General features: G+C 42.5%; 4 protein-coding genes across 5 annotated transcripts; 3 read left to right on the top strand and 1 right to left on the bottom strand.

Annotated features, from left to right (window-relative positions):
• Window positions 1-13,408: 13,408 nt before the first annotated feature.
• LOC135479293 (neutral cholesterol ester hydrolase 1-like) lies at window positions 13,409-41,041 on the top strand. The gene is given in 10 exon segments (XM_064759114.1): window positions 13,409-13,422; window positions 15,541-15,705; window positions 17,431-17,532; window positions 18,434-18,554; window positions 23,821-23,884; window positions 27,616-27,737; window positions 29,599-29,684; window positions 34,092-34,707; window positions 39,677-39,774; window positions 39,776-41,041. Coding segments are annotated over 9 exon segments (1,929 nt in total). The 5' UTR covers window positions 13,409-13,422; window positions 15,541-15,558; the 3' UTR covers window positions 40,349-41,041.
• A 3,240-nt stretch (window positions 41,042-44,281) lies between these two features.
• LOC135479294 (arylacetamide deacetylase-like) lies at window positions 44,282-47,212 on the top strand. Its single transcript, XM_064759115.1, has 3 exons — window positions 44,282-44,307; window positions 45,574-45,611; window positions 46,266-47,212. The coding sequence occupies exons 1-3, from the start codon at window positions 44,282-44,284 to the stop codon at window positions 46,913-46,915; spliced, it is 714 nt and encodes a 237-aa protein (XP_064615185.1). The 3' UTR covers window positions 46,916-47,212.
• A 5,970-nt stretch (window positions 47,213-53,182) lies between these two features.
• LOC135479102 (structural maintenance of chromosomes protein 4-like) lies at window positions 53,183-96,780 on the bottom strand. The gene is made up of 29 exons (XM_064758823.1): window positions 96,775-96,780; window positions 94,354-94,554; window positions 92,939-93,081; window positions 92,480-92,674; window positions 89,157-89,336; window positions 88,605-88,769; window positions 88,244-88,371; window positions 87,971-88,104; window positions 87,866-87,872; window positions 86,457-86,607; window positions 84,279-84,422; window positions 81,936-82,013; window positions 81,466-81,587; window positions 80,282-80,390; window positions 79,534-79,665; window positions 78,742-78,944; window positions 75,941-76,125; window positions 72,248-72,360; window positions 70,867-70,989; window positions 69,774-69,900; window positions 69,328-69,379; window positions 67,611-67,748; window positions 66,624-66,768; window positions 61,752-61,925; window positions 60,911-61,090; window positions 58,941-59,173; window positions 57,212-57,395; window positions 54,867-55,029; window positions 53,183-54,569 (listed from the first exon to the last, which is right to left on the bottom strand). Exons 2-28 carry the CDS (start codon window positions 94,544-94,546, stop codon window positions 54,868-54,870), a joined length of 3,900 nt encoding a protein of 1,299 aa, XP_064614893.1. The 5' UTR covers window positions 94,547-94,554; window positions 96,775-96,780; the 3' UTR covers window positions 53,183-54,569; window position 54,867.
• Window positions 96,781-97,140: 360 nt separating this feature from the next.
• Window positions 97,141-116,008, top strand: LOC135479202 (UDP-glucuronic acid decarboxylase 1-like). 2 transcript variants are annotated; one of them, XM_064758994.1, is made up of 12 exons: window positions 97,141-97,209; window positions 98,603-98,645; window positions 99,236-99,307; window positions 100,780-100,837; window positions 102,261-102,441; window positions 102,683-102,787; window positions 103,942-104,001; window positions 105,094-105,215; window positions 106,790-106,909; window positions 109,691-109,853; window positions 110,196-110,302; window positions 115,627-116,008. In XM_064758994.1, the coding sequence occupies exons 1-12, from the start codon at window positions 97,194-97,196 to the stop codon at window positions 115,729-115,731; spliced, it is 1,152 nt and encodes a 383-aa protein (XP_064615064.1). In that variant the 5' UTR covers window positions 97,141-97,193; the 3' UTR covers window positions 115,732-116,008. The 2 variants fall into 2 exon arrangements, with proteins under 2 accessions (XP_064615064.1, XP_064615063.1); XM_064758993.1 differs by having other exon boundaries at window positions 97,147-97,363.
• The last annotated feature ends 11,325 nt before the right edge of the window (window positions 116,009-127,333 follow it).

Consider the following 127,333-nt stretch of genomic DNA (forward strand, 5'->3'; position numbering starts at 1 on the left):
TCATTCACAGGACATCCCACCAAAACAAGCTCCGGAGAAACACCACCCAAATCACACCCAACTTCATCCATAAAATCACACCACACTTACTGTAGCTCCAGAAAATCACAACCCAAACAACATCCTACTTAGGCATAGGACATCAATCAACAACAACCTCCAGAAAATCACAACCCAAACCACACTCTACTCAGTGACAGGGCATCCCACCAAAACAAGCTCCGGAGAAACACCACCCAAATCACCACCCAAATCACCACCCAACTCCATCCATGAAATCACACAACACTTACTGTAGCTACAAAAAATCACAACCCAAACAACACTCTACTCCATCGATGAAATCACACCACACTTACTGTAGCTACAGAAAATCACAACCCAAATCACACCCTACTCCATCCCATGAAATCACACCACACTTACTGTAGCTACAGAAAATCACAACCCAAACCAAACCGTACTTAGGCACAGGACATCCCAGCACAACAAGCTCCAGAAAATTACAACGCAAACCACACCCTACTCCATCCCATGAAATCACACCACACTTACTGTAGCTACAGAAAATCACAACCCAAACCACACCCTACTTAGGCACAGGACATCAAACCACAACAACCTCCGGAAAATCACAACCCAAACCACACTCTACTAAGTCACAGGACATCCCACCACAACAAGATACAGAAAATCACAACCCAAACAACACCCAACTCAGACACAGGACACCCCACCACAACAAGCTACAGAAAATCACAACCCAAATCACAGCCAACTATATCCATAAAATTACTCCAAACAGAAAATCACAACCCAAGCGCCCAACTTAGGCACAGGAAATCCAACCACAACAAGCTCCAGAAAATCACAACACAAACCACACACTACTCCATCCATGAAATCACACCACACTTACTGTAGCTACAGAAAATCACAAACCCAAACTACACCCTACACCCTACTAAATACCACCACAACAAGCTCCGGAGAAACACCACCCAAATCATACCCAAATCCATTTATGAAATCACACCACACTTACTGTAGCTACAGAAAATCACAATCCAAACAACACCCTACTTAGGCACAGGACATCTCACCACAACAAGCTCCAGAAAATCACAACCCAAACCACACTCTAATCCATCCATGAAATCACACCACAATTACTATAGCTACAGAAAATCACAACCAAAACCACACCCTACTCCATCCATCAAATCACACCACACTTACTGTAGCTCCAGATAATCACAACCCAAACCACACCCAACTCCATCCAATGAAATTACACAACAATTGCTGTAGCTACAGAAAATCACAACCCAAACCACACCCAACTCCATCCAATTAAATCACATCACACTTACTGCAGCTACAGAAAATCACAACCCAAACCACACCCTACTCCATCCCATGGAATCACACCACATCTCCTGTAGCTACAGAAAATCACAACCCAAACCACACCCTACTCCATCCATCAAATCACACAACACTTCCTGTAGCTACAGAAAATCACAACCCAAACCACACCCAACTCCATACATCAAATCACACAACACTTACTGTAGCTTCAGAAAATCACAACCCATACCACACCCAACTCCATTCCATGAAATCACACCACACTTACTGTAGCTGCAGAAAATCAAAACCCAAATAATTATTGATTTATTTGATTCGCGTTTTACGCCGTACTCAAGAATATTTCACCTATACGACGGCGGCCACCATTATGGTGGGTGGAAACCAGGCAGAGCCCGTCTGAAACCGAAGACCATCCGCAGGTTGCCAAATAGCACCCTACTCAAGCACAGAACATCCCATCACAACAAGCTAGAGAAAATCACAACCCAAACCACACCCTACTCCTATGAAATCACACCACACTGACTGTAGCTACAGAAAATCACGACCCAAACCACACCCTACTGCCATAAAATCACACCACACTTACTGCAGCTACAGGAAATCACAACCAAAACCACACCCTACTCCCATGAACTCACACCACACTTCCTCCAACTACAGAAAATCACAACCCAAACCCCACCCAACTCCATCCAATGAAATCACACCACACTTACTGTAGCTACAGAAAATCACAACCCAAACATCACCTTACTCCATCCATGAAATCACACCACACTTCCTGTAGCTCCGGAATATCACAACCCAAACGCCCAACTCAGGTACAGGGCATCCCACCACAACAAGCTACAGAAAATCACAACCCAAATCAAACCCTACTCCATCCATAAGATCACACCACACTTAATGCAGCCCCAGAAAATTACTACCCAAACGCCCAACTCAGGCACAGGCAATCCCACCACAAGCTACAGAAATTCACAACCCAAACCACACCCAACTCAGGCACAGGACATCCCATCACAACAAGCTACAGAAAATGACAAGCGAAATCAAACCCAACTCCATCCATGAAATGACACCACACTTACTGTATCTACAGAAAATCACAATCCAAACTACATCCCACTTAGGCACAGGACATCCCATAACAAAAAGCTAGAGAAAATCACAACATCAATCACGCCCAATTCCATCCATGAAATTACTCCACACTTACTGTAGCTCCAGAAAATCACAACCTAAACAACACCCAACTATATCCATAAAATCACACCACACTTCCTGAAGCTACAGAAAATCACAACCCAAAAAACACCCAACTACATCCATAAAATCACACCACACTTACTGTAGCTGCAGAAAATCACAACCCAAATAATACCCAACTCAGGCACATGACATCCTACCACAATAACCTCCAGAAAATCACAACCCAAACCACACCCAACTGCATCCATCATATCACACCACACTTCCTGTAGCTCTAGAAAATCACAACCCAAGTCACACCCTACTCCATCCCATGAAATCACACCACACTTAATGTAGCTACAGAAAATCGCAACCAAAACCGCAACCTACTTTATCCCATAAAATCACAGAACACTTAGTGTAGCTACAGAGAATCACAACCAAAACCACACCCAACTCCATCCAATGAAATCACACCACACTTACTGTAGCTACAGAAAATCACAACCCAAACATTACCTTACTCCATCCTTCAAATCACACCACACTTCCTGTAGCTACGGAATATTACAACCCAAACAACACCTTACTTAGGCACAGGGCATCCCACCAAAAAAAGCTACAGAAAATGACAACCCAAATCACACCCAACTCCATCCATGGAATCACACCACACTTACTCTAGCTCCAGAAAATCAAAACCCAAACATCACCTTACTCCATCCATGAAATCACAGAACACTTACTGTAGCTACAGAAAATCACAATCCAAACATCACCATACTCCATCCATGAAATCACACCACACTTCCTGTAGCTCCGGAATATCACAACCCAAACGCCGAACTCAGGTACAGGGCATCCCATCACAACAAGCTACAGAAAATGACAACCCAAATCACACCCAAGCCCATCCATAAAATCACACCACACTTCCTGTAGCTCCAGAAAATCAAAACCCAAACATCACCTTACTCCATCTATCAAATCACACCACACTTCCTGTAGCTCCGGAATATCACAACCCAAACGCCCAACTTAGGCACAGGGCATCCCACCACAACAAGCTATAGAAAATCACAACCCAAACCACACCCTACTCCCATGAAATCACACCACACTTTCTCCAGCTAAAGAAAATCACAACCCAGACCATACCCTACTCCATCCCATGAAATAAGAGAACACTTACTGTAGATACAGAAAATCACAACCCAAACCACACCCTTCTCCATCCTATGAAATCACACAACACCTAATCACACCCTTTCCCGATCATTGAAATCCTACCACACCTACTGTAGCTACAGAAAATTACAACCCAAATCACACCCTACTCCATCCATGAAATCCCACCACACCTTTTGTAGCTGCCGAAAATCTCAACCCAAATCACACCCTACTCCATCCATGAAATCCCACCACACCTTCTGTGGCTGCCGAAAATCTCAACCCAAATCACACCCTATTCCATCCATGAAATCCCACCACACCTTCTGTAGCTGCCGAAAATCTCAACCCAAATCACACCATACTCCGTCCATGAAATCCCACCACACCTTCTGTAGCTGCCGAAAATCTCAACCCAAATCACACCCTACTCCATCCATGAAACCACACCACACATACTGTAACTGCCGAAAATCTCAACCCAAATCACACCCAACTCCATCCATGAAATCCCACCACACCTTCTGTAGCTGCCGAAAGTCTCAACCCAAATCACACCTTACTTAGGCACAGGACATCAAACCACAACAACCTCCAGAAAATCACAACCCAAACCATACCTTACTCAGGCACAGAACATCCCACCACAACAAGCTACAGAAAATCACAACCCAAACCACACCCTACTTAGGCACAGGACATCCCACCACATCAATCTCCAGAAAATCACAACGCAAATCACACTCTACCCCCATCAAATGAAATCACACCACACTTACTGTAGCTACAGAAAATCACAACCCAAACCAGACCCTACCCAGGCACAGGACATCCCACCACAACAAGCTCCAGAAAATCACAACCCAAGTCACACCCAACTCAGACACAGGACACCCCACCACAACAAGCTCTAGATAAATCACAACCCAAATCACACCCAACTCAGGCACAGGACATCCCACCACAACAAGCTACAGAAAAATCACAACCCAAATCACACCTAACTCAGGCACAGGACATACCACCACAGAAAGCTCCAGAAAATGACAACCCAAACCACACCCTACTCAGTCACAGGATATCCCACCACAGCAAGCTCCAGAAAATCACAACCCAAATCACACCCAACTCCATCTTATAAAATCACACCACACTTCCTGTAGCTACAGAAAATCTCAACTCAAATAACACCCTTTGTAGGCATAGGGCAACACAACACCCATGAAAAACACCCAGTCACAGAAAATCACAACCCAAATTACACACCACCCAGCCACAGAAAATCACACTGCACTTAGCTAAAGAAAATCACAACCCACTCAGCTACAAAAAAATCACAACCAACTCTGATACAGAAAATCACAACCCAAATCACACCCTATCGAAGCAGGAAATCAAACTACCACCAGCAACTTCAAATCCCATCCCAGCCCAGCCAGCTACAGAAAATGCCATCCTACCACACCTAGCTACAGTAAATCTTAGCCGACCACACCCAGCTACACGAAATCTCAGCCCCCACAACCAGCCACAGAAAATCTCGGCCCACCACACCCAGCTACACACAATCACACCACACCCAGCCACAGAAAATCTCGGCCCACCACACCCAGCTACAAGGAATCTCAGCCCACCACACCCAGCTACACGAAATCTCGGCCCATCACACCTAGCTACAGAAAATCACACCACACCAAGTTACACAAAATCTCGGCCCACCACACCCAGCTACACACAATCACACCACACCCAGCTACACAAAATCTCGGCCCACCACACCCAGCTACACACAATCACACCACTCCCAGCTACACAAAATTTCGGGCCACCACACCCAGCTACAGGAAATAACACCACGCCCAGCTACACAACATCTCGGCCCACCACACCCAATTACAGAAAATCACACCACACCAGCTACAAGAAATGCCATCCCAACACACCCAGCTACACAAAATCACACCACACCCAGCTACACAAAATCTCCTCCCACCACACCCAGATACAGAAAATCATACCACACCAGCTACAAGAAATGCCATCCCACCACACCCAGCTACAAATAATCACACCACACCCAGGTACAGGAAATGCCATCCCACCAAACCCTGCTACAGAAAATCACACCACACTCAGCTACACAAAATCTCACCCCACCACACCCAGCTACAGAAAATCAAACCACACCAGCTACAAAAAAATGCCATACCACCAAACTCAGCTACACAAAATCTCACCCCACCACACCCAGCTACAGAAAATCTCGGCCCACTGTACTGTGATGAAAACTTATGGATAATCTCTTATTCATATCAGATTAACTGGTGTTACCTGAAAGTAATCTGATTGTCTGATGTAGCATTGAAAATGTAATGGTGAGGTATCAAGTCATATCGTCTATCAGACAACTCGTCTAAGTTATATCGTCTGATATCTTAGGTCAAATCGTCTACAGTCTAAGTAAGATGGCCTAACTATATATGTGTTGGATATTTTAGATAAATGATTCCATTTTATCTGCATTTCTTTGCAGTGAGAAATTGTGCTTCATTTTTGATGTCTATATTTCAGGAAAACTCTGAAACTGCTCAGACAAGCGACCGCGAGTAGCCTCGGAAGCGGAGTTCTGGCAAGAGGACATTATGACACAGACCCCCATTACAACTTCCGTTTTTCGGTAGGGTAGTTCGATGAATTTTAGGGTATAAAGTCCTTTTTTGCTCCCAGGCGTCCATTTTTGGTGTACAGGTGCATGCTTGGTATTAAAATGCTGAAAACTGTCTAAACTTTGAGGAGGAGCTTTATTGATGAAAGTTTGAAATTGCAGGTGAGAGGACGCAAGGTGTGAAGTAGTGATGAGGCTGCGAGTGACGTCCCCTTGACGTTGCTAGGCACGCCTCCCAGCTGCCGGCATGGAAAGGTCCAGATTTTGACGTCAAGATTTTTATGGCTTGTTTCTCCCAGGTATGTATCAAGGTTTATTGGCCACGGAATGTTTGGGACTGAGCTACAGGGCTAGACGTTATCATTGTCGCTTATGGAAAATTAACGGGGGTCTGGGGCCATTAAGTGCATGGCGAGCTGAGGTAAAGGGAGATAACTTGTTGTCCTCTTGGCAGAACTCCGCTGCCGAGGCTACTCGCGGTCGCTAGTCTGAGTAGTAAAAATGGAGTTTTCCTGAAATGAAGACATCGAAAATGAACTACAAGTTCTCAATACAAACAAATGCAGATAAAATGAACTAGTAATCCAAAATATCCACTACATAGCCTATACTGTTAGGCGACCTGACTTTAGACGATCCGACCTAAGGTATTAAGACGATTCGACCTAAGGTATTAGACGAGTTGGCTGTTAGACGATATGACATGTATTCAATTGTGATTACCTAACTCTGCTGAGTATTTCACATGCAATACATGATCTGTATAAGAGCAACAACGACAACACGAAAATGGCGCAAAATATTAATAAATAACTGTCATCTTCGGCTTGCTCGCACCTCTGCTGTTAAGTTCTAAAACAATAACAAAATACTACATGAATATTCAGAGGAATACTCGTATCGGCTGATCGAATCAGAGACAATCACCACTATCGAACATCAGGCCTAGAGATTTATTTGGACACTGAACTGTGAGTCTTCCTACATGTCTTTGCATGTCTAAGAGTTTCAACTTCAGTGACCGATTGTCACAGAATTCTGGTATAAAAATGTATTCAATGTTGGCCTAGAACTCATAGCTTATGAAACAGGTATATACTGCTGGATTTTTTATGGTCTTACCTTAATTAGAAGTTATTTGGATATTTTTTCGGACCGAAATGATTCACATCACTTCGTCGTGGTTTGTAAAGTCCGCCATGACGTTCAGCATTTAAGACTGGAGGCTTTATAATCCAGGATTTTGATAATTACGAAATCGGCTCAAGTGTTATATTGATGTTATGGTATCTGTGTTCTTCACAGTAATATTTAATATAGCACTATTTGATAGAAATAACGGGGCTTTTCTTGACGTTGACATGGGGAAAATTACGCTATTGTAGCCATATTTGCTTCGCCGTAGGCGGGGCGTAGTAAGAGGCGAACGCTGCTCAATGCACGTCAGCCAATCAAAACGTAGGATTTTTGGTGGTTAGTGCAGCCTATTCTGTCTACACGTTATAAAACGGCATCGATAATGGCGTCTGACAGATGGCAGTAGGGTGAATCTAATAAGGGTGGGTTTTTTCACAAGTATAATCGTTCTCTTCAGTTAAATTCGCCATTATCATTACGTTCTCAACAAGATGAAACGTTAGTTTTTCGCCTTTTTTCTGAACATGTGCCTACAAAAACCTATTTATTTGGAATGACGTGGCATCCATCTGGGCTATGTGATATATGCCTAGTTAACGATGATAGTGCTCATCTTTTATTTTCTTGTACCGGCACTCTAACGCTCGTCGTATCCTTTACCAGGCTTTATTGGCCTTCGGCATTTTACCTTAGCACCTGTTTTAAGTCCTAAAACGAACCGAAATAAGACTTTCCAGGCTCTAGGCAATTTTCTTAGCAGATGTCGTCGTCTTTAATAATTAGTAGTATACAGAATATAACACTCATACGATTGTGTAAATATATATTGCCTGAGTATTATTAATAATATGAAGATATATTTTTTAGTGTTGTTAGGATGTTTGGATCAGCCTATCTGTCGCTTTTATAGTGGTTGTTGTTGCTTTAACCCATACGGAAATGTTACGAGCTGACGCTTTCACTGTTTTTGTCTAGGTATTATCTATGTATACTGTTCACCTCTTCCTATACTATATTCTGTGTTCCATATATGTTATAACATCTTGAATGTTCTAACGCCCACCTTTCCCGACAATCTCTTTTACCCATATACCTGCCCCTCTTATAGTGTAAACATGGATTATATAACTATATTAGGTAATGGTTATCATAGTAAGCAATGACCCCTTACAAACCTTTTTTATAGTCATCAAGCCCAAAATTCGTCCGTTAAAGCTACAACATCCATAGCAGTAGTATTACATTTTTTTTTCTAAATAACATACTCTTCCTTTATATATAATCCAGGTTAAAAGCACTTTCATTGACGCCAAGTTTTGGCGCGCATCGGCCCTTTGGGCCGCATAAGCGCCGGTGCAAATCCACCCAAGGTCTGACAGATGGTCCTGGAGGTCTACGACAGGCAAGATCGAAGGCAAAGACAAGAGCAAAGGCAAAGGCAAGACAAGAGCAAAGGTAAAGACAAGATCAAGACAAGGCATAGAGGATTAGTTAGGAGATACCACAGATGAAAATTTACAGCTACTGAAGTATACAGATGCAAGACAGCTATACGGTCTCAAAACACAGCCTATACATCGATGAGCATTCCATAGGGAATCAACAAAGAGATTTGCCAGGGATCTTCCCAAGAGGAGCCGATCTTGATTGACAGCGGACGGAGCTTGTGTATTCGATCCCGTGGGAGATTCGCTCGATCTGGTGGGAGATTTGCTCGATTCCGCGGGAGATTTGTTCTATCTAGCGGGAGATTCGCTTGACCTGGCGGGAAATTTGCTCGATCCCGCGGGAGATTTGCTATCTTCAGTATATTACGCAGTCAGGATTTAGTGTTATACTGAAGGGACTGTGACTATATGAGTTAAAGAGTTACTTCTCTTGCATTAAAATATACCTGAGGATTACGGTTAGGTAGAAATTCCAGCACATATACCTGTCGTAATATTTTGAAATTGCTAAAGACTGTTCACCGTCTATAGCCGTGTCAACAAGTCGCTCAGAGTAATCCCCCCTGAAACTCTCTCTCGCAAATGGTATTGTTGATTCTGAACGAATATTTGATGATTTGACTGTATATATGTGAATAAATGGATTTCCCTGTTTAGTGTTCGAACTGAAAAACAAATCTTCGGATCTTCTATTATGCTGTTCTTGACGATTTACTGAAATGAGTCGTAAGACTTGAGTTTTCCTCCAACAGTTATCCCGGAACAATACAGGCTGGGAATGCATTTGGTGTATTAAATATAATAACAGCATTGAATTAATGCATTGGAGTATTGAGAGTAAATCCATATTCCTCTAGTGGTGTCTCCAAATACCCGAGGTAAATATCGGTCTCACACGTTACCAAAATATTAAACTTTTTACCTCGGAGTCGATGGAGATTAACAGGTGATAAACAGAGAGCAGAGCAAAGCCTGTATTCTTAATCTCTAAAGGTCATAAGAATGGGTTTTAAAGAAAAATGCGCTACAACACCAACCTACAAAATCGGACCACATCCAGCGACAAGAAATGCCAGTCCACCACACCCGGCGTCAGGAAATCTCAGCCCACCACAACGTGCCACTGGAGCCCCCTCAAAGATCATGGAAGATCAAAGTTAGCATACAACATGTACAGTGTATGTACAGACTGGTTCTGTTATCTGTCAATATCGATCAGCTCACAGCACGTGAAAAATTACGGTGGTTTTAAATGTGAATCATTTTATCCAAATATGTTATTTATTTATTTATTTATTTATTTATTTTTTTATTTATTTATTTATTGATTTGAAACCGGGAAGAGCCCGGGAGAAACCCATGTCCATCCAACTTCCCACGTACAACCGAAGAGGACTCTGAGCAATCGCATTAATAGAAGGCTTCTGGGTCTTCGCACCGCGGTGGCGTGTCAAACCTCTCGGTCACGGAGACCCCTCATTTGGTGATGATGTAGGCCTATCCGATAACTACGACATCTGATGTACGACATCAGTACGCCTTTTACGTGGAGACAGTTGTGACATGGGCGACATGCCGCCTTCTGGGTGGAGACAGTTATGACATGGACGACATGCCGCCTTCTGCGTGGATACAGTTGTGACATGGACAACATGTTGTCCTCTGCGTGGAGACAGTAGTGACATGGACGACATGCCGTCCTCTGCGTGGAGACAGTTGTGTCGCCTTCTGCGTGGGGACAGTTGTGACATGGACTACATGCCGTCTTCTACGTGGAGACAGTTATGACATGGACGACATGCCGCCTTCTGCGTGGATACAGTTGTGACATGGACAACATGCTGTCCTCTACGTGGAGACAGTTGTGTCGCCTTCTGCGTGGGGACAGTTGTGACATGGACGACATGCCGTCCTCTGCGTGGAGACAATTGTGACATGGACGACATGCCGTCTTCTACGTGGAGGCAGTTGTGACATGGACGACATTCCGCCTTCTACGTGGAGACAGTTGTGACATGGACGATATGTAGAAATTTATAACAAGTCTACCATATAACCTCTTCTACAACTTTTAAATACATTTGAATAATCTGACCTTATTTCTTATAGGCGGTTTTAACGAGACAACACCTAACGGGCAATGCGTATTTAAAACTGACTAGATTGCAAAAGTTTCTAAGAAAAAAGCACTGGACGATCAATAGCAAAAAGGACACTCTCCCCACCAACAACAGCAACAACAACGCCGCCTTTCAATAAAGCTGCTTATGGTAGCTACAAATAACGAGGGTTGTATCCTAGTAAGACTGCTTCGCTGATTCGGTTCACCTCACTTCCCGGAACTACTTCAGTGTAACAGGCTCACCAGTTCCACGTTTTAAGTATATCTAAAACAAAAGTAGACCAGGTATTGGGTTTAACAAGTACTGGGTAGACAAAGTTTTAGCCTACTGGTCAATGTGCAATATACCCGGTATATTCCTAGTGATGTACCGCACTACAAATTATGTTGGCCTGTCCCAATCAAAAATAAACGGCGAAAAGCTTATCTATTGATTTGCTAAATAGCATTATGCCCAATGTAACAATTAGAAAGGCCTATACATGGCTGGAAGTTTACCGTTTAGTGACCTATTTACTTCACGTATAGGCCTGGATGTATCATAATGCGACTGTCTGAAGTCATTCAGAACAGAAGTTTTCAATAATAAGGCTAAGGGTTTAATTTAAATAATCAGAAACCATGACAAAGATCTCGTGCGCACGACATAATTGTGCATTTCTATTGGTCTATTATCTTGTGAGCACGAATTATGAATAGAAAACTTTCTGAAAGATGTGTGTGTGTGTTTTTATTTCAATTTAAATGTTTTAACCATGTCACTTTTTCGGCTCTGTACAAAAAGGTAAATACGTTCTACAACTTTATTTTGCGTGTTGCCAGCGGTACACCCACGCACGCACGTACCCGCACGCACCCGCACGCACCCGCACGCACCCGCACATGTATATATCTTTGCTCGTGGCACTTGACTTGAGTGTGTGATTTATTTATTTACTTGTTATTTGACCACTTGGAGTGAATGGCTCACAGCTTAAGTGCCGCCTAACACCATGGTTAGGTAGTCCGCCATAAAATGTTTCTGTTCATGACTGACAAAGCAGAAACACCAGACATGCATACATACAACATTCCCCATCTCCCGTAGAACACATATCTACCGTAATTTTGGATAAACACACCAAGCCAATTGTCTTTAAATGCGAAAGATAATAGTTTACACGCGAGTCATCAAATTGGCGAATGGGTTAATGAATGTTTGGGGTTTGATGTCGTACTTAACAATATTTCAGTCATATGACGAGGAGGCGTTATTACTGTGTCCTCCTTTGACAGGACGAGTCCATGCCGCCAATGTCCTTTTACTTTAATTTCAGTTTCTGTCATCTCGGCTGAGGGAAATTGTGTTTTCTTAGTTAAGAAAAAAATATTTTTAACTATGAAAGGAAATAATCACGAACACATGCGTGTATTAAATGCAGATCTGAATTTTAGGCTGTAGGCCTAATGGTTATATTCCATCAAACACCTCTCATCAAAATGCCGGCTGCCCTCAAATAAATGAAATATTCTTGAGTACGGCGTGAAACACTCATCAAATAATCTCCATCAAAAACAATTCCTATCTATCCAAATATATATATTTTTTTGGAAAAAATTAAGAATTTGAGGACAAAAATAAATGTCACTGAGATATGATCATAGTTTCCTAGTATAACCAAAAGTCTAAACAAATGCTAACACTTTCTAAGCAAACAAGTTTATTATAAAATAAAATAACCCCCAAAATCACGAAACCTGTTTTGTATCACAATTAATTCGAGCTTGCCTGCTGCAGATCCTGCAGATGAAAAGTCTGCCCTCGATAATCATGTCTGTACATGTATGTTATCACCATACAGGGATCCGGGGTGTGCTTGATTGGTTAGGCCGCTTGCCTTGCAGCTGTTACAATAGCACAATACAACGTGGGAAGGTCTTACAGCAACCTGCGGATGGTTGTGAGTTCATCTGTATGCATCATCTGTATGCTGTGCCTATTTCATATCATAATTAGGCGCCTATCTCATGATCTGCGTTAGGGATTCTAATTTTCAACAAATTTCAACCTGAGTTGTGAATCTATTAAATTCACAAGAAATAAAGCAAAAAAAAAAAGCAGGCTAATGGGATGAAGTATGGCCATGTATAGCCTGTTTAGTAGCCTACATATGTACATATCTGCCACACGGACAAGCGAGCTTTCATCGTGTTGTGTTTGAGGAGAGGCAGGATGACGGGGAGCGGGGTGTCAAATTTTGTAGCAGGCAACGTCATCACTTTATGTGCACAAGCTATGGTTGTGATGCAGGATCGCCATCGTGGTACGTGTAAGTTGAAGTCTTTATCGACGTGCAGGTTTTGCAAAGTCCCAGTCTAAATCTAGGCGACTGTCGTGGCGCAGCGTCTTTATTCACTATCATTTGAACGTTTGACGGTACTTTTCATTTGGTTTTCGTCGTAGGTATGCAGAATTGGTGTCTAAGCGGTCAGATAACCACGGTGATGGGCTTACTCTGATATTTAGTCACTGTGAGGCTCTAGAGGAGGGGCTGCGGTGTACGGGTAACCCTATGCAGATCTATTACCTGTAGTAAAAATAGGTCGCTAACTACATGTAGGCCTATATGTCGATCAGCTGTGAATATAAGCTGAAAGTTTTTCTTATGTTTTGTAGTGGCTTACAAACAGATGTAACATTGATATTGATCAATATAAAATTTATATCCACAATGGCTGGGTATATGGCCACCCAGTAACATATCACACGTGCTCTAATTCAAGTTAAGACAGCGACGGTGCCCCTACTCCGAACCAAACCAACAATTTTATGGAACGAGAAGTTTTTCGAAATGAAAACTTCAGACAGTTGATGAAACAATTAAGGTAAGGTAAATAAGCCTGTGTCGGACTTGACTTTTATTACCGATAGTCAAATTAGAGTTTCATGGTAGCAGTGTCTCTGGCTATTCCATCAGGGACATTCCTAGCAGCACAGCATGGGGCAGTTAGCGAGGTAGAGAAAAGGAAAGAAATATCTCATTCCGTGACTTTACACGTGAGTTTTTCTGGATGACAGCAGTATCAATCAACTGAGCAAACACAAATAAGCCGACTTGTATGAGATGAAGAAGTCAGGATTGTACAAGTACAAGTATAAGTTTGTGCTTTAATTTGTGTTTTATTTTCTGTTAATTGTGTCTTATTTTGTGGGCTTTTCTGAGCCTCAAAATGAACACGGTCTGAGACGATTGGATTTTGGCTGAGACACTAAGGTTAACCTTGTACTGATCACACTGGCTTGTGCCTTATGTGGTTATTCAGTTACCCCACACTGTCCCGGGCCCTAATATAGAGCCAGACCAATACATCTCAACAGCCAGTGGTCCTTTGCACTGGACTTCATGTTCTGCAGGAGGAGGGCAGGGGTGGGGGTTGTGGGAGAATGGTTGATGGCTGCTGAGCCAGGTCCATTGATCACATCATGTGTTTTATAAACAGCTATGACGGCCTCTGGTTTACTTTTCCATGTGTTTGTCCATTGATCACATCATGTGTTTTGTAAACAGCTATGGTGGCCTCTGGTTTACTTTTCCTTGTGTTTTTCCATTGATCACATCATGTGTTTTGTAAACAGCTATGACGGCCTCTGCTTTACTTTTCCTGGTATTTTTCCATTGATCACATCATGTGTTTTGTAAACAGCTATGATGGCCTCTGGTTTACTTTTCCTTGTGTTTGTCCATTGATCACATCATGTGTTTTGTAAACAGCTATGATGGCCTCTGGTTTACTTTTCCTTGTATTTTTCCATTGATCACATCATGTGTTTTGTAAACAGCTATGATGGCCTCTGGTTTACTTTTCCTTGTATTTTTCCATTGATCACATCATGTGTTTTGTAAACAGCTATGACAGCATCTGGTTTACTTTTCCTTGTGTTTTTCCATTGATCAGATCATGTGTTTTGTAAACAGCTATGACGGCCTCTGGTTTACTTTTCCTTGTGTTTTTCCATTGATCACATCATGTGTTTTGTAAACAGCTGTGATGGCCTCTGGTTTACTTTTCCTTGTGTTTTTCCATTGATCACATCATGTGTTTTGTAAACAGCTATGACAGCCTCTGGTTTACTTTTCCTTGTGTTTTTCCATTGATCACATCATGTGTTTTGTAAACACCTATGACAGCCTCTGGTTTACTTTTCCTTGTGTTTTTCCATTGATCAGATCTTGTGTTTTGGTCTCCCCCTGGGCTCTGCCTGGTTTCCACCCACTATAATGCGCGCCGCCGTCGTACAAGTGAAATTCTCTTGAGTACGGCGTAATACACCAATCAAATAAATGAATAAATAAATTGATCACATCATGTGTTTTATAAACACCTATGACAGCCTCTTGTCTACTTTTCCTTATGTTTGTCTAATAATGTTGTCTGTCTGTTCATAGATAATCTGATCTGAGGAGATGACCATGGCAAGTCGCGGCTTTCTTATTGCGTCCATTTTGGTGGTTGTCCTTGGTTACACCCTGTACACACCCCTACCTGAGGGCATCGCTGAACCATGGAAGTTGCGCATTATCCTTGCTAATTTAAAGATACTACATGCTTTTGTAAGTTCATTTATATGTGCATGTATGTTTCCTACCTAACCCTTTGTAGTAAGACCCGCCCAGATAGCACAGTTGGTAGAGCGTCCGCTTCGGGAGCGGTAGATCCAGGATCAATCCTGGGTTGAGTCACACCTAAGACTTTAAAAGAGAAAGTTGTAACTTCCTTGCTTGGTGATCAGCATGAAGGGGATAGTGCAACGACTGATTGACCCGTATCTGTGTAATGGCTTGGGTGGGGTGGCTTACTTGCCCTCAGTAAATCATCTCAGTGAAGCAGCACTAGATAAGAGCAGTGGAAATCCGTCCAGCAACAAGGAGGTACATTACATACATCCTAAGGATTCCTTCATCGTCAAATGACTGAAGAATATTTGGGCAAGACATTAAACCCCAAACACTCACTCACTCACTTGTAGCAAGTATTGTTAGCTCCCAGGTCGTCATTAATATATGTACATCTGTCCTTTGTAGTAAGTATTCTGGGCTCCCAGGTCGTCATTAATATATGTACATCTGTCCTTTGTAGTAAGTATTCTGGGCTCCCAGGTCGTCATTAATATATGTACATCTGTCCTTTGTAGTAAGTATTGTGGGCTCCCAGGTCGTCATTAATACATGTACATGTGTCCTTTGTAGTAAGTATTGTGGGCTCCCAGGTCGTCATTAAGATATGTACATCTGTCCTTTGTAGTAAGTATTGTGGGCTCCCAGGTCGTCATTAATATATGTACATCTGTCCTTTGTAGTAAGTATTGTGGGCTCCCAGGTCGTCATTAAGATATGTACATGTATCCTTTGTAGTAAGTACATGTATAGTGGGCTTACAGGCCCTCATTAAAATATGTACATTAGGGTAACCAATGTTAACCGGTATAGTATGTGAGGTAGGATGTGAATCAATAGATCCCTGTCTCACTGAGCCAGACTTACATGTATAGTATTTGAGGTAGGATGTGAATCAATAGATCCCTGTCTCACTGAGCCAGACTTACATGTATAGTATTTGAGGTAGGGTGTGAACCAATAGATCCCTGTCTCACTGAGCCAGACTTACATGTATAGTATGTGAGGTAGGATGTGAATCAACAGATCCCTGTCTCACTGAGCCAGACTTACATGTATAGTATTTGAGGTAGGATATGAACCAATAGATCCCTGTCTCACTGAGCCAGACTTACATGTATAGTATTTGAGGTAGGATGTGAATCAATAGATCCCTGTCTCACTGAGCCAGACTTACATGTATAGTATGTGAGGTAGGATGTGAATCAATAGATCCCTGTCTCACTGAGCCAGCCTTACATGTATAGTATTTGAGGTAGGATATGAACCAATAGATCCCTGTCTCACTGAGCCAGACTTACATGTATAGTATTTGAGGTAGGATGTGAATCAATAGATCCCTGTCTCACTGAGCCAGACTTACATGTACCTAGGCTGAGGTAGCATTATCAGATTCTGATCTTTTGTCAGCTACTTGGAGAAGGCTAATGGTTTTAATGTCAGTGAATTTCCCCAGGCAAAAAACGCTGAATTTTTTACAGATGTATAGGTGAAATGTATTTGAGCACAATGAGAGACATCCATTGGTTATGTAGATAAATTTAGTTTACCACTGGATTGTTTTTTTCATCCTTCACAAGGTATGGTATAGAGATAGAATGTACAGTAGGTATAAATAAATTAAATAAAATAGAAATTTAAATATTAATTTTTTCATTGCAGACATATTTTGGTGAAAAAATTGGACTGGATTCCAGGTTGAATTTGACAAGAAAAGCTTTGCACACGATGTTATCATTTGGTTCTCTAGATAGCAGAGTGCAGGTAGGTGTATCTAACGTCAGCATTCTTGTGCCTCGTTATAAATGATGAAAAATCATTCACCTGTTGTGCTGAATTTGCTGATAAGGAATGTTTTAGGTTATTATTGGTGCTTAATTTTTCTTCGTATTTGCTCAATGTTAAATGACATGCAGACCACAGGGAATGTACTGATGTAACTATAGTACACATGTATTTTAATGCTATTGCTCTGCACGGTTTCCTCCTACCATAATGCTGGCCGCCATCGTATAAGGCAAATATTCTTGAACATGGCGTAGACCAAACAGACCAAACAAATAAATAAATAAATGAATGAATATAATATGACAGGATGTTTCAGACCTTCCTTCTCCAGGACAAACCTGGTGACTTAATAAAAGCTTCATGTAGATTCATACTACTTTTGTTGATAAGGCTAATTATTGAAACATGTCTTACAGAAAAAATTGTTCATATACACGATTTATTGATACATGTGTAACAGAGAAAATTGGTTATATGCGCGATTTATTGATACATGTGAAACAGAAAAAATTGGTTATATGCACGATTTATTGTTACATGTCTTACAGAAAAAATTGTTCGTATGCATGATTTATTGATACATGTGTAACAGAAAAAATTGGTCATATGCATGATTTATTGATACATGTGAAACAAAAAAAATTGGTTATATGCACGATTTATTGATACATGTGTAACAGAAAAAAATGTTCATATGTACGATTTATTGATACATGTGTAACAGAAAAAGTTGTTCTTATGTACGATTTATTGATACATGTGTAACAGAAAAAATTGGTTATATGCACAATTTATTGGTACATGTAACAATATTTCCAGATAAAATGGTGTTTTTTATTTAATAAAAAGTGTTGTCTTCTTTTGAACTGGTTCCCAGGCTGAGGACTACAGTTTTGATGGGGTCAAAGTGAGAATATATCGTCCAAAAGCAGAAGAAAACACAGTATTACCAGGACTTGTGTATTACCACGGCGGGGGCTGGGTCTACCTTAATGTGGGTGAGTTGATACAAGCTTAAGCAGTAGAAGGATAGGAAGTGACAAGCTCACTACCGGCTTACATATACATATACACACACACACCACATGCTCACTACAGCCTGACTACAGGCTTACATGTAGCACAGACTCACCACATGCTCACTACAGCCTGACTACAGGCTTACATGCAGCACAGACTCACCACACGCTCACTACAGGTTGACTCCTGGTTTACATGTAGCACAGACTCACCACATGCTCACTACAGCCTGACCACAGGCTTATATATAGCACACTCACCACATGCTCACTACAGCCTGACCACAGGTTTACATGTAGCACAGACTCACCACATGCTCACTACAGCCTGACCACAGGCTTACATGTAGCACAGACTCACCACATGCTCACAACAGGGTGACCACAGCCTTACCTGTAGCACAGGCTCACCACATGCTCACTACATGCTCACCACAGGCTTACATGTAGCACAGACTGATCACATGCTCACTACAGCCTGACCACAGGCTTACATATAGCACAGACTCACCACATGCTCACTACATCCTGATCACAGGCTTATATATAGCACAGACTCACCACATGCTCACTACAGTCTGACTACAGGCTTACATGTAGCACAGACTCACCACATGCTAACTACAGCCTGACCACAGGCTTATATATAGCACAGACTCACCACATGCTCACAACAGGGTGACCACAGGCTTACATGTAGCTTAAGCTCACCACATGCTCACTACATGCTCACCACAGGCTTACATGTAGCACAGACTCATCACATGCTCATTACAGCCTGACCACAGGCTTACATTTAGCACAGACTCACCACAGGCTCACCACAGGCTTACCACAGGCTTACATGTAGCACAGACTCACCACATGCTCACTACAAGCTCACCACAGGCTTACATATAGCACAAGCTCACCACATGTTCACTACAGGCTCACCACAGGCTTACGTATAGCACAGGTTCACTACTGGCTCACCACAGGCTTACATATAGCACAGACTCACCACATGCTCACTACAGCCTGACCACAGGCGTACATGTAGCACAGACTGATCACATGCTCACTACAGCCTGACCACAGGCTTACATGTAGCACAGACTGATCACATGCTCACTACAGGCTCACCACAGGCTTACATGTAGCACAGACTCACCACATGCTCACAACAGGCTCACCACAGGCTTACATGCAGCACAGACTCACCACATGCTCACAACAGCTTGACCACAGGCTTACATGCAGCACAGACTGATCACATGCTCACTACAAGCTCACCACAGGCTTACATATAGCACAAGCTCGCCACATGTTCACTACAGGCTCACCACAGGCTTACATAGAGCACAGACTCACCACATGCTCACTACAGCCTGACCACAGGATTACATGTAGCACAGACTGATCACATGCTCACTACAGCCTGACCACAGGCTTACATGTAGCACAGACTCACCACATGCTCACAACAGGCTCACCACAGGCTTACATGCAGCACAGACTCACCACATGCTCAATACAGCCTGATCACAGGCTTACATGTAGCACAGGCTCACCACAGGCTCACCAAAGGCTGACTTGCAGCACAGACTCACCACATGCTTACTACATGTTCGCCATTAGCTGGCTTGTAATCTGACCACAGGCCCAAGTTTACATGTAGCATACTTATCACATGATCACTACGCGTTGACCACAGGCTTACATCTAGCACAGACTCACCATATGCTCACTACAGGTTGACCCTTACCTTACATCTAGCACTGACTCACCACATGCTCACTACAGGCTCACCACAGGCTTATATATAGCACAGACTCCCCACAGGCTCACTACAGGCTCACCACAGGTTTACATGTAGCACAGACTGATCACATGCTCACTACAAGCTCACCCCAGGCTTACATATAGCACAGACTCACCACATGTTCACTACAGGCTCACCACAGGCTTACGTATAGCACAGGCTCACTACTGGCTCACCACAGGCTTACATATAGCACAGACTCACCACATGCTCACTACAGCCTGACCACAGGATTACATGTAGCACAGACTGATCACATGCTCACTACAGCCTGACCACAGGCTTACATGTAGCACAGACTGATCACATGCTCACTACAGGCTCACCACAGGCTTACATGTAGCACAGTTTCACCACATGCTCACAACAGGCTCACCACAGGCTTACATGCAGCACAAACTCACCACATGCTCACTACAGCCTGACCACAGGCTTACATGTAGCACAGACTGATCACATGCTCACTACAAGCTCACCACAGGCTTACATGTAGCACAGACTCACCACATGCTCACAACAGGCTCACCACAGGCTTACATGCAGCACAAACTCACCACATGCTCACTACAGCCTGACCACAGGCTTACATGTAGCACAGACTGATCACATGCTCACTACAAGCTCACCCCAGGCTTACATATAGCACAAGCTCACCACATGTTCACTACAGGCTCACCACAGGCTTACGTATAGCACAGGCTCACTACTGGCTCACCACAGGCTTACATATAGCACAGACTCACCACATGCTCACTACAGCCTGACCACAGGCTTACATGTAGCACAGACTGATCACATGCTCACTACAGCCTGACCACAGGCTTACATGTAGCACAGACTGATCACATGCTCACTACAGGCTCACCACAGGCTTACATGTAGCACAGACTCACCACATGCTCACAACAGGCTCACCACAGGCTTACATGCAGCACAAACTCACCACATGCTCACTACAGCCTGACCACAGGCTTACATGTAGCACAGACTGATCACATGCTCACTACAAGCTCACCACAGGGTTACATATAGCACAAGCTCACCACATGTTCACTACAGGCTCACCACAGGCTGACATAGAGCACAGACTCACCACATGCTCACCACTGGCTTACATGTAGCACAGTTTGACCACTTGCTTACTACTGCCTGACCCATGGCTTACATGTAGCACAGACTCGACACATGCTCACTACAGGTTGACTCTTGGCTTACATGTAGCACAGACTCACCACATGCTCACTACAGCCTGACCACAGGCTTACATGTAGCACAGTTTCACCACATGCTCACTACAGCCTGACCACAGGCTTACATCTAGCACAGACTGACCCCATGCTCACTACAGCCTGACCACAGGCTTACATGTAGCACAGACTGATCACATGCTCACTACAGGCTCACCACAGGCTTACATGTAGCACAGACTCACCACATGCTCACAACAGACTCACCACAGGCTTACATGCAGCACAGACTCACCACATGCTCTTAACAGCCTGACCACAGGCTTACAAGTAGCACAGACTGATCACTTGCTCACTACAAGCTCACCACAGGCTTACATATAGCACAAGCTCACCACATGTTCACTACAGGCTCACCACAGGCTTACAAAGAGCACAGACTCACCACATGCTCACCACTGGCTTACATGTAGCACAAGCATGTAAGCCTGACCACAGGCTTACATGTAGCACAGATTGATCACATGCTCACTACAGCCTGACCACAGGCTTACATGTAGCACAGACTGATCACATGCTCACTACAGCCTGACCACAGGCTTACATGTAGCACAGACTCACCACATGCTCACAACAGGCTCACCACAGACTTACATGCAGCACAGACTCACCACATTCTCACAACAGCCTGACCACAGGCTTACATGTAGCACAGACTGATCACATGCTCACTACAAGCTCACCACAGGCTTACATATAGCACAAGCTCACCACATGTTCACTACAGGCTCACCAAAGGCTGACTTGCAGCACAGACTCACCACATGCTCACTACATGCTCGCCATTAGCTGGCTTGTAATCTGACCACAGGCCCAAGATTACATGTAGCATACTTATCACATGTTCACTACGCGTTGACCACAGGCTTACATCTAGCACAGACTCACCATATGCTCACTACAGGTTGACCCTTACCTTGCATCTAGCACTGACTCACCACATGCTCACTACAGGCTCACCACAGGCTTGTATATAGCACAGACTCACCACAGGCTTACTACAGGCTCACCACAGGCTCACCACAGGTTTACATGTAGCACAGAATCATCACATGCTCACCACTGGCGTATATGTAGCACAGTTTGACCACATGCTCACTACTGCCTGACCCATGGCTTACATGTAGCACAGATTCGACACATGCTCACTATGGCCTGACCACAGGCTTACATGTAGCACAGACTCACCACATGCTCACATGTAGCACAGTTTCACCACATGCTCACTACAGCCTGACCACAGGCTTACATCTAGCACAGACTTACCACATGCTCACTACAGCCTGACCACAGGCTTACATGTAGCACAGACTGATTACATGCTCACTACAGCCTGACCACAGGCTTACATGTAGCACAGACTGATCACATGCTCACTACAAGCTCACCACAGGCTTACATATAGCACAAACTCACATATAGCACAGACTCACCACATGTTCACTACAGGCTCACCACAGGCTTACGTATAGCACAGGCTCACTACTGGCTCACCAGTGTCTAACATCTAACACGGACTCACCACATGCTCACTACAGGTTGACCCCTAGCTTACATGTAGCACAGACTCACCACATGCTCACCACTAGCTCACCACTGTCTTACATCTAACACAGACTCACCACATGCTCACTACAGCCTGACTACAGGTTTACATGTAGCACAGGCTCACCACAGGCTTACATGTAGCACAGTTTCACCACATGCTCACTACAGGCTCACCAGTGTCTAACATCTAACACAAACTCACCACATGCTCACTACAGGTTGACCCCTAGCTTACATCTAGCACAGACTCACCACATGCTCACCACTGTCTTACATCTAACACAGACTCACCACAGGGTCACTACAGCCAGACCACAGGCTTACATATCGCGCAGCAGTGGTCTGATGCTTGGAACACATAGACTCAAAGGCCTCTCACCAATGCGGTCGCTGTGAGTTCAAGTCCAACTCATGCTGGTTTCCTCACTGGTTGTACTGAAGATTGAGTGCCAGTGGTCATGGTTTTTTCCTAGGCTCTGTGCTGTTTCCTCCTGTCATAATGCTGGCTGGAGGGAGTACGGAATAAAACACCAAAGAAATAGATAGAAAAGGATGGTGTGCATTTCTGGTTGGAAAAACTTTTCCGCTTGCAAGTGACAGAAATGATGATTGCCTATATTACAAAGTAACTTCGTGTTTATTGTTTCAGATTGCTACGACAGTCTGACTAGTTACATAGCGGCTGAAGCTAACATAGCGGTTGTCTCTGTGGAGTAAGTAAATATAAGGTTGATCACTGACAACAGTTTGTTGTTCACAATTACATAGTGGCTGAAGCTAACACAGCAATTGTCTCTGTGGAGTAAGTAAATATAAGGTTGATCACTGACAACAGTTTGTTGTTCACAATTACATAGTGGCTGAAGCTAACATGGAAGTTGTCTCTGTGGAGTAAGTAAATATAAGGTTGATCACTGACAACAGTTTGTTGTTCACAATTACATAGTGGCTGAAGCTAACATGGCGGTTGTCTCTGTGAAGTAAGTAAATATAAGGTTGATAACTGACAACAGTTTGTTGTTCACAATTACATAGTGGCTGAAGCTAACACAGCAATTGTCTCTGTGGAGTAAGTAAATATAAGGTTGATCACTGACAACAGTTTGTTGTTCACAATTACATAGTGGCTGAAGCTAACATGGAAGTTGTCTCTGTGGAGTAAGTAAATATAAGGTTGATCACTGACAACAGTTTGTTGTTCACAATTACATAGTGGCTGAAGCTAACATGGCGGTTGTCTCTGTGAAGTAAGTAAATATAAGGTTGATCACTGACAACAGTTTGTTGTTCACAATTACATAGTGGCTGAAGCTAACATGGCAGTTGTCTCTGTGAAGTAAGTAAATATAAGGTTGATCACTGACAACAGTTTGTTGTTCACAATTACATAGTGGCTGAAGCTAACACAGCAATTGTCTCTGTGGAGTAAGTAAATATAAGGTTGATCACTGACAACAGTTTGTTGTTCACAATTACATAGTGGCTGAAGCTGACACAGCAATTGTCTCTGTTGAGTAAGTACATGTAAGGTTGATCACTGAAAACAGTTTGTTGTTCACAATTACATAGTGGCTGAAGCTAACATGGCGGTTGTCTCTGTGGAGTAAGTAAATATAAGGTTGATCACTGACAACAGTTTGTTGTTCACAATTACATAGTGGCTGAAACTAACATAGCAATTGTCTCTGTGGAGTAAGTAAATATAAGGTTGATCACTGACAACAGTTTGTTGTTCACAATTACATAGTGGCTGATCGTCGTCATGTGACTGAAAAATTGTTGAGTACGACGTTAAACCCCAAGCATGCATGCATGCACATAGTGGCTGAAGCTGACACAGCAATTGTCTCTGTGGAGTAAGTACATGTAAGGTTGATCACTGACAACAGTTTGTTGTTTACAATTACATAGTGGCTGAAGCTGACACAGCAGTTGTCTCTGTGGAGTAAGTAAATATAAGGTTGATCACTGACAACAGTTTGTTGTTCACAATTACATAGTGGCTGAAGCTGACACAGCAGTTGTCTCTGTGGAGTAAGTACATGTAAGGTTGATCACTGACAACAGTTTGTTGTTCACAATTACATAGTGGCTTAAGCTGACACAGCAATTGTCTCTGTGGAGTAAGTACATGTAAGGTTGATCACTGACAACAGTTTGTTGTTCACAATTACATAGTGGCTGAAGCTGACACAGCAATTGTCTCTGTGGAGTAAGTAAATATAAGGTTGATCACTGACAACAGTTTGTTGTTCACAATTACATAGTGGCTGAAGAAAACACAGCAATTGTCTCTGTGGAGTAAGTACATGTAAGGTTGATCACTGACAACAGTTTGTTGTTCACAATTACATAGTGGCTGAAGCTAACACAGCAGTTGTCTCTGTGGAGTAAGTAAATATAAGGTTGATCACTGACAACAGTGTGTTGTTCACAATTACATAGCGGCTGAAGCTAACATAACAATTGTCTCTGTGGAGTAAGTACATGTAAGGTTGATCACTGACAACAGTTTGTTGTTCACAATTACATAGTGGCTGAAGCTGACACAGCAGTTGTCTCTGTGGAGTAAGTAAATATAAGGTTGATCACTGACAACAGTGTGTTGTTCATAATTACATAGCGGCTGAAGCTAACATAGCAATTTTCTCTGTGGAGTAAGTACATGTAAGGTTGATCACTGACAACAGTTTGTTGTTCACAATTACATAGTGGCTGAAGCTGACACAGCAGTTGTCTCTGTGGAGTAAGTAAATATAAGGTTGATCACTGACAACAGTGTGTTGTTCACAATTACATAGCGGCTGAAGCTAACATAGCAATTGTCTCTGTGGAGTAAGTACATGTAAGGTTGATCACTGACAACAGTTTGTTGTTCACAATTACATAGTGGCTGAAGCTGACACAGCAATTGTCTCTGTGGAGTAAGTACATGTAGGGTTGATCACTGACAACAGTTTGTTGTTCATAATTACATAGTGGCTGAAGCTAACACAGCAATTGTCTCTGTGGAGTAAGTACATGTAAGGTTGATCACTGAAAACAGTTTGTTGTTCACAATTACATAGTGGCTGAAACTAACATAGCAATTGTCTCTGTGGACTAAGTACATGTAAGGTTGATCACTGACAAGAGTTTGTTGTTCACAATTACATAGTGGGTGAAGCTAACACAGCAATTGTCTCTGTGGAGTAAGTAAATATAAGGTTGATCACTGACAACAGTTTGTTGTTCACAATTACATAGTGGCTGAAGCTGACACAGCAATTGTCTCTGTGGAGTAAGTAAATATAAGGTTGATCACTGACAACAGTTTGTTGTTCACAATTACATAGTGGCTGAAGCTAACACAGCAATTGTCTCTGTGGAGTAAGTACATGTAAGGTTGATCACTGACAACAGTTTGTTGTTCACAATTACATAGTGGGTGAAGCTAACACAGCAATTGTCTCTGTGGAGTAAGTACATGTAAGGTTGATCACTGACAACAGTTTGTTGTTCACAATTACATACCGGCTGAAGCTAACATAGCGGTTGTCTCTGTGAAGTAAGTAAATATAAGGTTGATCACTGACAACAGTTTGTTGTTCACAATTACATAGTGGCTGAAACTAACATAGCAATTGTCTCTGTGGAGTAAGTACGTGTAAGGTTGATCACTGACAACAGTGTGTTGTTCACAATTACATAGTGGCTGAAGCTAACACAGCAGTTGTCTCTGTGGAGTAAGTACATGTAAGGTTGATCACTGACAACAGTTTGTTGTTCACAGTTCCATAGTGGCTGAAGCAAACATAGATTTGTCATCATATGGTAGGTGGAAATACTCATCAGAATGCTCCATGGTGTGTCAGCAGTTGGGAGTTGGTGTGTTACCGGCCCCAAAAGCACAATTGGAAGAGCGTCCACTTCGGATGCGGCAGATCCAGGTCAATCTTGGGTCGAGTCACACCTAAGACCTTAAAAGAGGAAGCTGTAACTTCCTCGCTTGGTATTCAGCATGAAGGGGATAGTGCAGCGACTGGTTGTATGGCTCAGGTGGGGCGGCTTACTTGCCTTCGATAAGGCTCAGTGAAGCAGCACTAAATAAAGAGGGGTGATGATCCATCCTGCAATAAGGAGGCACATTACAAGCACTCTAACGATTCCTTCATCGTCATATGAGTGAAAAATTGTTAAGTATGATGTTAAACCCCAAGCACGCACTCACTCGCGCACTCAGTGGTATGTCACCAGTTGGGAATTAGTGGAAATGCACAGCAGAATGCTCCATGGTTTGTCACCAGTTGTGGGTCTGTGGAAATTCACTTTAGAATTCTCCTTGGTTTGCCATCAGTTGGAAATGAACTTTCCAATGCTGTGATTTGAATAGAATTGCTGTACCCTCTGACTCTGAGCTTACATTTTATTAGACAGTTTCGTTAATGACGGCTTAATGTTTCAGCTACAGACTGGCACCAGAACACCCTTTCCCAATTCCCTTTGACGATTGTGTGACGGCCACAGTACATCTGCTTAGGAATGCAAAGAATTATAAAATTGACTCCCGTCGTATTGGTATAGCAGGTGAGTAACCAGTATTTATGATATATACTTTATGTATAGCAGCATGTGAATGAAACCTTTACAAATTGAATGATTGGACATGTACATGTGTAATGAGGTATGCCAGATGTGCTCAGGTGAAGAATGGCATTACTGGTCTACTTATATTTAATTTACTAACCCATTATTAGCATCTTGTGTTATAAAAAATTGTATGGTTAATATACCTAGTTAGTTTCTAACATCATTAACTTTTAATCGCTTTGTGTCTTTAGTTAACATGAACTTAAAGCAACCAATAGATAGATTATGATCAGTCAATTCACTTTGAGCAAGAATTCGTATTTCCCTGTGTGGACTATCATTCTTTCATGCCGTTGCATTGATGTTTTGTGGGCAACTGTTAATGTGAGTTGTTAAAGAACAGTGGTCGTTTCTGCTTGGATGTGATTTGCCATTGTGTCCGAAAAGGGTTTTATCATGGCAAGTAGGAGTACAGACCCAAAGCTCTTGTTTTATTCTAGAACGTTTTACGCTGCAGTTTTGTGGACAGTCATAAATTATTAGTATTTAGGTCACAGGTCACCAATTTCCCCACAGCTGTAATGCGTCAAGTGTAACAGGTCACCAATTTCCCCACAGCTGTAATGCGTCACGTGTAACAGGTCACCAATTTCCCCAACAGCTGTAATGCGTCACGTGTAACAGGTCACCAATTTCCCCACCGCTGTAATGCGTCAAGTGTAACAGGTCACCAATTTCCCCACAGCTGTAATGCGTCACGTGTAACAGGTCACCAATTTCCCCACAGCTGTAATGCGTCTCGTGTAACAGGTCACGAATTTCCCCACAGCTGTAATGCGTCATGTGTAACAGGTCACGAATTTCCCCAACAGCTGTAATGCGTCACGTGTAACAGGTCACGAATTTCCCCAACAGCTGTAATGCGTCACGTGTAACAGGTCACGAATTTCCCCACAGCTGTAAATGCACCACGTGCAACAGGTCACTAATTTCCTCACAGCTGTAAATGCATCACGTGCAACAGGTCACTTTCCTATGGCAGAGATGTCAGATGCCGCCAGTAGTAGTCGACCAGCATGTGCATATATGCGTATCCGATCAGACACCGTCAGATGTTCACTGTCGTAAGGTTTTCTCAAACCTTCAGCTTTGTCGCGGTGGTCACAGGTGTTCAGAATCGCAAGCCGACCTATGGTTGACTTTTATTCATAGCAAGTTTTCCCTTAGATCCTGCGTTTGGATAGCTACTTGCCCTACATACCTATATTTGTAATATGGCGTTGTAGCCTTCGTGAACGACTGGAATTAACTTAACAATGTTACTTGAAGCTATATTATTACGCCTTATCCCTTCTTCGATTACAGCTGGGATTTTTTCTAAATTGATTGGTAGATTTTGATTCTTACAAGTTACGCTTTGAATCTCTCAAACATGCTTATTGAGGGTTCTTTATGTGGATTGTAAGAGTCAAAGAGTTTGGTGTATTTGGGGCCAGTTTGATTGTAGTGTCTTGAATCGCCATGGAAATAAATAATCACTAAATCTATAATACACGAAGATGGACTCCCTGTGACATGCCTTTTATTTTTCACGTTGCTAGGATACACCGCTGGTGGCAGTCTGGCCGCTGCTGTAGCACATTGGCTGAAGTTGAATAGAAATTTTCCTCCAATCAAATTGCAGGCATTATTCAGTCAGGTGTTGCAGTCTTTTAACTTCCGGATTGCCTCACAACGTCGATCCTAAATCCCAGGTACCAGGACTTCTGACCAAACACGGAGCGGTGGAATACTATGTGTGGTATTACCAGCGACATGATGCATTTTTGGTGAATAGGCTAATTTTCGGAATTCTCAGAATTTTCTAAGAGATTCCACACGGGAGACTTGCCAGAGCTGTTGCGTGCTCAGCAGGGTAGCCTGGAGCAGTTTGAAGAAAACCAGGTAAACCAGACTCTTAGCGAAGGAGTTTGAAGGTTTTATGTTAAATGTTTTTGCCAATCCTTTAATGGCTGTTGATTTCAGAGGTCTTCCAACAACTTTTATTGTGGTTTCCGAGTTCGACGTATTAAGAGACGAGGCTTATTTTTACGAAACAGTTGTAAGACGTGGGAGTGGAAGTTATCCACAAGTTTTATGAAGATGTTTGTCATAAATTTATCCCGTTGACACCAGATGCGGCGACGGTAGTTACTAAAGGGGAAAAAGTGGGGTCTACACATCTGCGAGCTTTCCAAGACTTCAAAGCCATCTTGATCACAGAAGTGGTCGACAGTTTATTAGAAGGTTCTCCGACAGAACAAACCTCAGTCAGTCGACAAATGTACGCATTCGTGTAACTAATGTAAATGCAAATTAGGTAAGATTTCACTTTTTATTATATTGCCGGTCCGGATAGCACAGTTGGTAGAGTGTCCGCTTCGGGAGTGGTAGATTCAGGATCAATCCTGGGCCGAGTCAAACCTAAGACTTTAAAAGAGGAAGTTGTAACTTCCTCGCTTGGCGTTCAGCATGAAGGGGATAGTGGAACGACAGGTTGACCCGTATCAGTATAATGGCTTGGTCGGGGCGGCTTACTTGCCTTCGGTGAGTTGTCTCGGTGAAACAGCACTAGATAAAAGAGCGGTGGAAAACCGTCCTGCGACAAGGAGGGACATTACATACACCCTAAGGCTTCCATCATCGTCACATGACTGAAACATTGTTGAGTACAACGTTAAACCCCAAGCACTCACTCACTCACTCACTCACTCACATTTTATTGTCAGTGTGGTCTGTGGAGTAATGTGTTGCTTACAGGGAAAAGGATAAAAGAAATTAACTCATTTATAATTTATAAAATTAAGGAGACTGTGCCATTTACTGCTTGCATGATTTTTGTTTGGGGATGTTGTTGGATTCATGTAGGAAAATGGTCTATGGTATTTATTTTAACAAGTATGTGGTGTTTGATGAGACCCCATGGGGGTTGTGCTCATTGCTTGATAGTTCAACACAGTACGTGTACATGCCTTTACGGGACAAACTGGATAGTTCAACACAGTACGTGTGCATGCCTTTATGGGACAAACTGGATAGTTCAACACAGTACATATGCATGCCTTTACGGGACAGACTGGATAGTTCAACACAGTACATGTGCATGCCTTTACGAGACAAACTGGGTAGTTCAACACAGTACATATGCATGCCTTTACGGGACAAACTGGATAGTTCAACACAGTACATGTGCATGCCTTTACGGGACAAACTGGATAGTTCAACACAGTACATGTGCATGCCTTTACGGGACAAATTGGATAGTTCAACACAGTACCTATGCATGCCTTAATGAGACAAACTGGATAGTTCAACACAGTATATGTGCATGTCTTTACGAGACAGACTGGACAGCTCAACACAGTAGATGTGCATGCCTTTATGGGACAAACTGGATAGTTCAACACAGTACATGTACATGCCTTTACGGGACAAACTGGATAGTTCAACACAGTACATGTGCATGCCTTTACGGGACAAACTGGATAGTTCAACACAGTAGATGTGCATGTTTTTACGGGACAAACTGGATATTTCAACACAGTACATGTGCATGCTTTTACGGGACAAACTGGATAGTTCAACACAGTACATGTGCATGCCTTTACGGGACAAACTGGATAGTTCAACACAGTACATATGCATGCCTTTACGGGACAGACTGGATAGTTCAACACAGTACATGTGCATGCCTTTACGAGACAAACTGGATAGTTCAACACAGTATATATGCATGCCTTTACGGGACAAACTGGATAGTTCAACACAGTAGATGTGCATGCCTTTACGGGACAAACTGGATAGTTCAACACAGTACATGTGCATGCCTTTACGGGACAAAGTGGATAGTTCAACACAGTACATATGCATGCCTTAATGAGACAAACTGGATAGTTCAACACAGTACATGTGCATGCCTTTACGAGACAGGCTGGACAGCTCAACACAGTAGATATGCATGCCTTTATGGGACAAACTGGATAGTTCAAATAAAAAGAGGATAGTTCAACACAGTACATGCCTTTATGTGACAAACTGGATAGTTCAACACAGTACATGCCTTAATGAGACAAACTAGATAGTTCAACACAGTAGATGTGCATGCCTTTATGGGACAAACTGGATAGTTCAACACAGTACATGCCTTAATGAGACAAACTGGATAGTTCAACACAGTACATGTGCATGCCTTTACGAGACAGACTGGATAGCTTAACACAGTAGATGTGCATGCCTTTATGGGACAAACTGGATAGCTCAACACAGTACATGCCTTAATGAGACAAACTGGATAGTTCAACACAGTACATGTGCATGCCTTTACGAGACAGACTGGATAGCTCAACACAGTAGATGTGCATGCCTTTATGGGACAAACTGGATAGTTCAACACAGTAGATGTGCATGTTTTTACGAGACAAAATGGATAGTTCAACACAGTACATGTACATGCCTTTACGGGACAAACTGGATAATTCAACACAGTACATGCCTGTACGGGACAAAATGGACAGTTCAACACAGTACATGTACATGCCTTTACGGGACAAACTGGATAGTTCAACACAGTTCATGTGCATGCCTTTACGGGACAAACTGGATAGTTCAACACAGTACATGTGCATTCCTTTAAGGGAAAAAGAGGATAGTTCAACACAGTACATGCTTTTACGGGACAAACTGGATAGTTCAACACAGTACATGCCTTAATGAGACAAACTGGATAGTTCAACACAGTACATGTGCATGCCTTTACGAGACAGACTGGACAGCTCAACACAGTAGATGTGCATGCCTTTATGTGACAAACTGGATAGTTCAACACAGTACATGCCTTAATGAGACAAACTGGACAGTTCAACACAGTAGATGTGCATGTTTTTACGAGACAAAATGGATAGTTCAACACAGTACATGTACATGCCTTTACGGGACAAACTGGATAATTCAACACAGTACATGCCTGTACGGGACAAAATGGACAGTTCAACACAGTACATGTACATGCCTTTACGGGACAAACTGGATAATTCAACACAGTACATGCCTTTACGGGACAAACTGGATAGTTCAACACAGTACATGTGCATGCCTTTACGGGACAAACTGGATAATTCAACACAGTACATGCCTTTAAGAGACAAACTGGATAGTTCAACACAGTACATGTACATGCCTTTACGGGACAAACTGGATAATTCAACACAGTACATGCCTTTACGAGACAAACTGGATAGTTCAACACAGTACATGTGCATGCCTTTACGGGACAAACTGGATAGTTCAACACAGTACATGTATATGCCTTTACGGGACAAACAGCTAGAACAACGATGTATTTGTTTCGATTTGGTGAACAGATTATGCTTATATTACATGTAATGCCACTCCATACTGAACACATTGTTAGCTTATTGACTTTTCCCTGGCCAGGTAGCCTGACACCAGGTGAATACTTGGCTCTATTGCATGTAGGTAGAATGGTGCCTTGTAAACCAACCTCGCTATGTAAGATCTCACTATAGTATTAAATACATGGAAACCAAAGACAGCAAATTCTGTATGAAGCAGCTGGGATTCTACTTCATAACGAATTTCAAGGGAAAAGCAACAATATGGCAACGTTGTTGCCATCAGACAAACCACTCAACACTACATCTGAAGTACATGTAATATGTTTTTTATGTCAGGGTATGAGCAGGTATCTCAATAGCTAATTAAGCTGGATTCTTGGTATACACTTTCTGTCAACTATTATTGTGATCTGGTTAATTTTTGTAAAATTTTTTTTTTTTTTTCCTATTTTAACCGGATTTCAGACAAACAGAATTTGTTTGAGGTTTGTGTGAGCAGGGCTGGACTGTCCCAGTATTCGTGGGTGGTTTTCTCCGTGAGAGGGACGTATGTGTCTTGCAAACACACATCGCAGCCTGTGTTCTGGTGTTAAACTCTTCTTGAAGGGAATTAAGTTCACAGAGATAAAACAAAACTTCTGTAGCACTGAGCGCCAGTAACCTCACGACTCCTTACTGTCTCTAAACCACGCATGTATTCTCAGGATTGCGCGTTTTATTTGGAAATACACAAGACATAATGTAGGAGACAAGCATGTTTTCAACAGCCATATATGAATATGGCCCAAAAGCCCACCTTAGAATTCAAATATTTAGATGCAGTTAATAATGTTCAAGAAAGTTTTGTCAGCAAATGAAGTATTTCTAGATACAGTGTTCAGTGATGTTTCTGACAATGATGAATACTGTTTGTGGCGTTTCCAATAGCTTTTCTGGCTCTGGTTTCACCATTTTGTGAATACCTTGTACATGTGATCTTTGTCGTGACATCACTCAAGTGTGTTTGAATTGTTTAGGAGATGATGCGGGCGGTCAGCTGGCTGCTGCAATAGCCATTCGTCTGTCATTTGAGACTCGCCTTCCAACAATCCGCTTCCAGGCCTTGATCTACCCTCTGTCCCAGTCATTTGATTTCAGCACGCCGTCGTACATCATGTACGCTGACACGACAGTCGATTTGATTGACCGGACGGAGGCCATTCTCAGGTGGCTTTATTACTACCAGGGTCATCTGGAGGGATTAGAAGATGCCTTGAGAAATAATCATACGTCAGCTGTGCTCAAAGTTTCTGAATATTCCCAACATGTGAATCCTTCCGCACTGCCAGACGGCTACAAAACCATTGCCATCAAACGCCAGCAGTCGCCTCGGCTGGAGAACTCACCGCTGGCGCTGAAGTTTGAAGATTTCCTTTTGAATCCTTACGCCAATCCTCTCATGGCAGCTGAAATGACTCATCTGCCACCAACGTTCATACTGACGGCTGAATTTGACGTTTACAGAGATGATGGGCTGTTTTTCGCCAAACGCCTTGTGAATGCAGGCGTCAAAGTTGAACACGTTCATTACAGAGGTGAATTTCATGGTTTTGTGTCGTCCATAAATAGCCTCTTTGAGCTCACTAACGCGCAGTTGGCAGTTGCTAAGCTTGTGGTATTTATAAACAACACTGTTTAATTCAGATGCATGCATTGTTGTTTTTTTCTCCTGTGGAATGGAAAAGTGTATACACCTGAATGATAAAGTGGATACTATTTCCTGTGGTGCTAAAAGACGACTCAGTAGGGAATGTTGTAATTTTGAAACAACAAGCAGTTTTTTTTTGCCTCTTCTACCCTGTTTTTGTGACATAGAATTTGTGGTGTATAATTTCAAAGATAGGATTTGTTTTATGCCAGTTAAGACCAAGTTTATTACTTGGTTACGTTTGGCATAAGTTAGTGTACATTTCATATTCATATGTGGACATTATCATATTTAATTGTGAATATTTTTGTACATTGCGGTACTACTATTTTGCCTTAAGTAATCCATACTGTGATAAAAGTTTACACGTTACATAACATGTCTTTTTATATTTTGTGCTTAGCTAAAATTAATGCCGTAGTTTGTTAAATAGTTGTTAATTTGTTATTTTAAGATTCACTCTGGCGTCTATAACATATATTATGGTGTGATAAGGATTTCTCAAGAAAAGATGAAATATTCTTGAGTATAGTGTGAAACTCTATTAAAATAAATAAATCAAAAACTGATGCCAGAACATGTATGTTTGTGACCCAACCTTATGACCACTCTGTTTATCTACAAATCATTATCTACCAATATCATTTCACTGCCTCAAGTGGCTGGAATAGTGGGGTTTGTATTTATTTATTTGATGGGTGTTTTACGCCGTACTCAAGAGTATTTCACTTTTATGACAGGGGCCAGCATTATGGTGGGAAGAAACTGGGCAAAGCCCGGGTGAAACCCACGACCATCCACAGGTTGCTGAGAGACCTTCCTGCGTACGGCCGGAGAGGAAGCCAGCATGAGCTGGACTCACAGCGACCGCATTGGTGAGTGAGTGATTGGCGAGTCATTACACTGCCATGTCCCCCGTGGAGTTTGTAATTTGGTCGAGTAAGGTGGATTTTGTGGCATTTCACTGCCCCAAGTGGCTGGAATAGTGGGGTTTGTAAGTTGGTCGAGTAAGGTAGATTTTGTGGCATTTCACTGCCCTAAGTGGCTGGAATAGTGGGGTTTATAAGTTGGTCGAGTAAGGTAGATTTTGTGGCATTTCACTGCCCTAAGTGGCTGGAATAGTGGGGTTTGTAAATTGGTCGAGTAAGGTAGATTTTGTGGCATTTCACTGCCCCAAGTGGCTGGAATAGTGGGGTTTGTAAGTTGGTCGAGTAAGGTAGATTTTGTGGCATTTCACAGCCCCCAAGTGGCTGGAATAGTGGGGTTTATAAGTTGGTCGAGTAAGGTAGATTTTGTGGCATTTCACTGCCCTAAGTGGCTGGAATAGTGGGGTTTGTAAGTTGGTCGAGTAAGGTAGATTTTGTGGCATTTCACTGCCCTAAGTAGCTGGAATAGTGGGGTTTATAAGTTGGTCTTGTAAGGTAGATTTTGTGGCATTTCACTGCCCCAAGTGGCTGGAATAGTGGGGTTTGTAAATTGCTCGAGTAAGGTAGATTTTGTGGCATTTCACTGCCCCAAGTGGCTGGAATAGTGGGGTTTGTAAGTTGGTCGAGTAAGGTAGATTTTGTGGCATTTCACTGCCCCAAGTGGCTGGAATAGTGGGGTTTGTAAATTGCTCGAGTAAGGTTGATTTTGTGGCATTTCACTGCCCCAAGTGGCTGGAATAGTGGGGTTTGTAAGTTGGTCGAGTAAGGTAGATTTTGTGGCATTTCACTGCCCCAAGTGGCTGGAATAGTGGGGTTTGTAAGTTGGTCGAGTAAGGTAGATTTTGTGGCATTTCACTGCCCTAAGTGGCTGGAATAGTGGGGTTTATAAGTTGGTCTTGTAAGGTAGATTTTGTGGCATTTCACTGCCCCAAGTGGCTGGAATAGTGGGGTTTGTAAGTTGGTCGAGTAAGGTAGATTTTGTGGCATTTCACTGCCCTAAGTGGCTGCAATAGTGGGGTTTATAAGTTGGTCTTGTAAGGTAGATTTTGTGGCATTTCACTGCCCCAAGTGGCTGGAATAGTGGGGTTTGTAAGTTGGTCGAGTAAGGTAGATTTTGTTGCATTTCACTGCCCCAAGTGGCTGGAATAGTGGGGTTTGTAAGTTGGTCAAGTAAGGTGGATTTTGTGGCATGTCACCGCCCCAAGTGGCTGGAATAGTGGGGTTTGCAACTGGGCCTAGTAAGATCTGGTGTCAGGTTCCAATGACTTCAGCTTTACGTCAGGAGGTTTGTCAGGTTCCAGTGACTTCAGCTTTACATCAGGAGGTTTGTCAGGTTCCAGTGAGGTCAGAAGGTTTGTCAGGTACCATTGGTTTCAGCCATACATCAGGAGGTTTGTCAGATTCCAATTGTGTCAGCCTTATGCCAGGAGGTTTGTCAGGTTCCAGTGATGTCAGCTTTACGTGAGGAGGTTTGTCAGGTTCCATTGATTTCAGCCATACATCAGGAGGTTTGCCAGGTTCCATTGATTTCAGCCATACATCAGGAGGTTTGCCAGGTTCCAGTGATTTCAGCCATACATCAGGAGGTTTGTCAGATTCCAATTATGTCAGCCTTACGTCAAGAGGTTTGTCAGGTTCAAATGATGTCAGCTTTATGTCGGGAAGTTTGTCAGGTTCCAGTGATGTCAGCCTTACGTCAGGAGGGTTGTCAGGTTTGAAGGGCAGTCTAAGTGACAGTTCGTGTGTACAGCATCAGGCAGCATTCAAATAAGAAGGCCTAAATACAAATCTTGTTCGATAACCCTGAGGTATCCATGCAGAAAGAAAGGTACATCTTTACATCGCTATGTAAAGATAAATTTGTATTCTTGTATTCAGAGTAGATTTGATGCTAAATGAAGGTAGATGCATGAAAATGTGACTTTTTTAACGTTTAATGGCTGTTGAGAGATCCAAGCATGAATTTAGCATTGAGATTTCTGATATACTCTACCCATAGGCACAGTGACACACGTGTGTGATATGCCTGAAGTGTTTGCATTTTGAACACGCATGAACCCTCTCCCCAGACACGACTTTCAATCAGTGAATGACACCAGTTGTGAACCATATTTGATGCTGAGTGCGTGTTGCCATGGTCAAAGCATGCGAATTGATCTGAAGACAAGGTAAGTACTATATCCTTTAATACATGTATAGTGACACGAATCTGGATTCCTAATGTACAACAGAAGCAAGTAGATGTTTTAAGTCAATACCATACTTTTAAAACAGATTAAAAGTTTCATTCATAGTGGTTGGAAGCGCAGGAATTCCGTTTGTACACTTTAGATCTGTCTGACGTGACATGGATGTGTTCAACTGTGAAAAATTGAATACACCGGAGACATTTTCTAACTCACACGTAAGACATTTTTTTACTTATTCTTGAGGCATTTTCTGGCCAGTACGTGAGATATTTTCTCACTTACTCGTGAGGCATTTTCTGACCTATACGTGAGACATTTTCTCACTTACACGGGAGACATTTTCTCACTTACACGGGAGACATTTTCAGCCATACTTGAGACATTGTCTGACTTACAGGTGAGACATTGACTTAGACGTTATGCATTGTCTGACTTGCATGTGAGGCCTTGTCTGACTTACACGTGAGACATTTTCTGACTTACTTACACGCGAGACATTTTCTGACCTACTTGTGAGGCATTTTAAGACGCCATTATACGTGAGACATTTTTTCACTTTCACGATATTTTCTCACTACACATTTTCTCACTTCTTCGGGAGAAATTTGTGGCATACGTGAGGCATTGACTGACCTATACGTGAGACATTGGCTTACTTACACGTGAGACATTGTCTGACTTACACGTGAGACATTTTGTCTGACTTCCACGTGAGATATTGACTTCCACGTGAGACATTTCTCATTCTACTTGAGACATTTTCACACATACGCGTCATTTTCACTCTTAGGTGTCATTTTCACTCTTAGGTGTCATTTTCTCACTACACTTTTTCTTACTTACATGGGAAAAATTTTCTGGCATACGTGAGGACATTGACTTACACGTGAAACCTTGTCTGACCTACACGTGAGATATTGACTTACACATGGGGCATTTTCTGACTTACACGTGAGACATTTTCTGACTTACATGTGAGACATTGAATTACACGTGAGGCATTTTCTGATTACATGCGAGACATTGACTTGCACGTGAGGCATTTTCTGACTTACACGTGAGACATTGACTTACACGTGAAACCTGTCTGACTTACACGTGAGATATTGACTTACACATGGGGCATTTTCTGACTTAGGCGTGAGACATTGACTTACACGTGAGACATTGACTTACACCTGAGGCAATTTCTGACTTAGACGAGAAACATTTTCTCACAGTATTAACCCATGAGAAATACCTGAGCCGTTGACCAGATTGGCTCAGATGCAGCTTTTCAACCGCCTCGGTGGCCTAATGGCTACGGTGTCCGCCTCGCAGTCGGGTGACCCAGGATCAAACTCAAGACTTTGTCGTTGCTCGCCTGGCGCTTAGAACTCAACACTGGGAGGTTCGAGCAAGGACACATGACCGGATGGCCCGGTGTCGGTTTAATGTGACTAGATGGGGTGTCATGCCTGGTGTCTTCGGCATGATACTTCAGTGACGTAAGCACTTTGGCGGCATGGACTCGTCCCTGCAACAAGAAGACGCAGTACATGTATACACGCCTAATGACTTCTCGTCGTCAAATGACTGAAATCTTGTTAAGTACGACCTTAGACCCCAAGCATTCATTCATTCATTCAGTCTTGGAGCTTTTCAGGTACCTGGTAAGTGAAATATTTTTTCACTGCCAAGCACACCAATAAATTCAATAAGTAAACTTCTGATGGGCCCATTTCCTTTTCTGTTTGTCTAGGTGACGAAGCTGGTGGAAATCTGGCGGCTGCCATAGCCAATCGGTTGTCCTTCGAAATTCGGCTTCCACCAATCAAATTCCATGCCTTGCTGAATCCATGGTCCAATCCCTTTTGATTTTAAGACTCCATCGTACATGGCCAACGATATGGTGACGTCTGACATAATGACAGGAAAAATGCTGGTGACTTTGTGGTTGTATTACTATAAAGGCCGTGTGGAAAATCTGGAGGACTTCTTAACCAACAATCACACAGCCCCTCTGATGAAGATATCAGAGTACGCCCAGCATGTTAGTCACGATCTACTACCAGAGGCGTTTCAGTCAACGCCGGAAGAGATAACGGACACAGATTTTGGGAACCCGGTCTTAGCGCTGGCATACGAGGACTTTTTGTTGAACCCTTACGCCAACCCTCTGATGGCGTTAGAACTGACTGCCCTGCCCCCAGCGCTGGTTACCACGGCCGAGTTTGACCCTGCGCGCGATGATGGGTTTTTCTACTCCCTGCGTTTGGTGGACTCCAATGTGACCATTACCCATAAGCATTATGAAGCGGGATTTCATCTCTTCACACCATTTATTAATTGCCCGCTAGAATTGGACGTGTCCAAATCTGCCGCTGTGGAGTTAGTCATATACGTCAAAAGTGCCTTAAAACTTAAAAGATGAAAACGAATTGATTTGGCGAAATTTGAAAGAATAAAAGAAAACAGCTTAGTATGTATGGTCCAAGCTTTTGTACTAAACTCATCTTAAAAATCTTTTAAGGATATAACCATTGTATAGGTGTGTGATAGGCAACGATGCCGTATTGTTCACAAATAATAATAAATCTGATACGCTGCACCCAACACATATTCGTTACCGGTTGTGGGAACACCTGCTGTACAGTGCCAGGCAGGAGGATAAAGGATAGCAGCTCCAGTAGGCGGTCATGACGACAGCGTGACCCAAGTGTAGGACGACATCGTGACCCAAGGACAAGACGACATCGTGACATGTTTGGGCATGTCGCAGTTATTCCCAGTTTCTGTTTGCTTGTTTTGCTATGTATCTCACAAAGTACTGCAGTGTGATGTGAATCAGCGTAAGGGGTGGTATCTGGAAAAGAACTCCAGTAGTGAGCTGAGGCTTTGCATACATGTAGAGCACAGTTGCACGGGGAGGATGTTCCATCGTTGATGAATTGTGGGCATATTAATTAAAAAATTCACAACTTCATCACTCAAAGTATTATACTGAGCTGAAGTTTTGCGACCATGTCTCTTCCACAGGCGAGCTCTTCCGTAGCCTTTCTACCAAATATTTTTTTTTTACAAAGTATCCGTCTGTACTATGCATGTATATGTCCAACAGAAATGAAACACCTCTCAAAGTTAACTTAACATTGTTTATTCTATGTGTGCTAAACATGTTTACCCGCTTCGGGAGCGGTAGATCCAGTGTCAATCCTAAATCGAGTCACACCTAAGTCCTTGAAAGAAGAAGCTGTGACTTCCTCGCTTGGCGATCAGCATGCAGGGGATAGTGCAACGACTGGTTGACCCGTATCAGTATAATGGCTCGGGCGGGGGCTGCTTACTTGCCTTCGGTAAGGCGCCTCAGTGAAGCAGCACTAGATAAAAGAGCGGTGGACTCACTCACTCACTAAACATGTTTACAAGATTCATTAACACCAACGTGTTTGTGCGCCGAAGTTAAATTTTTCAACTTAGGACACACAGTGGGCGGGTTCAAACCCAGATTTTGTCCAGAAATTTGTATATTCTCCCGCTTTCCTTGTGCGTGGGGGCTTGATGACAATAAAGGGTCTACGACGCTCGTACTGCCGTGTGCGCAGCTAAAGGGACCACGACCCTTGTACTGCCGTGTGCACAGTTAAAGGGTCCACGACGCTCATACTGCCGTGCGCGCGGCTAAACGGTCCTTGACGCTCGTACCACCGTGTGCGCAGCTAAGCGGTTGTCGACACTTATACCATCGTGTGGGCAGCTAAATGGTCCACGACGCTTGTAAAGCCGTGCGCGCAGATAAACGGTCCACGACGCTCATGCCACCGTGTGGGCACTTAAACGTGGGCTTGTCCCGCCTTGTGCGCAGCTAAACGGTCCACGACACTCGTACTGCTGTGTGCGCAGCGAAACGGTCCACCACACTCGTACCGCTTTGTGCGCAGCTAAACGGTCCACCACACTCGTACCCCCCAGCTAAAGTGGAGGGAAGTGCACAGATACTGGAGAAAAACATTGTCTCATGTTCTCAGGAGCCTGGCAAAACTTTTGTTTCTTAATCAGAGAAACTTAAATTCAAATCTTAATTTGTTTCTGTACTGCTGTTCAAGCCTTTCCGTACCGGCCCGGATAGCACAGTTGGTAGAGCGCCCGCTTCGGGACCGGTAGATCCTTCCCCGTCTATCGGGTAACTTCAGCATGAAGGGGATAGTGCAACGACTGGTTGACCCGTATCAGTATAATGGCTCGGGCGGAGTGGCTTACTTGCCTTCGGTAAGTCGCCTCAGTGAAGCAGCAATAGATAAAAGAGCGGTGGAAATCCATCCTGCAACAAGGAGGCACATTACACGTACATGCACCCTAAGGATTCCTTCGTCGTCATATCACTGAAAAATTGTTGAGTACGACGTTAAACCCCAAGCACTCACTCACTCAAGCCGTTCCGCTACATGGCGCTGTGTATTTATCAACTTACACATTGTCCGAAGCAGGGATGTCAAAACATGATGATAAATATAACCCGTGAATCTACCGGAAGTTAGATCCTTTTGCGCTCCCAGTATTGGCTTGTCGTTTACTAGATCTGACATAATAGTTATTCAGATACCATCGCTGTTTGTCCAATCCAGTTCATGATTCATACGAGTCTTCACGTTGGAATAGCTCTTTTTACCCTTGAGTAAAAGATTACTGAAATAATGTTCCCCAAAATCTCTTCCTTCCGGTCAACATCTGTTTAAAAAAAAAGGTGATGTGACGTCAGATACCGATTCCTGGATACCGTCAGTATGGCTCATGAAGACCACCATAGTATTCAAATATTTAAATACCTAACACTTAAAAAATCGGAAAAATAAATGAAATTATTTTCATGCATAGTTTTCAGTTGTCTGTGTGATGTACCTCACTTCATATTTTAGCATTCAGTTGAAGGGAGAATGGAACTACCTGAGTGATCTAATAAAGAATGACGAGATAGTTCACTGATGTTATGAGAGTACGACTCGTCTGGCCTTTGTATTGTTCATTATACCAAAGTCTATCGGGTATCGTCAAAGGCCCAGTGTTTGCTTCTGAGGTGACGTCAAGTGACTCGTGAGGTCAATGTTGTCTTACACGTTGGTCCCCACCTCTAATTGCCTTAGAGAACAAATTTCCCGCACCCAGGGTTCAACCGGTTTGTTACCTGTTTAACTGGACACATGGAAGAAGTAAGGTTACCAGCACAGATTTGTTAAGTGAACGGCGGTTAATCTTGACGGAAATGCCCGAATCCCGTCTAGTCCGTATACTAGACGGAAATGCTCGATACTCGCTATGTACTAGCCGAAGATGCCCGCCCCCCGCTATGCACTAGACGAATACGCCCGCTATATACGGAAATGCCTGACACTCGCTATGTACTAGACGGAAAAGCTCGACCGCAGCTATGTACTAGACGGATATGCCCGACGCTATGTTCTATACGGGAATGCCCGTCACTCGCTATGTACGAAAATGCCTGACAATCGCTATTTACTATACGGAAATGCCCGACACTCGCTATGTACTAGACGGAAATGCCCGTTCCCCGCTATGCACTAGACGGAAATGCCCGACACTCGCTATGTATCAGACGGAAATAGCCGACCCCCCGCTATGTAGTAGACGGATATGCCCGACATTCACTACGTTATAGACGGAAATGGCCGACACTCACTATGTACGAGACGGAAATGCCCATCCCGCGCTATGTACTACTCGGAAATGCCAGACCCCCTTGTACAACGCGGAAATGCCCGACCCCCGCTATATACGAGACGGATATGCCCGACGTTCGCTATGTACTAGACGGAAGTGCCTGACATTCGTTATGTACTAGACGGATATGCTCAACACTCACCATGTACTAGACGGAAATGCCCGAAACTCGCTATGCCCTAGACGGAAATGTCCGACACTCACTATATACCTGAGGGATATGCCCGACCCTCGGTATTTACTGGAGGAAAATGCCCGCCCCCCACTATGTACTTGACGGAAATGCCCATCCCCCGCTACGTACCAGGCGGAAATGCCCGACACTCGCTATGTACTAGGCGGAAATGCTGTATATATATATATATATATATATATATATATATATATATAGAGAGAGAGAGAGAGAGAGAGAGAGAGAGAGAGAGAGAGAGAGAGAGAGAGATACCGTTTAGTGAATGAGAAAAATCTGACCTGGTGAGGATTACTCCTTTAAAAGTTTCTGCATATAGCCGTATTCATATGAGAACAGGTATAAGCTGACTGAAAGGGGGGCACAATTTATGCCCAGTGGAGTACCTGTACACTGTTGATGTATGGTTTGTATATATTAATAAGAAAGTAAAGCAGCTTAATGGCCATGGAAACATCCCATGAATGGTAACACTTGTATGTAGTGGAACTGAAGAAGGCATTTTTGTCTTTGTTGATATAGCGGTGACCGGTTTGATTAAACACCGAAACAATTAGCGATTAAATTCTGTCTATTAAATCCGCGATAAGAAGTGTAGAATAGAGAGTGAAGAAATCTCAAGTAGCTAGTTCTTCAGTGATACGTCGCCACGATATGGCTGAAATATTGCCGATGTGGCGTTAAGCCATAATTATTCATTCAGTGAGACGTTTAGAGTTCTATGTATCTACATATTGTTGACGCCTGATTGTTTTGTTGTTGCACAGCAGTACTTGTTCCAAAAAGACTGTACTTCTTGTAGAGTTATCGTTAAGAGAGTGGATACAGATTTTGTGGTACAGCTTTTTTGATCCCGCAATTAATGTGGGAATTTATGCCTTTTTGGAATCCAGTAAAGGTGTGGTACGTCGGTGTGACTGATGTTTTTTAAATAGTTCATCCAGAGTATAGGTCGTGATGGAATACGTTGATATTGCATGAGTTATTGTGATATTAAGCTCCTCCACAAGAACCTGATAGTCATGGTTCTTCCAGACAAATATATTATTAAGGGCTCTTTCCACAGGAACAATAATTTTTTTCTCTGAAGGTCATCAAGTACCGGAAGGTAGGATCCTTCATAACTTGCTGGGCTGTCACATGAGCATTACTACTGGTATGGTGACTTTGCATACACAAGCTTTTTCTTAACCAGCTCAAGACAAGTGTCAAAGACTGAAGGTTCTGCTTTCTCCCGTTTACACCATTCATCTGCAAAAGTTTCAAGCACTGAAAAGGACTGTCCTTTTATTAGCTCTCATTTATATCTTTCTCGGCTCTTTGTACTTTGTACTACTCACCAGCAGACTTCGTAGATCATCATTGTTTATAATATCAAGGTTCCCCGTAATCACATGTTGACATGGATAGGAAATGAAGTATGAAGATCCACAATCACAACGGTATCTGCCAGATGTATAATCAGACATCTCAAAATCAACTTCTTTCGCGTAATTAAATATCTTGGATTGGTTTTATATAGTGGTAGGAAATGCATGGGGGTTCTCGTATGTTGAACTAAATCGTCACAGCAATGCAATCCTCTGGATCGTTTAAAATCCGTAGTACGTTGATTAAATGAAGACCCCACCCTCGGCACTTTAGTTTAGGAACAATCTACAGAACTAACTGCTCTGACTGAATGATAACGTCGAAATAAGGATGTCTTGACATACACGGATCACATGGTGTAGTACAAAAAGTGTAGAAGTGGATGCTACTTCTGTAGCCAAGAGGAAGTGCATATAAAACTGTGCGTAGAGAGCGCATGCTGTGATATGTTAGAATCGTGTGGTTGACTGGATGTTACATTGCCATCCTCATGACATTGTCATTTAAGAGGAAAAACGCCGTATATAAAACAGTTACAGATCATGCAAGAGCTGGGTTGGAAGATTAGGGAGAGGACGAACCTGTTACACGGCCTGTCCAACAAGTCCAGCAGGAATTACCTTCATGTGAAGAGCTAGCGCAGGCCTGTCTTAGAATTATCGGTTATATTTTCCCGCGCAATGGCGACTTGGTCCAAACAGAATTGACCATTGTACTTTTGAAATAAACTAGTAATATGTTATGCCCTCGCAAGAATATAACTCCACAACAGACCACACAGCTCCTATGAACTGGTAGCGGGGGTGTGTCTCGCAATTAGTGGCTATCCCTTCCAGCATAATGGCATTTTCGGGTCAAATTTGAATCAAACGTTATGGAAATGCACGAGAAATGTTTTATCGTGTATTTTGCTCCCAAACTGTACAACAATCTACATAGCTTAATCATAAATCACATTTCACGGGAACGATTCCCAGTTATTTCGGGTACATGTTAGTAGGTGCGTAGATTTCACTCTGAAGTTTTATACAGCGTTACCTTTGCTATCGTATCTTTGCAGGTGACAGCGCGGGCGGCAACCTCGCCGCCGCCGTCGCCCTGAAGCTTCGTGACGAGAAACTGGAGATTCAGCCGACGATACAGTGTCTATTGTACCCGGTGCTCCAGTCCATCGACCTGCACAGCCCCAGTCGTCTGCAGAACAGTCCAATGTCCGGAGTACTGTCAGGCCACGGTGTCATGGTCTCCGGATATCTCGGATTACCGACAAAATACGCCCCCATCATACACCAAAACCGCCACCTTTCGGCCTCTCTTCGGCAGCAGTACTCCAAATACTTGGATTACAACCAACTCCCAGCATCCTTCATTCCAGATGGCTATGAGCCTACCCGTGCGCCTCCTAGTAGCGACCCTGGTCAAATTCCAGAGGCCGCTCAAAAGTTGTTTGTCCAGTCGTATGTGGCGCCTCTCTTATCTCCGGATCTCAGTGGACTTCCTCAGGCCTACGTCTTCACTGTTGGCGCCGACACGCTTCGTGATGATGGAGCTCTTTACGTGAAACGTTTACAAGACGCTGGTGTCAAAGCGAAGCTGGCTCATTATCCAGAGAGCTTTCATGGTGTTTTATCCGTGGGCATAAAGTTTGAAGCTAGGGATAAAGGTAGACGAGAGTTTGTCGATTTCATTAAAAAGAATCTTTAGTAGTATTTGCACATCATTCTTGGCGACATATATGGTGAATGTAGTGTCTTTTCACCAGACACTGTGCTAAAGGCTAGAGTCTAAGCATGGAACCACCAGTCGATGGTAAGACAGTGATTTGTAATTATATTTGCTCAATGTGATGGACTAACCTTTCCCGCGCAATGGCTATGACTGCCCGCAGAATGCAATGGCAGTTCTTAGGAGTAGATCACATACCTTAGGCGGGAATTAACCGGGAAGGGCTACCCAGTGTAAACACCAATGAAATAAATAAATAAATATAAATAATTGTATAAGTGCCAAACTCAAATACTTTATTTTGTAACGAATTATTGGTTTCACCAACTTATGCAGAATATACTTTGTTCTTGTTGTTGTTTTAATTCATTATTATGTTCATGTTTAAAAATAAAATACTTAGCTGCATATACTACATATGAATTCTGCTTTTGTATTATTCGTTTTCTGTGATGTTTACTTATGATTGACATTATTCAATTAATCCATTATGCCTGTCATAAACAATACACAGTAAAGGTCACCGCAATATCTTGGAACATATGAATGGTTATTTATTTAATTATATTTGATTGACTAACGCATTACTATAAAATTTTTCACATAATACGACGGTTTACAGGAATATTTATTGGTGGATGAAACTTTAACTAGGGAAAACCAAGGTAAGGACGAAAGAGGAAAACCAAGAGTAGGACAAGGGGGAAACCCAAGGGCAGAACTAGGGGGAAAGCCAAGGGCAGTACAAAGGGGGGGGGGGGCCGAAAGTAGGACAGAGTGGAAACACAAGGGCAGAACCAGGGAGAAACCCAAAGGCAGAACCAGGAGGAAACCAAGGGATGTATTAGGGGAAACCAAGGGCAGTATAAGGGGTTACCCAGGGCGGAACAAGGGGGGAAACCAAAGGGCAGGACAAAAAGGGAAACCCAGGGCAGAACCAGGGGGAAAACCGGAGGGCAGAACCAGGGCTAAACCAAGGGCAGAACCAGGGCTAAACCAAGGGCAGAACCAGGATAAAACCAAGGGCAGTACAAGGGGAAACCAAGGGCAGTATAAGGGGAAACACAGGGCGGAACAATGGGGAAACCAAAGGGCAGAACAAAAAGGGAAACCCAGAGCAGAACCAGGGGAAAACCGGAGGGCAGAACCAGGGGAAAACCAAGGGCAGTACAAGGGGAAACCAAAGGCAGTATAAGGGGTAACCCAGGGCATAACCGGAGGGGGGGACCAAGGGTGGTACAAAGGGGGAACCAAGAGCAGAACAAGGGGAAAACTAAGTGCAGCGCCAGGTAAGCCAAGGGAAAACCAAGGGCACATGACCAGGGAGAAACCTAAGGCAGGGGTAACCAAGGGTGCAAAGGGGGAACCAAGAGCAGAACAGGGAAAATCAAGAGCAGTACAAGTAAAGCAAGGCCAGAACCCTGGAAAACCAGGAGGAAACCAAGGCCAGAACCAGGGAGAAATCAAGGCAGGACAAGGGGGTGAGACCAAGGACAGAGCAAGGTGAAACTAAGGGCAGACCAACTGGACCAAAGACGGAAGAAGACAGAAAACCTGGGCAGAACAAGAGGTGAAACAACGGGGAAACCAGGGGCAGAATATGGGGAAACGAAAGGCAGAAAGAGGAACCACTGCCATTTTCTATTGCACATTTTACTCGACAAACTTTTTGCCTGAAAGCCACGGTGGATCCAGAGATATCTGACTGTAGAACGCCTACATGCCAGATTTCGGGGGGCCCATTCATAAAACAGTGGTAATCAGTGACGTCAAGCGTATTTGCTGCGATAACGTACAGTGAGCATATCCTATGTCACTCGTATGTTGTCATCAACCAACACGCCAGGCGTAAGTTACGGCTACTTCGTAAAACTGGCTCTTCTGTCTAGACCAGATTTAGTTTATTGGTCACCGAGGGTTTTAGCGGAAATCGTTAATTTGAGGATGCGGGAATGTTCAAGCTGTATAAAAAGAATTATATGGGTTGACTAAGGAATGGTATAAGTAAACACATAGATGTAACTTTGAGTACGACGTTAAACCCCAAGCACTCACTCACTCATAGATGTAACTCTTACCGGTCCTGAATTGAGATTGACCATACCCATATATTTTGGAGAGCGATCCTGTGCCCCGTCTGAACACGCTTGTTCATTCTATTTATTTATTTGTTTATTTATTCGATTGATACTTAACGCCACACTCACTGATTTTTCGCTGATATCTACGATGATGTTGAGTTTAAAAAGCTGATTCTCCGAGGAAAACGCCGATCTTTGGAAGTAACGTTGTGTTATGTGACGATTTCAATCAACGTCACAAGTTATTACTGCAAAAACTAGTGTGTCAAGGTTATTCCATCAAACACATTCACTCCAAGTTTTACAATAAGTATAATTTTCTTGTAAGTAAATGAGGACAGAGCGTATATGAACAGTTGCAACCAAAGCGCAACTGAGATACATATTTTGTTATCGGAGCTGACGTCTGAAGGCACGGGCGATGGTATCAGTGTGTTCAGTCATTAATGTCGTTCCTGTCTACTTAATATATAGCCAAATTTAATCACATCAATTGATGTGTGCCTGAGAAAGGCTTATTTGTGTCCAGTTTGTGCAAAGTGCATACCCTTGAATTTGACGAATTCTAGTTGTATGTTGGAACTCACTCTTTGAACAGGGTAAAGGAAATTTTTTCAATATGTAAACCAAGCAACCATACATTGTTTAGTAAACTATTAATACGTGATAGTTTGTTCATACCATAATATTGATGGAATCAGGTTATTCCTGGTATTGCAGATGTTCACGAATGATTTTTCTGGTTTTTATCTTCCAAAGTTAGAAATTGTTTCGTAACATGTTTTTAATCATCACTGTAACCTACCATACAATTTACCTTTATTACTTTTCTCTTCCCACAAGACTTTCCTTCCGTTTTCAGGTGATACAAGTCACATGACTATTCATGAGTTAGTCCTCAGCCCACCAGGGGTCTCTCCATATGTATATAGAGGTCTACGTACCAAAACCATCTTCTGTACGCTTTGCAGTAATGAAGGACGACCGTAGACAAAAATTCATACCGTGAATATGTCACGACCGTCGTTCTGTGCGCTAACATTGCCACCAGCCATCCACTAGTCATATTCTTGAGTATGGCGTAAAACACCAATCAAATAAGTAAATAAAATAATATCCACCAGTCCAACTCATCCTGATCAGTATTCAGGGGTGCAAGTCTGCGGCTGGAAGCCCTGTTGTATCTGGAAGCCCTGTTGTGTCTGGAAGCCCTGTTGTGTCTGGAAGCCCTGTTGTATCTGGAAGCCCTGTTGTGTCTGGAAGCCCTGTTGTGTCTGGAAGCCCTGGAAGCCCTGTTGTGTCTGGAAGCCCTGTTGTATCTGGAAGCCCTGTTGTATCTGGAAGCCCTGTTGTATCTGGAAGCCCTGTTATATCTGGAAGCCGTGTTGTATCTGGAGGATTATTAGGCCTTGTGACTTTGTAGCCTTTTCTTCTTGGTCGGACAATTAAAGAAATGTTCTCTGCAAACACTGATTTTTAAATGTTCATCATGACTAAACCAAACTGCTGGTGGGTAATAAATAACAATAGTATTGTCACCCTAAACAAATGATACAACGGTGTGACCTACGTTTTCGATCATATTGTTGCGGGACTCGGGGCCGATTTCACAAAGCCATTTCTGACTAAAGTCAAAATTTAAAATACGATCATAAAGCTTAATTTTCGGCTTTAAAAGTTAAGGTTTTGTCCAGCTCATTAGTATTAGCTAAAGACAAAAGTGTCCAAATTTCTTCTTCCAGAACCACAAAGTAAGCGCTATGAAGAGGTTTAAAACTTTTACATAAGTCACAAATGGCTTTATGGAATTGGTCCTATATCCGTTAAAGTTGAACTCTCCATAGCCACTGCAAGGGTCAAGCTGAATTTTGGTATGCTGTTACAGCATTTACTCAGCAAATTAATTTGCAAAGTGAGCAGGAAGATGTTAATATGCCCTGTCTACTGGCCAGAAATATTCGAATTTGTTGACAAGAGTTGAAATTGTAGAGCCTCAGAATTTTAATCGGCCGATTTACTAAATTTGAAAGCTTTAAAAAGTACACTGAGGAATTTCAAAGTAGTACATATAGCTGACCCAATTCAAGTGATGATTGGGCCGTATTGGCCGCATATTTTTCTTCTGCTTTGTTTTGCACGTCTTATCTGGAATAATTGGAAGTTACCTGCATCTATAAGAAAATACTGAACTGGAACGCCTGGTAAGTTCAGATTGTCAGACACAAGTATTCGACAAATTTCTGCACATGCCACAACAACTGGGCCAGTTGGGAAATCCCCTTAGGTTGTCAAGTTATGAAAGATTTCTGAACTTGCATCCACAACTTTGTCAGTGAGTAGGCACCATAGCTTGTGGCGTACTGGACAAATGTCCAGACATGCAGTCAGAGCTTAAGTCAGTACAAAGACAGGGAAACTAACATAACTTGTGGAGTACTGGACAGATTTCCAAGCTTGCAGCCAGAGGTAAACTCAGTACAGACAGGGGAAACCACCATATCTTGTGGTGTACTGGACTGATTTCCAGACATGCGGCCAGAGGTAAACGCAGTACAGAGGAAACCACCATATCTTGTGGTGTACTGGACAGATTTCCAGACATGCAGTCAGACCTCGTGGTGTACTGGACAGATTTCCAGACATGCGGCCACAGGTAAACTCAGTACAGACAGGGGAAACCCCCATATCTTGTGGTGTACTGGACAGATTTCCAGACATGCAGTCAGAGCTCGTGGTGTACTGGACAGATTTCCAGACATGCGGCCAGAGGTAAACTCAGTACAGACAGGGGAAACCACCATATCTTATGGTGTACTGGACAGATTTCCAGATATGCAGCCAGAGCTCGTGGTGTATTGGACAGATTTCCTGACATGCAGCCAGAGGTAAACTCAGTACAGACAGGGGAAACCACCATGTCTTGTGGTGTACTGGACAGATTTCCAGATATGCAGCCAGAGCTTGTGGTGTACTTGACAGATTTCCAGACATGCGGCCAGAGGTAAACTCAGTACAGACAGGGGAAACCACCATATCTTGTGGTGTACTGGACTGATTTCCAGACATGCGGCCAGAGGTAAACGCAGTACAGAGGAAACCACCATATCTTGTGGTGTACTGGACAGATTTCCAGACATGCAGTCAGATCTCGTGGTGTACTGGACAGATTTCCAGACATGCGGCCACAGGTAAACTCAGTACAGACAGGGGAAATCACCATGTCTTGTGGTGTACTGGACAGATTTCCAGACATGCAGTCAGAGCTCGTGGTGTACTGGACAGATTTCCAGACATGCAGTCAGAGCTCATGGTGTACTGGACAGATTTCCAGACATGTGGCCAGAGGTAAACTCAGTACAGACAGGGGAAACCACCATATCTTGTGGTGTACTGGACAGATTTCCAGATATGCAGCCAGAGCTCGTGGTGTATTGGACAGATTTCCTGACATGCGGCCAGAGGTAAACTCAGTACAGACAGGGGAAACCACCATATCATGTGGTGTACTGGACAGATTTCCAGACATGCAGTCAGAACTTGTGGTGTACTGGACAGATTTCCTGACATGTGGCCAGAGGTGAACTCAGTACAGACAGGGGAAACCACCATATCATGTGGTGTACTGGACAGATTTCCAGACATGCAGTCAGAGCTTGTGGTGTACTGGACAGATTTCCAGACATGCAGCCAGAGGTAAACTCAGTACAGACAGGGGAAACCACCATATCATGTGGTGTACTGGACAGATTTCCAGACATGCAGTCAGAGCTTGTGGTGTACTGGACAGATTTCCAGACATGCGGCCAGAGGTAAACTCAGTACAGACAGGGGAAACCCCCATATCTTGTGGTGTACTGGACAGATTTCCAGACATGCGACCAGAGGGAAACTCAGTACAGACAGGGGAAACCACCATATCTTGTGGTGTACTGGACAGACTTTCAGACATGCAGCCAGAGCTGTACCTTCGCAGTTCATCAAGTACGTACGTAAGGCGTTGTCAAACGATAAACCAGTCACAAATTTTACCTACAGTAAATCACCTACAGGATTTACAGCAAAAAATGTGAAAAATCAAGTGAAAAAAAAAAGTGAAATCAGCTATATTATTTTTTTTCATGAGGTTTCAAAAAATTGTGAGGATTGTGAAAGAAAAACAAAACAATTTGTTTTGATTAATTAGATAACATTTGCTTTGTGGGTCCTTTTATGCCTGTAGGTCAGAACAAACATTCCTAAAACAGCTTTGCGTGAAGTCTGTGTGACTAATGCCACTCTGTGGAAGTAATATACATAAGCAGATGTACAAGACAATTTCCTCCATACATGTACTTTGTGTAACACAAAATTGTGTAGGCCACTGAAAGTTTCAGGCACCACCTTAACATAGATTTTACTACAGCACAGGCGTAAACTACTGCTCTCTGATCATGATACATGATTCACTGGCCAAAATTGTTGTATTTACACAGCTATAACATCTAATGTTTATTTGATTACATGTGTTGGTATATGTATGTTATCTGTGTTGTGACTGGTTGAATGTGAGCCAATAAGACTGCATATTTGAATCTGTGTTGTGATTGGTTGAATGAGAGAGCCAATGAGACTGCATATTTGAATGTTATCCGTTGTGAATAGATGAACGTAAGAGCCAATGAAACTACATATTTGAATGTATTTATGTATTTATTTGATTGGTGTTTTACGCCATACTCAAGAATATCTCACTTATTCGACGGCGGCCAGCATTATGGTGGGTGGAAACCGGGCACAGCCCAGGGGAAATCCATGGCCATCCGCAGGTTGCTGGCAGACCTTCCCACATACGGCTGGAGAGGAAGCCAGCATGAGCTGGACTTGAACTCACAGCGACCGCATTGTGAGAGACTTCTGGGTCATTACGCTGCACTAACGCGCTAACCAACTGAGCCACGGAGGCCACTCATATTTGAATTTGATCTGTGTTGTGAATAGATGAATGACAGAGCCAATGAGACTACACATTTGGATGTTATATGTGGTGTGACTGGATGAATGAAAGACACGAATGATAGCCATTGAGATTGCATGTTTGATGTCATCAGAGGTGTAAGAGAACGAATGAGAGAGCCAGTCAGATTGCATTTTGTTGTCATTACATGAAGTAATCTACAGATTATTTCATATTTTGGTATGTTATCTGTGGTGTGTTTGGATAATTTAGCCAGGCAAGGAAATTGCTGCTGTGAAATCTCTCTTCTGAATGTAACAAATGGGGCAACAAGTGATGTACATATATATTTCTGTATGGTCATTGGATAAACTAGCCCCCAGAGCAACCGCACACAGATGATTTTGTGTCAGCCACTTATACAGCCAAACTGGTTTGAAGTAAATGTGATGATTTCAATAAATAAAATGTCACAATATTTGGCGATTGACAAAAATTTAAAGAATGGAAGTACATAATAATAAACAGACTGGCTGTATATTCCCAAATGAAAGTTCAATATCTGCACATTCCTCAATGTCAAATGTCTCTTCTACCTGACGTCCTGATAAACGCTTTCCTGAAAATGAAAGTGAAAGCGGCGTCACTTGATTCTGACAAAACAGAGCCAAACAAAATGTATTTAAAAAATTTATAAATAAAACAGAACACTGACAATACAAAAATTAAAAATTAACTGAGTTTTGCAAAGGCTTTATCATAACTCAATAATTTGAACAAAAACATGTAAATGAAATTGATTCCTCTCACATACTCTGATACAAAACTTTGGCTTATGTCTTTCATAAGACATCTTTCAAAACAAATGTTGGTTGCTTATGAAAAATGTATGCACACAAGTGTTGATATCTCAGACCTCAGACATTGATGGGTTGAAGAGGCAGGCTCAGCTTCTCTGGGTTGATGGTAACTGATTTGGTACAGTTATAGGTCTTGTAAATGCCGACCAGCCGGTCTGCCAGCTCAAACATGTTGTTCCTCAGAGAGATGATGATAAACTGGGCATTCCGTGTTCGCTCCTGTCAACACAGGCATGTGCAAGTCAGTTAAGCAAATCAGAAAAAAATGGAAAATGCACAAGCTGGCTTCAAACTTGACCTGAGCGACCATAAAATTAATCTGCACATAAACCTGAATCAAAAACAGGACAACGCTTGAAGCAGTTCCTCCACACAAACCAACGACCAATGAGAATCCGTTCCTCCACACAAACCAACGACCAATGAGAATCCGTTCCTCCACACAAACCAACGACCAATCAGAATCCGTTCCTCCATACAAACCAACGACCAATGAGAATCCGTTCCTCCATACAAACCAACGACCAATGAGAATCCGTTCCTCCACACAAACCAACGACCAATGAGAATCCGTTCCTCCATACAAACCAACGACCAATGAGAATCCGTTCCTCCATACAAACCAACGACCAATAAGAATCCATTCCTCCACACAAACCAACGACCAATGAGAATCCGTTCCTCCATACAAACCAACGACCAATGAGAATCCGTTCCTCCACACAAACCAACGACCAATAAGAATCCGTTCCTCCACACAAACCAACGACCAATGAGAATCCGTTCCTCCACACAAACCAACGACCAATGAGAATCCGTTCCTCCACACAAACCAACGACCAATGAGAATCCGTTCCTCCACACAAACCAACGACCAATAAGAATCCGTTCCTCCACACAAACCAGCGACCATTAAGAATCCATCATGTATGCTAGACTTATGCACGGATAGGTTTGTTTTTTAAGTTAGATTATGGTTCCAAAAAATGAATCTGTAAATGTGGGACAGTACATATTTGTCCCTCCCTCTTACAATCCACATCACCACACACTGTAAACCCACACATTTGTCCCTCCCTCTTACAATCCACATCAACACACACTGTAAACCCACACATTTGTAAGTCCCTCTTCACAACACTTCACCACACTCTGTAAACCCACACATTTGTCACTCCCTCTCACAACACTTCACCACACTGTAAACCCACACATTTGTCAGTCCCTCTCACAACACTTCACCACACACTGTAAACCCACACATTTGTCACTCCCTCTCACAACACTTCACCACACTGTAAACCCACACATTTGTCAGTCCCTCTCACAACACTTCACCACACACTGTAAACCCACACATTTGTCACTCCCTCTCACAACACTTCACCACACTGTAAACCCACACATTTGTCAGTCCCTCTCACAACACTTCACCACACTGTAAACCCACACATTTGTCAGTCCCTCTCACAACACTTCACCACACACTGTAAACCCACACATTTGTCACTCCCTCTCACAACACTTCACCACACACTGTAAACCCACACATTTGTCACTCCCTCTCACAACACTTCACCACACTGTAAACCCACACATTTGTCAGTCCCTCTCACAATACTTCAACACACACTGTAAACCCACACATTTGTCAGTCCCTCTCACAACACTTCACCACACACTGTAAACCCACACATTTGTCAGTCCCTCTCACAACACTTCACCATACACTGTAAACCCAAACATTTGTCCGTCCCTCTCACAACACTTCAGCACGCTCTGTAAACCCACACATTTGTCAGTCCCTCTCACAATACTTCAGCACAGTCTGTAAACCCACACATTTGTCCGTCCCTCTCACAACACTTCAGCACACTCTGTAAACCCACACATTTGTCAGTCCCTCTCACAATACTTCAGCACACATTTGTCACTCCCCTAACCACACTTCAGCAATCTCTGTACAAAGCCCACACATTTGTCCCTCCCTCTCACAACACTTCAGCACACTCTGTAAACCCACACATTTGTCCCTCCCTCTCACAACACTTCAGCACACTCTGTAAACCCACACATTTGTCAGTCCCTCTCACAACACTTCACCACACATTTGTCACTCCCTCTAACCACACTTCACCAAACTCTGTATAAAGCCCATACATTTGTCCCTCCCTCTCACAACACTTCACACACTCTGTAAACCCACACATTTGTCCCTCCCTCTCACAACACTTCACCACACATTCGTCACTCCCTCTAACCACACTTCACCAAACTCTGTGTAAAGCCCATACATTTGTCCCTCCCTCTCACAACACTTCACCACACTCTGTAAAGCTACACATTTGTCCCTCCCTCTCACCATACTCTGTATAAAGCCCACACAGGAAGACAGACTCACTTTGATGTAATTGCCTACGATGGAAACATTTCTAAAGTCCAGAGCTGCATCAATCTCATCCATGACATAGAGCGGGGTGGGTTTGTAATGGTGCAGCGCAAACACCAGAGCCAGAGAGCTCAGTGTTTTCTCCCCTCCAGAAAGATTGGAAATGTTCTTCCAAGACTTGTTCGGGGGCCGGACACTGTAGGCAAACGTCACCCAAAAGTTTAGAACATTTAGTGCTGTACAAATTTGACAATAATTCGTTATAAAGAATGGGTGAAAACAACTAAAGGGATTTTGTCTATGTATTAAAAAAAACGACAAATAAAAACCCCACACATTTAGCTTGCTGGTTGAGAGAAACAATGTTTTTGGGTGGAAACACAAAAGTCCTTTTTGTATCACACGTTAATATACTAGTGATATGCATCATCCTTTCTTTATGGACCAAAAGTTTAAATACAGGAACTGTTTATTATGGACCAAAAGTTTAAATACAGGAATAGTTTATTATGGACCAAAAGTTTAAATACAGGAACTGTTTATTATGGACCAAAAGTTTAAATACAGGAATTGTTTATTATGGACCAAAAGTTTAAATACAGGAATAGTTTATTATGGACCAAAAGTTTAAATACAGGAACTGTTTATTATGGACCAAAAGTTTAAATACAAGAACTGTTTATTATGGATCAAAAGTTTATTATGGACCAAAAGTTTAAATACAGGAACTGTTTATTATGGACCAAAAGTTTAAATACAGGAATTGTTTATTATGGACCAAAAGTTTAAATACAGAAATTATTTATTATGGACCAAAAGTTTAAATACAGGAATTGTTTATTATGGACCAAAAGTTTAAATACAGAAATTGTTTATTATGGACCAAAAGTTTAAATACAGGAATTGTTTATTATGGACCAAAAGTTTAAATACAGGAATAGTTTATTATGGACCAAAAGTTTAAATACAGGAAAAGTTTATTATGGACCAAAAGTTTAAATACAGGAAGTGTTTATTATGGACCAAAAGTTTAAATACAGAAATTGTTTATTATGGACCAAAAGTTTAAATACAGGAATAGTTTATTATGAACCAAAAGTTTAAATACAGGAATAGTTCATTATGGACTAAAAGTTTAAATACAGAAATTGTTTATTATGGACCAAAAGTTTAAACACAGAAATTGTTTATTATGAACCAAAAGTTTAAATACAGAAATTGTTTATTATGAACCAAAAGTTTAAATACAGGAACAGTTTAGTATGGACCAAAAGTTTAAATACAGGAACTGCTTATTATGGACCAAAAGTTTAAGTACAGGAATTGTTTATTATGAACCAAAAGTTTAAATACAGGAATAGTTTAGTATGGACCAAAAGTTTAACTACAGGAACTGTTTATTATGGACCAAAAGTTTAAGTACAGGAATAGTTTATTATGGACCAAAAGTTTAAATGCAGGAATAGTTATAACTAGTCTTTTTCCTTCCATTTAAGCTGATGGTAAAAGCTTGTTTGGCTTGCAATCCATCACAACAATGGCCACTGATAAAAATAATTCCCACAGAATGTCAAAATGAAGCAGGATTTGGCAGAAAGTTTGGAATGAAAATGTCATAAGTATGGTATTTCATGGGATAATTGTTATATGGACAATAATTGCCTGGTGAAATTTGTGGGACATCAAAGAAAGCCTTTCAAATACAGAGCTCACGACTAAGTACAAACTACCAGCGTGTTACCTGAATACGATGCCCTCAGAAAACGGGTCGAGGGAGTCAACCAGCTCAAGCTCGGCGTCGCCCCCGAGCGTGATCATGCGGTACATTTCTTTAAGCTTGTTAGTGATCAGGCTGAAGCCAGCCATAAACTCATCCAGTCTCTGTTTGCGCAGCTCCTCGTGGTACTGTCGCTGTTGGTTACGGAACTCTGTGATATGCTCCAGCTCAGCCACCCTCTGCAGATACACCTCCTCCTATAACAACAGCAGAAGCCCGGATTACACTTCATCCAATAGAAATTTATCTGACGGTTGTTTAGCACCATACTCAAGTATGCTTCCCATTATACTATGTCAGTCAGGTTGATCAGAGGAGCAGTGCCTTGGTTCAGCCGCGTTCCTTGTGCAAGGGCAGTGCCTGGGTTCAGCCACATTTCTTGTGCAAGGGCAGTGCCTGGGTTCAGCCACATTTCTTGTGCAAGGGCAGTGCCTGGGTTCAGCCACATTCCTTGTGCAAGGGCAGTGCCTGGGTTCAGCCACATGAGCAAGGGCAGTGCCTGGGTTCAGCCACATGAGCAAGGGCAGTGCCTGGGTTCAGCCACATGAGCAAGGGCAGTGCCTGGGTTCAGCCACATTCTTTGTGGTTATTTATTGATGAGGTCTTCATCACTGAGTGCACAAGACAATAACCACTCATTGCCACCCAGATCCTGAGAACAATGAAAGATAGAGGGCATGAAACTGCCCAGCTCGACACTGAGATTCAACCCAAGACTACAGGTGTCCTAGCAAGTCAGCCACCAAGTCACCAAGTGGAAACCTCGTCAGAATACAATGTCATCTGTGTGGTGTTGTTGTCTTTAGCCCTTTGTAACACTTTCGCTGTCAGACTACAGAGAGACACACAAGTTTATACTACACTACATTTGACAAGATTATGCATGTACTAGCAGACAGGTGTAGATGTCATTTAGAAAGTAGATTAAGTAACAGTATTATCATTATTAGGGATTACACATTACACCCTAATAACGATAATACTGTCGCTTAATCCACTTTCTAAATGACATCTATACCTGTCTGATATATTCACCTAAAGGAGCGGTGTCATTTGTAATCATCAGAGGGGTTCTGATCATGTTTTTGTGGAAGACCTGTTGGTCATGTGGTCTAGACGGTTGACATGTATTGCTGGCGATTTGGTGCCTGTCTCTGAGGTCGCTGGTTCGAATCCCGCAGTGGTCTCAGCCAATTTTCAGCACTAGAATCTGTGCTATAGTCAGAAAGTGTATGCTGTTACTTAATCCACTTTCTAAATGACATCTATACCTGTATGATATATTGACCTAAGGCAGCGGTGTCATTTGTGATCATCAGATGGGCAATGCATGTTTGCTGTTAAGTCCACCAGTCAGCTCCATGAACCCCCTATTTTTGTGGGAGACCTGTTGGTGGAGAGGTCTAGATGGTTGACATGTATTGCTGGCGATTTGGTGCCTGACTCTGAGGTCGCTGGTTCGAATCCTGCAGTGGTCTCAGCCAATTTTCAGCACTAGAATCTGTGCTATATTCAGAAAGTGTAATCCGGGATAACCAGTGAGTGAGTGCTTGGGGTTTAACGTCGTACTCAACAATTTTTCAGTCATATGACGATGAAGGCAAGTAAGCTGCCCCGACCGAGCCACTATACTGATACAGGTCAACCAGTCGTTGCACTATCCCCTTCATGCTGAACGCCAAGCGAGGAAGTTACAACTTCCTCTTTTAAAGTCTTAGGTGTGATTCGATCAAGGATTAATCCTGGATCTACCGGTCCTGCGGGATAACGATAATACTGTTAAGATTATCCTAGACTACATTTGACAAGATTATAGTAGAATACATTTGAACTCCTGAATGGTGGCCTTGCCAGATTTCATATACACCTTGACCGTATTGTAAAGTTCCGACTGCTTCATAAAACAAGCCCACTGACATACTAATCCTACCCACCTTCTTTTTGAACTCTTCAATGGCGGCCATGTTGGGTTTCATGTCTGCCAGCTGTTCCTCTGCCACCATGACCTTGTAGTCCACGTCTTTCTGATTTACTGCCTCCAGATCGTCCTCACTAAGGGTAGGTAACTCTTCACAGTCATCCTTCTCTATTTTGTGCAGGGTCAGTTTTCCTAGCTGAAACAATGACAAGAAAACATTTGGTCTCATGCTGCAACGTGTGTGGCAAGGATATTACTGCCAGCAGTGCTGTCCTAATAACCAGGAACAGTAAATTTGCTGCAGGCACAGGAGCTCCTGATCAGGAACAAGACGAACAACATTTCCACCAATCAGGACAACAACAATGCCGTCCTTCCATGCAACTGCACATCCCTGTAGCAAATAAGACAACACAGCTTTTCAAACCAACAGCACATTTTATTGACTTCTTTCAGAGAATTTGTCATGCCGGATGAGGTGGGACAAGTGAGTGCTGAATGTACAGGCACTACCACGGAGGACACGTCTTTTCTCCGCATTTATTTGTGTCTGTCTGTCAACTTGACACACAAAAAAGTTATGCATGCATTTGGATGAAATTTAATATTCCTAATATTCAGGACCAATTCACTAAATATTTGTGGTGAACCAGAACTCAATTTTTGAAATTTATTTTTATAAATGACAGAAATGTAGATTGTTGTCAGTAGTGGGGAGGCAAGAGTCCCCAGGATCAAGTCTCAGACTGTCAAACTTAGTCTTAACTTCAAAATAGTTTTCTAAAAGCTAAAATTGTGATTACCTCTGAAACAAGCACATGCTTCCATCATTTTTTTATCAGAAGAGATTTAGTTACCTCTTTTTTCCAGTGTTTAATATTTGCCTGACTCTCCTTCACTTTGGCTTCCCTCTTCTCAAGTTCATGTTTAACATTGACATTGTCTTTCTGCAGAGCTGTCTCCTCTTCTTCCACCTTGGTTATCTCCCCTTTTATTTCTTCTAGCGTTTTCTCAATCACTTTGATCTGTTCCTGAAAGTAGAGCAAAGTTTGTTAAATGTGTTCAGCTCAACATACCTACCCTTCTTAAGGTATGCAAATACTATGCATGCCTGCAGTCTGATCCCATTATGTGAAACATGGCATTACTGATGCTATGACACCGCTATTGGGCTCTATGAATGTGACATTACTGATGCCATGACACTGCTATTGGCCAATATGAATGTGACATTACTGATGCTACATATATGACACCGCTATTGGGCTCTATGAATGTGACATTACTGATGCCATGACACTGCTATTGGCCAATACGAATGTGACATTACTGATGCTATGACACTGCTATTGGGCTATATGAATGTGACATTACTGATGCTACATGTATGACACTGCTATTGGGCAATATGAATGTGACATTACTGATGCTATGACACTATTGTTGGGCTATATGAATGTGACATTACTGATGCTACATGTATGACACTGCTATTGGGCAATATGAATGTGACATTACTGATGCTATGACACTATTGTTGGGCTATATGAATGTGACATTACTGATGCTACATATATGACACTGCTATTGGCCAATATGAATGTGACATTACTGATGCTATGACACTGCTATTGGGCAATATGAATGTGACATTACTGATGCTATGACACTATTGTTGGGCTATATGAATGTGACATTACTGATGCTACATGTATGACACTGCTACTGGGCTATATGAATGTGACATTACTGATGCTATGACACTATTGTTGGGCTATATGAATGTGACATTACTGATGCTACATATATGACACTGCTATTGGCCAATATGAATGTGACATTACTGATGCTATGACACTATTGTTGGGCTATATGAATGTGACATTACTGATGCTATGACACTGCTATTGGCCAATATGAATGTGACATTACTGATGCTACATATATGACACTGCTATTGGGCAATATGAATGTGACATTACTGATGCTATGACACTATTGTTGGGCTATATGAATGTGACATTACTGATGCTGCATGTATGACACTGCTACTGGGCTATATGAATGTGACATTACTGATGCTACATGTATGACACTGCTATTGGCCAATATGAATGTGACATTACTGATGCTATGACACTGCTACTGGGCTATATGAATGTGACATTACTGATGCCATGACACTGCTATTGGCCAATATGAATGTGACATTACTGATGCTACATGTATGACACTGCTATTGGGCTATATGAATATGACATTACTGATGCTGCATGTATGACACTGCTATTGGGCTATATGAATGTGACATCACTGATGCTACATGTATGACACTGCTATTGGGCTATATGAATGTGACATTACTGATGCTATGACACTATTGTTGGGCTATATGAATGTGACATTACTGATGCTACATGTATGACACTGCTACTGGGCTATATGAATGTGACATTACTGATGCTATGACACTGCTATTGGGCTATATGAATGTGACATTACTGATGCTATGACACTGCTATTGGCCAATATGAATGTGACATTACTGATGCTACGACACTGCTACTGGGCTATATGAATGTGACATTACTGATGCTACATGTATGACACTGCTATTGGGCTATATGAATATGACATTACTGATGCTGCATGTATGACACTGCTATTGGGCTATATGAATGTGACATTACTGATGCTATGACACTATTGTTGGGCTATATGAATGTGACATTACTGATGCTACATGTATGACACTGCTACTGGGCTATATGAATGTGACATTACTGATGCCATGACACTGCTATTGGGCTATATGAATGTGACATCACTGATGCTACATGTATGACACTGCTATTGGGCTATATGAATGTGACATTACTGATGCTACATGTATGACACTGCTATTAGGCTACATGAATGTGACATTACTGATGCTGCATGTATGACACTGCTACTGGGCTATATGAATGTGACATTACTGATGCTACATGTATGACACTGCTATTAGGCTACATGAATGTGACATCACTGATGCTACATGTATGACACTGCTATTGGGCTATATGAATGTGACATTACTGATACTACATGTATGACACTGCTATTAGGCTACATGAATGTGACATTACTGATGCTACATGTATGATGCTGCTACTGGGCTATATGAATGTGACATTACTGATGCTACATGTATGACACTGCTATTGGGCTATATGAATGTGACATTACTGATGCTACATGTATGACACTGCTACTGGGCTATAGCAGACTGTTGTATGTCTTTTATATGTAAACGTAAAGGATCCATGAAACCACAATCAAACAAAATAACACCACCAAATATTTAAGAAATCCCAGTATAAATACAATTTGTAGCTTATGTATTACTCATCAACGGGAATAAATCAGAAAATGTTTGATCGTGCCTTTATGCAGGGCTATGGACATAAGCCCAAAGTGTTTGGCACCTGACCTTTCATGACGTTTCTAAGACAAAATTTGCATTGTGTAGCTCAGCCAAGCTGTCTGATAACTCTCTAAGACTTTGGTAGTGTCCATATCCCCACACCACTAGTACTTGACCTCTCCATGATCTCACCTGAGCTGTCTGATAACTCTCTAAGGCTTTGGTAGTGTCCATATCCCCACACCACTAGTACTTGACCTCTCCATGATCTCACCTGGGCTGTCTGATAACTCTCTAAGACTTTGGTAGTGTCCATATCCCCACACCACTAGTACTTGACCTCTGCATGATCTCACCTGGGCTGTCTGATAACTCTCTAAGACTTTGGTAGTGTCCATATCCCCACACCACTAGTCCTTGACCTCTCCATGATCTCACCTGAGCTGTCTGATAACTCTCTAAGACTTTGGTAGTGTCCATATCCCCACACCACTAGTACTTGACCTCTCCATGATCTCACCTGAGCTGTCTGATAACTCTCTAAGACTTTGGAAGTGTCCATATCCCCACACCACTAGTGCTTGACCTCTCCATGATCTCACCTGAGCTGTCTGATAACTCTCTAAGACTTTGGTAGTGTCCATATCCCCACACCACTAGTACTTGACCTCTCCATGATCTCACCTGGGCTGTCTGATAACTCTCTAAGACTTTGGTAGTGTCCATAACCCCACACCACTAGTACTTGACCTCTCCATGATCTCACCTGAGCTGTCTGATAACTCTCTAAGACTTTGGTAGTGTCCATATCCCACACCACTAGTACTTGACCTCTCCATGATCTCACCTGAGCTGTCTGATAACTCTCTAAGACTTTGGTAGTGTCCATATCCTCACACCACTAGTACTTGACCTCTCCAGGATCTCACCTGGGCTGTCTGATAACTCTCTAAGACTTTGGTAGTGTCCATATCCCCACACCACTAGTGCTTGACCTCTCCATGATCTCACCTGAGCTGTCTGATAACTCTCTAAGACTTTGGTAGTGTCCATATCCCCACACCACTAGTACTTGACCTCTCCATGATCTCACCTGAGCTGTCTGATAACTCTCTAAGACTTTGGTAGTGTCCATATCCCCACACCACTAGTGCTTGACCTCTCCATGATCTCACCTGAGCTGTCTGATAACTCTCTAAGACTTTGGTAGTGTCCATATCCTCACACCACTAGTACTTGACCTCTCCATGATCTCACCTGAGCTGTCTGATAACTCTCTAAGACTTTGGTAGTGTCCATATCCCCACACCACTAGTACTTGACCTCTCCATGATCTCACCTGGGCTGTCTGATAACTCTCTAAGACTTTGGTAGTGTCCATATCCCCACACCACTAGTCCTTGACCTCTCCATGATCTCACCTGAGCTGTCTGATAACTCTCTAAGACTTTGGTAGTGTCCATATCCCCACACCACTAGTACTTGACCTCTCCATGATCTCACCTGAGCTGTCTGATAACTCTCTAAGACTTTGGTAGTGTCCATATCCTCAAACCACTAGTACTTGACCTCTCCATGATCTCACCTGAGCTGTCTGATAACTCTCTAAGACTTTGGTAGTGTCCATATCCCCACACCACTAGTACTTGACCTCTCCATGATCTCACCTGAGCTGTCTGATAACTCTCTAAGACTTTGGTAGTGTCCATATCCCCACACCACTAGTACTTGACCTCTGCATGATCTCACCTGGGCTGTCTGATAACTCTCTAAGACTTTGGTAGTCTCCATATCCCCACACCACTAGTACTTGACCTCTCCATGATCTCACCTGAGCTGTCTGATAACTCTCTAAGACTTTGGTAGTGTCCATATCCCCACACCACTAGTGCTTGACCTCTCCATGATCTCACCTGAGCTGTCTGATAACTCTCTAAGACTTTGGTAGTGTCCATATCCCCACACCACTAGTACTTGACCTCTCCATGATCTCACCTGGGCTGTCTGATAACTCTCTAAGACTTTGGAAGTGTCCATATCCCCACACCACTAGTACTTGACCTCTCCATGATCTCACCTGAGCTGTCTGATAACTCTCTAAGACTTTGGAAGTGTCCATATCCCCACACCACTAGTACTTGACCTCTCCATGATCTCACCTGAGCTGTCTGATAACTCCTTAAGACTTTGTTAGTGTCCATATCCCCACACCACTAGTACTTGACCTCTCCAGGATCTCACCTGAGCTGTCTGATAACTCTCTAAGACTTTGGAAGTGTCCATATCCCCACACCACTAGTACTTGACCTCTGCATGATCTCACCTGGGCTGTCTGATAACTCTCTAAGACTTTGGTAGCATCCACCTCCAGCTGTTTGAAGTGATTCTCCAGAGTGACCAGCTTCTCCTGATTCTCCTGGATGTCATCCTCTAAGGACTTCATCTTGGTCTCCGCTTTCTTAAGGTTCCTTGTACAAACATTTGCAGTTTAAAACATTGTGACTTCAGGGATATCTATAAAGTTTTCATATTCAGCTATATATGTGTATACTTTAATTTACATATTGAACTGTTGCCGATGGCCTAACAAGAATTTCACACTTATATGATGGCCGTTTGACTGATGGAGAACACCCGCACTTGAGGTAAATCCCAGATATTTAGCAAGTTACCGCAGAACTTTCCCCACATGTGATGTCAACTGATTATCACCAAGGCGACAAGAATAGTTTATAGATCGGGGAAATGTACAAATTCCTGGTGGAGGGCACGGTTCAAACCTGCACCTTGTGTGTCCCAGCGAACGGAAGGCAAGCACCTGTGGAACTGGCACACATCCCAGTTTTTCTAGTTGTAGCCGAATATGGTCAAGTGCTTACTAGGGTTATCAAGAATACAGTGTAATACTCTAGAGTCTTGAGTCTACTCTGGAGTCTTGGTCTTTGTCTCTGCTTTTTCTAGTTTCTTAGCATCATCAGTCTGAGTGCTCAAACACGAAACGAAAACAATAAATCTATAATATTTCCAAAGTATGTGTACATGTAGTTGCTTTATTCTGTGTAAAATTGTCCTTTTAAGGCTTTACCAGGCTATTTATGTAGCAATATATTGTCTTTTATTGTCTTCAGGTGGATCAGAACTCCTTATGCTGAATATTCTTGTACGAATGTCCACGCCTTTATGCTAGATCAGCCCCTGGCTCATGGAATTCATGATTATCTTGTCCTGATTTTCAGCAAACAGCAACAGCCAACACAGCATTTTTTCACTTTCAACCTTTTGATTTCACTAAGACAGCAAGTTGTCTCACCTCTCTGCAGTTTTAATGCCCACTTTAAGCTTGGTGATTTGTCCCGTAGTCTCATCAATCTGCGCTGTGATCGCGTCAACTCGCGACTGAGCAGCACTCATTTTGGACCCGCCAATCTCCATTATCTGGTTGTGAAGTCTGGCAGAGGAGAAAACAAGAAATATGAGAATGGCAGATCCCCTTCAGTTAAGTTGCTATGAAAAATAAAAATAAATCCAAGAAACAAAAACAATTACTGTTGGAAAAGAAGAACTAGAAAAGTTTGCTTATGGACACAGTCTCAAAATTTGATTTCACCTATTTAATGGAGATTGTACCTCATAGCTTGAAAACTTTTTCTCGAGAAACACATGTTCTAATGGATCACATTACAACAATATGAGTGACGACTGGAAAGGGAAACGTGGATCTGACTAGTTACAAGTGTGTGGAGGATTTGACTTGTTACAAGTGTGTGGAGGATTTGACTAGTAACAAATGTGTGGAGTATTTGACTTTTTACAAATGTCTGGAGGATTTGACTAGTTAAAGGTGGTAGAGGATTTGACTTGTTACAAGGGTGTGGAGGATTTGACTAGTAACAAGTGTATGGAGTATTTGACTTCTTACAAATGTGTGGAGGATTTGACTTGTTACAAGTGGTGGAGGAATTGACTGTTACAAATGTGTGGAGGATTTGACTGGTTACAAGTTTGTGGAGGATTTGACTAGTAACAAGTGTGTGGAGTATTTGACTTCTTACAAATGTCTGGAGGATTTGACTAGTTACAAGTGGTGAAGGATTTGACTTGTTACAAGACTGTGGAGGATTTGACTTGTTACAAGAGTGTGGAGGATTTGACTAGTAACAAGTGTGTGGAGTATTTGACTTCTTACAAATGTCTGGAGGATTTGACTAGCTACAAGTGGTGGAGGATTTGACTGTTATAAATGTGTGGAGAATTTGACTGGTTACAAGTGTGGAGGATTTGACTGTTACACATGTGTGGAGGATTTGACTGGTTACAAGTGTGAGGAGGTTTGACTGGTTACAAGTGTGTGGAGGATTTGACTGGTTACAAGTGTGTGGAGGATTTGACTGGTTACAAGTGTGTGGACTGTTACAAATGTGTGGAGGATTTGACTGGTTACAAGTGTGTGGAGGATTTGACTGGTTACAAGTGTGTGGAGGATCTGACTGGTTACAAGTGTGTGGAGGATTTGACTGGTTACAAGTGTGTGGAGGATTTGACTGTTACAAATGTTTGGAGGATTTGACTGGTTACAACTGTGGAGGATTTGACTTGTTACAAGTGTGTGGAGCATTTGACTGGTTACAAGTGTGTGGAGGATTTGACTGGTTACAAATGTGTGGAGCACTTACTGTATTATACTGCTACCTTTTCGTCACTACTCCCAAAACAGCTGCAATTTCTGTAATCTTTCTTTTACTTCTTTGATCAAATGTGTATGGTAACAATATTACTTATTATGTTTAATAAAACACCTACATCCCTGCGTTTTTGATAAATCAAATTTGTGTTTACAATGCAATATACATCGTCACAAAATTGCTACAAATGATAGACGAACAACAGTACAGTGTAGTGACAGCATGTTTTCCCGTCACTACTTATTAAATCTAAGAAATTCCAGTCCTTCAATGCCTTCCTTTTCTATGACATTTCCAGTTCTCCATACCCATGGTAATGCTGAATGAGAGTCTTTTGAAGCTTACTTTTGAACCACAGCTTCCACTTTGGAGGCAACAGCTGTAGCCTTGTCATAATCTGAAATGAAAAAATCAAATAAATACATGTACAAAAATAAACATAAACAATAACAAACCATAAAACAAGAATTGCAAAGTCCACAATATTTTAACTGTTTACACTAGGTCTGGATTGTCAGGCCTGGACCTTTATCGAGATCACTTTTAATCCTCATGCCAGGATCTTCATTAAGATCACTTTCAATCCTCATGTCTGGACAAGATCATTTTGATCCTTATTTATGTACATGTACCTAGATCTTCATCATCAAACGATCTCGTCTGTCTAAATGGCGCGTACATTGCTCTTCTTTGTTATTATTATTATTATCCCCACATAAGCTGTTAGTGTAAAACAGGATGTATTTCTTGGTAGAGATACATGTATGCTTTAGGGATAAACTTTAACTCGCCTTTCTTATAGTTGTTGACCTTGGTCTGCATGTCCTTTAGGGTTTTCTCGTCAGGGGCCGCAGCCTTGACCTTGGCCTCCTGCTCCTGGATCTGACCTTTCAGCTGAACTTCATCTTCAGTCATCGCCTACACAAATATATTTATTTAATACCAAATTGACATACTCTTTATTTTTTCATGTTGTAACTTAGAATTGGTAGCGAGGTTACCAAAGAGCTCGTCTGTGAGAGACAAATGAATGAAAAAACTCGATGCATAAAGAACACAAATCGTGAAAAACCCACGACCATCCGCAGGTTTCTGACAGTCTTACGACTGGAGAGGAAGCCAGCATGAGCTGGACTTGAACTCACAGCGACCGCATTGGTGAGAGACTCCTGGGTCATTATGCTGTGGTAGCACGCTAACCAACTAAACCATGGAGGCCCCAAAATACATAAATACATACATGTAGTTATTTATCACAACACTAGATCATGGATAGTCCAGGAAAAAAAAAATACTTATGTTGTATAGAACCATACTCAAGACTTTCTCAAATGTATGTTGTACAGAACCATACTAAAGACTTTCTCAAATGTATGTTGTATAGAACCACACTCAAGACTTTCTCAAATGTATGTTGTACAGAACCATACTAAAGACTTTCTCAAATGTATGTTGTACAGAACCATACTCAAGACTTTCTCAAATGTATGTTGTATAGAACCATACTCAAGACTTTCTCAAATGTATGTTGTACAGAACCATACTAAAGACTTTCTCAAATGTATGTTGTACAGAACCATACTCAAGACTTTCTCAAATGTATGTTGTACAGAACCATACTAAAGACTTTCTCAAATGTATGTTGTACAGAACCATACTCAAGACTTTCTCAAATGTATGTTGTATAGAACCATACTCAAGACTTTCTCAAATGTATGTTGTACAGAACCATACTAAAGACTTTCTCAAAGGTATGTTGTATAGAACCATACTCAAGACTTTCTCAAATGTATGATGAGAGTCAGCTTTAAGAGTGGATTTCCAGAAACTCCCTCTGGAGCTTCCATGCCTCAGGCCATACAGCATGAATTCTACAGGACTCACAGCTATCTCCATCTTGTGTTTTGCCAGCGTGTGTTTCATCTGCGTCACTGACTTCTCCACACTATGAACAGTCTCCTCTAACTTGTTCTTATTGTCTCGCACCTGCTGTGCCTCCATCATCAACTAAAACACGGAGAAATATTTGTTATAACAGACAAGAGAATATACTGTTAGCTCCAGATGGTAAGTTCATGTAAATTCTGTTTTGTCGGCATTTATTACACAGTCCATCAAATTTACGGACAAAATTCTTCAAGAATGTGGATAAAATATTGTTTACAAGTTGGCCTTCAGTGAACGATCGATCCATTAAATGTAGGTCAGGAGCGGGCGCAGGATTGTTGTCCTGGAATTTCCTAAACTATTCTTTATCACGGTGAGTGTATCCCTTCTTCCATAGAAGAGAATTCGTCCATTTAAAGGTGGTACAAGTTTGTGCTCTTAGAGTGCATTCTAGCAGGAATAGAAATACAGTAAGACCTGAGAGTCAAAAGGTCATCAGAATTGGAAATCAATTTCACATGCCCATCATTGAAGAAATGAATAGTGCCCAAATTAGGTCTAACATTACAGGTTCTTTCAGATATCTAATTTCTAAAGCACAGTATTATCTTTGTTCAAAGGATTACACAAGACTTTTGTGTTCTGATGTACAGTTTTAAGCAGTGCGTGTGGTGGTCAAGGTCTCGTGATGGTCAGGAACCACAATCATCTGTTTATATACACTTTGAACACTCTGAAACTGACCACAAGAATTGTAACATTAGCGATTGGGCATAGCATACTATGCCTAGATCTACATACATGTTTACAGCTGGTCAAACGACAGGTTCTATATTCTGCATACATGTTTACAGCTGGTCAAACGACAAGTTCTATGTACTGCATACATGTTTACAGCTGGTCGAAGGACAAGTTCTATGTACTGCATACATGTTTACAGCTGGTCGAAGGACAAGTTCTATGTACTGCATACATGTTTACAGCTGGTCGAAGGACAAGTTCTATGTACTGCATGCATGTTTACAGCTGGTCGAAGGACAAGTTCTATGTACTGCATACATGTTTACAGCTGGTCGAAGGACAAGTTCTATGTACTGCATACATGTTTACAGCTGGTCGAAGGACAAGTTCTACGTACTGCATACATGTTTACAGCTGGTCGAAGGACAAGTTCTACATACTGCATACATGTTTACAGCTGGTCGAAGGACGTTCTATGTACTGCATACATGTTTACAGCTGGTCGAAGGACAAGTTCTATGTACTGCATACATGTACATCGTGAACTGTCAAAAGAATTTGACTGGCCCACTGGACTTTCTTATCCCAAGGCCTGCCTGCCTGGCCAACATTTCTCTATCCCTAAAATAAGTCTGACCTTTTCCAGGTTGGTTTCCATGACCTTGACCTGTGTAGGGTTGAACTCTTGTGACACAGCTGATGATCCCATGCGACCTTTGCTGACACTTTTCCCACCACCGCTCATTGTGCCTGAAGAACAAACAACTTCCTATAACTGCTGCAGAAGGGCATCAACGTAACTCTCTTTCATTGGCTAATTACCATGTACCAGGCTAGGCCAGCAGAAAAAATATGGAAACATCAGATTCTGTCTTTTAAATTTAACATTTCTTTCAACATTGTTAACATTAGATGTATACTCTAACTTTGAAGAACATATGAAATGTCATTTGTCTTCATCATTCTATATGCCATAGAAATGAGACTAATGCATTTCTTTTACCTCGGAGATAAATAGTGAAATATTTTGAAATGTAAGGCAGGCTCTATCAAGAAAATCCAGGGTCTAATGATGTCAAATTTTTGGTTTTCTTTCACATTCTTTGACACACAGTCTTTATTTGTGTGTTTTTTGGACATTCACATAATATGTGTCACTTCCCCAAGATAATATTCTTATTTCAACCGAAAACTCTGGAGTAAAGAATTCATGTTCATTTTACTGACGAACACTTCATTTCTACTGATGGTCGTCAACTTGATGGGTGAAGGAAACTGAGTTGACCCATAATATTAGCCTGCTTGGCCAGTGAGGGAGAGATGGGATGGGTGAAGGAATCTGAGTGGACAAACAACATTAGTCTGCTTGGCCAATGAGGGAGAGACAGGAGGGGTGGAGGAAACTGAGTGGCCCCACAATATTAGTCTGCTTGGCCAGTGAGGGAGAGATGGGAGGGGTGGAGGAAACTAAGTGGACCCACAACATTAGTCTGCTTGGCCAGTGAGTGAGAGACAGGAGAGGTGGAGGAAACTGAGTGGACCCATAATATTAGTCTGCTTGGCCAGTGAGGGAGAGATGGGAGGGGTGGAGGAAACTAAGTGGACCCACAACATTAGTCTCCTTGACCAATGAGGGAGAGACAGGAGGGGTGGAGGAAACTGAGTGGACCAACAATATTAGTCTGCTTGGCCAGTGAGGGAGAGATGGGAGGGGTGGAGGAATCTGAGTTGACCCACAATATTAGTCTGCTTGGCCAATGAGGGAGAGACAGGAGGGGTGGAGGAAACTGAGTGGACCCATAATATTAGTCTGCTTGGCCAGTGAGGGAGAGACGGGAGGGGTGGAGGAAACTGAGTGGACCCACAACATTAGTCTGCTTGGCCAGTGAGTGAAAGACAGGAGGGGTGGAGGAAACTGAGTGGACCCACAACAATAGTCTGCTTGGCCAGTGAGTGAGAGACAGGAGGGGTGGAGGAAACTGAGTTGACCCATAATATTAGTCTGCTTGGCCACTGAGGGAGAAACGGGATGGGTGGAAGAAACTGAGTGGACCCACAATATTAGTCTGCTTGGCCAGTAAAGGAGAAACGGGAGGGGTGGAGGAAACTGAGTGGACCCATAATATTAGTCTGCTTGGCCAACATGGGACAGACGGGATGGGTGGAAGAAACTGAGTGGACCCATATTATTAGTCTGCTTGGCCAGTGAGGGAGAAACGGGAGGGGTGGAGGAAACTGAGTGGACCGACAATATTAGTCTGCTTGGCCAACATGGGAGAGATGGGATGGGTGGAAGAAACTGAGTGGACCGACAATATTAGTCTGTTTGGCCAGTGAGGGAGAGACGGGAGGGGTGGAGGAAACTGAGTAGACCCACAATATTAGTCTGCTCGGCCAGTGAGGGAGAGACGGGAGGGGTGGAGGAAACTGAGTGGACCCATAATATTAGTCTGCTTGGGCAGTGAGGGAGAGACGGGAGGGGTGGAGGAAACTGAGTGGACCCACAACATTAGTCTGCTTGGCCAGTGAGTGAGAGACAGGAGGGGTGGAGGAAACTGAGTTGACCCATAATATTAGTCTGCTTGGCCATTGAGGGAGAAACGGGATGGGTGGAAGAAACTGAGTGGACCCATAATATTAGTCTGCTTGGCCAACATGGGAGAGACGGGATGGGTGGAAGAAACTGAGTGGACCCATATTATTAGTCTGCTTGGCCAGTGAGGGAGAGACGGGAGGGGTGGAGGAAACTGAGTGGACCCACAATATTAGTCGGCTTGGCCAGTCTGGGAGAGATGGGATGGGTGGAGGAATCTGAGTGGACCGACAATATTAGTCTGCTTGGCCAGTGAGGGAGAGATGGGATGGGTGGAGGAAACTGAGTGGACCCATAATATTAGTCGGCTTGGCCAGTCAGGGAGAGATGGGAGGGGTGGAGGAAACTAAGTGGACCCACATTAGTCTGCTTGGCCAGTGAGGGAGAGATGGGAAGGGCGGATGAAACTGAGTGGACCCACAATATTAGTCGGCTTGGCCAGTGAGGGAGAGATGGGATGGGTGGAGGAAACTGAGTGGACCCATAATATTAGTCGGCTTGGCCAGTGAGGGAGAGATGGGAGGGGTGGAGGAAACTGAGTGGACCCATAATATTAGTCTGCTTGGCCACCATGGGAAAGATGGGATGGGTGGAGGAAACTGAGTGGACCCATAACATTAGTCTGCTTAGCCAGTGAGGGAGAGATGGGAGGGGTGGAGGAAACTGAGTGGACCAACAATATTAGTCTGCTTGGCCAGTGAGGGAGAAACGGGAGGGGTGAAGGAAACTGAGTGGACCCATAATATTAGTCTGCTTGGCCAACATGGGAGAGACGGGATGGGTGGAAGAAACTGAGTGGACCCATATTATTAGTCTGCTTGGCCAGTGAGGGAGAAACGGGAGGGGTGGAGGAAATTGAGTGGACCCATAATATTAGTCGGCTTGGCCAGTCTGGGAGAGATGGGAGGTGCGGAGGAAACTGAGTGGACCCACAACATTAGTCTGCTTGGCCAGTGAGGGAGAGACAGGAGGGGTGGAGGAAACTGAGTGGACCGACAATATTAGTCGGCTTGGCCAGTCTGGGGGAGATGGGATGGGTGGAGGAAACTGAGTGGACCCACAATATTAGTCTGCTTGGTCAGTGAGGGAGAGACAGGAGGGGTGGAGGAAACTGAGTGGACCGACAATATTAGTCGGCTTGGCCAGTCTGGGAGAGATGGGATGGGTGGAGGAATCTGAGTTGACCCACAATATTAGTCTGCTTGGCCAGTGAGGGAGAGATGAGAGGGGTGGAGGAAACTGAGTGGACCCATAATATTAGTCTGCTTGGCCAGTGAGGGAGAGATGGGATGGGTGGAGGAAACTGAGTGGACCCACAATATTAGTCTGCTTGGCCAGTGAGGGAGAGACGGGAGGGGTGGAGGAACCTGAGTGGACCCATAATATTAGTCTGCTTGGCCAACATAGGAGAGATGGGATGGATGGAGGAAACTGAGTGGACCCATAACATTAGTCTGCTTGCCAGTCAGGGAGAGATGGGAGGGGTGGAGGAAACTGAGTGGACCCACAATATTAGTCTGCTTGGCCAGTGAGGGAGAAACGGGAGGGGTGGAGGAAACTGAGTGGACCCACAATATTAGTCTGCTTGGCCAGTGAGGGAGAGAATTGAGGTTTCTACACCTTCACGTTATGACTGGATTGAAACTAATCTCTAAACTCCAACTTAAAACGAGTGTTATTTGCCATCTTGGATTTCCTTGTTTGTACGAAGTGTGGGTTTTTATAATATACTCTTACCAGAGGTGTCAATCAGCTGTCCATGAAGGGTGACAACCCTGAAGCGAGTTTTCCCGTAAGCAATTCTTGTAGCTTGTTCAAGGTCATTGGCAACAAGAGTGTCACGAAGAGCAAAGTAAAACGCCATTCGGATGTTTTCGTCTCTAACCTTCACAAGGTCAAACAGTCGTGGCACACCTTCAGGCCTGTTCAAATGACGTGAAAGACTTGAGCCTCAATTGTCCTCATATTCACGATGGAAAAAGACTCGTCTTAAAATCCCTCAATTTATGTACTCATTTTTCACATTGTACTCAAACATATTTGAGTTACACTAAATGGCCCGTTTCAAAAATGGTATTTTAATAATTAGGTTAGCCCTTAACTACCATGACAACATAGGTTATGCTGACAAAAAGCATATTTTATAGCTAAACCTTATTTTTTAAGATCAAGAAAAGAACCATTAATGTGTGTGATTCTCACGAATTCACTGACCTAGACTGTGATCACAGAACTTCTACCATACAAACACAGTGTACTACACAATACGAAGACAGTGTACCAGACACCACAAACACACAGTGTACCAGACACCACAAATACACTGCTTACGTAACACCACAAAGACAGTATACTACACACCACAAACACACAGTGTACCAGACACCACAAACACACAGCGTACCACACACCACAAACACACAGTGTACCACACACCACAAACACACAGTATACCACATGCCACAAACACACAGTGTACCACACACCAAAAATACACCACAAACACACAGTGTACAATACACCACAAACACAGTATACCACACACCACAAACACACAGTGTACAATACACCACAAACACAGTATACCACACACCACAAACACACAGTATACCACACACCACAAGCACACTGTGTACCACACACCACAAACATACAGTGTACCACACATCACAAACACACAGTGTACCATACACCACAAACACAGTGTACCACACACCACAAACACACAGTATACCACACACCACAAATACACCAAAACACACAGCGTACCACACACCACAAACACACAGTATACCACAAACCACAAAACAGACAGTGTACCACACACCACCATCACACTGTATACCACAAACCACAAACACACAGTATACCACACACCACAAACACACAGTATACCACACACCACAAACACACAGTGTACCACACACCACAAACACACAGCGTATCAGACACCAGAAACACACAGTATATCACAAACCACAAACACACAGTGTACCACACACCACCATCACACAGTATACCACACACCACAAACACACAGTATACCACACACCACAAACACACAGCCTACCACACACCACAAACACACTGCGTACTAGACACCACAAACACACTGCATGCCTAACACCACAAACACATCGCGTACCACACACCACAAATACACCGTGTACCACACACCACAAACACACTGCGTACCACAACACAAACAGACTGTGTACCTAACACCACAAACACATCGCGTACCACACACCACAAACACACAGTGTACCACACACCACAAACACACAGTATACCACACACCACAAACACAGTGTACCACACACCACAAACACACAGTATACCACACACCACCATCACACTGTATACCATACACCACAAACACAGTGTACCACACACCACAAACACACTGCGTACCACGCACCACAAACACACAGTATACCACACACCACAAACACACAGCGTACCAGACTCCACAAACACACAGTATACCACAAACACACAGTGTGCCACACACCACAAATACACCAGAAACACACAGTATACCACACACCACAAACACACAGCGTACCACACACCACAAACACACTGTGTACCACACACCACAAACACACCAAGCACCACACCACAAACACACTGTGTACCACACACCACAAACACAGTGTACAATACGCCACAAACACAGTATACCACACACCACAAACACACAGTATACTACACACCACAAACACACAGTGTACAATACACCACAAACACATAGTATACCACACACCACAAACACACGGTGTACCACACACCACAAACACAGTGTACAATACACCACAAACACAGTGTACCACACACCACAAACACACAGTGTACAATACACCACAAACACACAGTATACCACACACCACAAACACATTGTACCACACACCATAAACACAGTGTACCACACACCTCACACACACAGCGTACAACACACCACAAACAGTGTACCACACACATACAGTATACCACACACACAGTGTAACACACACCACAAATACAGTGTACCACATCACAAACACACAGTGTACCACACACCACAAACACACAGCATACAACACACCACAGACACACAGCGTACAACACACCACAAACACACAGCGTACCAGACACACACCTTACCACACACCATGAAGACACAGCGTACAACACACCACAAACACACAGTATACCACACACCACAAACACACCGCGTACCACACACCACAAACAGCCCAGATCTAACATACACCACAAACACATAGAGTACCACACACCACAAACACATAGCGTACCACACACCACAAACACATAGCGTACCACACACCACAAACACACAGCATACCACAAACACAGCATACCACACACACACAGCGTACTAGACACACAGCGTACCAGACACACAGCGTACCACGCACACAGCATACCATACACCACAAACACACAGCGTACCACACACACAGAGTACCGCACACCACAAACACACAGTGTACCAGACACCACAAACAGCTCAGATCTAACATACACAGACATACGTTTGTATTTTTCGTTTTGCATGCTCTTTCCACTTCTGCATCTTGTCCAGGCCGATGAATGTTGCTGAGCCAACGTTGTTTTTCTTGAGGAACTCGACACATTTCTGGGCAGTATCGATCGTATCCACGACGATGTTGTCAAGCGAACCACAAGCTGTCGATATGGCAACATCATACTTCTCATCAATTCCACCAAGGTCACCCTGCAAACAAAGAAAATGCTAGATTTGCAAACTAATTTCATTCATTATTATTCAGTGATACTTATTTGATTGGAGTTTGATGCCATACTGAAGAATATTTCATTGATGCGATGGCATAATGGGAAGGAAACTGCATAGAGCTGGGGGGGGGGGGGGGGACCCTTGACCAACCATAGGTTGCTGGAAGACCTGCACACGTACGATAAGACAGGAAGCCAACATGAGTTGAAAGCATCCAAGAAACAGAAAGTGAATTCAAAGAATTTATATCTCATTTAAAATATCTCACGCCAAACCAACGCAGGCAGCAAGATGGCTTTGACTTGCCTAGGAATACACAAGGCCACCTGCACACAAACTTAAATTTGGACAAAAATGCTGATAATTTTTGGCACTGAGACCAAAGCATGACAGAGGAACAAACCACAGATCAGAACTAATATTCTCTGCTGCATTTTTGCGGAAGCAATGAATAATAGATGTAACAGATGATCATACATGTAACAGATGATAACAGATGTAACAGATGATAATACCACTAAGGTGTTCAAGTGAGACTTGAAATGCCACCTAGAATCGTGAACATTACCAGTCTCCCGCTGACACCCGCCAGTTTCCCGCTGCGTTTTTCCACCATCAAAGCTTCCAGCACTTTCCCGCGGCTCTTGGACGCTTCCATGGAGGATTTTGCTGTTTCCACTTTGACTCGCAAATCTTTGAGCTAAAATTGGCAAGAGGAAAATGTTCAGTCCTATCAGAACGACAAGGTTTATGAGAAATGCCAACAGGTGACTAATGTATGCATCTGGGAACTTCTTTCACATAAATTATTTTTATGGGACAGCTGCAATAGCTTGCTCATTAGACTTGCCAGACTAGTTGACAGCGAAGTAAAGCAAGACAGCAGGAACTGCTGCATGTACTGTCAAGAAATAGGATCTAAAAGCCTGATAATCTGAAATATCACAAAGGACTGTTCTCCAAACTCTAACTGATTTATTTACTTTATCTGACAGCCAGCATTATGGTGGCAGAAAACCTGAATAATGTGAGAAACAAAACAACCTTCTGAAAAACCTTGCATGACCTTTTGTTTTTTTTCCTTTTGTTTTGATTGCCCAAATTACACAAAAGATTATGCCTCCATATTCAAAATCCACATTTATGAGCAGAATATGGGCACCAAATCTAACAGCCATGTCAATAACTTTTGTGAAATTGTGTCCACAAGTAACCAGGACACCAGACAGACAGATGGGGACACAAAAGACACCAGATAGACAGGCAGGGACACAAAGGATCTCAGACAGACAGAAGAGGACACAAAAACCACAAACCTCCTGGGTCGCTTGAGCTTCAGTTTGGATGGCCGTCTGTAAATCATTGTGAATTTGTTTCAGGGATTTCTCAGCTTCTGGAATCTTTTGTTCAAACTCTGCCACTTCCCTGTAAACAGAAGCAATAAAAAGTTTTAGTACGGTCACGCACCTGCCTCTTCCCTGGCAACAGAAGCTACAAACAGTTATAGTACAGTCCCACGTCTGCCTCTTTCCTGGCAACAGAAGCAACAAATAGTTATAGTATGGTCCCACGTCTGCATCTTCCCTGGCAACAGAAGCAACAAATAGTTATAGTACGGTCCCACGTCTGCATCTTCCCTGGCAACAGAAGCAATAAACAGTTATAGTACGGCCCCACGTCTGCCTCTTCCCTGGCAAGAGAAGCTACAAATAGTTATAGTATGGTCCTACGTCTGCATCTTCCCTGGCAACAGAAGCAACAAATAGTTATAGTACGGCCCCACGTCTGCATCTTCCCTGGCAACAGAAGCAAGAAATAGTTATAGTACGGTCCCATGTCTGCCTCTTCCCTGGCAACAGAAGCAAGAAATAGTTATAGTACGGCCCCACGTCTGCATCTTCCCTGGCAACAGAAGCAACAAATAGTTATAGTATGGTCCCACGTCTGCATCTTCCCTGGCAACAGAAGCAATAAACAGTTATAGTACGGTCCCACGTCTGCCTCTTCCCTGGCAAGAGAAGCAACAAATAGTTATAGTATGGTCCCACGTCTGCATCTTCCCTGGCAAGAGAAGCAAGAAATAGTTATAGTACGGCCCCACGTCTGCATCTTCCCTGGCAACAGAAGCAACAAATAATTACAGTATGGTCCCACGTCTGCATGTTCCCTGGCAACGGAAGCAACAAATAGTTATAGTGCGGTCCCACGTCTGCCTCTCCCCTCGAAGCAACAAATAGTCATAGCATGATCATAAGTCTGCCTCTTCCCTGGTAACAGAAATGCTTACCATTAGCTACATGCATATAGCTATTACTATCAGTTTTATTTATTTTACATAGAAGAGCAACCTTATCTGATGCCTCAATGACAAACTGACATGTAATCAAACCATTTCAGTTGTATATCTGACATCAAAACTATAAAATAGTTAAAATGGTTTATATGAAGTAAAATTTACTGCATAATGATACAGGACATGGTAGTGACAAAACAGGCTCACTTTTTGCGCTCCTTCAGCAAGGTTGTTGTTCTCTCTAGATTCTTTTGGGCAGTTTCCAATTTGTTTTTCTCAGACTGTTGATTACTGAGGTAGATATCCAGTTCTGATTGAGCCACCTCAAACTGTCAAGAAAAACATCAAACTGTCAAACAAACGGTCAAGGAAAACATCAAACTGTCACGAAAAACATCAAACTGTCAAACAAAACCGTCAAGAAAAACATCAAACTGTCATGATAAGCATCAAACTGTCAAACAAACCGTCAAGAAAAACATCAAACTGTCAAGAAAAGCATCAAACTGTCAAGAAAAATATCACATTTCACACAAAGACACAAAAATGTCAACAATTACATCAAAATACATGGGAATCTCAACAAACTGAGCAGAAATACAGTTTCTGTAACTGTTTTGAGGCTTTCAATTGCCCAAAAATGAAAACCTCTAATCGCAGCAAGAAGAGTGTTGTACCTTTGATTTGGTTTCGTTCACAGCTGTTTGCAGTACCAGTAGCTCTTCTTGGCTCTTCTCTTTCTCTTCTTGAAGTCCCTGAGTAAACAAATTTGCTTGTTAGTGGCTATAAACAGGAGAGTTAATAACCTATGTCATCATCTGAGTCCCGCGGGCTGATCTCATCATCCAAGTCCTGCAATCTGATGTCATCATCCAAGTCCCACAGTCTGATGTCATCATCTGAGTCCCACAGTCTGATGTCATCATCTGAGTCTCACCATTAGATGTCATCACTTGAGTCTTGCGGTTTGATGTCATCATCCAAGTCCTGCAGTCTGATATCATCACCTGAGTCCTGCAGTCTGATGTCATCATTCGAGTCCCGCAGTCTGATGTCATCACCTGAGTCCTGCAGCCTGATGTCATCATCCTAGTCCTGCAGTCTGGTCTAATGTCATCATTCGAGTCCCACACTCTGATGTCATCATCCGAGTCCAGCAGTCTGATGTCATCATTTGAGTCCCACAGTCTGATGTCATCATCTGAGTCCTGCAGTCTAATGTCATCATCCGAGTCCTGCAGTCTGGTCTAATGTCATCATCCGAGTCCCGCAGTCTGATGTCATCATCTGGGTCCCACAGTCTGATGTCATCATCTGAGTCTCGCTGTTTGATGTCATCAACCGAGTCCCGCAGTCTGATGTCATCATCTGAGTCTCGCTGTTTGATGTCATCAACCGAGTCCCACAGTCTGATGTCATCATCTGAGTCTTGCTGTCTGATGTCATCAACCGAGTCCCGCAGTCTGATGTCATCATCTGAGTCTCACGGTTTGATGTCATCACCTGAGTCCCGGGGTCTGATGTCATCATCTGGGTCCCGCAGTCTGATGTCATCATCTGAGTCGCGCAGTCTGGTCTGATGTCATCCATCCGAGTCCCACAGTCTGATGTCATCATCCGAGTCCCGCAGTCTGATGTCATCATCTGAGTCCCGCAGTCTGACAGCTGGTACACAATCACAACTTATCTAGATGTATGTTTATAGTGTTATAACCCAGGCACTCCCTACAGAATTCACCAAGTCTATTAACAGATTGTTTTCATAGGCTCTGGTATAGTTTAAAATAGAAAACTGAGAAACAAATATTAAGCATGTGAACTAAGCATAATGCTGGGCTTGTGTTCAAGTCTGGAATTTTGTGCAACAGGCATGGAAGGGCCTCATACTTTTGTCTGTTTGTCGTACAACAAAGTAACACGAGTGACACATTCTAGGCAAGCCTACTCATGTGTTATTGAAACTCCAATAACGCCTTTTGTGATTGATAACACAAAGGCAGTAAGCAAAAGCATCACAAATAGATAAAATGAAATGTCAACCATTCTCACCACAATAATGTGATGAGAGACTATAAGGTTCGATGTTCTGATTTCAGGTTCACTAGTCACGTTTCTTCAGGCTGCCGCACAACTAGCAGCAGCTGGAACAAGGACTGTCACTGGATTGTTCAGGGAACATCACGCAGGCCAAGCAAGTCCATTTACATAATTGTTTTTTAATCCAATAGTCTGGAAATTTTGACTTAAATGATGGTGGTCAGTTCTATGGGAAGAGGAAACCACAGTACCTGAAGTAAATCACAGACAACTGACAGCCGATTCTAGGACAAGAAGGCTTTGACAGAGCTGAGTCTTTGTTCTATGGGAAGAGGAAACCACAGTACCTGAAGTAAATCACAGACAACTGACAGTCGATTCTAGGACAAGAAGGCTTTGACAGAGCTGAGTCTTTGTTCTATGGGAAGAGGAAACCACAGTACCTGAAATAAATCACAGACAACTGACAGTCGATTCTAGGACAAGAAGGCTTTGACAGACCTGAGTCTTTGTCTTCAGGGATTCCATGACTGGGATGGAACCCACAACCCTTGTGTCCTGACATTCAGCTGGATGATCACCAGCCAGCAGAAGACAGTAGGTTCTAGGACAAGAAGGCTTTGACAGACCTGAGTCTTTGTCTTCAGGGAGACTTTGACTGGGATGGAACACACACCCCTTGTGTCCTGACTTTCTGCTGGATCATCACCAGCCAGCAGAAGACAGTAGGTTCTAGGACAAGAAGGCTTTGACAGACCTGAGTCTTTGTCTTCAGGGAGACTTTGACTGGGATGGAACACACACCCCTTGTGTCCTGACCTTCTGCTGGATCATCACCAGCCAGCAGAAGACAGTAGGTTCTAGGACAAGAAGGCTTTGACTGACCTAAGTCTTTGTCTTCAGGGATTCCATGACTGGGATGGAACACACACCCTTGTGTCCTGACTTTCTGCTGGATCATCACTATGATCTGAATGACAAACCTGGGTCTCGGTTTTCAGAGAGTCCATGACAGCTTTCAGCTTCTCTTCCTCTTTGGCTTTGTTCACCTCCTTCTCCTCCAACTCTTTTGTTAGCCTCTCCATGGCCTTCTCACTCTGCTCAGGCACTTTTTGTAGCTCCTCAACCTGGAGAGTTTCAAAGACAGAAAAATATTACATCTTATTTGCAGATTTGCACAATTTCATCACTTTCAGCACTTCTGAACCAAACGTAGCTTCACACACTGCACAATTTCATCACTTTCAGCACTTCTGAGCCAAACATGTAGCTTCACACACTGCACAATTTCATCACTTTCAGCACTTCTGAACCAAACATGTAGCTTCAAACACTGCACAATTTTATCACCCTGAGCACTTCTAAGCCAAACATGTAGCTTCACACACTGCACAATTTCATCACTTTCAGCACTTCTGAGCCAAACAAGTAGCTTCACACACTGCACAATTTCATCACTTTCAGACCTTCTGAACCAAACATGTAGCTTCACACAATGCACAATTTTATCACTTTCAGCACTTCTGAACCAAACATGTAGCTTCAAACACTGCACAATTTTATCACCCTGAGCACTTCTAAGCCAAACATGTAGCTTCACACAATGCACAATTTCATCACTTTCAGCACTTCTGAGCCAAACATGTAGCTTCACACACTGCACAATTTCATCACTTTCAGACCTTCTGAGCCAAACATGTAGCTTCACACAATGCATAATTTCATCACTTTCAGACCTTCTGAGCCAAACATGTAGCTTCACACACTGCACAATTTCATCACTTTCTGCACTTCTGAACCAAACAAGTAGCTTCACACACTGCACAATTTCATCACTTTCAGCACTTCTGAACCAAACAAGTAGCTTCACACACTGCACAATTTCATCACTTTCAGCACTTCTGAACCAAACAAGTAGCTTCACACACTGCACAATTTCATCACTTTCAGCACTTCTGAGCCAAACATGTTGCTTCACACACTGCACAACTTCATCACTTTCAGCGCTTCTGAACCAAACATGTAGCTTCACACACTGCACAATTTCATCACCCTGAGCAGTTCTGAGCCAAACATGTAGCTTCACACACTGCACAATTTCATCACCCTGAGCAGTTCTGAGCCAAACATGTAGCTTCACACACCTGCACAATTTCATCACCCTGAGCAGTTCTGAGCCAAACTGAGGACAACCCAATGCGAGAGTTTCTACATCCAATGTCATGGTCACAGTTTCTACATCACAACATCACAGTTTCTACATCAGAACGTCATGGGTACAGTTCCTACATCACAACATTATGGGCAGAGTTTCTACATCACAACGTCATAGTCACTTTTCTACATTACGACGTCATAGTCACTTTTCTACATTATGCCATGGTCAAAATTTCTATATCTCAATGCCTTGGTCACCGTTTCTATATCACAACGCATGGTCACAGTGTCTATATCATAATGCCATGGTCACAGTGTCTATATCATAACGCCATGGTCACAGTGTCTATATCATAACGCCATGGTCACAGTGTCTATATCATAACGCCTCATGGTCACAGTGTCTATATCATAATGCCATGGTCACAGTGTCTATATCATAATGCCATGGTCACAGTGTCTATATCATAATGCCCATGGTCACAGTGTCTATATCATAACGCCATGTCACAGTGTCTATATCATAACGCCATGGTCCACAGTGTCTATATCATAACGCCATGGTCACAGTGTCCTATATCATAACGCCATGGTCACAGTGTCTATATCATAACACCATGGTCACAGTGTCTATATCATAATGCCATGGTCACAGTGTCTATATCATAATGCCATGGTCGCAGTGTCTATATCACAACGCCATGGTCACAGTGTCTATATCATAATGCCATGGTCACAGTGTCTATATCATAATGCCATGGTCACAGTGTCTATATCATAATGCCATGGTCGCAGTGTCTATATCACAACGCCATGGTCAACAGTTTCTACGTCACAACGTCTTGGTCACAGTTTCTACGTCACAACTTCATGGTCACAGTTTCTACATCACAACGTCTTGGTCACAGTTTCTACGTCACAACTTCATGGTCACAGTTTCTACATCACAACGTCTTGGTCACAGTTTTCTACGTCACAACTTCAATTTTAGAAACAAAGTGTACCTTCTTTTTTTCTTGCTCTAAAGATTTCTCCAGTTTCTTTGCATTGGCTTTACAGTGCTTAAAATCTTCTCTGCACTTTACATCTTGTTTTTCAAATTCAGCAAACTCGTCCTTTCTTTCCTCACAAGCCTTCACCGTCGCTTCATATTCTCTGTAAGTACCAAAAATTAAATCAATGAAAACTGCGCAAAACTAAAAGTGCATGTATATTCAATGGAAGTGCACTAACACTAATGACACCAAAAACTGGGTTCCTTTTCACAAAACCAGTTCTGTCATAATCTTGTGATGCACAACACTGGGCTGAAATACTGGAGACTGCTGTATTTCACCTAAAGCTTGGTCTGTAACCATGCACTTTCTGAAGCACTTAGGAGCCATAAAATGATACCTCTGAAACCAACATTTCTGATCAAAAATTAATTGATTAGTCTCTGAGCAGTTTTCTACACAAACTTACTTGTATACTCTGTGGGTAGGCTTCTCTGTATGGATCGGTCAAATGTTACCTTTCTGATCACACATGGTAACTGTCTGAAGTCTCTGAGCAGTCTCTACACAAACTTACTTGTATACTCTGTGGGTAGGCTTCTCTGTATGGATCAGTCAAATGTTACCCCTCTGATCACACATGGTAACTGTCTGAAGTCTCTGAGCAGTTCTCTACACAGACTTACCTGTATACTTTCTGGGTAAGCTTCTCTGTATGGATCGGTCAAATGTTACCCCTCTGATCACACATGGTAACTGTCTGAAGTCTCTGAGCAGTTCTCTACACAGACTTACTTGTATACTCTGTGGGTAAGCTTCTCTGTATGGATCGGTCAAATGTTACCCCTCTGATCACACATGGTAACTGTCTGAAGTCTCTGAGCAGTTCTCTACACAGACTTACTTGTATACTTTGTCTCTGCATGGATCGGTCAAATGTTACCCCTCTGATCACACATGGTAACTGTCTGAAGTCCCCTGAACAGTTCTCTACACAGACTTACTTGTATACTTTGTCTCTGCATGGATCGGTCAACTGCTGCCCCTCTGATCACACATGGTAACTGTCTGAAGTCCCCTGAACAGTTCTCTACACAGACTTACTTGTATACTTTCTGGGCAAGCTTCTCTGTATGGATCGGTCAAATGTTACCCCTCTGATCACACATGGTAACTGTCTGAAGTCTCTGAGCAGTTTTCTACACAGACTTACTTGTATACTCTGTGGGTAAGCTTCTCTGTATGGATCGGTCAAATGTTACCCCTCTGATCACACATGGTAACTGTCTGAAGTCTCTGAGCAGTTCTCTACACAGACTTACTTGTATACTTTGTCTCTGCATGGATCAGTCAACTGCTGCCCCTCTGATCACACATGCTGTCTGAAGTCCCCTGAACAGTTCTCTACACAGACTTACTTGTATACTTTGTCTCTGCATGGATCAGTCAACTGCTGCCCCTCTGATCACACATGCTGTCTGAAGTTCCCTGAACAGTTCTCCTACATAGACTCACTTGTATACTTTCTTGTAGGTCCTTATTCTTCTCTTTCTTCTGGCTACTGAGCTCATCTAGTTTAGTCGTCAACCCTGTCATGCCTTCTTTTATCCGATCTCTCTCCTCAACAGCTTTCTGTTCCTCATGGGAAAAAACGTGCCTGAAACAGTGAAAGTTAAATTTTTTTATAAATGACTCAAACTGATTCCCTGCACATTGTTTAATGCTTTTTTTACCTCACATATACTTGATGAAAGTGCTTTCTTTGCTATTGAATAAACCAAGGCGGTATATCTTACAGAAATTTCTGATAAAGTGTGTTCTTCTGTCGGATAATTTCGTTCTCCAATCGTAGATACTCCAAAGCCTCATTCTTTGGACCTTCCAAGTTGTCCTTCTCTTTTTCCACAGTCTTAACTCTATTCAGCTGAAAGCAAAGAAAACAAACATTTAAAAATCACAGAAATTTTTTTGGTGGTTGTGAGTGGCCAAAAAATGAACAGGCAGACAGATTGTTGATCAAAATTGGAAGATGAGGAGCAGTTCTTGTACAGACCGACAGACCTACATTAGTCATCCCTCACTATCACTGAATCATGTCAGAAAAGAAGCTCAACAGTATTATGAGCTAATATTGTGGATACAACAGAGAGCACTGACCTTCTCTCCGCGGAGTTCGTTGAGTTCCTCCACACGTTTTGACAGCTGTTCAATGGGCTCCTGGTAGCGACTACTGCCAATGATGTCCTCCAGAAACTCCAGCATGCCTTCATCATGTTCTGTCTGACCTTTAGGCTTCATCATAGCAATCTGCTCCACCTCACCCTACAACATGTGATTGATTCATTGATCGATTATTTAAAAAGACAAAGGATTAGCCAAAAATTTGGATTCAGAATTGACTTTATTTGATAATTGTTCAATGCGATTATGCACAATTTCCAGGTATACCATGGTGGTCAGTTGTACGGGCGGAGAAAATCAGAGTGCCCAGGAAAACCAAGGGCATAATTAAATTTCCCACAAGTTTTGTACCCATTTTTGTACCCATTTCCAGGTAAATACCGCACAAACCAGGACAAGTGCTCTCCAACAGCCACAGTTGACCATGAGCGCAGCAGGCACAAATTTAGAGGCAGAGAATGGAACTCCAGAAGTTTGTAGGGATGAGGGCCATCTCTCAAGGAAATGTAGCTGTTGTTCAGAGTTTACCTGAAGGATGAGGAATCTGTTATGATCAAGGTCAATCCCATTTCCTCGCAACAAAGTTGCCACTTCTTTCCATGTTGCACGTTTCCCATTAACACAGTAGTAAGAGCTGTTGTCACGCCCTGCAGTACGGGAAACCACGAACTTGGAGTTCGGAACAACCTCATAGTCATTTTCTCCAGACTGTGGAAAATGTAACAGAAAAGCGTGAATGAAACATCAAATACATAGCACTGATATGATTTATTGAGCACTGCATTAAACCTTAAGCAAAGAGATAAATTCAAAATAGAGAATGTCTTTACCTAAATCTCGAGGCCTGACAAAAAGTCCTGGCATGAGTCAGCCTTAAACTCGCAAAAGGTTCTCCATCCTCACCACTCTTTCCACTGAGCTACCCACGTACACAGACTGGTACGCTTATTTACATTTACGAGTCAGTTTACATGTACAATTATTTAGTTGTTTGAATTGGATACAAAATTGGTGGAAAACAAGGCACCAAACAAGAGTGTCAATGACCCCTTGACCAGCGAAAACAAGGCACCAAACACTCACACAAGTGTCAATGACCCTTTGACCAGCGAAAACAAGGCACCGAACACTCACACAAGTGTCACTGACCCCTTGACTAGCGAAAACAAGGCACCAAACAAAAGTGTCAATGACCCCTTGACCAGCGAAAACAAGGCACCAAACACTCACACAAGTGTCAATGACCCTTTGACCAGCGAAAACAAGGCACCGAACACTCACACAAGTGTCACTGACCCCTTGACCAGCGAAAACAAGGCACCAAACACTCACACAAGTGTCACTGACGCCTTGACCAGCGAAAACAAGGCACCAAACACTCACACAAGTGTCAATGACCCCTTGACCAGTGAAAACAAGGCATCAAACACTCACACAAGTGTCAATGACCCCTTGTAATTAGGGCCCAATGACCAGGGAAAACAAGACACAAAACACTCACACAAGTGTCACTGACCCCTACTTGTAATTAGGGCCCATTGACCAGGGAAAACAAGACGCCAAACACTCACACAAGTGTCACTGACCCCTACTTGTAATTAGGGCCCCATGACCAGTGAAATCAAGACGCCAAACACTCACACAAGAGTCAATGACCCTTTGTTTTAATTAGGGCCCAATGACCAGGGAAAACAAGACACGAAATACTCACACAAGAGTCAATGACCCCTACTTGTAATTAGGGCCCATTGACCAGGGAAAACAAGACGCCAAACACTCACACAAGTGTCACTGACCCCTACTTGTAATTAGGGCCCCATGACCAGTGAAATCAAGACGCCAAACACTCACACAAGAGTCAATGACCCCTACTTGTAATTAGGGCCCCATGGCCAGTGAAAACAAGACACCAAACATTCACACAAGAGTCAATGACCCCTACTTGTAATTAGGGCCCCATGACCAGTGAAATCAAGACACAAAACACTCACACAAGTGTCACTGACCCCTACTAGTAATTAGGGCCCCATGACCAGTGGAAATCAAGACACAAAACACTCATACAAGCGTCACTGACCCCTACTTGTAATTCGGAGCCCCATGACCAGGGAAAACAAGACACGAAACACTCACACAAGTGTCACTGACCCTTTGTTTTAATTAGGGCCCAATGACCAGGGAAAACAAGACACGAAACACTCACACAAGAGTCAATGACCCCTACTTGTAATTAGGGCCCATTGACCAGGGAAAACAAGACACCAAACATTCACACAAGAGTCAATGACCCCTAGTTGTAATGAGGGCAACATAACCAGTGAAATCAAGACACAAAACACTCACACAAGTATCACTGACCCCTAGTTGTAATTAGGGCCCAATGACCAGCGAAAACAAGATACCAATCACTCACACAAGAGTCAATGACCCCTACTTGTAATTAGGGCCCCATGACCAGCGAAAACAAGACGCCAAACTCACACAAATGTCACTGACCCCTACCTGTAATTAGGGCCCCATGACCAGTGAAATCAAGACGCCAAACACTCACACAAGAGTAAATGACCCCTACTTGTAATTAAGGCCCCATGGCCAGTGAAAACAAGACACCAAACATTCACACAAGAGTAATGACCTCTAGTTGTAATGAGGGCAACATAACCAGTGAAATCAAGACGCAAAACACTCACACAAGTATCACTGACCCCTAGTTGTAATTAGGGCCTCATGACCAGGAAAAACAAGACACCAAACACTCACACAAGTGTCACTGACCCCTATTTGTAATTAGGGCCCCATGACCAGTGAGAGCGGGAACACCTACAAATTCTCTGTCTCAGGATGAGTGAGAGCGGGAACACCTACAAATTCTCTGTCTAATGACCAGTGAGAGCGAGAATACATACAAATTCTCTGTCCCAGGACGGGTGAGAGCAGGAACACCTACAAATTCTCTGTCTCAAGACGAGTGAGAGCGGGAACACCTACAAATTCTCTGTCTCATGACCAGTGAGAGCGGGAACACCTACAAATTCTCTGTCTCAAGACGAGCGAGTGCGAAACACCTTCAAATTCTCTGTCTCAGGAAGAGTGAGAGCAGAACACCTACAAATTCTCTGTCTCATGACCATTGAGAGCGGGACACCTACAAATTCTCTGTCTCAGGACGAGTGAGAGCGGGAACACATACAAATTCTCTGTCTCAGGACGAGTGAGAGCAGGAACACCTACAAATTCTCTGTCTCAGGAGAGTGAGAGTGGGAACACATACAAATTCTCTGTCTCAGGACGAGTGAGAGCGGGGAACACATATATATTCTCTGTCTCAGGACGAGTGAGAGAGGGAACACCTACAAATTCTCTGTCTCATGACCATTGAGAGCGGGAACACATATATATTCTCTGTCTCATGGCCAGTGAGAGCGAGAACACATACAAATTCTCTGTCTCATGACCAGTGAGAGCGGGAACACCTACAAATTCTCTGTTTCAATGAGTGAGAGCGGGAACAATACAAATTCTCTGTCTCATGACCAGTGAGAGCGGGAACACCTACAAATTCTCTGTTTCATGACGAGTGAGAGCGGGAACACATACAAATTCTCTGTCTCATGACCAGTGAAAACGGGAACACATACAAATTCTCTGTCCTCATCACCAGTGAGAGCGGGAACACATACAAATTCTCTGTCTCATGACCAGTGAAAACGGGAACACCTACAAATTCTCTGTCCAAGACCAGATGTATCTATTCATTTGGACCAGTACACTGAACGGTGTAGTGGGATCAGTGTCGATAATCATAATATTGAAATTGATACATTTCTTGGTGTCGGTAGCTGGAGACTTACCCCTGTGTCAATGATCTTCTGGAAGTGCACGGCCACGGTACAAGACTGGGTGTCACGATGTTCATCACTGTTGTGGATGAGGACGCTTATTTTCTTGGAGCGGATCTTGTTGGCACGGAAACCAAACACAAACAGCATGGAGTCGATCACATTGGATTTACCACTGCCATTTGGACCAACGATCGACGTAAAACTCTGCAACAACAATGAAAATACCGTACAGAATGACAAAGATTAAAAATCCTAAGAAAAATTTACATGAAATATTGTTGCAAAGATAGTATAAAGTTGAACAACTAAGATTCTTGTTATTTTAAAAAACAACAACCAATGAAAATTAAGTCACAAAATTCATTAAATGGGCCGGGAAGACATATTTCATTACATCATACGATGTTACATAAACCATAAAGAACACAATGGGGAAATTTAAAATCCCCACAAGGCAAAAACACAAACCTTATGAAATGGCCCTAAAGTCTGTTTACCAGCGTAGGATTTGAAGTTTTCATTCTCGATGTGGGTTATCATTAGACGTGGTCCATTGACGTCATACGTGGCAACTTTCTCTGGAGCAGGAGGCACCTCAATCGTTCCGTAATCTGTAATCACATGCAGGTAAAACAATGAATTACTCTAATAATGAGCACACTTACTGTTCTGTTAATTAGCTAATAGGCTGCCACCTTAAAAATCATCTTATGCTCATTTTCAAAAATGTACGCAGAAATGAACCTTGCTCTCGCAACTACATGTGGGGCTGCCAGGCATAAACCATGAACGAAGCTGTCAAAATAGCTGGGCGTTCTTTGGTCCAATCAAAAAGAAGTTTAAAACATTGTAGGTAAAGGACTGGGGCTGGAGGGTCATGATTGTCATTAGGTAATCGGGCAGTAAATGAGGTTTAGATAGGTAAGCCGGGATGGCATGAAGTGGGGAATATATAAATATATAAATGAGGGCAGATTTGGATACAGACAGGCACTGGTCAATGCAAACTGACACAACAGAGAAGACTGTCAAGCTTATCAAGTTTGTGACACATTTGCATTGTTCAAACCAAACCATCTCCAACTTACTTGGTTTGTTCTCCGTACTTGTGTGTAGGGGTTCCAGCTGTAGCGGGGGGGGGGGGGGGGGGGGAGGGGGTAGGAGGGGTCAGTAATGGGCTGTCTCCCACTACCCTACTTCTGCTATATGGGACACAGTTGCAGAGACACCACTATTGGTTGTGTTGTGGCTGCTCTTGTAAGAATGAGTGTAAGTATGTACCATCACTTTTCAAATATACATGATGCTTGTTTTACATATATCGATGTATTTTTCACTGGGCTCTGAAATACCAGATTCCTATATATTGTTTTCTCTGTGAAGGCTTTGGGGAAGAACAGTTTGACTGCAAACTGACTGAGCAACCTTTGATAAATAAAGATATTATTATTATCAGTGATATGTCGGACAGACCAAACACCTAGGGAATGAATGATTATGACGCCACATCAGCAATATCTCAGCCATATCGTGCCGAAAACACCAAGGGAAAGCCGGGAATTTATCAGTATATATCTTTATACAAGACCATCTAGAAAAGAAGGTTTTGATCTCAAAACATTAAAAGTGGAAGCGCAATAGAGTATGAAAACATTATGTTTAAGAATGGCAAATTAAAATGCTCTCTGAGCACTTACAAGTCTGCGAATGATAAAAATGTAAACCAAACTTTTTAATCATAAACAATCATATTGTCATTTAATTTACGTGTTACTTTATGTACAGATTGATTAGTCTGAACTGCTAATAGCTTTGAAACTAACACCACTCTATATACTGCCCTAATATATACTTGCACACAAAATTACATAAACTACATCTACCTTCAGGGTTGAACTCTCTACGAAGGAATGTGGAGCCAGTGGAGAAGTCTTGATCAACATCCATGCCCACTTCCTGGGCACCATCGCCCCCACCTCCCAAATCCCCCTCCTCGGTGACCTCCTCCTCTCTAGACTCGACGCTCTTGACAGCTTGAGCCGTCGACACCTTAGTGGTCTTCTTCCTGCCTGGCATGATGTGTCCTAATAAAATGTCAAATGAATCGTCTGGGTCTTTCTGTTCAACGATTAAACGTTGAGGTAGGTAAATACGGGGCTTGAAATAAACTGCAAACGATAGTTCAGGTTACAGGGAGGTTACACAATGACAAAAGCGAATAATTTTTCATTCGCTAAAAACAAACTGACGAAAGTGGAGAAAAATAAAATACTAAATATCCTGTTGAAGAGCTGGGCAATGAGCCGACAATTCACATGTATTTCCTGTTATAGTTGCAATTTTCTTTCAAATTGAAAGTGTCATAAATCCAAATCCTGATGACTGAAAACTTTAACTTTAAAAATTTGATGCATCGCGCAACTGGCATGATGCACCGCAACTAGACTTGTGATGCTATGAAATGAAGGTTAAAAATCAGAGTAAAAATTGAAGTTACCTACATTTTTTGATAATATTTGTCTGCCGATAATTAACTTTCCGTTTTTCGAATCTTCTTCACAGTGAACAGCATTGCTTTGACAACTACATGTAGAAGGTTGTACATGATGCCATTGATGTGATGCACTTCTAACAGGTTGTCATTCACCTAGTTGAATGTTAGCTTATTTACTGTCACGCAGTGCCTTGTACTCTGGGTGTATCGAAGTTGTGCACCGACTTTGCCACCATGAGCTCTATTAACTTCTTTAAAACAATAATTTAAAGGAAAGCTAATTACAGAAATCATTGGGATTAATTATAATGATGCAATGCCAGATTTTAAGTAAATGACACACACTTTTACATCGGCTTAAACCTTAATAGGCTGACTTCATATTTTACGCTTTCCTGGCCACTGGTATAAAACATAAAATGAAACTATACTTACATCTCAATAAATTAACATTAAAATAAAATTTTAAAAATAAAAAGCTAAGCAACTACTATGTGAGAAAATAATTTCTACATGTAATTATTTGATGTATACTCTCATACTCAAGACAATAGACAATAGAGAATAAATGCCGCATCACTGCATAATACATACCCCAGGTAATAGGGTTTCAGGCCGTTCAAATACCGTAACCACCCTGTAATCTAATGGGATGCAGGTGCACCAAATCTTGTACCCTAACCTGTCAACCAAATGGGATACAGGGGTGCACCTAATCCTGTAACCTACCCTGTCAACCAAATGGGATACAGGGGTGCACCTAATCCTGTAATCTACCCTGTCAACCTAATGGGATACAGGGGTGCACCTAATCCTATAACCTACAAATACATGCAGGTTACTGGTGTGAGGTTTTATTTCACGCTTGGGGGCCTCCGTGGCTCAGTTGGTTAGCACGCTAGCACAGCGTAATGACCTAGGAGTCTCTCACCAATGCGGTCGCTGTGAGTTTAAGTCCAGCTCATGATGGCTTCCACTCCGGCCGTAAGTGGGAAGGTCTGCCAGCAACCTGCGGATGGTCGTGGGTTGCCCCCCGGGCTCTGCCCGGTTTCCTCCCACCATAATGTTGGCCGCCGTCGTATACGTGAAATATTCTTGAGTACGGCATAAAACACCAATAAAATAAATAAATAAATATTTTCAAGCTCTGTAAATATCAGAAATTGCTGAAAATAGACCTAAACATTTAACTGAAATACCGAGGCCTCAGATACAAACTGGATCTTGGATGCACCCCATGTGTCGTGGCTGCACAGCAGGAATTTCAAGAGAGTAAAGTCAACACTTTGACTTATTCAGGTTTTCTGAATACAACTGTATAACTGGCTTGAACTGAATTTGAATGTGTATTATTGATTGAAAAGATCCTTTTCTCCACAATCCACACAAGAAATCGGCCTGTGGTGCTGTTTTAGAATCAATTTGAAGGCCCACTTTGTTCCGCAAAGCACGTTCAGTCCAACAGGGTTCAAAATCTAAGCGCCCTCAGTAGTTAAAACTCACTTCATAACGATGCTAGTATCTGCATCGAACCGTCGTGACAATAAACCAAGAAGTTGTAAATCCATAAGCAATGCCTTGTCCAGTGTACTTCCGTTCCAACTTCTAAATGCCACAAACAATGTTGTTGTTGTTCGGAAACGAAATGTCCGTTTTATTTGATTATCAATTCCACTTCTCTCACATAAGTTAACCAGTTTACTTCATTTCAAAATTGTCTATCATGTTCTTTCGTTGTGACATGAAGCCAATTCTGAAAAAATACCACAAATCAGTGTTTTACAATCAAATAATAACTATTATCACTTACCGACACTTTTTCACCCGCTTGAAAAAGGCGCGTTAATTTCGTGTTTATTTCAGCACCGAATTAAATACTTGAATCCGATTGGATCAAGCAAATTTGCGGTCAACCCTTTCAAAATTGCAAATGATAGGTGTTGCAGAGACGAAAATGGACTTTTTTTTATAAATTTAAATTGATCCTCTTTTGAACGTAAATTTCACTTTACTTTCAAATAATTACCTATAAAAATTATTTTTATACAGAAGTATATATCGGATACATTCTTTTCTTAGCATGTAGGTTGAATGCGTTTTCCTTGCAGTGAGTAACCGGTCTTAGCTCAAATTCGCTCTTCATATACCGCAACTTTCGTTTACCTTCACTGTCAGTGATAAGTGCGGCATGACTTTGATGGGATCAAACGATAAGGAGATCAAAGGCTGATGAAACCAAAACACAGTATGCATTGTCAAATCTCAGTGTAGTAGAAGGCCTGCGACAAATTGCGGATAGGACAGGGGTTCGATTGATACAGGAATGAGACTGAGACTTTCTTCACGATCAAAGATGAAGACTTTTTTGATGTTATGTGCTTTGACTATTATGGTTGTAGGTGAGCCAACATAGAAACAAAACAAAGCTGTGTCGGTAGTTGTAAAGCTGGGGTTGCTTTACATGCATCGCGTGAAGAAGGCATGAAGTGAGTTTATTGAACAATCCGCTTTTCTCAATAAACTTCTGTGAAGCGGATGAAAGACAAACAGTAGGCAACCTCGGCGTTACAGTTAGAGCAATCTTTTTTTCTTAGCCAGTTACATATACGCTGTAGGCCTATTGCTGCCGTCCACTGTGGGCAGTCATATAGCCAGCAGCTGTGGAAATGGGCAGAAAATATTTCTTTTGTACCCAGCTCTTTTAGGCCTTGTCTGAGATTGCTCTGATGTTAGGTTTGGCAAAATTTTGTTCAGCCAAAGATAGCCCCAAACCAACGTCAGAGCGCGCTCAATTTAAAAACCTGATGCAGTTACCTGCCCTTGTCATGTATCTCGAGACTGTTAGAACACCCTTTGGAATCTCGGGCCCACGCAGCCTAGGAAATAACCCATTGACGTTGTGCTTGTGATACATCGACAGACAAAAAGATAAGGAGCGCAAGTGCCTGCAAACTTCAGGACATGGAGGCGTATGTGATTGGTACTTTTTGTCTCAAATGCTGTGACAAACTGCCAGGGCAACTGCATCAAGTCTTTAAATGGAGTGCTCTCGGAAGTTGGTTTGGGCTATCCTTGGCTGGACAAAATTTTGCCAAACCTAACATCAGAGCAATCTTGGATTATTATAAACTTAGCGGCAATGGATGCACACGTAAGCTGAAATGATTTTTTTATCTATCCTGCGGCTGTGGATTTAGGTGTACGTATACATATGCAGAACTGGTTGATCATTAAATGTGTCATATTAATAGATGGTTTTAGGAACCTGGTAAACCCCTTAGTTCGTCTATCTGTCAGTTCATCAAGAAGCAGGTTTTCATACACTATTTTTTCATAGTTGTGTGCTGCATTAATCTTGTACATGGCATATCCGGGACAAGTTACATATTGAGCTCTAGACCAATTCATTGATAAAAATTTGTTACTGTATTTCTCCTGTTTTGAACAATTTTTTTTTTTACAGTTTTCCAGACTTTTTTTTTCAAAAAGCCAGGCCATTCAGTAATGAAGCTTGATACATGGTGCCTTCTGTGGGCTCACATATGGACATAGCTACTGCTCTCACAGCTCATTCAGGTAGCAGAAGCAGTACATGTACTCACTAAATTATCGCTTTTCGTATCGTGGTTTGTTTGCAGTGGTGTATGGGACATTTCTAGCTGGGGACAAGGAGGCAAACAGGTTGGTGGAAAACAGAATGTTAAACTAATCTTCAGTAAATAACACTTAACGCACTGTACATTTAACATCCGAAAGTTTTTTTTTCCCTCTGTATTCATGTGTATTATATTTTGTTAAGAAAATGTACCACAGTCTGGCTACCAATAAATAGCTGCTCCTGTTGCACTCCTCCCTCCGTGAATCATGGCCTCTACCAAGATACGCCCACCTTCACAGACCTAGAGCCTCACGCTTCTTGGGACCTGCTTGCTCATGCCACCAGGTGAAGGATTTACTGTGTGGGTCACACCAGGATTTGAAGTCTGCTGCTAATATAAACACAGGTAGCTGCTCCTGTTGCACTCCTCCCTCCATGCAGGTAATTAAGCACTGGAGAACCTGCTCCTGGTTCATATATGTACACAGTAGTGGTGAATCATGGCCACGTGGTCAAAGTGTCAGACACAAGGGGTGACACAAGGGATGTTCAGACCCAGCCTTAGACCTGGAATTCTCAACATTTTATGATGATTAAACATGATTGGAACATTAACGTTGAGCTTGTTGGTGTCTGGTATTGTCTATTAACATTGAGGTATTTTTGGTTTCAGACACATACGAGAAGAAATGCTCCGAAATGATATAGAAAATCTCAAGCAGCGGGTAAAAGATTTGGAAAGCAGGTATTGTATTACAGGGTTGTCTCAGTAATCTGAATGTACACATAAACACTTGGGGTATGCCTCTGAATGTACACATAAATACTTGGGATATGCCTCTGAATGTACACATACATATTGGAGTACGCCTCTGAATGTACATGTAAATACTTTGGGTACGACTCTGAATGTACACATGAACACTAGGGGTTCTCCTCTAAATGTACACATAAATACTTTGGGTACGCCTCTGAATGTACACATAAATACAACAAATACATGTGCACCTTAACACCTTGTCTTGTAGGGTGTTATTTTTTGTGCTAGCACTTCTATGTCTGGTGTGAAATAAGTTTATTTAAACACAAGAGTGTTGGACGAACTACATGTGCGGGCAGCCATAACCTAACACAGAAGCAGTTTTACCTGGGCCAGTATGAAACACATTTCCCGGGTGAAAACATGTCAGTATGCATGGGTATATGCATATATGTTTTAGTGCTGCCACATGTGGACTGGACAACCAGTACTAGTGACATCTGTACAACCTACACTGGCGACATCTGAGCAACCTATACTAGTGGCATCTGTATAACCTACACTAGTGACATCTGTGCAACCTATACTAGTGACATCTGTACAATCTATACTAGTGACATCTGTGCAACCTATACAAGTGACATCTGTACAACCTATACTAGTGACATCTGTGCAACCTATACTAGTGACATCTGTACAACATATACTAGTGACATCTGTACAACCTGTACTAGTGACATCTGTACAACCTATACTAGTGACATCTGTACAACCTATAATAGTGACATCTGTACAACATATACTAGTGACATCTGTACAACCTGTACTAGTGCCTTCTGTACAACCGATACTAGTGACATATGTACAACCTATAATAGTGACATCTATACAGCCTGTATTACAAAGTCACTCTTGTTGTTGATCAATGCACATATAGGATCTCCATAAACCGACATCTTGTCAATTTGACATTTTCTCACGGTGTCAGGCATGGTCGTTTTACACAAGTTTTACTGTATTAAATTACATGTCTGTAAATTTTGGCCTGCTTTATTTTGGGGCAATGTAGAAGAATGCCGTGGAATTGTTAAATAAAAACCAAAATAATGGAGGTACATTTAATGTGATAATTGTCCAGAATTAACTGTGGAGCGAAATAATCCAACATATATTTTTATTCAGTCATCTAAATGTAAATAAATGTTGTCAACATTACAAAAAAATAAACAAAACTCTTTCGTGAAGTATTTGTCGTTGATAAAATGTCATGGTTATATTCTGCTTACACTTTGAAGGGAGTGAAATAGAAGCACTTTCTTGCCTGGGGCCCTCTGCCCTTCATCAGGCAGCTCTGACCCTGTCTGGTTTTTTGACATCCCTACATGTAAGCCTGTAGATTTCATGTCAGGATATGCTAAAGCTGCCAGAGTTCATGTGATGTTTCATTGTCTTTCCAGGAAAAAAGTCTACCCTGAAGTCAAGTTTCTGACATATAAAGACAGGAAGAGGATATTGGTAAATAATGTAGTTGTCACTATCCCTCTACCAGCATTGACTGTAGGGGGGCCATAGGTTTGCACCCTCAGTGTCTGTTAATCTGTCGTTCTGTCAGTTGTGTACTGTATTCAGTTGGATCGTCACTGCTTCAGCATGACAAATTACACGTCAACCTTGAGTGCCTGGTGTTTACACTGACACAGGATGTGTCCAGTACGTCGTGACGGACAGTGGTTTACTCTGGTCATCATGCTGTGTTTACACTGACACAGGATGTGTCAGGTACGTCATGATGGACAGTGGTTTACTCTGGTCATCATGCTGTGTTTACACTGACACGGGATGTGTCCAGTACGTCATGACGGACAGTGGTTTACTCTGGTCATCATGCTGTGTTTACACTGACACAGGATGTGTCCAGTACGTCGTGGCGGACAGTGGTTTACTCTGGTCATCATGCTGTGTTTACACTGACACAGGATGTGTCCAGTACGTCATGACGGACAGTGGTTTACTCTGGTCATCATGCTGTGTTTACACTGACATGGGATGTGTCCAGTATGTCATGATGGACAGTGGTTTACTCTGGTCATCATGCTGTGTTTACACTGACACGGGATGTGTCCAGTACGTCATGACGGACAGTGGTTTACTCTGGTCATCATGCTGTGTTTACACTGACACAGGATGTGTCCAGTACGTCATGACGGACAGTGGTTTACTCTGGTCATCATGCTGTGTTTACACTGACATGGGATGTGTCCAGTATGTCATGATGGACAGTGGTTTACTCTGGTCATCATGCTGTGTTTACACTGACACGGGATGTGTCCAGTACGTCATGACGGACAGTGGTTTACTCTGGTCATCATGCTGTGTTTACACTGACACAGGATGTGTCCAGTACGTCATGACGGACAGTGGTTTACTCTGGTCATCATGCTGTGTTTACACTGACATGGGATGTGTCCAGTACGTCATGATGTACAGTGGTTTACTCTGGTCATCATGCTGTGTTTACACTGACACAGGATGTGTCCAGTACATCATGATGTACAGTGTTTTACTCTGGTCATCATGCTGTGTTTACACTGACACGGAATGTGTCCAGTACGTCATGACGGATAGTGTTTTACTCTGGTCATCATGCTGTGTTTACACTGACACGGGATGTGTCCAGTACGTCATGACAGACAGAGGTTTACACTGGTCACCATGCTGTGTTTACACTGACATGGGATGTGTCAGGTACGTCATGACGGACAGTGGTTTACTCTGGTCATCATGCTGTGTTTACACTGACATGGGATGTGTCAGGTACGTCATGACGGACAGTGGTTTACTGGTCATTATGACTGTTGCAAACACAATCACGTGGCAACACAGCTTTATCATGCACATCTCCCATTGTCTGTTGACAATAAAACTGTTGTTGTTGCAGATAACTGGAGGTGCTGGCTTCGTGGGGTCTCACCTCGTGGACAAACTCATGAAAGATGGCCACGAGGTGACAGTGGTTGACAATTTCTTCACGGGTCGAAAACGAAATGTGGAACACTGGATGGGTCATCACAACTTTGAGATTTTAAACCATGATGTTGTGAATCCGCTCTATATTGAGGGTAATAGAATTTTTCTTCTTGCTCGTGATGACATAATTATCATGTCTTATGTGTCGTGAAAAGTGTGTTTGATATAAATTGGTATTTGCTTTCTATGCATTAACTGATTCTTTATATCATTGTTCAAAAACCAGCTTGATGTATGCTTAAATCTCTCGGGATACAAATTCTCTGTATGAGCCTGTTTGCTTCAGTGGTTTTTTTGTAAGTTTGACTCTTGGTTTGAACTTTGTTCTTCCAGTTAATGAGATCTATCACTTAGCTTCCCCGGCCTCACCCCCACACTATATGTACAACCCCCTGAAGACAATAAAAACCAACACCCTGGGGACTATCAACATGCTGGGTAAGCCGTCTTTGTACTCCTGTAAGATAAGGCCTGTAAGGTTCCCCGCCTAGTGCGGTGAGGACTGGGTGACAGTAAGTAGGCGATGATGTTCGTGTGGCCTTTTGCGCCAGCTAATGTTAGTTGAAGCCCATCTGTCTTCTGTTTTCTTTTTGTTTCCATTTGCGTGATCCATTCTTGTCGGATCATGTGTTGATGCCACAAAAATCCAGCCCTCAACCTGGAAACCCGATAACACAAACTTAATATAGCTACATGTAAATTTCTTTTACATTATTTAATGTTTAACAAAAGCATGGAGCCCTCAACCTGGAAACCCCATGACACAATCTTAATATAACTACATGTAAATTTCTTTTACATTATTTAATGTTTAACAAAAGCATGGAGCCCTCAACCTGGAAACCCCATAACACAATCTTAATATAACTACATGTAAATTTCTTTTACATTATTTAATGTTTATCAAAAGCATGGAGCCCTCAACCTGGAACCCCATAACACAATCTTAATATAACTACATGTAAATTTCTTTTACATTATTTAATGTTTAACAAAAGCATGGAGCCCTCAACCTGGAAACCCGATAACACAATCTTAATATAACTACATGTAAATTTCTTTTGCATTATTTAATGTTTAACAAAAGCATGGAGCCCTCAACCTGGAAACATGATAACACAAACTTAATATAACTACATGTAAATTTCTTTTACATTATTTAATGTTTAACCTAAGCATGGAGGCCTCAATCTGGAAACCCGATAACACAAACTTAATATAACTACATGTAAATTTCTTTTACATTGTTTAATGTTTAACAAAAGCATGGAGCCCTCAACCTGGAAACATGATAACACAAACTTAATATACCTACATGTAAATTTCTTTTACATTATTTAATGTTTAACCTAAGCATGGAGGCCTCAATCTGGAAACCCGATAACACAAACTTAATATAACTACATGTAAATTTCTTTTACATTATTTAATGTTTAACAAAAGCATGGAGCCCTCAACCTGGAAACCCGATAACACAAATTTAATATAACTACATGTAAATTTCTTTTACATTGTTTAATGTTTAACAAAAGCATGGAGCCCTCAACCTGGAAACCTGATAACCAAACATTTCTTCATCACTTGTTTTATAGGTTTAGCCAAAAGAGTGCGGGCAAAGTTTTTACTGGCGTCTACATCAGAGGTGTACGGAGGTAAGATGAGAAATATATCCAGTTTGTTGATTGCATATTATTGAATTAATCAAAAGATAAAAAGAAATTATATCTTATTTGTATGAAATCATGGCCTCCTTTTTTCCAGATGATGTGATCCTGCTTTTCTACTTTAAACTCTTTATATGGCATTCAAGATGAATTAAATCAGGGGATGAAGTAAACCATTCTGTACTTCAAAGATGACAAAAACATTACAAAAATATTAAAACTTATAGTGGCAGAAGAAGTCCATCCAGTTAACCAGCTGTTATTCAGTCTTTGAATTTGACTGACATATCACTTCATTTTTTTGGTGGGGAATATTTATTTGCTAGGACACACAGGGTTACGGTTCAATCCCAGACTAGGAAAGGCAAAATGCAGATTTGCCTCACCCCATCTCTGTTTTTGGTGACACTTGTATGGCTGTTTGTATAGCCGAGCATTTGTTGAAAACCGCAAATCCTCCACCAAAATGGTGTGCAAACTTATAGGTGACGCATGGGAAAGTTCTTCTGTAATTTGCCAAAGGTCAGTGGTTTATACTAAGCATTTTGATTTCCTCCATCTGTAACACTGACTAACACCACTTTAGTCACAAATTCTGAGAATGGCACGAAACAACAGCAAATGAATAAATAAAAAAAATATGACTAGAGTGATACATGTATTTCACTTATAAATGTAATTGCAGTGAGGGATCAGTGTCACAAAGCCGTGTGCAACATTTTTATAGTATATTTGTCGTACGTTGTTTTGTATCACTATTACCATATATATGTCCTATATGTGCAATTATTGTACATCTTTGTGAAACTGGACCCAGATGTATGGCTTGAGGTACCGAACCACGTACCTGACAAACCTTTTAACGTAAACCCCAGCTCGACCAGCAGAGGTGGTATTTGGATAAATGAATTAATTGGTCAGAGATGCCTCATCCCTGAGACATTTTTGCTTTTATGTACAGTGAGGGTTTCTGCTGTCATGACTGTGTCTCTGCCCTGCTCCAATCGTGGCTTATCTGTGGCTGTGTATCCTCTCAAATAACTTGTACAATAACTCAGTGAAAACACTGTCTGGCTACAGATCCAGAGGAGCATCCTCAGACGGAGGAGTACTGGGGCAACGTAAACCCGATTGGGCCGCGGGCGTGTTACGACGAGGGAAAGAGGGTTGCGGAGACCATCACCTACTCTTACGCTAAACAGGTACAGGTAGTCATCTGAAAGCTGGTCTGTCAGACTGGTGACACTGTCAAGGAATCAGGTAGTCATCTGAAAGCTGCTCTGTTAGATTGATAACACTCTCAGGGAAACAGGTAGTCATGTGAAAGCTGGTCTGTCAGACTGCTGACAATGTCAGGGAAACAGGTAGTCATCTGAAAGCTGGTCTGTCAGACTGGTGACACTGTCAAGGAATCAGGTAGTCATCTGAAAGCTGGTCTGTTAGATTGGTGACAGTGTCAGGGAAACAGGAATCAGGTAGTCATCTGAAAGCTGGTCTGTCAGAATGGTGACAGTGTCAGGGAAACAGGTAATCATCTGAAAGGTGGTCTGTCAGAATGGTGACAGTGTCAGGGAAACAGGTAATCGTCTGAAAGCTGGTCTGTCAGAATGGTGACACTGTCAGGGAAAGCAGGTAGTCATCTGAAAGCTGGTCTGTCAGAATGGTGACAGTGTCAGGGAAACAGGTAGTCATCTGAAAGCTGGTCTGTCAGAATGGAGACAGTGTCAGGGAAACAGGTAATCGTCCGAAAGCTGGTCTGTCAGAATGGTGACAGTGTCAGGGAAACAGGTAGTCATCTGAAAGCTGGTTTGTCAGAATGGTGACAGTGTCAGGGAAACAGGTAGTCATCTGAAAACTGGTCTGTCAGAATGGTGACATTGTCAGGGAAACAGGTAGTCATCTGAAAGCTGGTCTGTTAGATTGGTAACAATGCCAGGGAAACAGGTAGTCATCTGAAAGCTGGTCTGTCAGACTGGTGACAGTGTCAGGGAAACAGGTAGTCATCTGAAAGTTGGTCTGTTAGATTGGAAACAATGCTAGGGGAACACGTAGTCATCTAAAAGCTGGTCTGTCATAATGGTGACATTGTCAGGGAAACACGTAGTCATCTGAAAGCTGGTCTGTCAGATTGGTAACAATGCCGGGGAAACGGGTAGTCGTCTGAAAGCTGGTCTGTCAGACTGGTGACAATACCAGGGATAACACTCTATTTCTGTCATGCACAAACCTAACTATGCCTCTTACTGCCAGAAAGGTTGTCCAGCCAGTAGAGTTGAAGAGGCACTGGTCCGATCAGTCTGTGGTTTAATCAACGTTTCAATCAGTTAGCACTGTTAAACTGTTCTTGTATTTACATGTACAAATACAATACCATACACAAATTATGGCCCTTACTAATTCCCATATATTTGTTAGAAAATTAATCATACAATAGCCTCATCATATTTTAATTTTTTTAACTGAAGGTGCTGTATTCAGGAGGACAAGTAGATCTCAAAGGACCCTGATTCTATTGACCTGTGACATTTTGGACTTTGACCCCTGCTTTGGGTTACAAATTTATTTCAAGTCGTAGTGAAATGAGTCTCATAATCAGCTACAGACCATATTTTCCTAACTGGAGGATTCTATATTGGAATGCTTACACATGTAGATGGGTAAGTGTGATTCTGGCATAAGTAACCTCTAAAATTCAGCCCTCACTGGGCTCATGAGTGTTCCTTCCACAACAACCAAGTATTTAAATATCAGAGTTTGAAAACTGTTGTGCTTTCAGGACCATGTACCAGTCCGAGTGGCCCGCATATTTAACACCTTTGGTCCCAGAATGCACATGAATGATGGAAGAGTGGTCAGCAACTTTATCCTTCAGGCACTTCAGAATGAAACCATTACGGTAAGTGTGTGTATTATCTCTGCACTACAAGAGCTCATGAGATGAGGCACACATGGTGCGGCAATCCTGACCATGTGACACACATGGTGCGGCAATCCTGTCCATGAGGCACACAAAGTGGGGGAATCCTGACAATGTGGCACACAAAGCGGGGGAACCCTCACCATGTGGCATACAAAGTGGGGGAATCCTGACCATGTGGCACACAAAGTGGGGGGGAACCCTGACCATGTGACACACATGGTGCGGCAATCCTGACCATGTGACACACATGGTGCGGCAATCCTGACCATGTGACACACATGGTGCGGCAATCCTGACCATGTGACACACATGGTGCGGCAATCCTGTCCATGAGGCACACAAAGTGGGGGAATCCTGACAATGTGGCACACAAAGTGGGGGAACCCTCACCGTGTGGCATACAAAGTGGGGGAATCCTGACCATGTGGCACACAAAGTGGGGGGGAACCCTGACCATGTGACACACAAAGTGGGGGAATCCTGACCATGTGGCACACAAAGTGGGGGAATCCTCACCATGTGGCATACAAAGTGGGGGAATCCTCACCATGTGGCATACAAAGTGGGGGAATCCTGACCATGAGGCACAGAAAGTGGGGGAATCCTCACCATGTGGCATACAAAGTGGGGGAATCCTGACCATGTGGCACACATGGTGCGGCAATCCTGACTACGTGGAACACTTGGTGTGGCAATCCTGACCATGAGGCACACAAAGTGGGGGAATCCTCACCATGTGGCACACAAAGTGGGGGGGAACCCTGACCATGTGACACACATGGTGCGGCAATCCTGACTACGTGGAACACTTGGTGTGGCAATCCTGACCATGAGGCACACAAAGTGGGGGAATCCTCACCATGTGGCACACAAAGTGGGGGAATCCTGACCATGTGGCACACAAAGTGGGGGAATCCTGACAATGTGGCACACAAAGTGGGGTAATCCTGACCATGTGGCACACAAAGTGGGGGGGGGGACCCTGACCATGAGGCACACAAAGTGGGGCAATCCTGACCATGTGGCACACAAAGTGGGGGAATCCTGACAATGTGGCACACAAAGTGGGGAAACCCTCACCATGTGGCATACAAAGTGGGGGAATCCTGACCATGAGGCACACAAAGTGGGGCAATCCTGACCATGTGGCACACAAAGTGGGGGAATCCTGACCATTAGGCACACAAAGTGGGGAAACCCTGACCATGTGGCACACAAGGGGTGAGAATCCTGACCATGAGGCACACAAAGTGGGGGAAATCCTGACCATGAGGTACACAAGGGGCGAGAATCCTGACCATGTAGCATACAAAGTGGGGGAATCCTGACAATGTGGCACACAAAGTGTGAGAATCCTGACCATGTGGTACACAAAATGGGGGAATCCTGACCATTAGGCACACAAAGTGGGGAAACCCTGACCATGTGGCACACAAGGGGCGAGAATCCTGACCATGAGGCACACAAAGTGTGAGAATCCTGACCATGTGGTACACAAAGTGGGGGAATCCTGACCATGTGGCATACAAAGTGGGTGAATCCTGACAATGTGGCACACAAAGTGGGGGAAATCCTGACCATGTGGCACACAAGGGGCGAGAATCCTGACCATGAGGCACACAAAGTGTGAGAATCCTGACCATGTGGTACACAAAGTGGGGGAATCCTGACCATGTGGCATACAAAGTGGGTGAATCCTGACAATGTGGCACACAAAGTTGGGGAATCCTGACCATGTGGCACACAAAGTGTGAGAATCCTGACCATGTGGTACACAAAGTGGGGGAATCCTGACCATGTGGCATACAAAGTGGGTGAATCCTGACAATGTGGCACACAAAGTGGGGGAAATCCTGACCATGAGGTACACAAAAGTGGGGGAATCCTGACCATGAGGTACACAAAGTTGGGGAATCCTGTCCATGAGGCACACAAAGTGGGGGAAATCCTGACAATGTGGCACACGAAGTGGGGGAATCCTGACCATGAGGCACACAAGGGGCGAGAATCCTGACCATGAGGCACACAAAGTAGGGGAATCCTGACCATGAGGCACACAAGGGTCGAGAATCCTGACCATGTGGCACACAAGGGGCAAGAATCCTGACCATGTGGCAGACGAAGTGGGGGAATCCTGACCATGTGGCACACAAAGTGGGGAAACCCTGACCATGTGGCACACAAAGTTGGGGAACCCTGACCATTAGGCACACAAAGTGGGGGAATCCTGACCATTAGGCACACAAAGTGGGGGAACACTGACCATGTGGCACACAGTGGGGGAACCCTGACGATTAGGCACACAAAGTTGGGGGGAACCCTGACCATGTGGCACACAAAGTGGGGAAATCCTATCCATGAGGCACACAAAGTGGGGCAATCCTGTCCATGAGGCACACAAGGTGCGAGAGTCCTGACCATGTGACACACAAAGTGGGGGAATCCTGACCATGTGGCACACAAAGTCGGGGAATCCTGTCTATGGGGCACACAAGGGGGCGGGAATCCTGACCATGAGGCACACAAAGTGCAGGAATCCTGACCATGGGGCATTGGTTTCCTTTGCTAGTAAATCCCACAGCCAGTGAAAAATGATTGACCACAGAGTTAAACAATAATCACAACTTGTAGATAAATAGATCTTCTAGCACTTCTTCCATGAGACTTGATGTTGAAGTAAAATAAACTGTTTCTTTCATTAAATTTTCTATATACCTGCTCTAGATATGCTGATACTGTGTTGGTTTATGTTTCCAGATTTATGGGCAGGGAGACCAGACTCGCTCCTTTCAGTACGTCACTGATCTTGTGGAGGGCTTGGTGAAGTTAATGGAGTCAAACTACACCGGGCCGGTCAACATTGGCAACCCTGAGGAGTACACTATTAAAGCGTTTGCCTACAAAATACGACATTTGATTGGTAAGTTATGTGGCGTAATTGATGAAGACATATTCTTCCGTACGGCGTAAACATTATGCAGATAAGTTTGGTTTCATTTATTGTACCGTTTTGTAGACACCTTTTGAATGGAGTTTTGAAGATTTTTGAGCACTTTTTTCGTTGGGCTCAGCAACTGTTGACAGTACCTTTTGATTGAATTTACTGAGTGTGTGTGTTAAATTTATGACTGAGTTTAGGAATAATTTGTGGACACATGTTTGGCTGGGTAGCTAGTCTAGATATCATGTTAACTAAGTCTTTTTGACAGTTTGTGGATATAGCAAAATTTTTCCAAATTTTTACTTTATTATTTTCTTGTAGGCTCAAGTCGAAGCAAAATAACACATTTACCAGCTGTGCAGGATGACCCAAAGAAAAGGAAACCTGACATAACAAAGGCAAAGAAATACCTCAACTGGCAACCTCAGGTGAGTTTCTGCTAAAACAATACCTCAGCTGGCAACCTCAGGTTAGTTTCTGCTAAATCAAAACCTCAACTGGCAACCTCAGGTGAGTTTCTGATTAAACAATACCTCAACTGGCAACCTCAGATGAGTTTCTGCTAAAACAATACCTCAACTGGCATCTTCTGGTGAGTTTCTGATTAAACAATACAGCTGGCCAGCTCAGGTGAGTTTCTGATTAAACAATACCTCAACTGGCAACCTATGGTGAGTTTCTGATTAAACAATACCTCAACTGGCAACCTCAGGGGAGTTTCTGCTAAAACAATACCTCAACTGGCAACTTCGAGTGAGTTTCTGATTAAACAATACAACTGGCAACCTCAGGTGAGTTTCTAATTAAACAGTACCTTAACTGGCCACCTCAGGTGAGTTTCTTCTAAAACAATACCCGAACTGGCAACTTTGGTTGAGGTTCTGATTAAACAGTACCTCAACTGGCCACCTTAGGTGAGTTTCTGTTAAAACAATACCTCAACTGGCAACCTCAGTTGAGATTGTGATTAAACCATACCTCAACTCACAACCTCAGGTGAGGCCCTGAGTTAAGAATACCTCAGCTAGCATCCTAAGGTAAGTTTCTGATTAAACAATACCTCAAATGGCAACCTCAGGCAAGGTTCTGCCAAAACCATACCTCAACTGCCAACCTCTGGTGAGTTTCTACTAAAACAATACCTCAACTGCCAACCTCAAGCAAGGTTCTGCTAAAACCATACCTCAACTGCCAACCTCCAGTGAGATTCTGATTAAGCAATGCCTCAGCTGGCAACCTCAGTTGAGTTTCTGCTAAAATAATGCCTCAGCTGGCAACCTCATGTGAGTTTCTGCTAAAACAATACCTCAACTAGCAACCCCTGGTGAATCTTGGACAAAGAATCCCTCAGTCTGAATATGTGGCCTCCACTGTTCTCAGTGGTTATTGACTACTCAAGTGATCTTATATGAAGTTATGTGGCTTGTCTTCCTTCAACTTGGCATAGTCCACATCTGGAGCTTGCCGTGTCACTGCAGATGGCTTGTCTTCCATCAACTTGGGATAGTCCACATCTGGAGCTTGCTGTGTCACTGGAGATGGCTTTCCGTCAGCTTCGCATAGTCCACATCTGGAGCTTCCTGTGTCCTTGGAGATGGCTTGTCTTCCATCAGCTTGGGATAGTCCACATCTGAAGCTTGCTGTGTCACTGGAGATGGCTTGTCTTCCATCAGCTTGGGATAGTCCACATCTGGAGCTTGCTGTGTCACTGGAGATGGCTTGTCTTCCATCAACTTGGGATAGTCCACATCTGGAGCTTGCTGTGTTACTGGAGATGGCTTGTCTTCCATCAACTTGGGATAGTCCACATCTGGAGCTTGCTGTGTTACTGGAGATGGCTTGTCTTCCATCAACTTGGCATAGTCCACATCTGGAGCTTGCCGTGTCACTGCAGATGGCTTGTCTTCCATCAACTTGGGATATTACACATCTGGAGCTTGCTGTGTCACTGGAGATGGCTTGTCTTCCAATAACTTGGCATAGTCCACATCTGGAGCTTGCTGTGTCACTGGAGATGGCTTGTCTTCCATCAACTTGGCATAGTCCACATCTGGAGCTTGCTGTGTCACTGGAGATGGCTTGTCTTCCATCAACTTGGCATAGTCCACATCTGGAGCTTGCTGTGTCACTGGAGATGGCTTGTCTTCCATCAACTTGGCATAGTCCACATCTGGAGCTTGCTGTGTCCCTGGAGATGGCTTGTCTTCCATCAACTTGGCATAGTCCACGTCTGGAGCTTGCTGTGTCACTGGAGATGGCTTGTCTTCCATCAACTTGGCATAGTCCACATCTGGAGATTGCTGTGTCACTGGAGATGGCTTGTCTTCCATCAGCTTGGGATAGTCCACATCTGAAGCTTGCTGTGTCCCTGGAGATGGCTTGTCTTCCATCAACTTGGCATAGTCCACATCTGGAGTTTGCTGTGTCACAGGAGATGGCTTGTCTTCCATCAACTTGGCATAGTCCACATCTGGAGCTTGCTGTGTCCCTGGAGATGGCTTGTCTTCCTACAGCTTGACATAGTGCACATCTGGAGCTTGCTGTGTCACTGGAGATGGCTTGTCTTCCAACAGCTTGACATAGTGCACATCTGGAGCTTGCTGTGTCACTGGAGATGGCTTGTCTTCCATCGACTTGGCATAGTCCACATCTGGAGCTTGCTGTGTCACTGGAGATGGCTTGTCTTCCATCAGCTTGGCATAGTCCACATCTGGAGCTTGCTGTGTCACTGGAGATGGCTTGTCTTCCATCAGCTTTGCATAGTCCACATCTGGAGCTTGCTGTGTCCCTGGAGATGGCTTTCCATCAACTTGGCATGGTACACATCTGGAGCTTGCTGTGTCACTGGAGATGGCTTATGTTCCACGAGAGCTTCTGCTGCAATTTTTTGTCATGTATTATGATATTTAACCCCTCAGATTATCATTTACCTAACCTCTCAGATTATGATATTTAACCCCTCAGATGATCATATATTTAACCTCTCAGATTGCGATATTTAACCCCTCAGAAGATCATATATTTAACCTCTCAGATTGCGATATTTAACCCCTCAGATGATCATATATTTAACCTCTCAGATTGCGATATTTAATCCCTCAGACTGTCATATATTTAATCCCTCAGATTATGATATTTAACCCCTCAGATGATCATATATTTAACCTCTCAGATTATGATATTTAATCCCTCAGATTATGTTATTTAACTTCTGAAACTGTCGTATATTTAATCCCTCAGACTGTCATATATTTAACCTCTTAGATTGCGATATTTAATCCCTCAGATTATGTTATTTAACTTCTGAAACTGTCGTATATTTAATCCCTCAGACTGTCGTATATTTAACCTCTCAGATTGCGATATTTAATCCCTCAGACTGTCATATATTTAATCCCTCAGATTGCGATATTTAATCCCTCAGATTATGTTATTTAACTCCTGAAACTGTCGTATATTTAATCCCTCAGACTGTCATATATTTAATCCCTCAGATTATGTTATTTAACTTCTGAAACTGTCGTATATTTAACCTCTCAGATTGCGATATTTAATCCCTCAGATTATGTGATTTAACTTCTGAAACTGTTGTATATTTAATCCCTCAGATTATGTGATTTAACTTCTGAAACTGTCGTATATTTAATCCTTCAGATTATGTGATTTAACTTCTGAAACTGTCGTATATTTAATCCTTCAGATTATGTGATTTAACTTCTGAAACTGTCGTATATTTAATCCTTCAGATTATGTGATTTAACTTCTGAAACTGTCGTATATTTAACCTCTCAGATTGCGATATTTAATCCCTCAGACTGTCATATATTTAATTCCTCAGATTATGTTATTTAACTTCTGAAACTGTCGTATATTTAACCTCTCAGATTGCGATATTTAATCCCTCAGACTGTCATATATTTAATCCCTCAGATTATGTTATTTAACTTCTGAAACTGTCATATATTTAATCCCTCAGATTATGTTATTTAACTTCTGAAACTGTCGTATATTTAATTCCTCAGATTATGTTATTTAACTTCTGAAACTGTCGTATATTTAATCCCTCAGAGAATGTTATTTAACTTCTGAAACTGTCGTATATTTAACCTCTCAGATTGCGATATTTAATCCCTCAGACTGTCATATATTTAATCCCTCAGATTATGTTATTTAACTTCTGAAACTGTCGTATATTTAACCTCTCAGATTGCGATATTTAATCCCTCAGACTGTCATATATTTAATCCCTCAGATTATGTTATTTAACTCCTGAAACTGTCGTATATTTAACCTCTCAGATTGCGATATTTAATCCCTCAGATTATGTTATTTAACTTCTGAAACTGTCATATATTTAATCCCTCAGATTATGTTATTTAACTTCTGAAACTGTTGTATATTTAATTCCTCAGATTATGTTATTTAACTTCTGAAACTGTCGTATATTTAATCCCTCAGAGAATGTTATTTAACTTCTGAAACTGTCGTATATTTAACCTCTCAGATTGCGATATTTAATCCCTCAGACTGTCATATATTTAATCCCTCACATTATGTTATTTAACTTCTGAAACTGTCGTATATTTAACCTCTCAGATTGCGATATTTAATCCCTCAGACTGTCATATATTTAATCCCTCAGATTATGTTATTTAACTTCTGAAACTGTCATATATTTAATCCCTCAGATTATGTTATTTAACTTCTGAAACTGTCGTATATTTAATCCCTCAGATTATGTTATTTAACTTCTGAAACTGTTGTATATTTAATCCTTAGATTATGTTATTTAACTTCTGAAACTGTCGTATATTTAATCCCTCAGATTATGTTATTTAACTTCTGAAACTGTCGTATATTTAATCCCTCAGATTATGTTATTTAACTTCTGAAACTGTCGTATATTTAATTCCTCAGATCATCAGATACTTAACCCCTCAGATTGTCACATAATTAATCCCTCTTTTTGTCATATATTTAACCCCTTGGATAATAACATTGAATCCCTCAGATTGTCATATTCAATCCCTCAGATTATCATATATTTAACCCCTCAGATTATCATATATATAACCCCTTGGATTATAACATTTAATCCCTCAGATTATCATTTTTAATCCAGGTTATTACAGATGGAGACATTGTTGACATTTTTATTTATTGACAAAATCGTTCACCAAGTCACTCCGTAATCTGACTTTAGACAACCAGCAAATATTAATAGAGAAATCTCATATTTCATTGGTTGAGATGGACCAATATATAAACTACCAAAGTTGGATTGGTTAGTGCAGATAAAGGATTGTACTTGAACTCATTGCTAGTTGAAAATGCGGTCAAACTGGGGATACAATGTCCTTGTAACTCCTTGTAATCAAACATATGCACAGCAAGCATGAGTATGATAAAGGGACTGATTCCTGTACAGTCTGTAGGTTTACAGTCTGTAGGTGTTCAGTCTGTAGGTGTACAGTCTGCAGGTGTTCGGTATGCAGGTGTACAGTCTGTAGGTGTTCACTCTGTAGGTGTACAGTCTGTATTTGTTCGGTCTGCAGGTGTACAGCCTGTAGGTGTTCAGTCTGCAGGTGTACGGTCTGCAGGTGTTCAGTCTGTAGGCGTACAGTCTGTAGGTGTACAGTCTGCAGGTGTTCGGTCTGTAGGTGCACAGCCTGTAGGTGTACAGTTGATTAACTCTAGTTAATATTTATACATAAAGAACTCCACATTAATTGGTACCATTATTTTTTTACAGGTTCCTATGATGGTGGGGATAAACAAGACCATAGAATATTTCAGAAATGAAATTTCCAAATCTCATAAAAGCGAACACAACATACCTTCCCCAGACCTGAGGTGATTTGTATGATTCATCCAGTCATTCCATTGTCTACTCTGTCCTTACTTCAGTTTTAATTGGATGTTTTCTTTACATGCCTCCCAAGTTTGTACATGTAGCTGTGACCTAGTCAGTGTAATAGAAGTTTTTATGCTTAAAAAATTTGCTGTTATATATTGGGTTTTGTTTTTAAGGCACAGCTTATAGATAGCTTTGCATTGTGTTTTTTTTTATATAATGTGTACTGATACATATTGTAAATATTGTGGAAGATAAAAGTGTTTGGTTACTGATGATTGGAGGACAACGTCTTATATGTTGCAGTACAAAATGATGTTGCCATTTTCAAAGCATCAGTTTTTGCAAAATGGTGAAATTTTTACAGCATTTTCTTTGCCATTAGATTGAACCTTCTATAAATTCATATTTGCCAGAGTACTTAAAAGGGAAGTGAAAAAACTCTAGAGAATATCAAATATATCAAAATACGTTATACTACAAAAAAAACTCTGGACAGAGATGAGAAATTTATTATAGCTGCCATAGAATACATGTGCAATGTACATGTATGCTAATGATTATCTAACCCAGTCACAATGCTAGTGATGATGATCTAACCCAGTCACAATGCTAGTGATGATGATCTAACCCAGTCACAATGCTAGTGATGATGATCTAACCCAGTCACAATGCTAGTGATGATGATCTAACCTAGTCACAGTGCTAGTGATGAAGATCTAACCCAGTCACAATGCTAGTGATGATGATCTAACCCAGTCACAATGCTAGTGATGAAGATCTAACCCAGTCACAATGCTAGTGATGATGATCTAACCCAGTCACAATGCTAGTGATGAAGATCCAACCCAGTCACAATGCTAGTGATGAAGATCCAACCCAGTCACAATGCTAGTGATGAAGATCTAACCCAGTCACAATGCTAGTGATGAAGATCCAACCCAGTCACAATGCTAGTGATGAAGATCTAACCCAGTCACAATGCTAGTGATGATGATCTAACCCAGTCACAATGCTAGTGATGATGATCTAACCCAGTCACAATACTAGTGATGATGATCTAACCCAATCACAGTGCTAGTGATGAAGATCTAACCCAGTCACAATGCTAGTGATGATGATCTAACCCAGTCACAATGCTAGTGATGAAGATCCAACCCAGTCACAATGCTAGTGATGAAGATCTAACCCAGTCACAATGCTAGTGATGATGATCTAACCCAGTCACAGTGCTAGTGATGAAGATCTAACCCAGTCACAATGCTAGTGATGATGATCTAACCCAGTCACAGTGCTAGTGATGAAGATCTAACCCAGTCACAATGCTAGTGATGAAGATCTAACCCAGTCACAATGCTAGTGATGAAGAAAACCACAAGAAACGCATAATGACTTCTTGACAAGCTTTCGGAAGGTGACTTCTCCCATCATCAGGTGTGGTGGCAAACTGCAAAGTGGAAATAATGTGGCATGGTGTATATACAGCTTGGAAATGATAAAAAAACTTATACGAGCTGTATATCTGCCAAGATCTATGAAGTAATGTCCTGATGAGATGGAGTTTGTGGATTTTGTGGATTTTGGGTATGAAACTACTCCTCCTGTCCGTCATTACGTACAAAGTGTTTTTTGTCATTTTGTTCATCACTAGCATTGTGAAACCTATCCATGCTTGTATCTTTTCCAGTACTTCAGTCTGGGTGTGAACCTTTCTCCGCTTATTTTCACTGTCCCTGTGATTTGAGTAGTAAAGAGACAACAACCTGTAAAGGGTTAATCTCATTTAAGGCAAATGACCACAAATTTGGCCCATGACCATTTTATGGGATTTTACATTTTACATGATTCTACATGTTCTGTTCGCCTTTGAAATGTGTTCTGATTGTTTTGGAACTAGGAGGGTATCATAATACTGGGAAAGTGTTCTGATTGTTTTGGAACTAGGAGGGCATCATAATACTGGGGAACTGTTCTGATTGTTTTGGAACTAGGAGGGTATCATAGTACTGGGAAAGTGTTCTGATTGTTTTGGAACTAGGAGGGTATCATAGTACTGGGAAACTGTTCTGATTGTTTTGGAACTAGGAGGGTATCATAGTACCGGGAAACTGTTCTGATTGTTTTGGAACTAGGAGGGTATCATAGTACTGGGAAACTGTTCTGATTGTTTTGGAACTAGGAGGGTATCATAGTACCGGGAAAGTGTTCTGATTGTTTTGGAACTAGGAGGGTATCATAGTACTGGGAAAGTGTTCTGATTGTTTTGGAACTAGGAGGGTATCATAGTACTGGGAAAGTGTTCTGATTGTTTTGGAACTAGGAGGGTATCATAGTACCGGGAAAGTGTTCTGATTGTTTTGGAACTAGGAGGGTATCATAGTACTGGGAAAGTGTTCTGATTGTTTTGGAACTAGGAGGGTATCATAGTACTGGGAAAGTGTTCTGATTGTTTTGGAACTAGGAGGGTATCATAGTACCGGGAAAGTGTTCTGATTGTTTTGGAACTAGGAGGGTATCATAGTACCGGGAAAGTGTTCTGATTGTTTTGGAACTAGGAGGGTATCATAGTACTGGGAAAGTGTTCTGATTGTTTTGGAACTAGGAGGGTATCATAATACTGGGAAAGTGTTCTGATTGTTTTGGAACTAGGAGGGTATCATAATACTGGGAAAGTGTTCTGATTGTTTTGGAACTAGGAGGGTATCATAGTACTGGGGAACTGTTCTGATTGTTTTGGAACTAGGAGGGTATCATAGTACTGGGAAACTGTTCTGATTGTTTTGGAACTAGGAGGGTATCATAATACTTTGAAACTGTTCTGATTGTTTTGGAACTAGGAGGGTATCATAATACTGGGAATCTGTTTCGCCACCAAAGTTAATATTTTATACCCTTTTCTTGCTTCTAACGATGTAATTTTGGGGCATGAAATTTTAGGTCATTAACAAGTTCAATATTAGGCCAAGGGCAGGGTCACAATTCACCGCACCCGATGATTTCTATTCCACGCTTCAGTAAATGCAAAGGAAGAAACTTTTTGACATGTCTGTGACTGTCATCCTTTTGGTTTGCATGCAAACACTTTGAACTGTTGCTGTCTCGGGCATTTATGGTAAAAGTAAGAAGTTCTATCTTCTGTTAGTATGGAGTTCATTTTTAAGGAATTTTGTGTTTCATTTGGTTTTTGTTTTGTTTTTTTTTTTCATTTTTCTCTGGATATACATGTATATTTATGGTTGACTTATGTTTGTTGACATGTACCTGTTGACATGTACCTGTTGACATGTACCTGTTGACATGTACCTGTTGACATACACCTGTAGTTATCTTTGATTATGCCCTGTGTACCCAGCTGTTATGAAAGGACAACTAAGCGGCTGAGACCATAGTCAGACCTAGTCTTTACCAGGGATATTATTCCTAATCTAATATTTGAACTTCAATATTTGATCAAAATAAAAATTTGCTGAGTAAGTCACAATTTTAGCACAGTAGATTGTTATGAAGGGAAATTCTGACATACACACACCGTAAGCGCGAGACTTGAATGGGCACAGCGCCCTTCAGTCCAGTTATAATAAGGTTGTCTAATTTATGCAGTGTGATCTGTTGGCTGTGTATACTTTAGTGACTCATCCAGTTTGTGTATATTTTGTTTTTTTTTTTTTTTTTTTTGTCTCTGTGCTATAATACCTGTATGTATGATGATATTTGAATAATATCCATGTCCCCAAAGTGATCGAGCTGTGCGTTTGCTTCCAGTATGGTATGGCTTTTATACCGCAGAGCTGTGCATTTGCTTCCAGTACGGTGTGGCTTTTATACCGCAGAGCTGTGCATTTGCTTCCAGTACGGTATGGCTTTTATACCGCAGAGCTGTGCATTTGCTTCCAGTACGGTGTGGCGTTTATACCGCAGAGCTGTGCGTTTGCTTCCAGTACGGTATGGCTTTTATACCGCAGAGCTGTGCATTTGCTTCCAGTACGATGTGGCTTTTATACCGCAGAGCTGTGCATTTGCTTCCAGTACGGTGTGGCTTTTATACCGCAGAGCTGTGCGTTTGCTTCCAGTACGGTGTGGCGTTTATACCGCACAGTTGTGCGTTTGCTTCCAGTACGGTGTGGCTTTTATACCGCAGAGCTGTGCATTTGCTTCCAGTACGGTGTGGCTTTTATACCGCAGAGCTGTGCATTTGCTTCCAGTACGGTGTGGCTATTATACCGCAGAGCTGTGCATTTGCTTCCAGTACGGTGTGGCTTTTATACCACAGAGCTGTGCATTTGCTTCCAGTACGGTGTGGCGTTTACACCGCAGAGCTGTGCGTTTGCTTCCAGTATGGTGTGGCTTTTATACCGCAGAGCTGTGCATTTGTTTCCAGTACGGTGTGGCTATTATGCCACAGAGCTGTGCATTTGCTTCCAGTACGGTGTGGCTTTTATACCACAGAGCTGTGCATTTGTTTCCAGTACGGTGTGGCTTTTATACCGCAGAGCTGTGCATTTGCTTCCAGTACGGTATGGCTTTTATACCGCAGAGCTGTGCATTTGCTTCCAGTACGGTGTGGCGTTTACACCGCAGAGCTGTGCGTTTGTTTCCAGTACGGTGTGGCTATTATACCGCAGAGCTGTGCATTTGCTTCCAGTACGATGTGGCTATTATACCGCAGAGCTGTGCATTTGCTTCCAGTACGGTGTGGCTTTTATACCACAGAGCTGTGCATTTGTTTCCAGTACGGTGTGGCTTTTATACCGCAGAGCTGTGCATTTGCTTCCAGTACGGTATGGCTTTTATACCGCAGAGCTGTGCATTTGCTTCCAGTATGGTGTGGCTTTTATACCGCAGAGCTGTGCATTTGTTTCCAGTACGGTGTGGCTATTATACCGCAGAGCTGTGCATTTGCTTCCAGTATGGTGTGGCTTTTATACCGCAGAGCTGTGCATTTGCTTCCAGTACGGTGTGGCTATTATACCGCAGAGCTGTGCATTTGCTTCCAGTACGGTGTGGCTATTATACCGCAGAGCTGTGCATTTGCTTCCAGTACAATGTGGCTTTTATACTGCAGAGCTGTGCATTTGCTTCCAGTACCATATGGCTTTTATACCGCGGGACTTTGCATTTGCTTCCAGTATGGTGTGGCGTTTATACCGCGGAGCTGTGCATTTGCTTCCAGTACGGTATGGCATTTATACTGCAGAGCTGTGCATTTGCTTCCAGTACCATATGGCTTTTATACCGCGGGACTTTGCATTTGCTTCCAGTATGGTGTGGCGTTTATACCGCGGAGCTGTGCATTTGCTTCCAGTACAGTATGGCTTTTATACCACAGAGCTGTGCGTTTGCTTCCAGTATGGTATGGCTTTTATACCACAGAGCTGTGCATTTGTTTCCAGTACGGTGTGGCTTTTATACCGCAGAGCTGTGCATTTGCTTCCAGTACGGTGTGGCATTTATACTGCAGAGCTGTGCATTTGCTTCCAGTACCATATGGCTTTTATACCGCGGGACTTTGCATTTGCTTCCAGTATGGTGTGGCGTTTATACCGCGGAGCTGTGCATTTGCTTCCAGTACGGTATGGCTTTTATACCGCAGAGCTGTGCATTTGCTTCCAGTACGGTGTGGCGTTTATACCGCGGAGCTGTGCATTTGCTTCCAGTACGGTATGGCTTTTATACTGCAGAGCTGTGCATTTGCTTCCAGTACGGTATGGCTTTTATACCGCAGAGCTGTGCATTTGCTTCCAGTACGGTGTGGCTTTTATACCGCAGAGCTGTGCATTTGCTTCCAGTACGGTATGGCTTTTATACCGCAGAGCTGTGCATTTGCTTCCAGTACGGTGTGGCGTTTATACCGCAGAGCTGTGCGTTTGCTTCCAGTACAGTGTGGCTTTTATACTGCAGAGCTGTGCATTTGCTTCCAGTACGGTGTGGCGTTTATACCGCAGAGCTGTGCATTTGCTTCCAGTACGGTGTGGCTTTTATACCACAGAGCTGTGCGTTTGCTTCCAGTACGGTGTGGCGTTTATACCGCAGAGCTGTGCATTTGCTTCCAGTACAATGTGGCTTTTATACTGCAGAGCTGTGCATTTGCTTCCAGTACGGTATGGCTTTTATACCGCAGAGCTGTGCATTTGCTTCCAGTACGGTGTGGCGTTTATACTGCAGAGCTGTGCATTTGCTTCCAGTACGGTATGGCTTTCATACCGCGGAGCTGTGCATTTGCTTCCAGTACGGTGTGGCTTTTACACCACTTCAGCTCATATATCTTTGATGTCATCATGTAACTCTGTCTTATAAAGTTTGAAATGCTACCTTTTATTCTGTGAAACATGCTGAAGACAACCAGTCATCATATGACACCTTGGATTAACTCTGCAGACACCTGAAATGACACCAGCTAGAGTTGACACATGAAATGAGATGGACCCAAGTCCAAAAGCAAATCTTTGAGTAAACTCTGAAAGGTCCACAGGCAAAAATGTCTTTCTTTGTTTTATGAACACTTTACATGAAATAAATGTCAAAGTTTTAAGCCATCTGCTTGTTTTCATTGTGTTTATGCGATGTAGCTACCTGTAGGCCTGCTGTTCTTAATGAACTGACTCAAATGTGCATAGGTAGGATAGCATCTGCATGTTTGTCCAGGGTCAATCCTGGATTGAGTCACACCTAAGACCTTAGAAGAGGAAGTTGTAACTTGGCGTTCAGCATGAAGGGGATAGTGAAACGACTGGTTGACCCGTATCGGTTTAATGGCTCGGGCAGGGCATCTTATTTGCCTTCGGTAAGGTGTCTCAGTGAAGCAGCACTAGATAAAAAGAGCAGTGGATATCCGTCCTGCAATAACGAGGCACATTACATGCACTTTAAAGATTCATTCGTGGTCATATGACTGAAAATTGCTAAGTACGACGTTAAACCCCGAGCACTCACTCACTCATTGTGTTTGTGCGATGTAGACATACTGTTCTTAATTAACTGACTCAAATCGGCATAGGTAGGATAGCATCTGCTTGTTTTCCTTGCGTTTAATAACTTTATGCGATGTAGACCCACTATTCTTAACTGGGACCTCCGTGGCTCAGTTGGTTAGCATGCTGACGCAGCGTAATGACCCAGTAGCCTCTCACCATTGCGGTCGCTGTGAGTTCAAGTCCAGCTCATGCTGGCTTCCTCTCCGGCCGTAAGTGGGAAGGTCTGCCAGCAACCTGCGGATGGTCGTGGGTTTCCCCCGGGCTCTGCCCGGTTTCCTCCCACCATAATGCTGGCCGCCGTCGTATAAGTGAAATATTCTTGAGTACGGCGTAAAACACCAATCAAATAAATAAATAAATAAATAAATCCAACTCATGCTGGCTTCCTCTCCGGATGTACGTGGGAAGGTCCAACAGCAACCTGCGGGTGGTCGTGGGTTTTCCCCGGGCTCTGTTCGGTTTCCTCCCACCATAATGCTGGCTGCCGTCGTATAAATGAAATATTCTTGAGTATGGCATAAAACACCAATCAAATAAATAAATACTAAATTAACAGACTGAAGTCTGCACAGGTGAGATAGTAGTCACACCAGCCATGCTAAAAATTCAGGAAAATAAATGTATAGATGAACAAAATATCGCCCAAACAATAGACATGAAATATTTATTTAAAAGTTATATAAAATGATGTATGGAGAGCATTTCAAGAGACTGAGAAGTAATCGCTGGAGATGACGGGCGTACAATAACAGTTTAATGCTCTGTGTAACAGGCTTACAATAACAGTTTAATGCTCTGTGTAACAGGCTGAGTTTGGAAAGAGCTGTTCTGCAGACACCCGTGCTGTGATAAAAGTTCTCAATGTAGTAATGATAACACTACGGTTAACACTTGATACCTGTTATATAACATTATCGGCAGCAAATGGGGAAAAAGCTGTCAACAACACTCGTTTGACCGTTTGCGAAGTCTAAAATTCGTTAAAGACCATTTGTCTTCTAACAACATGGTGTGTCCTCAAAGACACATCACATGTGGTTGTCATGAGCTTGCAAGATTTGTTGGTTTACACCTGGCGCGCCACTTGTCTCCACCCATGAAACTCCTGTCCAATAAATGAAAAATTTATGCCTGTATGGCATTAAAGCAATCAGTAAAATCAAACAGACATGGTGTATAAATATTCAGTTCTATTACTGCATTGTTCATGGTAGAATCAGCTGAGTAAGTATCTGTTCATGGTAGAATCAGCTGAGTGAGTATCTGTTCATGGTAGAATCAGATGAGTGAGTATCTGTTCATGGTAGAATCAGCTGAGTGAGTATCTGTTCATGGTAGAATCAGCTGAGTGAGTATCTGATCATGGTAGAATCCGCTGAGTGAGTATCTGATCATGGTAGAATCCGCTGAGTGAGTATCTGTTCATGGTAGAATCAGCTGAGTGAGTATCTGTTCATGGTAGAATCAGCTGAGTGAGTATCTGTTCATGGTAGAATCAGCTGAGTAAGTATCTGTTCATGGTAGAATCAGCTGAGTAAGTATCTGTTCATGGTAGAATCAGCTGAGTATGTATCTGTTCATGGTAGAATCAACTGAGTAAGTATGTGTTCATGGTAGAATCCGCTGAGTAAGTATCTGTTCATGGTAGAATCAGCTGAGTGAGTATCTGTTCATGGTAGAATCAGCTGAGTAAGTATCTGTTCATGGTAGAATCAGCTGAGTAAGTATCTGTTCATGGTAGAATCAGTTGAGTAAGTATGTGTTCATGGTAGAATCAGCTGAGTGAGTATCTGTTCATGGTAGAATCAGCTGAGGAAGTATGTGTTCATGGTAGAATCAACTGAGTAAGTATCTGTTCATGGTAGAATCAGCTGAGTGAGTATCTGTTCATGGTAGAATCAGATGAGTGAGTATCTGTTCATTGTAGAATCAGCTGAGTGAGTATCTGTTCATGGTAGAATCAGCTGAGTAAGTATCTGTTCATGGTAGAATCAGCTGAGTAAGTATCTGTTCATGGTAGAATCAGCTGAGTGAGTATCTGTTCATGGTTGAATCAGCTGAGTGAGTATCTGTTCATGGTAGAATCAGCTGAGTAAGTATCTGTTCATGGTTGAATCAGCTGAGTGAGTATCTGTTCATGTTGAATCAGCTGAGTAAGTATCTGTTCATGGTTGAATCAACTGAGTAAGTATCTGTTCATGGTAGAATCAGCTGAGTAAGTATGTGTTCATGGTAGAATCAGCTGAGTGAGTATCTGTTCATGGTAGAATCAGCTGAGTAAGTATCTGTTCATGGTAGAATCAGCTGAGTGAGTATCTGTTCATGGTAGAATCAGCTGAGTGAGTATCTGTTCATGGTAGAATCAACTGAGTAAGTAACTGTTCATGGTAGAATCAGCTGAGTGAGTATCTGTTCATGGTAGAACCAGCTGAGTAAGTATCTGTTCATGGTAGAATCAGCCGAGTAAGTATCTGTTTATGGTTGAATCAGCTGAGTGAGTATCTGTTCGTGGTTGAATCAGCTGAGTAAGTATGTGTTCATGGTAGAATCAACTGAGTGAGTATCTGTTCATTGTAGAATCAGCTGAGTGAGTATCTGTTCATGGTAGAATCAGCTGAGTAAGTATGTGTTCATGGTAGAATCAGCTGAGTGAGTATCTGTTCATGGTAGAATCAGCTGAGTAAGTATGTGTTCATGGTAGAATCAGCTGAGTAAGTATCTGTTCATGGTTGAATCAGCTGAGTATCTGTTCATGGTAGAATCAGCTGAGTAAGTATCTGTTCATGGTTGAATCAGCTGAGTGAGTATCTGTTCGTGGTTGAATCAGCTGAGTAAGTATGTGTTCATGGTAGAATCAGCTGAGTAAGTATCTGTTCATGGTAGAATCAACTGAGTAAGTATCTGTTCATGGTAGAATCAGCTGAGTAAGTATCTGTTCATGGTAGAATCAGCTGAGTGAGTATCTGTTCATGGTAGAATCAGCTGAGTAAGTATGTGTTCATGGTAGAATCAGCTGAGTAAGTATCTGTTCATGGTTGAATCAGCTGAGTGAGTATCTGTTCATGGTAGAATCAGATGAGTGAGTATCTGTTCATGGTAGAATCAGCTGAGTGAGTATCTGTTCATGGTAGAATCAGCTGAGTAAGTATCTGTTCATGGTTGAATCAGCTGAGTGAGTATCTGATCATGGTAGAATCCGCTGAGTGAGTATGTGTTCATGGTAGAATCAGCTGAGTAAGTATCTGTTCATGGTAGAATCAGCTGAGTTAGTATCTGTTCATGGTAGAATCAGCTGAGTGAGTATCTGTTCATGGTTGAATCAGCTGAGTAAGTATCTGTTCATGGTAGAACCAGCTGAGTAAATATCTGTTCATGGTTGAATCAGCTGAGTAAAAATCAAACGAGTAAGTATCTGGGCGAGTATTACTCATAAGGAAATAATTATTATATTATATAATGTATGTTGCATTGTGGACAGTGTACAGGTACACAACGGGGTATTATGTTGCACTGTGGATAGTGTACAGGTACACAACGGGATATTATGTTGCACTGTGGATAGTGTACAGATACACCCATTATGTTGTAGTGTAGATAGTGTACAGATACACCCATTATGTTGTATTGTAGATAGTGTACAGATACACCCATTATGTTGTTGTGTAGATAGTGTACAGATACACCCATTACGTTGCAGTGTGGATAGTGTACAGAAACACCCATTATGTTGCAGCGTAGATAGGTGTATCTACACTATCCACTCGGGATATTATGTTGCACTATAGATAATGTACAGATACACCCATTATGTTGCACTGTGAATAGTGTACAGGTACACAACAGGATATTATGTTGCACTGTGGATAGCGTACAGATACACCCATTATGTTGCAGTGTGGATAGTGTACAGAAACACCCATTATGTTAAAGCGTAGATAGGTGTATCTACACTATCCACTCAGGATATTATGTTGCACTGTAGATAGTGTACAGATACACCCATTATGTTGCAGTGTGGATAGTGTACAGAAACACCCATTATGTTGCAGCGTAGATAGGTGTATCTACACTATCCACTCGGGATATTATGTTGCACTGTAGATAATGTACAGATACACCCATTATGTTGCAGTGTGGATAGTGTACAGATACACCCATTATGTTGTATTGTAGATAGTGTAGAGATACACCCATTATGTTGTATTGTAGATAGTGTACAGATACACCCATTATGTTGCATTGTGGATAGTGTACAGAAACACCCATTATGTTAAAGCGTAGATAGGTGTATCTACACTATCCACTCGGGATATTATGTTGCACTGTAGATAATGTACAGATACGCCCATTATGTTGCAGTGTGGATAGTGTACACATACACGACGAGATATTATGTTTCAATGTGGACAGTGTACAGATACACTCCAGACGTCTAGAGTGCCACATATAGGCCCTGCTCTGGGCACTCTGGGTTTCTCCAGCCTTGGGGCTTATTCTGCAGGTTTTATGGAGAACCAGATACCTTTATTGTGTCCTTGGTGCAACAGAAGTATCATGCCAAGGACATCAGACATGACAATCCACCCAGTCACACTATACTGACACTGGGCCAACCAGTCATGTTTCCTTAAGCT

Source organism: Liolophura sinensis, chromosome 12 (assembly GCF_032854445.1).
Source record: "Liolophura sinensis isolate JHLJ2023 chromosome 12, CUHK_Ljap_v2, whole genome shotgun sequence".
Taxonomy (NCBI): Eukaryota; Metazoa; Mollusca; class Polyplacophora; order Chitonida; family Chitonidae; genus Liolophura; species Liolophura sinensis.

Excerpts from the sequence above, each read along its gene's own strand:
- LOC135479102 (XM_064758823.1), bottom strand. The coding sequence starts at position 94,546 with ATGCCAGGCAGGAAGAAGACCACTAAGGTGTCGACGGCTCAAGCTGTC. Across the intron at positions 93,082-94,353 it reads TAGAGAGTTCAACCCTGAAG|ATTACGGAACGATTGAGGTG; the intron begins GTAGATGTAGTT and ends ATGTGATTACAG. Across the intron at positions 80,391-81,465 it reads TTGCTGAAGGAGCGCAAAAA|GGAAGTGGCAGAGTTTGAAC; the intron begins GTGAGCCTGTTT and ends TTCTGTTTACAG.
- LOC135479202 (XM_064758993.1), top strand. The coding sequence starts at position 97,288 with ATGAGACTGAGACTTTCTTCACGATCAAAGATGAAGACTTTTTTGATG. Across the intron at positions 98,646-99,235 it reads GGGGACAAGGAGGCAAACAG|ACACATACGAGAAGAAATGC; the intron begins GTTGGTGGAAAA and ends TTTTGGTTTCAG. Across the intron at positions 110,303-115,626 it reads ACCTCAACTGGCAACCTCAG|GTTCCTATGATGGTGGGGAT; the intron begins GTGAGTTTCTGC and ends ATTTTTTTACAG.
- LOC135479294 (XM_064759115.1), top strand. The coding sequence starts at position 44,282 with ATGGCCATGGAAACATCCCATGAATG. Across the intron at positions 44,308-45,573 it reads ATGGAAACATCCCATGAATG|TACAAAAAGTGTAGAAGTGG; the intron begins GTAACACTTGTA and ends CACATGGTGTAG. Across the intron at positions 45,612-46,265 it reads GGATGCTACTTCTGTAGCCA|TTGCAGGTGACAGCGCGGGC; the intron begins AGAGGAAGTGCA and ends GCTATCGTATCT.